Source organism: Orcinus orca, chromosome 1 (assembly GCF_937001465.1).
Source record: "Orcinus orca chromosome 1, mOrcOrc1.1, whole genome shotgun sequence".
NCBI classification, from domain to species: Eukaryota; Metazoa; Chordata; class Mammalia; order Artiodactyla; family Delphinidae; genus Orcinus; species Orcinus orca.
In genome coordinates, this window is record NC_064559.1 from 96,172,287 (window position 1) to 96,316,465 (window position 144,179).

The 144,179-nt window shown below is 39.1% G+C and overlaps 2 protein-coding genes across 8 annotated transcripts; both read left to right on the forward strand.

Moving 5' to 3' along the window:
• Positions 1–14,223: 14,223 nt before the first annotated feature.
• Positions 14,224–64,273, forward strand: CD84 (CD84 molecule). 7 transcript variants are annotated; one of them, XR_004479430.2, is made up of 9 exons: positions 14,224–14,319; positions 30,745–31,092; positions 42,704–42,955; positions 43,355–43,474; positions 44,138–44,170; positions 45,342–45,439; positions 47,936–48,125; positions 53,120–53,305; positions 63,761–64,273. XR_004479430.2 is itself a non-coding variant. In XM_012538522.3 (7 exons), the coding sequence occupies exons 1-7, from the start codon at positions 14,274–14,276 to the stop codon at positions 47,999–48,001; spliced, it is 963 nt and encodes a 320-aa protein (XP_012393976.1). In that variant the 5' UTR covers positions 14,224–14,273; the 3' UTR covers positions 48,002–50,491. The 7 variants fall into 7 exon arrangements, 2 of the variants coding, with proteins under 2 accessions (XP_012393976.1, XP_012393977.1); XR_004479428.1 differs by lacking the exon at positions 63,761–64,273 and adding an exon at positions 55,470–55,683; XR_004479429.1 differs by lacking the exon at positions 63,761–64,273 and adding an exon at positions 55,470–55,683 and having other exon boundaries at positions 53,138–53,305.
• A 2,292-nt stretch (positions 64,274–66,565) lies between these two features.
• On the forward strand, positions 66,566–97,276 carry SLAMF6 (SLAM family member 6). The gene is made up of 8 exons (XM_012538525.3): positions 66,566–66,854; positions 87,164–87,487; positions 90,247–90,510; positions 90,982–91,098; positions 91,423–91,461; positions 92,514–92,593; positions 95,112–95,186; positions 95,536–97,276. The coding sequence occupies exons 1-8, from the start codon at positions 66,749–66,751 to the stop codon at positions 95,587–95,589; spliced, it is 1,059 nt and encodes a 352-aa protein (XP_012393979.1). The 5' UTR covers positions 66,566–66,748; the 3' UTR covers positions 95,590–97,276.
• The last annotated feature ends 46,903 nt before the right edge of the window (positions 97,277–144,179 follow it).

Consider the following 144,179-nt stretch of genomic DNA (forward strand, 5'->3'; position numbering starts at 1 on the left):
TTTTCCTTTCCTTTCTCTCTCTCTCTCTCTCTTTTTTTTTTGACTGCATTGGGTCTTCATTGCTGCACACAGGCTTTCTCTAATTGCTGCGAGTGTGAGCTACTCTCTATTGCAGTGCACAGGCTTCTCACTGCGGTGGCTTTTCTTGTATTAGAGCATGGGCTCTAGGTGCATGGGCTTCAGTAGTTGTAGCGCGTGGGCCCTAGAGCATGTGGGCTTCAGTAGTTGTGGTGCATGGGCTCAGAAGTTGTGGCACACAGGCTCTAGAGTGCAGGCTTGGTAGCTGTGGTGCACAGGCTTAGTTGCTTCACAGCATGTGAAATCTTCCTGGACCAGGGATTGAACCCATTTCCCCTGCACTGGCAGGCAGATTCTTAACCACTGCACCACCAGGGAAGTCCCTCCTTTCTTTTCTTTCTTTCTATTTCTTTTTCTTCCTTCCTTTCTTTATCTTCTTTTTCATATGGATATTCAATTATTCTAAAATAATTTGTGGGGAAGACTGCCCTTTATGCACCTCATTTCTTTTGTGCTTTCATCAAAATCCATCTGTCCATATATGTGTGAGTCTGTTTCTGGACTCTCTATTCTATACCATTGATCTGTTTGTCTATCTTTAAACCAATACTACACTCTTCAACTCTATATTCATAATTATTATTTGTACCTCTCCAATTTTGATTTTCTTTTTCATAGTTGTTTCACCTATTTAGGTTTTTTGCATTTCCATTTTAGAATCAGCTTGTAAATTTCTGTTAAAATCCTGCTGGTTATGAATAATTATACAACTACAAATTAGACAACTTAGAAGAAATGGATAAATTCCTAGAAACATACAACATACAATGTACATATATACATACATTGTTTCTTCATCATGAAGAAATAGAACGTCTGAACAAACAAATAGTGAATAAGGAGATTGAATTAGTAATCAACAATTTTCCAACACATAAAACCCCAGGACCAGATGACTTCACTGGTGAATTCTTCCAAGCATTAAAAGAAGAATTAATATCAATCCTCAATCTCTTCCAAAAAATAGAAGAGAGAATACTTCCAAACTCATTTTACAAAGTCAGTATTACCCTGATACCAAAACCAGACAAGGACACCAGAAGAAAAGAAAATTACAGAACAATATCCCAGATGAACATAGATGCAAAATTCCTCAACAAAATTTTAGAAAACCAATTCAACAATACATTAAAAAGATCATACACCATGATCAGGTGGGATTTATCCCTGGAATTCAAGGGTGGCTTAACATCTGCAAATCAGTCAGTGTGACACATCACATTAATAGAGTGAAAAGTAAAAATAATATGATAATTTCAGTAGATGAAAAAAATTTTGGAAAAATTATCATTAATTCATGATAAAAATTCTCTAAAAAATGGATATAGAGGGAATGTACCTTAACATTATAGAGGCCATATATGACAAGCCCACAACTAGTGTCATACTCAACAGTAAAAACATAAGTTCCTCTAAAATCAGGAACAAGACAAGAATGTCCACTCTCACCACTTTTATTCAAGGTAGTACTAGAAAACTTAATACTAACCAGAGTATTTAGACAAGAAAAAGAAATAAAGGCATTCCAATTGAAAAGGAAAAAGTAAAGTTCTCTCTGTTTGCAGATGACATAATATATGTAGAAAACCCTAAAGGCTTCACCAAAATACTCTTAGAAGTAATAAGCAAATTCAGTAAAGATGCAGGGTACAAAACCAATCTGCAAAAATCATTTGCACTTATATACACTAGTAAACTATCAGAAAGAGAAATTAAGAAAACAATCTCATTTACAATTGAATCAAAAAGAATAAAATATCTAGGAATAAATTTAATTAAGGAGGTGAAAAGTCTGTACACAAAAACTATAAGACATTGATGAAAGAAAGTGAAGAAGACACAAATCAATGAAAATGTATTCCATGCCCATGAATTAGGAGAATGAATAGTTAAAATGCCCATACCATCCAAAGCAAACAATAGAGTCAATGCAATCCCTACGAAAATTCCAATGACATTTTCACAGAAATAGAAAAAACAATATAAAATTTATATGAAACCAAAAAACACCCTGAATAGCCAAAGCAATTCTGAGAAAGAAAAGCAAATCTGAGGCATTACAAGTCCTGTTTTCAAACTATATTACAAAGCTATAGTAATCAAAACAGTATGATATTGGCATAAAAACAGACACATAGATTAATAGAACAGGATAAAGAGCTTAGAAATAAACTTTATGGCCAATTACTTTGTAACAAAGGAGCCAAGAATGTGCAATGAAGTAAGGATAGTCTCTTCAATAAATTGTATAGGGAAAACTCGATATTCACATGCAAAAAAATGAAACTGGACCCCTAGTTTACACCATACCCAAAAATCAACTCAGAATGGATTAAAATATAAAACCTGAAACCATAAAACTCCTAGAAAAAAGCATAGGCAGTAAGCTCTTTGACAGCAGTCTTGGCAATGATTTCTTGGATTTGACACCAAAAACAAAGGCAACAAAAGAAAAAAATTAAAAAGTTGTACTCATCAAACTAAAAATCTTCTGCACAGTGAAGGAAATAATCAACAAAATGCAAAGAAAGCCTAAGGAATTCGAGAAAATATTTGAAAAACACATATATTATAATGGATTAGTATCCAAAACATGTAAAGAACTCATATGAGTCAATAGCAAAAAAACCCCAAACAATCCAATTTAAAAATAGGCAGAGGTACTAACTAGAAATTTATCCAAAAATGGCATACAAAAGGCAAACAGGTACATGAAAATGTGCGTAAACATATCTGGTATTTTCACAGTAAGAATCTTTGCTGCAAGCAGTTTCATCACAGCAGTTTTGTTGCTCAACTAGTTAGCCATAAGACAATTTTGCCATAAAAGAAAATAACAAAAACAAATCAAAGACAGACATAAAAAAAGACATAATGAAACATGAAAAATCAATAACAAAAGATTTTATTGTGAAACAAATGAACCTGTCTATGAAACAAAAACAGACTCACAGACATAGAGAACAGACTTGTGGTTGGCAAAGGGGAGGGGGAGTGGGAGAGGGCTGAATTGGGAGTTCAGGGTTAGCAAATGCAAACTATTATAAGTAGAATGGATAAAAAACAAGGTCCTACTGTATAGCACAGGGAACTATATTCAATACCCTGAGATAAACCACATGGAAAAGAACATAAAAAAGAATTATAGGTTTTGTGATGAGAGAGGAATAGTGGTAGTTCAGAGTACAGATCTCGAGATACACCAGAAATACATCTGCATGTGGAACAACTCCTACAGAACACCCACTGAATGCTGGCAGAAGACCTCAGACCTCCCAAAAGGCAAGAAAGTCCCCACGTACCTGGATACGGAAAAAGAAAAAAGAATAAACAGAGACAAAATGATAGGGACGGAACCTGCACCAGTGGGAGGGAGCTGTAAAGGAGGAAAGGTTTCTACACACTAGGAAACCCCTTCGCGGGTGGAAGACTGCGGGTGGTGGAGGGGAAAAGCTTCGGAGCCGTGGAGGAGAGCACAGCAACAGGGGTGCGGAGGGCAAAGCAGTGACATTCCCGCACAGAGGATCAGTACCTACCGGCACTCACCAGCCCGAGAGACTTGTCTGCTCACCCGCCGGGGGCGGGTGGGGCTGGGAGCTGAGGCTCGGGCTTCGGTCAGAGCGCAGGGAGAGGACTGGGGTTGGCGGCATGAACACAGCCTGCAGGGGGTTAGTGCCCCACGGCTAGTCGCGAGGGAGTCCAGGAAAAAGTCTGGACCTGCCGAAGAGGCAAGAGACTTTTTCTTCCCTCTTTTGTTTCCTGGTGCGCGAGGAGAGGGGATTAAGAGCGCTGCTTAAAGGAGCTCCAGAGATGGGCGCGAGCTGCGGCTAACAGCGCAGACACCAGAGACGAGCATGAGACGCTAAGGCTGCTGCTGCTGCCACCAAGAAGCCTGTGTGCGAGCACAGGTCACTATCCACACCTCCCCTTCCGGGGAGCCTGTGCAGCCCACCACTGCCGGGGTCCCGGGATCCAGAGAAACCTTCCCCCGGAGAACGCACGGCGCACCTCCGGCTGGTGCAACATCATGCTGGCCTCTGCCGCCGCAGGCTCACCCCGCATCCGTGCACCTCCCTCCCCGCGGCCTGACTGAGCCAGAGTCCTCGAAGCAGCTGCTCCTTTAACCCCGTCCTGTCTGAGCGAAGAACAGACGCCCTCCAGCGACCTACACGCAGAGGCGGGGCCAAATACAAAGCTGAGCCCCGTGAGCTGTGAGAACAAAGAAGAGAAAGGGAAATCTCTCCCAGCAGCCTCAGAAACAGTGGATTAAAGCTCCACAATCAACTTGATGTACGCTGCATCTGTGGAATACATGAATAGACAACGAATCATCCCAAATTGAGGAGGTGGACTTTGAGAGCAAGATTTAGGATATTTTCCCCTTTTCCTCTTCTTGTGAGTGCGTAAGTGTATGCTTCTGTGTGAGAATTTGTCTATATAGCTTTGCTTCCACTATTTGTCCTAGGGTCTTATCCATCCGTTTGTTTGTTTTTCTTCTTTTAAAATAATTCTTTTTTTCTTAATAATTATTTTTTATTTTAATAACTTTATTTTATTTTATTTTATCTTCGTTCTTTCTTTCTTTCCTTCCTTCCCTCCCTCCATCCTTCCTTCCTTGCTTCCTCCCTCCCTCCCTTCCTCCTTTCTTTCCTTTTCTTTCTTTCTTTCTTTCTTTCATTCTTTCTTTCTTTCTACTTTTTCTCCCTTTCATTCTGAGCCGTGTGGATGAAAGACTCTTGATGCTGCAGCCAGGAGTCAGTGCTGTGCCTCTGAGGTGGGAGAGCCAACTTCAGGAAACTGGTCCACAAGAGACCTCCCAGCTCCATGTAATATCAAACGGCGAAAATCTCCCAGAGATCTCCATCTCAACACCAGCACCCAGCTTCACTCAACGACCAGAAAGCTACAGTGCTGGACACCCTATGCCAAATAATTAGCAAAACAGGAACACAACCCCACCAATTAGCAGAGAGGCTGCCTAAAACCATAATAAGTCCACAGACACCCCAAAACACACCACCAGACATGGACCTGACCACCAGAAAGACAAGATCCAGCTTCATCCACCAGAACACAGGCACTAGTCCCCTCCACCAGGAAGCCTACACAACCCACTGGACCAAATTTAGCCACTGGGGAGAGACAACAAAAACAATGGGAACTACGAACCTGTAGCCTGCAGAAAGGAGACCCGAAACACAGTAAGATAAGCAAAATGAGAGGACAGAAAAACACACAGCAGATGAAGGAGCAAGGTAAAAACCCACCAGACCTAACAAATGAAGAGGAAATAGGCAGCCTACCTGAAAAAGAATTCAGAATAATGATAGTAAAGCTGATCCAAAATCTTGGAAATAGAATAGAGAAAATGCAAGAAACATTTAACAAGGACCTAGAAGAACTAAAGAGGAAACAAGCAAATGCTGAACAACACAATAAATGAAATTAAAAATACTCTAGAAGGGATCAACAGCAGAATAACTGAGGCAGAAGAACGGATAAGTGACCTGGAAGATAAATTAGTCTAAATAACTGCTGCAGAGCAAAATAAAGAAAAAAGAATGAAGAGAACTTAAGACAGTCTCAGAGACGTCTGGGACAACATTAAATGCACCAACATTCAAATTATAGGGGTCCCAGAAGAAGAAGAGAAAAAGAAAGTAACTGAGAAAATATTTGAAGAGATTATAGTTGAAAACTTCCCTAATATGGGAAAGGAATTAGTTAATCAAGTCCAGGAAGCACAGAGAGTCCCATACAGGATAAATCCAAGGAGAAATACGCCAAGACACATAGTAATCAAACTGTCAAAATTTAAATACAAAGAAAACACATTAAAAGCAGCAAGGGAAAAATAACACACAAGGGAATCCCCATAAGTTTAACAGCTGATCTTTCAGCAGAAACTCTGCAAGCCAGAAGGGACTGGCAGGACATATTTTAAGTGATGAAGGAGAAAAACCTGCAACCAAGATTACTCTACCCAGCAAGGATCTCATTCAGATTTGATAGAGAAATTAAAACCTTTACAGACAACAAAAGCTGAGAGTGTTCAGCACCACCAAAACAGCTTTACAACAAATGCTAAAGGAACTTCTCTAGGCAAGAAACACAACAGAAGGAAAAGACCTACGATAATGAACCCAAAACAATTAAGAAAATGGGAATAGGAACATACATATTGATAATTACCTTAAATGTAAATGGACTAAATGCTCCTACCAAAAGACACAGATTGGCTGAATGGATACAAAAACAAGACCCATATATATGCTTTCTACAAGAGACCTACTTCAGACCTAGAGACACATACAGACTGAAAGTAAGGGGATGGAAAAAGTTATTCCATGCAAATGGAAACCAAAAGAAAGCTGGAGTAGCAATTCTCATATGAGACAAAATAGACTTTAAAATAAAGACTATTACAAGAGACAAAGAAGGACACTACATAATGATCAAGGGATCAATCCAAGAAGGAGATAATAACAATTGTAATTATTTATGTATCCAACATAGGAGCACCTCAATACATAAGGCAAATACTAACAATCATAAAAGGGGATATCGACAGTAACATATTCATAGTAAGGGACTTTAACACCTCACTTTCGCCATTGGACAGATCATCCAAAATGAAAATAAGTAAGGAAACACAAGCTTTAAATGATACATTAAACAAGATGGACTTAATTGATATTTATAGGACATTCCATCCAAAACCAACAGAATACACATTTTTCCAAGTGCTCATGGAACATTCTCCAGGATAGATCATATCTTGGGTCATAAATCAAGTCTTGGTAAATTTAAGAAAATTGAAATTGTATCAAGTATCTTTTCCCACCACAACGCTATGAGACTAGATATCTAATACAGGAGAAGATCTGTAAAAAATACAAACACATGGAGGCTAAACAATACACTACTTAATAACGAAGTGATCACTGAAGAAATCAAAGAGGAAATAAAAAATACCTAGGAACAAATGGCAATGGAGACACGAAGACCCAAAACCTATGGGATGCAGCAAAAGCAGTTCTAAGAACGAAGTTTATAGCAATACAATCCTACCTTAAGAAACAGGAAACATCTCGAATAAACAACCTAACCTTGCACCTAAAGCAATTAGAGAAAGAAGAACAAAAAAACCCCTAAGTTAGCAGAAGGAAAGAAATCATAAAGATCAGATCAGAAATAAATGAAGGAAATGATAGCAAAGATCAATAAAACTAAAAGGCTCGTTCTTTGAGAAGATAAACAAAATGGATAAAACATTAGCCAGACATATCAAGAAAAAATGGAGAAGATTCAAATCAATAGAGTTAGAAATGAAAAAGGAAAAGTAACAACTGACACTGCAGAAACAAAAAAGATCATGAGAGATTACTACAAGTAACTATATGCCAATAAAATAGACAACCTGGAAAAAATGGACAAATTCTTAGAAATGCACAACCTGCCAAGACTAAATCAGGAAAAAAGTAGAAAATATGAACAGACCAATCACAAGCACTGAAATTGAAACTGTGATTAAAAATGTTCCAACAAACAAAAACCCAGGACCAGATGGCTTTACAGGTGAATTCTATCAAATATTTAGAGAAGAGCTAACACCTATCCTTCTCAAACTCTTCCAAAATATAGCAGAGGGAGGAACACTCCCAAACTCATTCTACGAGGCCACCATCACCTTGATACCAAAACCAGACAAGGATGTCACAAAGAAAGAAAACTACAGGCCAATATCACTGATGAACATAGTTGCAAAAATCCTCAACAAAATACTAGCAAACAGAATCCAACAGCACATTAAAAGGATCATACATCTTGATCAAGTGGGGTTTATTCCAGGAATGCAAGGATTCTTCAATATATGCAAATCAATCAATGTGATACACCATATTAACAAATTGAAGGAGAAAAACCATATGATCATCTCAATAGATGTAGAGAAAGCTTTCGACAAAATTCAACACCCATTTATGATAAAAACCCTCCAGAAAGTAGGCTGAGAGGGAACTTTCCTCAACATAATAAAGGCCATATATGACAAATTCACAGCCAAAATCATTTTCAATGGTGAAAAACTGAAAGCATTTCCACTAAGATCAGGAACAAGACAAGGTTGCCCACTCTCACCACTCTTATTCAACATAGTTTTGGAGGTTTTAGCCACAGCAATCAGAGAAGAAAAGGAAATAAAAGGAATCCAAATCGGAAAAGAAGAAGTAAACTGGGTACTGTTTGCAGATGACATGATACTCTACATAGAGAATCCTAAAGATGCTTCCAGAAAACTACTAGAGCTAATCAATGAATTTGGTAAAGTAGCAGGGTACAAAATTAATGCACAGAAATCTCTGGCATTCCTATATACTAATGATGAAAAATCTGAAAGTGAAATCAAGAAAACACTCCCATTTACCATTGCAACAAAAAGAATAAAATATCTAGGAATAAACATACCTAAGGAGACAAAAGACCTGTATGCAGAAAATTATAAGATACTGATGAAAGAAATTAAAGATGATACAAATAGATGGAGAGATATACCATGTTCTTGGATTGGAAGAATCAACATTGTAAAAATGACTCTACTACCCAAAGCAATCTATAGATTCAATGCAATCCCTATCAAACTACCACTGGCATTTTTCACATAACTAGAACAAAAAATTTCACAATTTGTATGGAAACACAAAAGACCCCGAATAGCCAAAGCAATCTTGAGAACGAAAAAAGGAGCTGGAGGAATCAGGCTCCCTGACTTTAGACTATTCCACAAAGCTACAGTAATCAAGACAGTATGGTACTGGCACAAAAACAGAAAGATAGATTAATGGAACAGGATAGAAAGCCCAGAGATTAACCCACGCACATATGGACACCTTATCTTTGATAAAGGTGGCAGGAATGTACAGTGGAGAAAGGACAGCCTCTTCAATAAGTGGTGCTGGGAAAACCGGACAGGTACATGTAAAAGTATGAGATTAGATCACTCCCTAACACCATACACAAAAATAAGCTCAAAATGGATTAAAGACCTAAATATAAGGCCAGAAACTATCAAACTGTTAGAGGAAAGCATAGGCAGAACACTCTATGGCATAAATCACAGCAAGATCCTTTTTGACCCACCTCCTAGAGAAATGGAAATAAAAACAAAAATAAACAAATGGGATGTAATGAAACTTCAAAGCTTTTGCACAGCAAAGGAAACCATAAACAAGACCAAAAGACAACCCTCAGAATGGGAGAAAATATTTGCAAATGAAGGAACTGACAAAGGATTAATCTCCAAAATTTACAAGCAGCTCATGCAGCTCAATAACAGAAAAACAAACAACCCAATTCAAAAATGGGCAGAAGACCTAAATAGACATTTCTCCAAAGAAGATATACAGACTGCCAACAAACACATGAAAGAATGCTCAACATCATTAATCATTAGAGAAATGCAAATCAAAACTACAATGAGATATTATCTCACACCAGTCAGAATGGCCATCATCAAAAAATCTAGAAACAATAAATGGTGGAGAGGGTGTGGAGAAAAGGGAACACTCTTGCACTGCTGGTGGGAATGTGAATTGGTTCAGCCACTATGGAGAACAGTATGGAGGTTCCTTAAAAAACTACAAATAGAACTACCATATGACCCAGCAATCCCACTACTGGGCATATACCCTGAGAAAACCAAAATTCAAAAAGAGTCATGTACCAAAATGTTCATTGCAGCTCTATTTACAATAGCCCGGAGATGGAAACAACCTAAGTGTCCATCATCGGATGAATGGATAAAGAAGATGTGGCACATATATACAATGGAATATTACTCAGCCATAAAAAGAAACGAAATTGAGCTATTTGTAATGAGGTGGATAGACCTAGAGTCTGTCATACAGAGTGAAGTAAGTCAGAAGGAAAAAGACAAATACCATATGCTAACACATATATATGGAATTTAAGAAATAAAAATGTCATGAAGAACCTAGAGGTAAGGCAGGAATAAAGACACAGACCTACTGGAGAACGGACTTGAGGATATGAGGAGGGGGAAGGGTGAGCTGTGACAGGGCGAGAGAGAGGCATGGACATATATACACTAACAAACATAAGGTAGATAGCTAGTGGGAAGCAGCCGTATGGCACAGGGATATCGGCTTGGTGCTTTGTGACAGCCTGGAGGGGTGGGTTAGGGAGGGTGGGAGGGAGGGAGATGCAAGAGGGAAGAGATATGGGAACATATGTATATGTATAACTGATTCACTTTGTTATAAAGCAGAAACTAACACACCATTGCAAAGCAATTATACTCCAATAAAGATGTTTAAAAAAAATTATATATATATATTTATATAAAATTATATATATATATAGAATTTTGCTCTACAGCAGAAATTAACACAACAGTGTAAATCAGCTACACTTCAATTAAAAATATTTTATTGTGGAAAATAAAAGTACAAAAATATTTGAAAACATGTTAAATGTGTAGATTCATGATTGTAGCTGTATTTAGGTGTATCTTAAATTGAAGGATGATACTTCCTTTCTCAAGGTCAGCCATTAAGGATTCAGGATCCAATGTTGGATCCAATGTAAGTTGTTTATAATATAAGAAAGTCTGCTGTAAATCTCTTCAGATTTCCCTAGAAGCAAAATGAACAGATGAGGAATGTTGTTATCTCTTATCAATGCATATAACCTATACAACTGGTAGAACACATCTGGACTACATTTAAATGTTCCATCACATGCCCAGTCCTCATATTTCACCAAATCATCTAAGCCAGATTCCGTGCCAAATGCAAAATTCTACATCACATTCTCCACTCCCAGGTAGAAAAAATTTCCACTATTTTCAAGAAACTTATACTCATCAGGAATCTTGTAATTTGGCAGGGGTAGGGAAAGTTTGATTCTTCTGTCATCTCCAACATCTAATATTGCTTGACACATTTGGTAAAGATGAGATTAGAGAACAAGTGGATGTATCTAAATCAGGTAAAGAATTGATAATTAATGCTCTTGAAGACTGTTGTGAATTACTAACCACCTCTTTTATATTTGCTATAGTTTGGTAAACTTTTCGTTTTGATGGAGAGAGGGATGACTGTGCTCACCAAAGGATTTTTCAGTTTTAGTTTTTGCCACAGGTTTTCTCCAGATAGTATAGTAATCATCACAGTGATTATGAAGAACTAGGCTATAGTAGGGTCTACATGTTTGTAATTATTACTTGTTTAATATAATTACAACATTTTATTATATGTATTTAGAGAAATTTATTTACTAAATAAAACAAGTGTCTTACAATGTTCAAAAACAAAAATACCTACTGGGATTTTGAGTGGGATTTTGTTGGATCTATAGATCAATCTGGGGAGAACTAACATCTTAACAATATTGAATCTTCCAACACATCAATAGGCATTCCTTCCCACTTATTTCTAGTTTCCAGTATCTTTTGTCAGATTTATCCTTAAGCTTTCATCAAATTTATCTGTAAATATTTCATATTTTTGATCTCCTCTCTACTTCAGTTTGAATAGTTTTTATTGTCTTGACGTTCACTGACCCTTTCTTCTGAAGTGCTTATTCTGATATTAAGTCCATCTAATTAAATTTGTTTCATATATCATATTTTTACACTTTAGAATTTCAAGTTGGTTCTTCGTTGGGATTTTGATTTCTCTCTGGAAACAGGCCATCTTTTCAAAGTTTCAACACATTTTCCTGTAAATTCTTCAAAATATTTACAGCAGTTGTTTTAAAGTCTTTACCTGCTATTTCTCAAACCTGCTTATCTGTAGTTTATTTCTATTGATTTAGCTTTCTCCTGATTATGAATCACATTTTCTTGCTTCTTAACAATTCTCATAATTTTTATTGTATTCAAATAGTTGTATAAAAGAAAATATATTGTTAAGTATAATGCTTTTTTTGTTTGTTTTACTTTATTTATTTCCCTAGGAATGCAATCCCTTCCCTCTGCCTGGCATTTTGAGTGAGAAGGTGATCATTAATATTCTCCTTAGAATTAAATTGAGCTGGGATAGTGTCATAGCTTTAATTAGATTCAGTTCACTTACAGTTAGCCTAACCCCCAACCTCCTTCACCACCACTGCCTTTCAGATCTTACTAATATTTGAAGTGGGAAGGGGTTGGGCTGTAGTTTCATTATTTTGGGTTCACTTTTATATTAAAACTCCAACTACATGTGTCATACAATCTGCCTCTGTTTTCCAGATCCTTCTCAATGCCACTTTCTCAGCAAAATTCTGGAGGGCATGGGAAATGTTGGACAAAAAGAATTTGTTTTTGCACTGGAGGCTTTTCCAGATTCCAGCTTGTCTTGCCATCCCACAGGGTCACCTAAGTTTTATCTAATCTGTCTGTCTTCTCAAATTTTCTGTCTGTCGCAGACTCTCTCTTCTATTGTTCTGTACCCCAGACTGGCCTCCTGCCCCAGATCTCAAGCTATTTGGCTCTTTGCTCATCTACAAAGGGCACATCAAGAGAAGCAGTCTCAAAAGCTAGTATCTTCTTGATAAAAAAAAATACACTATTGTGTGGCAGGTTAAGGCTGAAAGACAGAGATGAGACACTGGTTCAAGCTTAAGAGAACATAAGTCCTTGAGTAAGATACCAATATAGGAGTTCTTGTCTATGGCCATATCACCCTGAATGTGCCGTATCTCATCCAATAAAGGAGTTCTAAAGACATACACATGAGACCAAGCAAGAGTTTTAAATGAAAGAGACGAAGAAACATTTTTTCAGAGACTGAAGAAGGGAAAAACAGGATACAAAGTCAGGTTTCCAGCAGCTCTTGGCAACTTCATAGTCTTTCTTGCTTCTCTGTACAACTAATACAAGATAGATGTGTGGTTTTGCAAATGTATTAATTACATATTTCAGGAAGATATTCTTGCTAAAACTGTGAAAGTAATATGGTTTTATCTTGTGAAAGGAAAAAATAAAACTGGGAAATTTTATTTTTATTTTAATCCTTCTTTGGTCTCAGCTTCCCAGTTCACTATATCTACATAAAGGCACTCAACTATTCAATAATGAATAAGTATATATGGAGAATGAGGAGCAGGATTGTTTTATGAATGACTCCAGATGCTCAGGACCCCTAGAAATGAGCTAGCTGGCTGAGGGAAAGGCTGCATAAAATCTTACTTCCCCAGGTCTCAGGACCTATCTCCTCAGTTTTCCCAGCACTTCCCAAAACATCTGGGTCCAAGTTCAAACTGCTTAGCATCTGGTCCCAAATATTTACTCATATTACCACTCTCCAACACACCCCACACAGACAAGATCCTTGTTATACTTCTAACAGGGATTGGCTAGGAGCATAACTAGAGGAGTATCCTAGAAGTATACTAGAGAACAGTCCTGTGTTATATCTAGCTCAATCATAACATATTTATACAAATTATACATTATATATATTATTTATGTATATACATATATACATTAAAATGTATAATATGATTTATATATTATCTGATAATATACATTATATTACTATTACATATAATATAATTATTATACAGTATAAATAATTTTACAGTTATATACAATTATAAAATTGTATAATAGAATTATAAATAATTATTATTACATGCAACTATAATTATGTAATATTAACTGCTACCACTTATTAAGCTCCTATAGTGTTAACACATTCTTCCTACTCATAATCCCTACCACCTTTCTCCTAATAATGTTAACTTACTCTTCAGACCTGACTCAGCTTTGTTGTCAGTTCCTTCAGGAAGCCTTCCCCACACTGTCCTAGTCTGGGTTAGAACTCCCCACTGCCCTCTCAGTTCCCATTATTTTCTCTTTGGCAACACTTATCACACTATATTGCCTGTTAATATTGATCTCCCCAACAAGAATATGAGCTCCATGAAAGGAGGGTTATCAATTGCTTTGTTGTTCTTTATATTGCCAGTGCCCAGAAGAGTGTCTGACACATAGTAGGCATTCAATAAATATTTGTTGAAAAAATAACTAATTATACAATAGAAAAAAAAAACTAGCATGTCCTTCATCAGCTAACTCACTTCCTTTCTGCAATGCCTTCTATAAAAAGGGGCATGAAAACAGAAGTGAGACTAATTCTCCGCTGGAAGAGAGTCATACTTTTACACAGAAGTTTATACTCTGGAAGAAGATGGCTCTTCACCACCTATGGATCTTGCTCCTTTGTCTACAAACCTGTGAGTTCTGACCCTTGATGATCCCCTCCTAATTTTCAGTTGTTTTAGAAATTTCCCTTAAGGAAGACATTGAATTGCCCTTTTGATCTGCTTTAACAGAAACACCCTGGGTCTCAAAAGGAATCCAACTGACTGGGGAGAGACCTAAAATCCAAACCTAACTGTTTTTCAGGTTTAGAGTTTATATTTCTGAATTTTATTTGTATTCAGTCTCTAAAGATCTGAGACAAACCCTTCTGCTCAGAAGAGTCAGCATATGGTAGACCTGCCCAGAAAACCAACAGAGGAACAGATAATCCAAAACCTTGAAAAACTTAAAAGCAATTTTCTTTTGGTGTTAGAATGTGTTATATAGACTTTAACAGAGATAGACCCTTCTCAATTATTTCATTTCTCCAGCAGATTAGAGAGATGCATGACTATAATTGTCGTTGTAAAAGTTTCATTGTTATAAGCCCCCTTTATTTTCAAAGTAAATTCAGAGCTATTGCTCTGCTTCTGTCCTCCAAAAACCCTAAAATAAATGGAGAAGAGATTATCATCCCTGTTCTACAAATAAGTTAGTTCTCAAAAGAAACAGAGAAGTTGAACTGAAAATTCTGTTTTTCTTACTTATGGCTTAACAGTAAATTATAAAGGTTAAATGCATATTGGTTGTTGTTAGTACAAAGAAAACTTATGTAACATCAACATAGTTCTGGGAGTGCTTTGCCATTGCATATATTATCTCATTGAATCCTAACAATTGCCTTATTTATGTAAAAACTGACTATATTTGGCATTTCTAAATCTACTTATAGTGTCTCTTACCAGCTTTGGAAATGCATTAGCAAATTCCTGGCATAAGTTAGAACACAGAGAATCTAGTGGGTTAGGATTTCTTGAAAAGGTAGAATCCATGCACTTTGGTGTCTCTGGTTCCCTTAACCATTTAAAACTGTGGCTCATTTAATGTGAGCTTCATAGGTATTGTATCCACTGGGCAGGTCAGGGTTTTAGAGCCTATGTTAGTCATCCGGACATACAAGTAGAAGATGCAAGTAGATGGGGAAAAAAGTTGAATAGAACCTAAGTGTAAATCTAGGGATGTCCCCAATCTTCCAAAGAAGGGCTGGACAGGGTGGTACTTGATACCACTTAACTTGGAAAGCATTTTACAATTTTTATGCCCACATTCTTATGTGATACATACTAAAATCATTTAAATAAGCAAGATAGATATTATTAATTCCATTATGCAAAAAAGTGTAATCTAAAATTCAAGTTAAACAATTCACCTGAAATTTCACAACCTGAAATTGGTAGAGCTGGAAATGGACATTTGTTCTGTTAACCCCAGGGCTATAGTTCTTTCTGCTGCACACTTTTCTGACCTCTTCACTCATTCAGTTTCTACGTCCTTGATACTCTTCAAAGGGCAAAACATGCTACGATGAAAGGCAGCTCTAAGATACACTTGCCTCATCTACTGAAACTGAAATCGAAGTTGTCAAATCAGCTAGCAGTGAATCATTCATCCATTAGTTTTAGGACTTTGGGAAAATTATATAAACTCCACCTGTTGTCAGGAAGAGGACTATTTCCCCTCTTCCCCCTCTTGAGTTCTTGTGGCTGGACTAATAATAAAATTGACACAAGACAAATTATGGGAGAAAAGAGACAAATTTTAATTTGTGCACACAGAAGTCTCATAGAAATTAGACCTAACAAGTGGCCAACACAAACAGCTTTTATACTTTTTAGACAAAGAAAAAATAAACTTGTGAAGAATCAACAGGACAAAGAAACTTAGGCTTTGGGTGCTCAATCAGTGAAGAATGTAAACAGAGTTTGGGCTTGAAGTAGTAAATTAAAGTAACAAGGTTTGTTTATACAAGCTCCTTGCCCCAAATTCCCTGTCTCTGGTGATAAGGATGTCCTTGTACCTCCAGATATAAGGAGTGCACCTTTCATATGGGAGATTTATTTTCTGCTTTCAGGGGGACAGAGAAGAGTCAGAGTTTCCCTCTTGCATTGGCTGCTTCTTAAGGAACTTCAATTCAAAATAATCAACATTGGGAGTTACCTGGTGGCCTAATAGTTAGAATTCTGGGCTTTCACTGCCATGGCCCGGGTTCAATCCCTGGTAGGGGAACTGAGATCCCTGCAAGTGGCACGGCCAAAAAGTAATAATAATAATCAATATGCCATTGTGGCATATTTGGGGACAGCCCATCCTGGGCCCCAAAAATGTTATTTAGATTTCAAAATGGGAGAACTATTAGTACAATAGGATTGTTTTGAGAACCAAAATGATAATCCATGTACAACACTTGGCACAGTATCTGAATATAGTAGGTGCTTAACAAATATTGCTAATGCTGTTGTTTTTCACACTTGCTTTTCACGTGGTTTTAGGAGGAGCCAGGGCTTTCTTGCACTGAGATCCTGGACGAGACTCCTCTGTTTAGGATGATCCAAGGAACATGAGCAGATGAAAAGATGGTGGGAATTTGAGCTTAGGTGTGGGATTTTGGGGTTCCATAAGAGAAAACCGGGGATGAAATATTCATTTTGTCAGGGATCCATAAATGAGGGGTGGGGACTTGTTTTTATAGCAGCAAAACTAAAAGTACTTTCAGGTACAATTTGCCTTTGCTGAATGGATCTGTTTACCTTTTAAAATTTATTCCACCAACATTTCCTGAGTCAAAAATATACCCGAAATCCCTCCTGCTGCTATTCCTGGCAAAGGTGGTCCCTTATATTTAGCACTGGGCTTAGACATCAACACTGACTTTACTTACTTCCCTGGAATTCAGAGCAGTGGAAGCAGCTGAAATGCAGTGGGAAAAGGGGGTTGGAAATCCCATTTTCCCTTGAAATCACTGAAATAAGAGGAGTCTGAGTGTGCAAAGCTCATGACCATTCCATGTTGGAAAAGTTTTCTCTAAGAACCAAGACTCACAGTCTTATGCTCTATAATCTCAACTTCCTCATCATGACCTGTGAACACTGTGACTCTGACTGTCCCTCCAAGTATTCTGCTAGCTACCTACCCTTTGGGGTAGAAAACAAGAATCCACCACTTTTGCTTCATGCTCCTCTATGTGTTCTTTCTCACACTCCTTTAATTCATCCTTTTCTCCACACCTTTCTCACTTCTCTTTCTTCAGCCCCTCCACTTGCTCCCTTATCCTCTCTCCTGTCAATAATAGTAATAATTAACCATTTATGAAGCAAGCACTACATGTCTCGCATTACTCTAAGTAGCGTACGTTTGTTATTTTGTCTAATCCTCACAACACCTTATGAGATGGATACTATTAATATCCCAGTTTACAGATGAAGACATTAACACAGAAAATCAGAAGTCGTTTAGCCAAAAAGTGGGGGAAGTATGATTTGAACTCCAGTGTCTTTAGGCTTAACCACTGAGCAGTGCTGCCTTCACCCACTTTGATGCTGAAGTGGAATTGTCCCTGAGATTGATGGTTATCCCACTTTGGGATTTATCATGAATGGTGATTTATTCGCAACAAGAAAGGATTATTCAGCAGAAGCTGGGCCTATCTCTATACCTACCTACAGAGGAGGATGGGGGTTAGAGGCCAGACCTTTGCCAATAACAGAAGTTTAGGCAGGCCAGCAAGGCAGAATATCCAAGGAAATGACCATATCCAGACATGGTTCAGGTATCATTCACATGAACATGGTTATGTGTTGACTTGAATTTTCTTCTTCAAAACAAACAAGGGTCCAGTATCAACAAGGTCTTGATGTCTTGTTGAATGTAGAGCACATCATGGTGTGTTCCAGCAGGTGATACTTAAAAGAACAAGAGAAGTGAGCGGGCCCCTCTGGATATCTGTTCCTGGATAAGTAGGCCCCAACCATCATCCTGTGGGTTAGGGAGAGAACTTCATGCCTGGAGCAGGGTCCTGGCAAGAGTCAATTTGCCACTAGTCCAAAGTCCTAATGAAGAGGGGCCTTCAAGATAAAGACCAAGCCTCTGTTCTAGAAAGCGATTTGAGCAGACTACTACCACAGACACTCAGAAAGGGCTTAAAAGCAAAAGCCCAAACTAACACACCATTGTAAAGCAGTTATACTCCAATAAAGTTGTTAAAAAAGAAAAACAAACTACTATGTATAAAACAGACAAGCAAAAGGGTGTATTGTATAGCACAGGGGAATATAGCTATTATTTTCTAATAATTTTAAATGGAGTATAATCAATAAAAATATTGAAAAATATAAATAAATAAAGCAAATCATTGTAAAGATTCCATGATACAGAGCTTAGCACAAATGTCTGGCACATAGTAAGTGCTCAATAAATATTGGCTATTGCTCAAAAAAAAAGAGCAAAAGCCCAGTTATAGACAAGAAAAAATATATTAAGTATGGGGAAAACTAGGTGTCAGGACATTAGCTTAAACATCCAGTCTCCAAGTAGAGGCTCGAAGCTGCATACTTGTGACAACACAGGACTCCAGTAGAGGGGGTAGTGACCCACCACACCAACCCAATCCACAAAGCACCCCTAGAGACCAATATGGTGACCCACAAAGCAACCAGAGTGCCTTCACAACAGGATCCCAAAAGTCAGTGCTAGGCCACTTGGGTTACTCAAGTATTTTCTAAATCAAACCTTTCTTCTCTTGAACCTAAGAGAAGGATGAATCTATAAGTTTGGGGGTATCTAAACTCATCTACGTGGAAGTTGGAAAAGAAAGAGGTGTGAACACTCAATTGGGGAGCTGATGTTAGTAGAGGTATGTACCCACATTTCCTTTGTTATACTCGATTTTTGATTATATGCTTACAGTGCTGAGTAGTGATAAAACAATGGGTGGTCAGGACCCCATCTCTGTTTTGAGAATCTGTGTGTGTGTGTGGGTGTGTGGATGTGTGTTTTGCAGAAGTGGAATCAAGTCAACCCAAATCTCAATAAAGATAATATAAAGTAAAAAAAAAAAAAATCCAGCAGAAAATAGCATACTATTGTATGGGGGTGGTAGGTTCCTTTTTTTTAAAACCACATAACCAAGGACTTTCCATGCTCATGGAGAATAACACAAAACTCCTGGCTGCTAACACTTTGTTTCCTCTTCGTCTGCTACTTCACTTCACTCAGAATAACTGGTTACAACCACCTCTCTTCTGGGTGCCATTGGGTGGTGCTACGTCTGGTCACCCTTCCAGGCCTGGAATATTCAGGCAGGCAGTGAATGGGAGGAGAGGAGGGGAAGGTTAGCTGGAGTCAAAAAAAGGACAAGAAATACTGACTTGAAGAATCCTAAAGAAGTGAGGGGGTTTGGGTCACTATTAAGCAAGAGTTTACCCTTCCTTATTTCCACTCCCATGAATAGCTTCATGTTGGCCTTCTCTAACATCTCCCCAATACTGCAGCTCTTCTTTTGGAACACATAAAAGTTGTCTGGTGATATTATCTTAATCTCTGTAATAATGCTTTCATTTTACATAACAAACACATATGGTGCCTAGTATATGCAAGGTACTTTTCCAAAAGGCTTACAAATATTAACTTGTTTAACTCTCATAACGCTTCTATGAAGTAAGTGCTACTATTAGTCTATTGGCTTCATTTAGAAGCTGATAAAACTGAGACACAGAGAGGTGGTTAAATTTCCCAAAGTCTCATGGCTAGAACCTGGCAGAAGCAGGATTCAAGCTCAGGCAGTCTGGATCTTCATCACTAAGTCATGGTGCTTGACACAGGGGCAGAAAGAGGGTGCTCTTCATGGCAAGACTCTCTTTGGGGGTTCTAGATTCTTCTCTGTTGATATATACATCTGAGAGCACTCTAGTGTCATTTGTTTTTGGAATTTTTGAATTTTATTTTATATTTTTATACAGCAGGTTCTTATTAGTCATCAATTTTATACACATCAGTGTATACATGTCAATCCCAATAGCCCAATTCAGCACATCACCATCCCCAAACCCCCGCGGCTTACCCCTCTTGGTGTCCATATGTTTGTTCTCTACATCTGTGTCTCAACTTCTGCCCTGAAAACTGGTTCATCTGCACCATTTTTCTAGGTTCCACGTACATGTGTTAATATACGATATTTGTTTTTCTCTTTCTGACTTACTTCACTCTGTATGACACTCTCTAGATCCATCCACATCTCAACAAATGACTCAATTTCGTTCCTTTTTATGGCTGAGTAATATTCCATTGTATATACGTACCACATCTTCTTTATCCATTCATCCATCGATGGACATTTAGGTTGCTTCCATGACCTGGCTATTGTAAATAGTGTTGCAATGAACGTTGGGGTGCATGTGTCTTTTTGAATTATGGTTTTCTCTGGGTATATGCCAAGTAGTGGGATTGCTGGGTCATATGGTAATTCTATTTTTAGTTTTTTAAGGAACCTCCATATTGTTCTCCATAGTGGCTGTATCAATTTACATTCCCACCAGCAGTGCAAGAGGGTTCCCTTTTCTCCACACCCTCTCCAGCACTTGTTGTTTGTAGATTTTCTGATGATGCCCATTCTAAATGGTGTGAGGTGATACTTCATTGTAGTTTTGATTTGCATTTCTCTAATAATTAGTGATGTTGAGCAGCTTTTCATGTGCTTCTTGGCCATCTGTATGTCTTCTTTGGAGAAATGTCTATTTAGGTCTTCTGCCCATTTTTGGATTGGATTGTTTGTTTCTTTAATATTGAGCTGCATGGGCTGTTTATATATTTTGAAGATTCATCCTTTGTCCATTAATTCTTTTGCAAATATTTTCTCACATTCTGAGGGCTGTCTTTTTGTCTTGTTTATGGTTTCCTTTGCTGTGCAAAAGCTTTGAAGTTTCATTAGGTCCCATTTGTTTATTTTTGTTTTTATTTCCATTTCTCTAGAAGGAGGGTCAAAAGGATCTTGCTGTGATTTATGTCAAATAATGTTCTTCCTATGTTTTTCTCTAAGAGTTTTATAGTGTCCTGTCTTATATTTAGGTCTCTAATCCATTTTGAATTTATTTTTGTGTATGGTGTTAGGGAGTGTTCTAATTTCATTCTTTTCCATGTAGCTGTCCAGTTTTCCCAGCACCACTTATTGAAGAGACTCTCTTTTCTCCATTGTGTATTCTTGCCTCCTTTGCAATAGATTAGTTGACCATAGGTGTGTGGGTTTATCTCTGGGCTTTCTATCTTGTTCCATTGATCTATATTTCTGTTTTTGTGTCAGTACCATATTGTCTTGATTATTGTAGCTTTGTAGTATAGTCTGAAGTCAGGGAGTCTGATTCCCCCTTCTCCGTTTTTCTCCCTCAAGACTGCTTTGGCTATTCGGGGTCTTTTGTGTCTCCATACAAATTTTAAGATTTTTTGTTCTAGTTCTGTAAAAAATGCCATTGGTAATTTGATAGGGATTGCATTGAATCTGTAGATTGCTTTGGGTAGTATAGTCATTTTCGCAATATTGATTCTTCCAATCCAAGAACATAGTATATCTCTCCATCTGTTGGTATCACCTTTAATTTCTTTCATCAGTATCTTATAGTTTTCTGCATACAGGTCTTTTGTCTCCCTAGGTAGGTTTATTTCTAGGTATTTTATTTTTTTCGTTACAATGGTAGATGGGAGTGTTTCTGTAATTTCTCTTTCAGAATTTTCATCATTAGTGTATAGGAATGCAAGAGTTCTAATTTCTCTTGTGGTCAGAAACGATGCTAGATATGATTTCAATTTTCTTAAATTTACTGAGGCTTGATTTGTGACCCAAGATGTGATCTATCCTGGAGAATGTTCCATGCGCACTTGAGAAGAAAGTGTAATCTGTTGTTTTTGGATGGAATGTCCTATAAATATCAATTAAATCTATCTGGTTTATTGTGTCATTTAAAACTTCTGTTTCCTTATTTATTTTCATTTTGGATGATCTGACCATTGGTGCAAGTGAGGTGTTAAAGTCCCCCACTATTATTGTGTTGCTGTCGATTTCCTCTTTTATAGCTGTTAGCAGTTGCCTTGTGTATTGATGTGCTCCTATGTTGGGTGCATATATATTTATAATTGTTATATCTTCTTCTTGGATTGATCCCTTTATCATTATGTAGTGTCCTTCCTTGTCTCTTGTAGCATTCTTTATTTTAAAGTCTATTTTTTCTGATATGAGTATTGCTACTCCAGCTTTCTTTTGATTTCCATTTGCATGGAATATCTTTTTCCACCCCCTCACTTTCAGTCTGTATGTGTCCCTAGGTCTGAAGTGGGTCTCTTGTAGACAGCATATATATGGGTCTTGTTTTTGTTTCCATTCAGCAAGCCTGTGTCTTTTGGATGGAGCATTTAATCCATTCACATTTAAGGTAATTATCGATATGTATGTTCCTATAACCATTTTCTTAATTCTTTTGCATCTGTTTTCGTAGGTCCTTTTCTTCTCTTGTGTTTCCCACTTAGAGAAGTTCCTTTAGCATTTGTTGTAGAGCTGGTTTGGTGGTGCTGAATTCTCTTAGCTTTTGCTTCTCTGTAAAGCTCTTGATTTCTCCATCGAATCTGAATGAGATCCTTGCTGGGTAGAGTAATCTTGGTTGTAGGTTCTTCCCTTTCATCACTTTAAGTATATCATGCCACTCCCTTCTGGCTTGTAGAGTTTCTGCTGAGAAATCAGCTGTTTACCTTATGGGAGTTCCCTTGTATGTTATTTGTCATTTTTCCCTTGCTGCTTTCAATAATTTTTCTTTGTCTTTAATTTTTGCCAATTTGATTACTATGTGTCTTGGCATGTTTCTCCTTGGGTTTATCCTGTATGGGACTCACTACGCTTCCTGGACTTGGGTGCTATTTCCTTTCCCATGTTAGGGAATTTTTTGACTCTAATCTCTTCAAATATTTTCTCTTGTCCTTTCTCTCTCTCTTCTCCTTCTGGGACCCCTATAATTCGAATGTTTGTGCATTTAATGTTGTCCCAGCAGTCTCTTAGGCTGTCTTCATTTCTTTTCATTCTTTTTTCTTTATTCTGTTCTGCAGCAGTGAATTCCACCATTCTGTCTTCCAGGTCACTTATCCATTCTTCTAACTCAGTTATTCTGCTATTGATTCCTTCTAGTGCAGTTTTCATTTCAGTTATTGTATTGTTCGTCTCTGTTTGATTGTTCTTTAGTTCTTCTAGGTCTCTGTTAAATATTTCTTGCATCTTCTCGATCTTTTCCTCCATTCTTTTTCCGAGGTCCTGGATCATCTTCACTATCATTATTCTGAATTCTTTTTCTAGAAGGTTACCTATCTCTACTTCATTTAGTTGTTTTTCTGGGGTTTTATCTTGTTCCTTCATCTGGTACATAGCCCTCTGCCTTCTCATCTTGTCTATCTTTCTGTGAATGTTGTTCTTGTTCCACAGGCTGCAGGATTGTAGTTCTTCTTACTTCTGCTGTCTGACATCTGGTGGATGAGGCTATCTAAGAGGAATGTGTAAGTTTCCTGATGGGAGGGGCTGGTCGTGGGTAGAGCTGCCTAGTGTCATTTAATCTTCATAATTCCTCAAAGTGGTAGAGGAATTTTATTTCATTTACCAACTAGAATCCTGAGGTTTAGCAGGTAAGTGACTTAGTCATGGTCATTTAGCTGGTTGGCAACAGAGCCTTGACTACAACATGTTTCTTGATCCCTAGTTCAGGACACTTTTACTAACCATGCTATGAAGCCCCAGCCTCTGGACCTATGCAATTTTTTTGTTGTTGTTAACAACATGAGAATATTGGAATGGAAAGTAGTTACAGTTAGCCAACTGCTCCTTCTTATTAATCAGTTTACACCATGGACCTTCAACACCAAGACCCAGAGACCAGTAGAGTTATCTCTTGCCCTCACTCTTTCTTGCTCTGAGTTTTCTACCTTGCTTTTTATTGCTAGAAAAAGGGCAACTGGGTCAGTAGCCAAAAAAGTATTTAGTTTTTCAACAAATATTTAATAATCATCCATTAATTGTTAGGGAAATACTAGTGACCAAAAAAGACAAGGACTGCATTGCAATTATATTCTCATGGGGGTGCAAAGCGGGGAAGACAATAAGTAAATACGCACATACAATGCTTTAGTAGTCAAAACTGCTATGAGGAAAAATAAAGTAAGGCAAGGCCATAGGGATTGATGAGAAGGAGACTGCTACTTAAACATGGTGTTTAAGAAAGCTCTCTCTGATGAGATGACATTGGAGCAGAGTTTCACAGTAAGGGAGTGCTAGAAACAGTGTAGAAAAGGAGGACAGCAAGTACAAAGTCTCTAAGGCAACAGCAGCTGGTTTGAAGAATGAGGAAGTCAGTGTGGTTGGAGTAAGTAGGGGAGAGAAGGGTAGGAGAGGAGGCAGGAGAGCAGGGGCAGACCAGACAGGATCTAGTAGATGGTGGCAAAGTATATGAAAGGAGACTAGGGAGCCCCTCAAAACCCCAAATGTACACTGTCTTTGTTTTTAATAGACTCTAAGGAGAACTATGAGGTTTAAGTCTAAACACCCTCTTTGTTGTCATCAATATTTGATATTTCAAAATCTCTTTAGATTCCACCCAACACTTCTTAGTAAGTTTCCCTTGCTCAGCTATGAAGAATTTGGTTAATTCCCTCCTTACCACCCTTCCCCCACCAATACCTTCTATTTTAAAACAAAATCAAATAGTAGTTTTGCTTGACCCTCTAGCTATTATTCTATCTTATAACATTTCTTTCACTATTAAGCTTTTCCACTTCTTTACCACATATTCTATCCTCAATCCTCTGTACTCTGGGCTCCATTTGAATCATCTTAACTTGCACTACATTCTCAAGCACCATCAATAACCTCCTAATGGACAAATCTAGGGATCATTTTCAATCTTTATCTTACTTGAAGACTCTGAATCATTAGACATCAGTTACAGCCCCCTTCTTGAGATTTTTTGTCCTCCTGGATTTCATGATATTGTCCACTATTGATTCCTCTCTTGCCACTCCTACCACTTGGTCTATTCAGTTTCTTTTGACAGTGCCTCTTTTAGAACTGTGAGCACTGTTCACAAGGCTCAGCCTTGGACTTCAGCCAACTCTTCCTGAGTGACCCTCTTCTTCAATCATCTCCTCTCCATAGATGATTCCTAAACCACTTGAATTTCAGTTTGATGGCAAATGACAGAGACTCAAAAAAAAAAAAAAAAAAGAATTCCTTAAAGAAGAAAAAAGTTTATTTTTTGCTCATGTAAAATGTCTGGAGTTGGCAGTTCGGTTGGTAGAATAGTTCACAAGATCATCAGGAATCCATACTTTTTCTGTCTTCCTGCGCCACAATTCTCAGTACTTGGCTTCCTCTTCTTGATCCAAAATGTCCAAGATCCAGTTGTCATGGCATTCCAGCCTGCAAGAGACAAGGAAGAGATGAAGAAAACAAAGCATCCTCTTCTTAAAGATATAAAAGTTGATACAATACTTTCAGTTTCATCCTATGGACCTGAACTTAGTCACATGACCAAACTGAGCTAGCAGAAGGCTGGGCAATGTAGTCTTTTTTTTTTTTTTTAACATCTTTATTGGAGTATAATTGCTTTACAATGGTGTATTAGTTTCCACTTTATAACAAATTGAATCAGCTATACATATACATATAACACCATATCTCTTCCCTCTTGCATCTCCCTCCCTCCCCCCTCCCTATCCCACCCCTCTAGGTGGTCACAAAGCACCGAGCTGATCTCCCTGTGCTATGCGGCTGCTTCCCACTCGCTATCGGTTTTACATTTGATAGTGTATATATGTCCATGCCACTCTCTCACTTTGTCCCAGCTTACCCTTCCCCCTCCCCATGTCCTCAAGTCCATTCTCTAGTAGGTCTGTGTCTTTATTCCCGTCCTGCGCCTAGGTTCTTCATGACCTTTTTTTCTTTTTTTTTCTTTTAGATTCCATATATGTGTTACTATGAATGGAGATGAAAACAAATATTGGAAAACAACTAGCAGATTCTGTCACAGCCCCCCAAATAATACTTTGAATCCATTAACTTTTCTTATCTTCCATCCTTCCAACTCCTTATTTAGATGGTCCACCATCATCTCACATTCAATATTTCTGATACTAAACTTGTCTTCTCCTTTTGACTTCTTTCAAGCATAAACTTAATCAATTTCCAGTAGCTATTAGTTTTCCACTGACATGAAGTAGACACTCAAAATATATTGTTGAATTCTGTGACATGCCTCCTTATTCCTTGCCTTTATTTGCGCTCTCTCTCAAATTCAGCCCTTCTTTTCTACTCTCATCATCATCCCCCGATTCATGCACAGATGGCTACAATAGCCTATGAAATGGTTTCTTAAGCCCAGCTTCTCTTTCCTCTTATTCTTCCTACATGTTATTACCATATTACTATGACCCTAAAACATCATTTAATTTTTATTCTCAAAAACTTTAATAGCTCCCCTCTGCCTGTGGTGTAGACTTCAAACTCAGGGCTGTCCCAAATCTAAACAATTTATATCTCCAGCCTTATTGCTCTCTACTCTGTTATACAAATCTATACTTATTCAACCTATATCACACATTCTCCTGCTTCTAAACTTTTATTCAGAACCTGAGGACCCGAGACACCAATCCTTTCCCTTTCTATCCAATAAAATTCTATTCACTCTTCAAGGTCTTCCTCAAATTCTATTTCCTCCAAGAAGTTTTCTCTAACAACTGCAGATCAAAGTGATCTCTCCCTTCTTTGAAATCCTACTGCAATTATTGTCTCTACCATTTGCTTAAATTTATCATTTACCACTTCATATTGTAAAGGAGATTTATGTGTGTCTGTGTGTGTGTCTCATTTCCCTAAGCATATATGAAATTTCTAAAAAAGACAAGGAACTTGTCTTGGTCATAGACTTGCATAGTGCATTTCATAGTAAGTCCTTAAGACATTTTTGTGCCACAAATTCTCTCTGAAATTGAGTTTTCTTAAGGTCTCCTCCAACACTAATATAATGTTTGAGTCCCCTCAGCACCTAGAAAAATAAATATTAGGGTTGGTTGATATGGAGATTCTTTTTGTAAAAGACTGAAGTCTTTAAGAGAAGAATAAAGGCCACCAAGTGGAGTGGTACTGAAAACTCTATCCCTCTGTGCTTTACTTGAATTAGCCCTTAATAATGGCTCTTCGTACATTCTTCAGTATGGCCCTGGTGTCATGAAGGCCATCATAGAGAGGGACTAGGGAAGCCCTAAAGGGCATGTCCTAATTGTTAAGGTGAGGATGAGAATGAGAATCATTACTAACATTTCTTTTAGTTTGATGGTTACCAGAGTTTCTACTCATATGATTTTCTGATCACTAATTAGATAGGCAATTTTTATAGTTATTATTTCCATTCTGTGGATGAAAATACTGAGACTCAGAAAAGTCTTCTGGCTTTATTAAGTTTGCCCAGCTCATAAGTAGAAGTACTAGCACCTATGTCTTCAAGCCTCCTTATCTTTCTGCTGCATGCTATGGTTTTGCAGCTGCCTCAGACCTCAGATGGAATGTCCAAAGGTGCATATTATGTTTGTGCAAGCCCTACACCTTTTCTCAGCAAGCCCAGGAATCTCATCCCCAACACCACAGCACAAAATAGCAACAGGGCTTCCGCTAGCTTAATGTATCTGCCACCCCCACTGCCTTATCCTTTGATGCCCCAGCATCACTTCCTGAATGACTTGCTGCAGAAGACAAGACAAACTTCAAAAACAACACCACACACCAATCATTTTGTGACCACACAATTGTGTTCCTATTAAGAAGGCCTCAGCCTTAGCAAACTTCCCACCACTTCCTGGGGTTTGATAAGAGAATTATGAGTCTTCTCACACTGAACCTGAATCCAAAGAACAGAATGGAAATTAGGCACAAGGACCTGACAAAAAAATCCTTATGAGACGTGGGAGATCTGGCACCAGGACCAGCCATATAATTTGTGGAACCCAGTAGAACATGAAAATATGGGGTCCCTTGTTCAAATAATATTAAGAAGTTCAAAGTGACATGGCAGCATTAAATCAAGTTCAGGTCCTTCTGAGCTCAATGCTCTGTACGACTGCACAGGTCACATGTCCATATCCGGCACATCCAAGAATTCAGGCTGGGAAACTCTAAGTGCCCCTCTACCCAACCTTATCAGCCCAGCGGAAGAATTTTTCTGGGGAGAATTAATGTTCAAGGAATGGATTTTAATAAACTCTGACTCCTGTCACTGAAGGCAAGCTTAGTCTCTCCTGTTCCCCTAGTGGTTTGTTCCTTTTGCTTTTACCATTTAGTACTCATCATATTGTATTATTGTTTACTTGAATGCTCACGTGTCTTATTCTCTGGACTGTGAGCTCCTCAGGGCTGCCACCATGTTCTATTCATCCCTGAGTCCCTAACACAGCATCTGACACTTAATTAGCACTTAATAAATGTTTGTAGATAGGGATCATTTGTGTCGTTCTTTCCCTCAGGGCCCTGTTACGTCTCATTCTGTACTTAGCCCACCCCACCTAAGTCACCACTCCTTGCCTGGGATATTCCTCCTAAGGGAAAATCTTGGATGTTCTGAAAGGAAAGACGTTTATATTAGAAGTCCCTGGCTCATTAAGGAGTTACTGTGTTGGAGAGTGGGGGTGGCCATAGTGAGACAGCACCATCAGGTTAAGAAATATCTTTGCTTTTCTGACACTTCAAAATGACTTGTGTTCTCAATGACCTTTATTCTTGACCTCTTTTCTGTTTTTAATTAATTTATTTTTATTTTTGGCTGTGTTGGGTCTTCATTGCTGCACATGCACTTTCTCTAGTTGTGGCGAGCGGGGGCTATACTTCGTTGTGGTGCGCAGGCTTCTCATTGTGGTGGCTTCTCTTTGTTGTGGAGCACGGACTCTAGGAATGCGGGCTTCTGTAGTTGTGGCACATGGGCTCAGTAGTTGTGACACACGGGCTTAGTTTCTCCATGGCATGTGGGATCTTCCTGGACCAGGGCTCGGACCTGTGTCCCCTGCATTGGCAGGCAAATTCCTAACCACTGTGCCACCAGGGAAGCCCTATTCTTGCCCTCTTTATGCCAAGCCTGGATAAACTTTAGGGTCAGCCTGAACTCACTTACATGGGAAACTTTTGTTCTGCTCTTCGTGGCTTACATGCAACCAGTACGCATCAGAATAGCCCTGTTACTCTTTATGGCTGAAGCCCTACTTGATTTGTCAGGGCCTGTATTTATTGGTTATTAAGCATTTTGAATATCATACATGCTGGCTTAATACACTATTTCACACTAGATAGCTCAGTGAGAATAACAAAGTGATGAAAGAATAGAAGGAAAACGAGAAAAAACACCCTATAATTATATTGTCTTTCATTTTACAAACTATGTATTAAATCAATTTATCTTCATAAGGTAATAGAGGAGAAGAGAAAAAAATAAACATTTTATTTTTTTCCGTGTTAGATTTTAAAAGCATTCATCCTTCAGCTTTTACCCGAAAGTATTGCTGGATTCCCAGAACGAATCAAGTCCCCTTCTTACTCTCTCTCAAAGTACCATAACACTTAATACCATTTGCACTTATCCAATCAAACCAGTTCTCTTCATTTAACTGTTAAGTTCCAGAGAGCAGGAACCACGTCTATTTTTACTCACCATTGTACCCCCATCTCCTTACATCATGCTTTAAGGAGTAGATGCTCAACAAACTTTTGTATTATAATTAAATTAATAAATACCTGCCATAGTATCTGGAACAAAGCTGACCTTGAATAAATACATTCATTCATTCATAAAAGTATAAATGAATAAACGAACTTTGCTTACTTCAGAAGTTGCTCCAAAAGATCCTAGGCAACACATAACTTAATTCCATTTATTAACTCATTCCACAAATATTTACTAAGTGCCCACTATGTGTCAAGTACTTGTCTAAAGACTGGGGATATAGCGATGAACAAAAAAGCCCCCCCAAAATCACCAGCTTGGGGAATATTTACTCCAGAGCCTCTAAAGCACTCTCTGCCTATATCTTCTAGGAATAGAGGCATACGTGTAGCTCCCTGTTTGCAAAGACCACAGTAGCCATCGTAGGCTCTTGTCCCAGCTCTTTGACCACTTGGCAATATGACTTGGGAAAGAAAGAACATTTAATATCTCAGACCTCATGGAAATTTATGGCCTTCCTCTCTCAAATTCCATCTAGCTCTCAGAGTCTATATGTCTAGATAAATACATTTTAATGAAATGGATCGCTTAAAATTCACTGGGAAACTTAGTTTTTGAAAGAGAATCCTTTAGGATATTTAGCCATCATATTAAATATATTTAAAGCAGAATGCCCCCACAAAAAAGAAGGTATCATCAAGAAACTGGATGAGCTGCTCCTTGGGGAGATCCAAGCCTGGGGGAACAGGGAATTCTAAAAGGTGCAACAGTCAAATGGTTATGAGTTTCTATTTATGTCCTCAGGTCTGGAAGCAGCTGGAAGTGACACAGACATCTTCATGGTGAATGGGATTCTGGGGGAGTTAGTTACTTTCCCCTTAAACATCCAACAATCACAGAAAGTTATCAGCATTTCTTGGAATTCCAAAACATCTGTCGCTTTTGTAACACCAGGAAACTCAGGAGCAGCACCCACAATTTCCATAACCCACCAAAATTACCATAAACGAATAAATGTCTCAGGTCAGAACTATAACCTGGAGCTCAGAAATCTGAGGTTGGAAGACTCAGGGATCTACAAAGCCGACGTAAATGTAATGACCTCTGAAATGATCACCACCACCACTAGGTGCTACAATCTTCAAGTCTATCGTAAGTTGTGGGAAGACAGAGGGCTTGTTTTTTTATTTTTACTTTGCAATTTGCTGTCTAAAGAACACTTTTATTTCTGACAGCTGGGTTCTCTAAAGCTTTTTATACTTATAAATGCTTACATAAATATATCAGTACTTAAGAGGATGTGGCTTTGTTTGCTTTTAGCTATGTACTCTTCCTGTGGACCTTGTTTCCCTTTTCTATAAAATGTAAATAATCATACTATTTATTTCCCATAGTTATTGTGAAGATCAAGTAAGACAGTGTATGCAAAGTACTTTTTAAAAACCTTTTTATTTTGAAATAATTATAGTTGCATAGAAAGGTGTAAAGAAATGTATAGGGAGGGCCTGTGTGCATTTCACCCCCACCTCTCCCAATGATAACATTTTACATAACTAGAGTACAATATCAAAACCAGGAAATCAACATTGGTACAATCTGTAGAGCTTATTTATTGAATAGATTTCACCAGTTATATAGGCACTTATTTATGTGTATGTGTGTAGCTCTGTACAATTTATTCACATAAATAGCCTTATGTAAACACTACCATAATCAAGATACTTAACTGTACCGATGTCACAAGATTCCTTCATCCCTTTATAGTCACTCATTGCCACCCACTTTCCCCTCCCAAACTCCTGGAAGACATTAATCCATTCTTCATATCTAAAATTATGTTACTTCACAAATGTTACATAGATAGAATCATGCAGTATGCAAGCTTTGGAGATTGGCTTTTTTCATTCAGCATAATTTCTTTGAGCCATCCTAATTGTTGCAAGTATCAACAGGTTATATATTTTTATTGTTGGATAGTATTTCATGGTACAGATGTACTACTTTGTTTAACTATTCACCTATTGAGGGATATATTAGTTGTTTCTAGTTTGGGGGTTATTACAAATAAAACTACTATGAATATTTGTGTACAAGTTTCTGCATGAAGTAAGTTTTTGTTTCTTTAAGATAAATGTCCAAGAATGAAATCATATGGTAAGTCCATTTGTCTTTCTTTAAATGGTTTATTGTGATAAAATATACATAACATTTAACATGTTAATCATTTTTAAGTGTAACATTCAGTGGCACTAAGTACGTTTACATTGTTGTGCAATCATCACCACTTTTCAACTCCAGAAATTGTTTTCCCCTTTTAGATAGATTCTATTTTTTAGAGCAGTTCAAGGTTCATACAAAAGTTTAGTAAAAAGTACGGAGTTCCCATATGCACCCTGCCTCCTACGACATACATAGCCTCCTACATTATCTACATCCCCCACCAGAATGATATATTTATTACAATTAATAATGTACATTGATACATCGTTAGCAACCAAAGTCCACAGTTTACATTAGGGTTCACTCTTGGTGTTATACATTCTATGGGTAATGACAAATATATAATGACATTTATCCACCATGACAGTATCATTCAGAATAGTTTCACTGCCCTAAAATCCCTCTGTGTTCTGTTATTCATCCCTCCCCCCAAGCCCTGGCAACCACTGATCTTACTGTCTCCATGGTTTTGTCTTTTTCAGAATGTCATGTAGTTGGAATCAAACAGTATGTAACCCTTTCAGGTTGGCTTCGTCCAACCTGCATTTAAGTTATCTTCGTATCTTTTCATGGCTTCATAGTTCTCTCCAGAACTTTTGAGTCATTTTTAGTGTTAAAAGGATTGCCAAATTATTTTGCATTCCCCCCAAAAATGTACGAATGATCAGTATCTCCACATCCTCACAGCATTTAGTGTTGTCACTGTTATTTTGGTCATTCTGATGAGTAGTATATTTCATTTTGGTTTTTAATTTTAATTTCTCCAGTAGCTAATGCAAAGTGCCTTTAAAAGGTAAAATATTAGTACTGTTATCATCACTAAAATTACGCAGTTCACTAGGAGATGTGTGTGGTGTGTTACGCAATGCTACTCAAAGTGTGGTCTGTGTGCTGGCAACATCAGCATCACCTGGGAACTTATTGGAAATGCAAATTCTCAGGCCACAATCCTTACCATTGGTGGTGAAGCCCAGGAATCTGTGTTTTAACATTCTCTCTGAACTATTCCTATGTGTGCTGAAGTTTGAGAAGTGCTAATCTAGAACTGCTCTGTCCAACATGGTAGTCAGTAGCTACATGTAGCTATTAAGTATTTGAAATGTGGTGAGTACAAATTGAAATGTGCTCTAAGTGTAAAATACACACTAGATTTAGCATCAATAAAGAAACCCATAAAATATCTCATTAATCAATTTTATATTGGTTCCAGGTTAAGATAACATTTTGGATATATTGAGTTAAATAAAATACATTATTACATCACCTGTTTATTTTCACTACTTTTAATGTGGCTATTAGAAAAATTTAAATTACATAAGTGATTAACATTTTATTTCAGCACTAATTTATAGCATAGAGAATATTTGAGCCATGTCTCAAGGATTTTACTGTCCATCTGCCCCACAGCAGAAAAACACAGAAATGCGACTAATAGATAAAATTCAGTTATACAGTTAATCCACTAAAGTTCAAGCTCCATAAAGGCAGAGACTGGTATATGATACACTTCATGTTCCCAGCTCCTACCTTGCCAGGCACATAGTGGGTGCTGCAGAAGTATTTGTTGAATGGAAAAGTGAATTAATCATAATAGTCCCAGGTCCTACTACAGTGCCTGACAATTGTAAGTGCTCAATTAATATAGCATAATTCAATCAGGTTGCATCTGGATAGGACGCATACTGTAAAGAGCATTAATGTCAGAATTAGAACCCTTGCCAACTGTGTGACCCTGGCAAAGTTGTTTACCTTGTCTGGGCCTAAATTTCCTTATCTATAGAATGTAGATTGTAATAGGTGGGATTAATTGAGATAGTGTTAGTTGAGCTCCTAGTACAGTGCAAGCCTTAAAGTAGATGCTCAATAACTAGCTGTTGTTATTAATTTTTTAACCCTTGTCCCCTTTTTAGATTCTAGTTAGGAAGAACTTCCTAGATGAAGAAGGCTCTGAACTGGGCATGAGCGACAGAGTCAAAGAACCATACCCAAGTGTGGACACTTCAGAAAATATGACTCATTCAAGAACTTTGGCTGAGAAAATATAGAGGGCGTTCAATCTTATGATGTTTGTTTTCATCCCGTTATATATTTAGTTTTACCCACTCAGTCTTTAGGGGGTGTTAAACCATCTGCAATTAGGGCAGACTACTGTAAAATCTTAGAGAAAGTCCATACAGCAAAATCTGCACTTTTTGGGTAGTTAGCTGAGAAGATAAAGAGAAAGAAACTGACATTTAATGAACACTATTTGTATGGCATTCTACCACCTAATTTTTTAAAATACATAAAGATTATACATATGTAGGCAATATATGCACAAACAGAGCAAAAGATAATACAATGAAATGCAACTCTTCCTTTTCAGAGGCAGTCACTATTGCCAGTTTATTTTGCTTCTTCAGTAGAAAATTAAAGTACATATAAGCATAGATAGATTGATGCTGGATAGATAGATAGATAGATAGATAGATAAATAGATAGATGATAGATGGATAGTAGAGTGGTCTTTATATATAATAGCTCATCTAATCCTCACAACCACCCTAGCTAGAGAAAATTGTTGTCCCCGTGTTATAACTGAGGAAACCAAAGCTCAGTGCAGCTGGATACCTTCTCCACCATTCCATAGTTAGAGAACAGTGGAGCCTGGATTCTGAACCTAGTCTCCAATGGCTTCTCCACACTTTTACTCGGGAGGATGAAGGCCTGTCAGCCACAACCCTGACCTTCTCTGCCCATCAGCTTTGTGTAGGTAACATCTCTGTTCCTGCAGAGAAAAATGAGATGGAATCCTATTCTTCACCACTATCCCCCACCTGGACACCCACAAAAAAAAAAAGTCTTTTTAAAAATAAGTGAACAACAAGCAGAGACTTAAACACTGTTGTAAATCAAATTTCTACGGAAACACACACACACCATTTGGTTCCTTTTTCGCTATACATATCTGTATCTATCACTGTTATAGCTAATCAAGGTCTTTACTCCAAACTTGTTTAGAAGCTCTTTGGCAAGTTATCACTAATTCTGATTTGGAATGTTTCCCTCTAAGAGACTCTTAGGACCAGAGTATCTGGTTAGGTTGGAATCAAAGACTTTACAGCTCTTAGTTCCCATGTTCTACTCCCTCACATGTACAGACAAATGGTTCCTATATTTACAGTGCTGAATTTATTGCCTTTACAGACTTCACATTAATTAGAAAGTTATGTGTCAGTTCCTTCCTCTATTTCCTCTCTCACATGGCAATAGTGGGAGGAGCAAACCACATTGCAGCAGTTTTGACAAGAATGAACTAAACTTATCAGCTCTGAATGTAGTCCTTTTCTTATTTCCTGGTAAAAGGTTTTTCCTTTCCTTCTGCCAGCTCCAGATCTAGATATTGCCTCAACTTATATATAATTGGGTTTTTGGTAACCCTTTACTACCTACAACTTTTATCATTTACTTTTTCTTTGCTTTAGTAAAAACATTTTTTAAATGAACTTTTATTTTTTTATTATTTAAACATCTTTATTGGAGTATAATTGCTTCACAATGGTGTGTTAGTTTCTGCTTTATAACAAAGTGAATCAGCTATACATATACATACATCCCCATATCTCCTCCATCTTGCGGCTTTCTCCCACCCTCCCTATCCCACCCCTCTAGGTGGTCACAAAGCACCGAGCTGATCTCCCTGTGCTATGCGGCTGCTCCCCACTAGCTATCTATTTTATGTTTGGTTGTGTATATATGTCCATGCCACTCTCTCACTTTGTCACAGCTTACCCTTCCCCCTGCCCATATCCTCAAGTCCATTCTCTAGTAGGTCTGTGTCTTTATTCCCGTCTTACCCCTAGGTTCTTCATGACATTATTTTTACTTAGATTCCATATATATGTGTTAGCATACGGTATTTGTCTTTCTCTTTCTGACTTACTTCGCTCTGTATGACAGACTCTAGGTCCATCCACTTCACTACAAATAACTCAATTTCGTTTCCTTTTATGGCTGAGTAATATTCCATTGTATATATGTGCCACATCTTCTTTATCCATTCATCTGTCGATGGACACTTAGGTTGCTTCCATGTCCTGGTTATTGCAAATAGAGCTGCAATGAACATTGTGGTACATGACACTTTTTGAATTATGGTTTTCTCAGGGAATATGCTCAGTAGTGGGATTGCTGGGTTGTATGGTAGTCCTATTTTTAGTTTTCTGAGGAACCTCCATACTATTCTCCATAATGGCTGTATCAATTTAAATTCCCACCAACAATGCAAGAGGGTTCCTTTTCTCCACACACTCTCTAGCATTTATTGTTTGTAGATTTTTTTGATGATGGCCATTCTGCCTGGAGTGAGGTGATACCTCATTGTAGTTTTGATTTGCATTTCTCTAATGATTAGTGATGTTGAGCATTCTTTCACGTGTTTGTTGGCAATCTGTGTATCTTCTTTGGAGAAATGTCTGTTTAGGTCTTCTGCCCATTTTTGGATTGGGTTGTTTGTTATTTTGATATTGAGTTGCATGAGCTGCTTATAAATTTTGGAGGTTAATCCTTTGTCAGTTGCTTCATTTGCAAATATTTTCTCCCATTCTGTGGGTTGTCATTTCGTCTTGTTTATGGTTTCCTTTGCTGTGCAAAAGCTTTGAAGTTTCATTAGGTCCCATTTGTTTATTTTTGTTTTTATTTCCATTTCTCTAGGAGGTGGGTCAAAAGGACCTTGCTATGATTTATGTCATAGATTGTTCTGCCTATGCTTTCCTCTAAAGTTTTATAATGTCTGTCCTTACATTTAGATCTTTAATCCATTTTGAGTTTATTTTTGTATATGGTGTTAGGGAGTGCTCTAATTTCATTCTTTTACATGTAGTTGTCCAGTTTTCCCAGCATCACTTATTGAAGAGGCTGTCTTTTCTCTATTGTATATTCTTGCCTCCTTTATCAAAGTTAAGGTGACCATATGTGCGTGGGTTTATGTCTGGGCTTACTATCCTGTTCCATTGATCTATATTTCTGTTTCTGTGCAAGTACCATACTGTCTTAATTACTGTAGCTTTTAGTGTAGTCTGAAGTCTGGGAGCCTGATTCCTCCAGTTCCGTTTTTCTTTTCTGAAGATTGCTTTGGCTATTCAGGTCTTTTGTGTTTCAGTACAAATTTTGAAAATCTTTTTCTAGTTCTGTGAAAAATGCCATTTGTAATTTGATAGGGATTGCATTGAATCTGTATATTACTTTGGGTAGTAGAGTCATTTTCACAATGTTGATTCTTCCAATCCAAGAACATTGTATATCTCTCCATCTGTTTGTTTTTTTGTTTGTTTTTTTTGTTTGTTTTTTTTGCAGTACGCAGACTTCTCACTGTTATGGCCTCTCCCATTGCGGAGCACAGGCTCTGGACGCGCAGGCTCAGCGGCCATGGCTCACAGGCCAGCCGCTCCACGGTATGTGGGATCTTCCCGGACCAGGGCATGAACCCGTGTCCCCTGCATTGGCAGGCAGACTCTCAAATACTGTGCCACCAGGGAAGCCCTCTCCATCTGTTTGAATCATCTTTAATTTCTTTCATCACTGTCTTATACATTTCTGCATACAGATCTTTTGTCTCTTTAGGTAGGTATATTCCTAGGTATTTTATTCTTATTTTTACAATGGTAAATGTGAGTGTTTCCTTAATTTCTCTTTCAGATTTTTCATCTTTAGTGTATAGGAATGCAAGAGATTTCTGTGCATTAATTTTGTATCCTGCTACTTTACCAAATTCATTGATTAGCTCTAGTAGTTTTCTGGTGGTATCTCTAGGATTCTCTATGTATAATATCATGTCATCTGCAAACAGTGACAGGTTTATTCTTCTTTTCTGATTTGGATTCCTTTTATTTCTTTTTCTTCTCTGATTGCTGTGGCTAAAACTTCCAAAACTATGTTGAATAATAGTGGTGAGAGTGGACAATCTTGTCTTCTTCCCACTCTTAGAGGAAATGGTTTCAGTTTTTCACCATTGAGAACTATGTTGGCTGTGGGTTTGTCATATATGACCTTTATTATGTTGAAGTAAGTTCCCTCCATGCTTACTTTCTGGCGGGCTTTTATCATAAATGGGTGTTGAATTTTGTCAAAAGCTTTTTCTGCATCTATTGAAATGATCATATGGTTTTTCTCCTTCTATTTGTTAATATGATTTATCACATTGATTGATTTGCATATATTGAAGAATCCTTGCATTCCTGGGATAAACCCCGCTTGATCATGGTGTATGATCATTTTAATGTGCTGTTGAATTCTGTTTGCTAGTATTTTGTTGAGGATTTTTGCAACTGTGTTCATCAGTGATATTGGCCTGTACTTTTATTTCTTTGTGACATCTTTGGTTTTGGTATCAGGGTGATGGTGGCCTTGTAGAATGAGTTCATCAGTGTTCCTCCTTCTGCTATATTTTGGAAGAGTTTGAGGAGGATAGGTGTTAGCTCTTCTCTAAATGTTTGATAGAATTTTCCTGTGAAGCCATCTGGTCCTGGGCTTTTGTTTGTTGCAAGATTTTTAATCACAGTCTTAATTTCAGTGCTTGTGATTCATTTGTTTATACTTTCTATTTCTTCCTGGATCAGTCTCAGATGGTTGTGCTTTTCTAAGAATTTGTCCCTTTCTTCCTGGTTGTCCATTTTATTGGCATATAATTGCTTGTAGTAATCTCTCATGATCCTTTGTATTTCTTCAGTGTCAGTTATTACTTTTTCATTTCTAATTCTATTGATTTGTGTCTTCCCCCTTTTTTTCCTGAATGAGTCTGGCTAATGGTTTATCAATTTTGTTTACCTTCTCAAAGGACCAGCTTTTAGTTTTACTAATCTTTGCTATTGTTTCCTTCATTTCTTTATCATTTATTTCTGATCTGATCTTAATGATTTCTTTCCTTCTGCTAACTTTGGAGTTCTTTTGTTCTTCTTTCTCTAATTGCTGTAGGTGTAAGGTTAGGTTGTTTATTTGAGATGTTTCTTGTTTCTTCATGTAGGATTGTATTGCTATAAACTTCCCTCATAACACTGCTTTTGCTGCATGCCATAAGTTTTGGGTTATCGTGTTTTCATTGTCATTTGTTTCTAGGTATTTTTTGATTTCCTCTTTGATTTTTTCAATGATCTCTTGGTTATTAAGTAGTGCATTGTTTAGCCTCCATGTGTTTCTATTTTTTACAGATTGTTTCTTTTAATTGATATCTAGTCTCATAGTGTTGTGGTCGGAAAACACACTTGATATGATTTCAATTTTCTTGAATTTACCAAGGCTTGATTTGTGACCCAAGATGTGATATATCTTGGAGGATGTTCCCTGCGCACATGAGAAGAAAGTGAAATCTGGTGTTTTGGGAAGGCATGTCCTATAAATATCAATTAAGTTCATCTTCTTTAATGTATCATTTAAAGCTTGTGTTTCCTTATTTATTTTCATTTTGGATGATCTGTCCATTGGTGAAAGTGGGGTGTTAAAGTCCCCTACTATGATTGTGTTACTGCTGATTTCCCCTTTTATGGCTGTTAGCAGTTGCCTTACATATTGAGGTGCACCTATGTTGGGTGCATAATTATTTACAATTGTTATATCTTCTTCTTGGATTGATCCCTTGATCATTATGTAGTGTCCTTCTTTGTCTCTTGTAATATTCTTTATTTTAAAGTCTATTTTGTCTGACATGAGAATTGCTACTCCAGCTTTCTTTTGATATCCATTTTCATGGAATATCTTTCCATCCCTTCACTTTCAATGCGTATGTATCCCTAGGTCTGAAGTGGGTCTCTTGTAGACAGCATATATAAGGGTCTTGTTTTTATATGCATTCAGCCAGTCTATGATTTTTGGTTGGAGCATTGAATCAATTTACATTTAAGGTAATTATCCATATGCATGTTCCTGTTACCAGTTTCTTAATTGTTTTTGGGTTTGTTATTGTACATCTTTTCCTTCTCTTGCGTTTCCTGCTTAATGAAGTTCTTTTAGCATTTGTTGTAAAGCTGGCTTGGTGGTGCTGAACTCTCTTAGCTTTTGCCTGTCTGTAAAGCTTTAAATTTCTCTGTTGAATCTGAATAAGATCCTTGCTGTGTAGAGTAATCTTGGTTGTAGGTCTTTCCCTTTCATTACTTTAAATATATCCTGCCAGTCCCTTCTGGCTTGCAGAGTTTCTGCTGAAAGATCAGCTGTTAACCTTGTGGAGATTCCCTTGTATGTTATTTGTTGTTTTTCCCTTGCTGCTTGTAATATTTTTTCTTTGTATTTGATTTTTGATACTTTGATTAATATGTGTCTTGGCATGTTTCTCCTTGGATTTATCCTGTATGGGACTCTCTGCGCTTCCTGGACTTGATTGATTATTTCCTTTCCTGTATTAGGAAACTTTTCAACTCTAATCTCTTCAAATATTTTCTCAGTCCCTTTCTTTTTCTCTTCTTATTCTGGGACCCCTATAATTTGCATGTTGGTGCCTTTAATGTTGTCCCAGAGGTCTCTGAGTCTGTACTCAATTCTTTTCTTTCTTTTTTCTTTATTCTGCTCTGAAGTAGTTATTTCCACTATTTTACCTTCCTGGTCACCTATCCATTCTTCTGCCTCAGTTATTCTGCTATTGATTCCTTCTAGAGAATTTTTAATTTCATTTATAGTGTTGTTCAACATTGTTTGTTTGCTGTTTAGTTCTTCTAGGTCCTTGTTAAATGTTTCTTGTACTTTCTCCATTCTTTTTCCAGGATTTTGGATCATCTTTACTATCATTATTTTGAATTTTTTTTCAGGTAGACTGCCTATTTCCTCTTCATTTGTTTGGTCTGGTGGGTTTTTACCTTGCTCTTTCATCTGCTGTGTGTTTTTCTGTCTTCTCATTTTGCTTCACTTACTGTGTTTGGGGTCTCTTTTTCACAGGCTGCAGGTTCGTAGCTCCCATTGTTTTTGGTGTCTGTCCCCAGTGGCTAAGTTTGGTTCAGTGGGTTGTGTAGGTTTCCTAGTGGAGGGGACTAGTGCCTGTGTTTTGGTGGATGAGGCTGGATCTTGTCTTTCTGGTGGGCACAACCGCATCTGGAGGTATGTTTTGCAGTGCCTGTGACCTTATTATGATTTTAGGCAGCCTCTCTGCTACTGGGTGGGGTTGTGTTCCTGTCTCGGTAGTTGTTTGGCATAGTGTGTCCAGCACTGTACCTTTCTCATCATTGAATGGAGTGGGTCTTAGCATTGAGATGGAGATCTCTAGGAGAGCCTTTGCTGTTTGATACTACCTGGAGCTGGGAGGTCTCTGGTGGACCCATGTCCTGAACTCAACTCTCCCACCTCAGAGGCACAGACCTGACACTCAGCTGGAGCAACAAGACCCTGTCAGCCTCATGGCTCAGAAGAAAAGGGAGAAAAAAAGGAAGAATGAAAAAATAAAACAGTTATTAATATTAAAAATAATTATTAACATTAGAAAAAATTTAAAAAGTAATTAAAAAAGAGAAAAAAAGAAAGAAAGAAGAGAGCAACCAAACCAAAAAACAAATCCACCAATGATAACAAGCACTAAAATCTATACTAAAAAAAAAAAAAAAGAAAAGAAAGAAATCGGACAGACAGAACGCTAGGTCAAAGCTATACAGACAAGATCACACCAAGAATCATACACATACACACTCGCAAAAAGAGGAAAAGGAAAAAAATACATATATCTTTTGAGAAGTCTGAGGTCTTCTGCCAACATTCAATAGCTAGGTGTTCTGTAGGAGTTGTTCCACATGTAGATGTATTTCTGATGTATTTGTGGGGAAGAAGGTGATCTCCACGTCATACTCCTCCTCCATCTTGAAGATCTCCCCCCTTTCAAATGCTTTGTTGAGCATTTATATCCCTAGCCAACATATGGTTGCAACTGATGAAGGAACCAACATGAGGAGTGGATAAACACAACCAACATATATATTGGTTGCTATTTTCATTTAAGTTCAGTAATAAGAAAAAAGTGATTGAACAAAGACATATATTGGAACTTCACTTGTTCATCAATGACGTGAGCAACTTCTTTGCTGAACTGGATGGTGGTTTTCCAATGCTGGAAGAACATTTCCAATTTTTTGTGTGCTATTCACAATATAATGGCTACAGACAGGATGCATTGTTATTTTAATCTGCTTCAGTACCCTCTCCTCCATTGCTTTCTTAAGTCTAGTGTGACAATCAAGAAAACAATAAGTCAAGCCCTAGTTTGCAGCATTTGCCAATTTCTTTGGTGTAAATACTCCCACTTTGGCTGATTTTAAGACCTGCAGAGTTGGGAAGGCTTTGTATTGATACATCATTACAAGGGATAGATACAATAGATGTAAATAACCTCTAGAGCATAGATTATAGTAAATTGTCCCAAAAAAATTAGTAAGTGATGAGTTTTGAAGAGTTATTAGACTTGTTTTTAATATAATTTATTTCATTGTAAGTTTTTAACATCCATCATGAAAATTTCTGAAAATTTAACAGTTGGCTCGCACAAGCTGGTATAGGCCAGTTCCAGCTTACCACTGGCTCATGTGTTTTCTCCTCATAGGTCGGCTTGGAAAGCCAAAAATTACTCAGAGTTTAATGACATCTGTGAATAGGACCTGCAATGTCACACTGACATGCTCTGTCGAGAAAGAAGAAAAGAATGTGACATACAGTTGGAGTCCACTGGGGGAAGAAGGCAATGTTCTTCGAGTCTTCCAGACCCCTGACAACCAAGAGCTGACTTACACGTGTACAGCATGGAACCCTGTCAGCAACAATTCTGACTCCATCTCTGCCCAGCAGCTCTGTGCAGGTAACCATCTCTGTCCATCTCTCCTGGAGTCTCAGAAATCACTCTAACCTGCTGCAAGGCCTGAATCGGCCCTAGTTCTCCAGGGAAAGGTGCCTCCCTTATGCCAGGGCTGGACTCAGGGGAATTCTCTTCCCAAGAAGCCCTGGAAAAGAATCCAAAGTCTTCTGGGTGATGCCGGGCATTTCAGGGTGTTCTGAGGCAGCCCCCGCTCAGCTCCCCAATTCAGTTTCTGATCTTGACCTTTAATAGCAGGAAGTAGAGTTTCCCTCGGAACTTTGGCACTCCCCTCTATCCATATTGAGTGTCCTTCAGGGGAGTGCCCCTGACTGTGGACAAGCTTGCCCAGCCTCTAAGGCCTATTTCCTGAGAGTCAAGTCTCACCACATCTTCTATTTCCAGACATCGCAGTGGGCCTCCATACTCACCGCACTGGGCTGCTGAGTGGGCTGGCTGTGCTCTCTCTGCTTCTAATCATTCTACCTTCAGTGATTTTGTTCCTTTTGCACAAAAGAGGACAAGGTAAGGTTTTCTCGGAAGTTAAAATGTGGAAATGCACCTGCCTTCTTCCTTCTTCCTGGGACTGAAGTCATTTATCCAAGGTGGGGTGGAAATGTCCTTTGTTCCAGGAAATTAGCCTTCCTAAAATCCCCAGCCCCTCACCTTACTATCTCCCAGAAAGATGGTCCCGAGGACTATATAACATTACCCTGAATGGTCTTCAAAATATGTTACTGGGATCACCAAGATGTGGTGGGCCCAGAACTTGGGTCTGAGTTTAGCACTGCCATTAACAAGCAGTGCTTCATGGGATACATGTCTTTACCTCTCTGACTCAGTGTTTTCACATGTGAAATGAGGTTTGGACTAGGTCTCCAAGTTCACTTCCAATTCCATCAAAACTGTGACCTTTGAAATGTTATTGAGGGACATGTACTAATTTTATATTCCATGGTTGTCACTAGATCCCTTTGGGTCCCTCTGTATCATTCTGTAATTGTAACCATTCTCAATTCAGAAAACCTGATCTGGGGCCCTAGGGGATCATTATACCCTCCTATTCCTCCTAACTCCGTGTCCACCCAAAATCTTGCTTTCCCACCGATCGTAATAACAAGCCTGTATGTAGCGAGGCTCTACATCTGATTCCATGTTCCTGACTCTCCTTTGTGTCTGATTCCTCAGGTTCCGACTTGAAGATCTTCAGTAAGAACCCTGGTAAGTTCTCAGCCACGAGTTTCCCTGTACGATGGAAGAGATGCATTCACAGCACAGTGATTAAGCCTAAGCTTGTACTTTGCAGGCAGTCTGGGATGAAGGTGCCAGCTTGACCATTTATCAACTACCAGTTATTTTATCACTGTCTCAGTGTTCTCAGTTGTAAAATATGCATAAAAATAGGATTGCTGCATATACTTATTAAACGGATTTAATGAATTACACATATAAAATACTTGGCCCAGTGTCTGGTACCTCGTAAGTACTCAGTCAGTGTTAGATACTATACTTACAATTGACCAACCTGGGCTTGGCACAGAAGGAGGCATTCTGGGGGCAGAGAGTTTGTGACATGAACTGTAACTCAAATGGCCTCATGATGGGGAGAAATCACACAATCTGCTATAATATCACTCAGCTCAGGCTTCTTGTCTGCAGATATGTTGGTGCCCTGGAATATGAAGGCCCCAAATTCTGGCTATCTCTTTTCAACTTGACCCTCAAAAGTTCCATGTTAGGAGCAAAGAAAAGCAGTACACTGGGAGGAATTCCCACGAATTCTTAAAAGTAGGGACTTATCTCTCTTGTCTGCTGCTCCGTGACCTCATACATAGCTTGGCATGTGGGGAGAGCTTAACAAATCTTTGACTCTGTGAATCAGTCAAGCAACAAATATTTGTGGAGCATCTACTACAGGTCTAACATTGAGGTGGTAAAGGAAAGGTGTGCACCAGAAGAGGCCAACACAGTGTATAACTGGAGGGAATCGTTCTAGTCAAAAAATTAAGACCCTCACATGAAAAGAAAACTAGCCATGCAAGGCAGTGGATGCTAAGTGCCAGAGACACTAAGACCCTGGGTGGAAAAGCTACCTTCAGTGCCCCCACAGGGATTGGGGAGAATCTCTTTACCCTAATGTGGGCTTTGGAGCAGAAAAGAATTCCCACTGAGCTCTGGGTGAAACCTGAGCCAGGTGTCTCCCATACCACATGCCATCCCTAGAAAAGGAAAAGACAGTCAAGGATCCAAGCATCCATCTCAAGAGGATGGGAGTCATTTAACTTCTTGGGGTTTTATTTCTTCATCTGAAAAAGAGAACATTAGAATAGATCACCTCGAAAACTTCATCCACATTTCACATACTGTGGTTCTATGTTTGTTTGTGACACAGATGCTGCCTCAAAGAAAACAATATACACATACGTCACAGTTCCAAGAGACACCCAGACAGCAGAGCTCAGCATCTATGATGAAATCCCCCAGTCCAAGGTGAGGTGGTGCTACTCGTGGGTCTCCACCACAGGCCCCCAGGACAGGGAGTCATGGGCAGCAGGCACAGCCAAGAGCCTGACGGGGTCCAACCAGGAAATACCAGGTCAGGGAAATGATGCCATGAGTCTTTCTATGAGGACAAGAATGTGGTCAAGTGTCACCCCATGACAGCCTCCCGGGGTTGAAGCCTCATGCTTCCACATGAGAGCCTCACTCCAGATTAGATGAGAGTCATGACTAAGAGCAAAGCACCTTCTATAGGGGACCCACAACAGGGGAGTCCCTGATGTGAGGTGAGAGCTGTTATGTGGCCACTGACAGGTGAACAAGTTGCTAAGCGGGGTTCAAGGACACAGAACTGAGAGAGGTCCCCTTGAACTTGACTTCTTGGTCTGGCTGTAGCAACAGCTTGCTTTCCTCAGGCTGCTTCACTCTGTTCCACAGCCTCCCCTCTCGCCTGCCTTTTACCTGCCTGTCTCTCCCTCACCTCCACCCTGAACCAGGCTTCTACATGGTATTGCCTTTCTCTGTGCCCCCACCAGCCTGCTCTCCTAAAGTCTCCAAGGAGTGAAAGGGAAACTGAGGTCTGCCCGGTCAATCCAGCCTTGTACTTGGACTGATAGGTCAGCTGGGTCCATAGAGCCCATGGAAAGCTAAAATTCTGACTAAGCAAGACTCAGTCTGACCCCTCCTCTTGGCTCCTGAAGATTTTGCCCAATGGCTGCCAATTGTCCCATGCTCACCCCCACCTGAACCTGATCCTCTCCAAAGCTGGATGGAACCAAAGTTGAAGCTGGAGAGGAGGCCACCTAGTGAAAGTGCAACCAGGGAGGGCTGATGGGCAGAAGCAGAAGTAAGAAGGGGGACTCATAAGATTTTGCCTGGGCTCCCTCACTGAGGGAAGATGGGTGTTTTACAGGTGCTCCCCACCAAGGAGAAGCCAGTGAACGCGATTTATTCCATAGTGCAGTACTCTGATAAGGTAAAGACTTTCTGATTTTTAGCCCTGTTGTCCTGTCTATTCCAACCTTTCTGCTGTATCTTGTCCATCCAACCAGGAGTCAGCTGGTTCCCTTGGGACTCTATGCTTCTCAGGATTAATTGCTGAGGGCCTTGGTCTCATTCCACACATGCACACAGCCTTACTCCCCAGGTCCATGACCATCCACAAGCTGGCCTCCTTGATGCTGATCCCACACTTTGTATGCAGGAGCCCCTAGGCCTCTGAACTACAGTGTGGAAATTCCAGCCTCTATAACATCCAAGGCCATTGCTAGCTCACAGTGTGGAAATTAGAAAGCAGGTGTCCCCCACCTTCCCCCTACCCTGGGCAGACACAGGTCCACACCAAGTGCACAGTAGAACACAGGGGCAAGTAGAACACAGGCTGAACCCCAGTTCCCATTTGCTCCCTCAGCAGACCCTCACAGTGTGCAACATGCCCAACCATTTGTAGAGCTCTAGTGACATTCACATTCCCTGTGCCTCAGTGTCCTTCTCTCAATTATGCAAAGAGAGAAGGTAAGTCCTGATCTTTGACAGGACTTTCAGTTTGGGGAATCTGGTGAGGAGTTGATACTGTCTGAGGGTCCTGATTTCTGCTACAGTAAGGACAGCTCTGGGGTATCTGGGTGAATCAAATATTTTGGAAGTGTTTCTGTTTAATAGCTGAGCTAACAGGTAGGAAGCTAATCATGAAAAATAAATTTGAACCCGGAAGTCTTGGAGGAAAGGGATAATAATGATAACAAATGAAGAGTGAGAAGAAATATCGGGATACCAAAACGGAATGCAAATGAATCCATGAATAAGAATTAAGAGCTGATTCTATGAGGCATCTATGAGTTGGCCAAGTAGGAAGGTCGTAAGGGAACTCAATGCACAGGTCATTTTGAATGTAAAGATAAGCCAAGTGCCACTGGAAAAGACTAGACTTGAGGGATTAATCAGGGACTCTTGGATTGAGACATCTCAAAGTAAACCCTCTAGACAAGTTGGATGACAATTATTAATTTGGATAATGTGTAATTTAAAACCTAGGACTCTGCAAACCAGTGGGAGGGTTGTCTGCAGTATTCTAAGTAACTAGAGCATATGACACCAGTGGAGGTGACTCACCACTAAATATAGGCCAAGGTGCAGTTACCGGGGTACAGAAGGAATGAAGGCTGAACTAGGAACATGGAACATGGGTAGCTTGAGCCTGGATGCTGCCTCAAGCCTATAATAAAAATCAGTGCAGATATCCACATTCTCTACTGCTGCTTTTTCTAAGCTAAGAAGTTGATTACCCAAGGGCTTCCAAATTGGGTGGCTGGAACAGAGGTGAGGGACTCAGCAAAGGGCAAGGCCCTACTACCCCAGTTTACCCCAGAACCAGGGAAATCTAAGGCATCGGTCTGTGACATTTGCATGATTCTAGAGGGCTCCTCGTGGGACTGGAATTCCCTACCAGCACCTTTCAGTCAACATGTCCTCCTCCCTTTTGTGCAGATGGGGAAAACCAACACGCAGGACAGCAAACCTCCTGGGACTTCAAGCTATGAAATTGTAATCTAGGCTCCCAGATGGAATTCTCCCCATGGAAACTGAGCTACAACCATACCTACTGGCAGATGCTCCAGACCTAGACTTGCTCTGCCCAGAACTTACCTGGAGATTGCAAATCACCAGATCCCAACACGTAAGCAAATAAGCAAACACTTTGTTGCTGGGCATAGCTCATGCCTAGATAAGCAAATGGATACATGCCCTTTCTGAAATTGCTCCCTTCCTGATGAATGACAAGGAATGTCCTTTGGCACAGTGCTTCCGACCCTTCTTCACATCGCAGCACATGGAGAAAATATTTTTGTGGCCCATTGGGGTAAACAGTCAAGATTGCTCATGGCTGGAGGCTGTGTATGACCAGAGGTGATGACTCTTCCCAGCAACCCCATATGTGAAGGATCCACATTTTGCACACCTGTAATCTGCCATGACACACCACTTAGGAGCCTCTTCTCACACTCAATATATGGGAGGAGCCCTGGTCCATGGCTTCCCCAATTCCACACAGCACCTTGGGCAGATGAGCCCCTCACTTGAGTACATGGCTTGGCGTGTACTGCATTTCAGTCTCTGTTTGTCCCTTTGCCTGGGAAACTTTGTTCAGGGTACACCTGGCTGGACCAGCCCAACCCTATATAACTGTGTGGCATGGGAAGCCATCAGAGTTGTAGCTCTCAGCTGTGCAGACACAGTCTCCCAATAGAGTGTTGGAAAATGCTCTTTCTGTAGGAACTAGACTGCTAGGGCATTTTTCTTCAGGCTCCACTTCAGAAACCTCATAATATATTTTTACTGGCCAAGTTTTCCTTCTATATCACTCTGTGATTGTTAATTTTATGTGTCAACTTGATTGGACCATGGGATGCCCAGATATCTGGTTAAACATTATTCAGGCTGTAAGTGTGAGGGAAGAGGTAAACATTTGAATTGGTAGACTGAGTAAAGCAGATTAATATTCCCCTCCAGTGTAGGTGGGCATCACCAAATCCACTGAAAACCTGAATAGAACAAAAAGGCAGAGTAAGGGAAAATCCATTCTCTCTCTCTGCCTGTCTGAAATGGGACATCAGTCTTCTCCTGCCTTAGGACTTGCACATGGACTGGAATGCCCACGATCAGCTCTCCTGGTTCTCAGGCCTTTGGACTCAGACCGGAACTATACCATCACCTCTCCAGCTTGCTGACTACAGATCTTGGAATTTTTCAATCTCCATAACCACATGAGTCAATTCCTTTATAGCTATTTCCTGTTAGATCTGTTTCTCTGCAGAACCAGGCTAATAGACACTCCAAACAGCCTCATCAAGAAGAAGAAGCCAGGGCTTCCTGGTGGCGCAGTGGTTGAGAGTCCACCTGCCGATGCAGAGGACACGGGTTCGTGCCCCAGTCCGGGAAGATCCCACATGCCGCGGAGCGGCTAGGCCCATGAGCCATGGCTGCTGAGCCTGCGCGTCTGCAGCCTGTGCTCTGCAATGGGAGAAGCCACAACAGTGAGAGGCCCGCGTACGGCAAAAAAAAAAAAAGAAGTAGAAGCCATATCCAGTAACCTCATTTTCTAAAAGGAATTGCTAAGCTATATTTCTGGCACTTTAGGGGAACCCAACCATCAAAACAATAGACCTTGAAGGAAGCAGTCATTCTCTAGAGGGAACTTCGTAGATGACAGTATAGATGATGAAATTGGATTCACCTCAGTTCCTAAGGCTCATCCCAGAAAGTCGTGGAGTTCAAGCTGATGTTAATGACCCACCCTCTTTCCCTGACAACACTAAGGAGGAATCACCTATGGCTGAGCAGAACATTGAAGTAAGCATTTGAAAAATTGTTTCCCTTAAGTGTTAGCAAACATAACCAGCTAAATCCTAAAACCCCATGAAAAATCCCAGGCTGGATAGCAGAAATAAACTGCATTTAGGCAGAATGAAGTTGTTAGTCCCCATTAATGGGTCCATAGAACCACCTAGCCCTGACTCTCATTAGCACTGTGTTGGGGGTTGCAAGGCCTCCAAAGAGTAAGATGAGCATGATGTCTGCCCTGGTCTAACTACAGTACAAATACTACAGTTAAATTCTGAACTACATGCTACAGAGAGTGGCATGAGCTAGCACAGTCAGAAAAAATCTTATGGAGGAAGTGCTGCTGAAGCTGGACCTCAAAGGATGGATGGAATTTGGCAGAGAATGAAGAAGACAGAAGGCATCCAAGTGAGGAAGGCATGAAAGAAAGAAAAGGACTGGATCTGTGTCATGTATTTGGGATACCTCCCTGATATACCATGCATGTTCACAGTCTCTTGCCTGTGTGTGGCGCAGTGCTCAGCTGGAACGTATGCCCCCATCCCCTGTCCATTTACACATCCTTCAAGACCCAGCTCAAATGTCACCTCATCTATGAAGCTTTCCTGGGTATCACTAGTCAAATTAACTATGGTTCTTTTTGCACTCCTTCCCCCACCCCTTTGGTCTTTCTGTCATTAAAACTCATTTCATTCTACCTTACAGTATAGATTATTATTTGTTTCCCTCTATGTTGCCCATTACTTAAAGGCAAGGCCCGTGACTTCATGATCATGAAGAGGTAATAGCTTTATTCATCTCTGCATCTACCGCCAGCCAGCATGGTGTCTTGTACCTTGCTTGTGAGCTATAAATGCTGTTGAATAGAATTGAAAGTGACCAGCCAGCTTGCAAAGAAGATACATATTGGAAATACTGATGGATAGGAGCCAATAAGCACAGTGGAATCGAATCATGGCAAGCATTACATATCAAGAGGCAGACATCAGAGGCTATTCCTAGTATAAGGACACTTTGGATGGAGAAGATTTTCAGAGTTAGACAGACCAGCTAAGACATCAAGTGATGCAATGAACCAGGTGTGAAGAGGTGAAAGGCAGTCACCCTAGGGAAGGGTATGAAGGAGGAAATAAAAAAATGTGGTCCTAAAGGATGAAGAAGTTCCAAAGTCACACTAACAGGCTGTTTTTTCTAAAATAAAAGTACTCTTTTATGTGAGTTGAGGGATTGCTCCTGAATATCTTCATTCTGTAACTGCTGTCCCTGTCTTTCTCTGGTGTGCTCACTCAGTCACATTCTTAGTATACTAACACCCCAGTGGAAAGGTGGGGTGGGAGAGAAAGGAAAGAAAGAAAGAAAGAAAGAAAGAAAGAAAGAAAGAAAGAAAGAAAGAAAGAAAGAAAGAAAGAAAGAAAGAAAGAAAGAAAAAGAAAGAAAGAAAGAAAGAAAGAAAGAAAGAAAGAAGAAAGAAAGAAAGAAAGAAAAGAAGGAAGGAAGGAAGGAAGAGAGAGAGAAAGGAAGGAAGGAGAAAGAAAGGGAGAGAGAGAAAGAAAGGGGAAAGGAAGGAAGGAAGGAAGGAAGGAAGGAAGGAAGGAAGGAAGGAAGGAAGGAAGGAAGAGGGAGAAAGGAAAGAAGAAAGGAAAGAACCAGAGATAAGTGTTCCTTAGGTCTTCCAGGAGAACTAACCTGGGATGGAACCAGTGCACAGAAATTCTTCAAGTGGGCTTTGGGACTCAGGACCACCGTGTTTGATTCTTTCCTGTGAGTCTTCTGATTTATGAAGACGTAAGCTACTTACCCCATTCCCAAGGGCTCAGTTCTCAGATAATCCTTCTGTAAAATGACTGTGATCTTATTTTCCCCTTCACATATTTCCATACAACCTAAATTATGAACAACAGGTCTATAAAATCAAAGTATTCTTTCAATGGAGAGGATCTTGTATCAGACAAAGATGTGCTAGTTTAAAAATGTGCATTGAAATTGAAATCTCAGGGGCAGGGCCCTCTAGTGGAAAACAGAGGTAAGACAGGACACTCCCTCGCAAGTCAGCGTGGGCTTTACCAGGGAACTGAGTTAATGCCTCTCAGAAAAAGAAAGTGAAGCTGATTTAAAATGAGAGTTTTTTAAAGCTATAGAACATTATGAACTGCACAGCCCACAAGAGAAGAGCTGGACTGGGCCACCTGTGGAAAGTGGTGCATAGGAAGGAGCCTGGCTGGTCCAGGCTATGTAAACAGAGAGCACTTCTCATGGTTACTCCTGGAGAAAAGAAATGACCGGGCTATATTTTCTTCAAGATCCATTACTTTCCTTCTATTTGAATTTTCTCTGAATTTCACTTGATTTGTAAAATTTTCTCGCATGTAATTAGTGACAATACCTATTGGCTGTAAAATGAAGCTTAAGGACACAATAGGAAAAAGTGTAATGAGTGGTCACAAATGTGGGCTCTGATGCTAGAGTACCTGGGTCTGAATCCTGGTTTCTTAGATATGTGACCTTGGGCAAGTTATTTTAACCTCTCTGTGCCTCAGTTTGCCCATTTGTAAAATAGGGATAATACTGGCTCCTACCTTGTAGGGTTGGTGTGGGGATTAAATGAGGTGTTCCGTGCCTGCACACAGTAAAATCCTGGATCATTATATTAGCTGTTCTTATAGGCCTGAAACCATCATAAGATGTTAAACCAAAATTATGAAATAAGGTTCTTGCAACACAAATGTATCTGATATTGTGCTAGATTAACATGGTATATCAAACTTTTAACTCTCAATCCTCAACTCAATACCTGCTCCTATTATTTCACTTATTACACTACATCTTAATTACCTGATAGCATACCTGTCTCCTCAACTAGTGAGAGCACAGGGGCTATGTCTGAATAATAGTATTGGAAATAAAAAGCTATTTGAGGGCAGGGAGCCTGTAATAGTTAATTGAGGGCTTACTTTGTACACCAACTGCTACACTAGATGCTGTAAAATAGAAATTAACTCTTCTAGTTTACATTAAGGCTGAGGGAGTAAATAACTTAGCAAAGCCAGTAAGCTTAGGAAGACAGGATTTGAACTCAGGACTTCTTGTCATCAAGGGCTAAGTACTTGCAGTCTACCATGCTGCCTCCCTTTACCTGCTGTGGATTCCCAACACCTGGCACTTTGCTTCAAGTATATCACACACCTGGCACCTTGCTTGACACATAATAGGTGGCCCACAAATATTTGTTGAATGAATATGTACATATAATAATATTTTAAAGACAATAACTGCAGCTCCAAGTCAACATGTTCATATATTAATTCCATTGTTCTCTGGATAACCACCCAGCTTTCCTTTTGGAAACAGCCATTAAAGAAGTTTGGATAGAAGCCCTCTCTGCATTTTGGACAGAGCTAGTTTCCTAGCAAACAAGGAATCCAGGTCTTAAGCATTTCTGATGAGTTGTTACAAAATGAGAAAAACACAGTGTAAATTTCCACTATTTACACCACAAGAAAAACAGGAACAGAAGAGGTAAGAACTGGTGAGTTGTGCTATACTAGTTCATGGTTAAGAAACAGCTACACAAAAAAAGAAGAAAAGAAAAAAAAAAGAAAAGAAACAGCTACGCACCTTGAGATTTTAATGATCCTCCATCCAAGTTTGAGGAGCCCTTGACGGTTTTTCATATTAAAGTGTTAATACATTTTGACAAAGGCCCATTAGTAAAAGTCCTGAAGTTCTGATTTGAGGAAGCAAAGTAATGACTAGTACATTCTTTAGAGGCTTGTAGACTTTGAGAAACTTATTTAGAGGATGCATAAGAGAACTATCCTCTCTTCGGATGATAATTATTATCATCACTCTTGCTGGCTGATTGCCCAGGCAGTTCTGAATAGCCCTACACAAGCCTCTGGGTTTAGCTGCATCAACTCTGGGACCTGAAAGTGGCCATATCTTTGCAAGTGGGAAATAGAGATTTTTTTCTTATGAGGTTTTATCATAGGCAGATAATTACATAAATTATCTGTCAGGGAATTTTTTAAAATACACATAATCTCAATCACTAATTTATAATCTATATTTCCAACTGTTTATGGGTCATTTCTGCATGGATGTCAGAAGTCATCTTAAATTCAGTGTGCCCAAAATTGAACTCACAAGTCTTTCCTTGACCTCCCCAACTTGCTTTCTGTCTGTTTCCACTGTGCTAGTTAATGGCCCACCAAATCATAATAGCTGACACTTACTGAGTGCTTACTATGTACAATTCCCATCCTGATGTTTTATGTGTATTCACTCATTTAAAGCCCATAAGAAACATTAAAACTTATCTACCCCCAAAATAGTTGCAATCATCCTCCATTTTACAAGTTAAGAAACTGAGTCACAGAAAGGCTAAGTAACTCAGACAAACAAATATTAAAACCAGGAATCAATTCCTAGTCTTCCAACTCCAGGGGCTGTGTCCTGAACTGCTATACTTCACTGCTTCACCAGTCAGCTGCCACCCAAAGCAAAAAAGTCTTTTATCCTCGAGTCTTCTTTCTTTCTTCCCATCACCTCACCTCCCCACTACATCTAATCAGCTATTAGGTCCTGTCAATTCCAACTCCTCATCTGTCATACAGAGTGAAGTAAGTCAGAAGGAGAAAAACAAATACCATATGTTAACACATATATATGGAATCTAAGAAAAAAGAATGTCATGAAGAGCCTAGGGGTAGGATGGGAATAAAGACACAGACCTACTAGAGAATGGACTTGAGGACATGGGGAGGGGGAAGGGTAAGCTGTGACGAAGTGAGAGAGTGGCATGGACATATATACACTACCAAAGGTAAAATAGATAGCTAGTGGGAAGAAGCCGCATAGCACAGGGAGATCAGCTAGGTGGTTTGTGACCACCTAGACGGTGGGATAGGGAGGGTGGGAGGGAGGGAGACGCAAGAGGGAAGAGATATGGGAACATATGTATATGTATAACTGATTCACTTTGTTGTAAAGCAGAAACTAACACACCATTGTAAAGCAATTATACTCCAATAAAGATGTTAAATAAATAAATTAATTAATTAAAAAAAAAATTCCAACTCCTCTATTTGGCCCCTCTCAACCATGTCTCCTCAATCTGTCTAATTCTCAAACACACCCTCCCTCTCTATCCCAGTCTCTCAGTTCATTCCTTTATCCTTTATAACCTGGGCTGCTATCACACGAAGAGCAATCTTTCTAAAACATGGAAGTTATCACTTCATTTTCCTGTGGGACCAGACTCCTTAGCAATCTAACCTATCAGATTTTCCAGGCCCCTCACCTGCCTATTCCCTAGGATCCAGCCACATAGAATATCGTGGGTCCATAAACTCACCAAATCCTTTCCCACTCCCATGCCTTTGCCCATGCTGCGTCCCCCACCTGAAATGCCTTTCTCTCCATTCCATCTCTGGCTCTTTCATATTTCAAGGATCAGACCAAGTATCCCCTCTTTGTGTAGCCTTCCAAAACCTCCCACTCAAAGCTAAATATATAGCTCCTTATTTACACTCCTGCAGCATTTAGTACATAAGTGCATAATAGTAGCATTTATCATATTCTTTTATAATTATATAGCTGTGGCATTTTTTTAACTGTCTCCCCAACTGGTCAATAAGTTGTTTTGGCTCAGAAGACTTTCTCCTCTTCTTTGTGTCCACAGTACCTAATAAACCTTGGATCCTCAAAAACTTGGATTAATTAATACAAGCATGAAGATTATGCTTACTAGAAGCAAATGCTGCTAAACCTATTTCAGAAGCCAGGTGCCATGTTTGTAACAGGGTATTTTATCCTTTCTACGTGTTACCTTTTATTTCATGTATTTGTAAATTTCCATTAATAAAGTATTGTCCGCACCTTGTAAGTGCCTAAGAGATGAGACTACAAGCTCCATTTCAGCAAGTAAACACACGAATATTTGATGATGCATCTATTCTGTTTGTGTCTTACTTGGCTTTTTCAGGAAAAGAAGAGATAAAATAAGTAGCTGATACATCAAAAACTATCAACAATATGATAAAGGCTCTGTGCAGCTGAGAACTCAGACCCTGAATAGACACAAAGTTACCATGGATTGAGGTAGTCAGACAGAGAATGGGGAAAAGGAAGTCTGCTGTGAGAGAGATGACCAGGATCCTGAGAAAAGGTGGAAAACCTAGAGATAAGGAGGACCAGGAACAGAAACAAGAAACCAGAGCACAACAGATGCATATGTCTAGAGGTAGAGCAGGGAGTTCTGCCTTGATCATCCTAGAAACAGAGAAACTGGGCACTTAAATCATATGTTTTGGAGTCCCTCTCCCTCTAGTATAAGAGTTTTGTCTTATTCATCTTTTCAGTAAGAGCGCTCATCACAGAAGCCAATGCCTAGGAGAGCTTAATAAATATTTGTTGATTCACCTTGTTATAAAGCAGAAGCTAGCACACCATTGTAGAGCAATTATACTCCAATAAAGAATAAAGATGTTAATAAATAAATAAATAATTTGTTGAACTGAACTGGGATTGGGACCCAGACATCAAGAGTAGAATAGAAGTCCTGGAAACCACTTTGAGTCTGTTTCTAGGGAATTTGAGAGTAAGATTGTATAGGTCACCCACAGTGCCACTTGGAGAAAAGGGATAAAAGGACTAGGTTTTTCAATGACGAGACTAGGGTGTGGTTCCCTCAGAACTATGGGTGCAGGCCTCAGGATGTTTTGTAAAACTTTGAAGAAATGACTTGCTAAGAGGTGGTATGTGAGACAGCAAACAGTATCTTCTAGATCTGAAACCACTTCCTTTACTCTCTACTTATCAAAGAAGCTTCAGATCCTCTGCTCTGAGCAACTCTTTGCAAACACGCTTGGGCTCCCAGCTCCCACAGTTACATCTCTTCATCCGTTTTTTGTTGGGCTGAAATGGAACCACTACCCAGAACAATTTCAGTGCCACCTGTGTAGCAACTTTATAAACAGATACAGATAATCTTGAGAAGATTTTTTTAAATTTTTGGTGGTGTTTTTCTAGTGCCCTCTGAGGTTCTGGCACATTTCATTTAATTTAATCTACACGTTAGCCTTAGGACTCTCCCTCTGTCTGAAATGCTTTACCACCCACTCCGTACCTTCACTACCTCTAATACACACTTCACTTAGTTAATGCCCAGTTATCCCTCAGGGCTCAGCTCAAATGTCCCTTCCTGAGGGAAGTCTTCCTGTTCTTCAATCCATGTCTGATGCCCATTTTTACTCTCATTATACTAGATCTCTTTCCACCACAGCAGTTTTCAAATTTTGTCCTTAAATATTTCTCCTTGTGATTATCTGATCAATGTCTCTGTTTCCCCACTAGACTGTGAGCTCCATCAGGGCACAGATCACACCTGATTTTGCTCATCATTTGTAACCACAATGTCTGATCCTGTGCAAGTTACAGAGGAAGTCCTCAATGTATAATATTTTGATTAACTAGTGAAGATGCAAAAGTTTGTACAGCTTTTAACTGTCTTACCTTACCTGGAATGAGTAATTCTTTGGCACATGTCTCAATGACAAAGCTATTTATTCCAAAGTATATTCCCTTAATAAGTTTCCAACCTTCAGATGGAAATGCAATAGAAAAATACTGGCTTTACTTCCTGTGTATAAAACATAATTAAGAATTAGAAAACACAGAAAAGAGTTAACATTAACAATGTGGGCCTAAGACTGCTATCCTTTGAAAGGTGTGCTTACAAGGTTGGCCCTTGGCTGGTGTCTCGGAACTTGGATTTGGGGAGAGTTCTACCATTCCCTGATAAAAGGGAGTCACTGAACTGCTTATACAAACAATTTGCTTTGTGCTAAACATCTGCTTTCCTTCTGGGATTCTGAAATTTTATACATGCTAGGTAGATAGCGCCTGCATGACTACTGATAAAAACCCTGGAATCCTAGGCTCAGACAAACTTCTCTAGTAGAAAATATTTCACACATGTTGTCATCACATGTCACTAGAGGAATTAAGCATATCCTATGTGACTCCACTGGCAGAAGCCTCTTGGAAGCTTGTACCTTGGTTTCTCCTGGACACCACTCTATATACCATCTCTTTTTACTGATTTTGCTTTTTATCTATTCACTGTAATAACTCACAGCCATGCGTATAACTATATGCTGAATCCTATAAGTCCTCGTAGTGAACCATTGAACGTGGAAGTGGTCTTGAAAATCCCTGACATACCTCTTTGAATGTTTTTATAATCCATCCAACTTTTCTTCTTCCATCCAGCAGTAGCTACAGCAGTCAAGGCACTATCTTCTCTTACCTGGACAACAGCACTTTACCTCCTGAAGTCATACTTGCCGTGGTCCAATTCATTCTCTACACCACAGCCAGAGTGATCTTTTCAAAACACAAACAATGCCATCTTGTGGCAGGAAGAACAAATGGATTGCTCTGGTATATAGCTTTACACTTATAATAGTTCATAAGTTGAAAGGTTATAACTGGAAGAACTTCTTTAACCAGAGATAAAATGGAAAATATACTCAGTTATCTAATTCCCCAAGAGGCACCAAGCCTAGATGGTCTTATGAGCTAACTCCACCACCTTCAATGAAAGGATAATTTCTATGTAATTTTAACTGTTCCAAAGTGTAAAAACTAGTGGAAATTTTCAAAATTCATTGAGCACTATTAATATAGCACTGATTCCAAACTAGATGAGGACGATTCCCAAAAAAGAAAAATATAGACCAGGGATCAGCAAACTACTTCCTGTGGACAAATCCAGTCTGCCAAGTGTTTTTATATAGCTTGTGGGTTAAGAATAGTTTTTACAATTTTTAAAAGTTGGAAAAACTCAAAAGAAGAATAATATTTGGTGACATGCAAAAATTATATGAAATTCAAATTTCAGTGTTAATAAATAAAGTTTTTCTGGAACCCCCCCAATACTCATTCATTTACATATTGACTGGGACTGCTTTCATGCTACAACAGCGAAGTTGAATAGTTGCAGTGGAGACTGTACAGCCCCCAAAGTCTAAAAGTATTCACTATCTTGACCTTTATGGAAAAAATTTGTCAATTCCTGATATTGATCAGTCTCACTTATTAATATAATTGTTAAAAATGTTAATTCAAATTTTAGTAAATTGAACCAAGCAAGGAATGAAAAGGAAAAAAGTGCGATCAAGTAGGGGCTCTCTCCGGAATGCAGAAATTAGTTATCTTTAAGAAATCTTTAAAAAAAATTTTTTATTGAAGTATAGTGGATTTACAATGGTGTGCCAATCTCTGCTGTACAGCAAAGTGACTCAGTTATACTCATATAGACATTTTTTTATATTCTTTTCCATTATGGTTTATCATAAGATATTGAACATAGTTCCCTGTGCTATATATTAGAACCTTGTTGTTTATCCATCCTAAATGTAACGGTTTTCATCTACCAACCCCAAACTCCCAGTCCATCTCTCTCCCTCCCCACTCCCCCTTGGCAACCACAAGTCTGTTCTCTATGGCTATGAGTCTGTTTCTGTTTTGTAGATAGGTTCATTTGTGCCATATTTTAGATTCCACATATGAGTGATATCATATGGTGTTTGTCTTTCTCTTTCTGACTTACTTCACTTAGTATAATAAGCTCTAGATGCATCCATGTTCCTGTAAATGGCATTATTTTGTTCTTTTTTATGGCTGAGTAGTATTCCATTGTATATATGTACCACATCTTCTTTATCCATTCATCTGTCGATGGACATTTAGGTTGTCTCCATGTTTTGGCTATTGTGAATAGTGCTGCTATGAACATAGGGGTGCATGTATCTTTTTGAATTATAGCTTTATCCAGGTATATGCCCAGGAGTGGGATTGCTAGATCATATGATAATTCTATTTTTAGTTTTCTGAGGAACCTCCATAATGTTTTCCATAGTGGCTGTACCAACTTACATTCCCACCAACAGTGTAGGTGGGTTCCCTTTTCTCCACACTTTCTCTAGCATTTGTTATTTGTAGACTTTTTAATGATAGTCATTCTGACTGGTGTGAGGTGGTACCTCATTGTAGTTTTGACTTGCATTTCTTTAATATTTAGTGATGTTGAGCATCTTTTCATGTGCCTACTGGCCATCTGAGTGTCTTCTTTGGAGAAATGTCTATTAAGGTCTTCTGTCCATTTTTTGATTGGACTGTTTGTTTTTTTGTTGTTGAGTTGTATGAGCTGTTTGTGTATTTTGGAGATTATGCCCTTGTCTATCGCATCATTTGCAAATATTTTCTCCCATCCATTCCGTAGGTTGTCTTTTGTTTTTTGTTTGGTTTTTTGTTTGTTTTTATGGTCTGCTGTGCAAAAGCTTGTAAGTTTGGTTAGGTCCCATTTGTTTATTTTTGCTTTTATTTCTATTGCCTTGGGAGACTGGCCTAAGAAAACATTGGTACAGTTTACATCAGAGAATGTTTTGTCTATGCTTTTTTCTAGGAGTTTTATGGTGTTATGTCTTATGTTTAAGTCTTTAAGCCATTTGAGTTTATTTTTGTGCATGGTGTGAGGGTGTGTTCTAACTTCATTGATTTACATGAAACTGTCCAACTTTCCCAGCACCACTTGCTGAAGAGACTGTCTTTTCCCCATTTTATATTCTTGCCTCCTTTGTTGAAGATTAATTGACTGTAGGTGTGTGGGTTTATTTCTGGGCTCTCTGTTCTGTTCCATTGATCCATATGCCTGTTTTTGTACCAATACTACACTGTTTTGATTACTGTAGCTTTGCAGTATTGTCTGACGTCTGGGAGAGTTATGCCTCTTGCTTTGTTTTTTTCCCCTCAGGATTGCTCTGGTAATTCTGGGTCTTTTATGGTTCCATATAAATTTTTGGATTATCTGTTCTAGTTCTGTGAAAAAATGTCATAGGTAATTTGATAGTAATCACGTTAAATCTGTAGATTGCTTTGGGTAGTATTGCCATTTTAACAATATTAATTCTTCCAATCCAAGAGCATGGGATATCTTTCCATTTCTTTGAATCCTATTTTACTTCCTTAATTAATGTTTTATAGTACTTAGCATATAAATATTTCATCTCCTTGGTCAGGTTTACTCCAGGTATTTTTCTTTCTTTGGTGCAATTTAAAAAAGTGTCTTTTTTTTGAATTCCCTTTCTAATATTTCATTGTTAGTGTAAAGGAATGCAACTGATTTCTGAATGTTAATCTTCTATCATCCTACTTTGCTGAATTCATTTATTAGATCTAGTAGTTTTTGCGTGGAATCCCTAGGTTTTCTATATATAGTATCATGTCATTTGCATACAGTGACAATTTTACCTCTTCCCTTCCAATTTGGATAACTTTTCTTTTTCTTGTCTGATTGCTGTGGCTGGGATTTCCAATACTATGTTGAATAGAAGTGGTGAGAGTGGGCATCCTTGTCTTGTTCCAGATTTTAGAGGAAGGCTTTCAACTTCTCACCATTGACTATTATATTGGCTGTGGGTTTGTCATAAATGACTTTTATTATCTTGAGATATGTTCCCTCTATTCCCACTTTGGTAAGAGTTTTTTTTTTTTTTTTTTCATGAATTCATGTTGAATTTTGTCAAATGGTTTCTCTGCATCTATTGAGATGATCATGTGGTTTTTGACTTTTCTGACTTTTCTCTTGTTAATGTGGTGTATTACATTGATTGATTGATTTGCATATGTTGAACCATCCTTGTGAACCTGGGATGAATCCCACTTGGTTGTGGTGTATGATGATTTTTATGTGTTGCTGGATTCTGTTTGCTAATATTTTGTTGAGAATTTTTGCATCTATATTCATCAAAGATATTGGCCTGTAATTTTCTTTTGTGGTGGTGTCTTTGTCTGGTTTTGGTATCAGGGTGATGGTGGCTTCATAGGATGTCTTTGGGAGTGTTCCCTCCTCTTCAATCTTTTGGAAGAATTTGAGAAGAATCAGTATAAGTTCTTCTTTGTATGTTTGGTAGAATTCACCTGTGAAGCCATCTGGTCCTGGACTTTTGTTTGTAGAAAGTTTTTTAATTACAAATTCTATTTCACTTCTAGTAATAGGTCTGTTCAAATTATCTATTTCTGCTTGATTGAATTTTGCTGGGCTGTATGTTTCTAGGAAGCTGTCCATTTCTTCTAGGTTGTCAAATTTGTTGGCATATAATTGTTCATAGTATTCTCTTATTTTTTTTTTTAATTTCTGTGCTATCAGTTGAGATTTCTCCTTTTTCATTTCTTATTTTGTTTATTTGGGTTCTCTCTCTTTTCTTCTTTGTGAATCTGGCCAGTGATTTGTTAATTTTGTTTATGCTTTCAAAGAACAAGCTCTTGGTTTTGTTGCTTTTTTCTATTGTATTTTTAAAATCTCTATTTATTTATTTTCTCCCTGATCTTTATTATTTCCTTCCTTCTGCTAACTTTAGGTTTTGTTCTTCTTTTTCTAATTCTTTTAGGTGGTAGGTTAAGTTGTTTATTTGAGATTTTTCTTTCTTTGGATGAAAGTTTGTATGCTATGAACTTCCCTCTGAGAAATGTTTTTGCTGCATCCCATAGATTTTGTAAGTTGTGTTTTCATTGTCATTTGTCTCAAGGCATTTTTTAATTTCCTTTGTGACTTCTTCATTGACCCATTGGTTTTTTAGTGTCATGTTATTTAGTCTCCATATAATCTTTTTTTTTTTCTCATTTCTTTTCCTGTGGTTGATTTCTAGTTTCATGCCATTGTGGTCAGAGAAGATGCTTGAAATAATTTCTATACTCTTAAATTTCTTGAAGTTAGTTTTGTGCCCTAGGATATGGTCAATTCTAGAGAATGTTCCATGTGCATTTGAAAAGAATGTATATTCTGTGGGTTTTTTTGATGTAGTGCCCTGAAAATATCAATTAAGTCTAACTGTTCTATTGTATCATTTAGGACCTCTGTTGCCTCATTGGTTCTCTGTCTGGAAGGTCTGTCCATTGATGTGAGTGGGATGTTAACCTCTCCTAGTATTATTGTATTCATATCAATTTCTCCGTTTATGTCTGTTAGTATTTGTTTTATGTATTTGGGTCTTCCTATATTAGGTGCATATATGTTGATGAGTGTAAAAGTCTCATCTTGTATTGATTCTTTTATCATTATATACTGTACTTCTTTATCTTTCTTTATAGCCTTTGCTTTAAAGACTATTTTGTCTGATATGAGTATTGCAACTCCCACTTCCTTGTCATGTCCATTTGCATGAAATAACTTTTTTTTTTTTTTTGGCTGCATTAGGTCTTCATTGATGCATGTGGGCTTTCTCTAGTTGTAGCAAACGGGGGCTACTCTTTGTTGTGGTGTGCAGGCTTCTCATTGTGGTGGCTTCTCTTGTTGTGGAGCACAGGGTCTAGGAAAGTGGGCTTCATTAGTTGCAGCATGTGGGCTCAGTAGTTGTGGCACATGGGCCCTAGAGCACAGGATCAGTAGTTGTGGTGCACAGGCTTAGTTAATCCGTGGCATGTGGGATCTTCCCAGAGCAGGGATCAAACCCATGTCCCCTTCATTGGTAAGCAGATTCTTAACTACTGCACCACTAGGGAAGTCCCTGAATGAAATCTTTTTCCATCCCCTCACTTTCAATCTATGTGTGCCTTTTTCCCTAAAGTGGGTCTCTTGTAGGCAGCATATTGTAAGCTCTTGTCTTTCAAATCCAATCTGCCACTCTATGTCTTTTGATTGGAACATTCTGTCCATCAACATTTAAGGTAATTATTGATATATGTGTATTAATTGCCATTTCAAACCTTGCTTTCCAGTTGATTCTTTATTTCTTCTGTGTTCCTTTCTTTTTTCTTTTTCTTTTTGTGGTTTGATTATTTCTTTTTATTTTATACTTGTGTTCTCTTCTGTTAGGTTTTTGTGACTCTATTGTAAGTTTTTTATTTGTGGTTGCCCTGTTTTTCCAATATGTTAACCCATTCCTATATCTGCTTGCTTTGGACTGATAGTGATATAGACTCAAACACGTTCTAAAAAAAGGAAAAAGAAGGCTTCCCTGGTGGCACAGTGGTTAAGAATCTGCCTGTCAATGCAAGGAACATGGGTTCGAGCCCTGGTCTGGGAAGATCCCACATGTCACAGAACAACTAAGCCTGTGTGCCACAACTACTGAACCTGTGCTCTAGAGCCCACAAGCCACAACTACTGAGCCTGCATGCCTAAAGCCCATGCTCCGCAACAAGAGAAGCCACCACAATGAGAAGCTCATGCACTGCCATGAAGAGTAGCCCCTGCTCGCTGCAACTAGAGAAAGCCTCTGTGCAGCAACGAAGACCCAACACAACCAAAAAAAGTAAAAACACATAAAATAAATAAATTTTAAAAAATAAAGAAAAAGAATATGGATTTTCTTACTCTCCTTCCCCACACTTTATGATTTTGATGTCCCTTTTTACATCTTCATGTTTATCCTTTTGCTGTTCCTTGTGTTTATCATTGCTTTCACAAACAGTTTTTTTTTTCTTTTTGATCTGTATACTGGGTAATTTAAGTGATTTACTTTCCAGCTGGATTTACTCCTTCCTATTTCTTCTTGCTTCTCTTCTATTTAGAGATGGCCTTTCAATATATCTTTTAGGATAGGTTTAGTATTGCTGTATTCTTTTAGTTTTTGCTTGTCTGAGAAATTCTTTATTTCTCCACCTATTCTAAATGGCAATCTTGCTGGGTAGAGTATTCTAGGTGGAAGATTTTTCTCTTTTAAGACTTTGAATATATTTTGCAAAAGAAATCATTTATTGCAAGGTTTTGTTTAAACAAATTAAAGGGGAGAAAAGAAATAATCATCTGGAGAGATTCCAAAACATGTATTTTATTAAATTCAACCCTGAATGGCCAAAACAATCCTGAAAAGGAACAAAGTTAGAGGATTCACACTTTCTGATTTCAAAACTTACTTCAAAGCTACAGTAATCAAAAGAGTGTGGCAGGGGCATAAGAGAGACACAGGGTGCTGTAGAATAAAACAGAATAGACCAGATATAAACCCTCAAATATATGTCCAAATGATTTTTGACAAGGACGCCAAGAACATTCAATAGGGAAAGGACAGCCTTTTCAACAAATGGTACTGGGAAAATAAGACATCCTAATGCAAAAGAATGAAGGTGAATCTTGCCTTAAATAATATAGAAAAATCAACTCAAATGTATCAAAGAGATAAATATAAAAACTAAGACTATAAAACTCTTAGAAGAAACACAGGGGAAAATCTTCATTACATTGGATTTGGCACAATTTCTTGAATATGACACCAAAAGCATAGGCAACAAAAGAAAAAACAAATAAACCAGCCTTCATTAAAACAAAAAACTTTTGTGCATCAAATGATACTATCAGGGACTTCCCTGGTGGCACAGTGGTTAAGAATCTGCCTGCGACATATGGTCACCTTATCTTTGATAAATGAGGCAAGAATATACAATGGAGAAAAGACAGCCTCTTCAATAAGTGGTGTTGGGAGAACCAGACAGTTACATGTAAAAGAATGAAATTAGAACACTCCCTAACACCATACACAAAAATAAACTCAAAATGTATTAAAGACCTAAATGTAAGATCAGACACTGCCAAACTCTTAGAGGAAAACATAGGCAGAACACTCTGACATAAATCACAGCAAGATCCTTTTCGACCCACCTCCTAGAGAAATGGAAATAAAAACAAAAATAAACAAATGGGACCTAATGAAACTTAAAAGCTTTTGCACAGCAAAGGAAACCATAAACAAGATGAAAAGACAACGTTCAGAATTGGAGAAAATATATGCAAATGAAGCAACTGACAAAAGATTAATCTCCAAAATATACAAGCAGCTCATGCAGCTCAATATCAAAAAAACAAACTACCCAATCCAAAAATGGGCAGAAGACTTAAATATACATTTCTCCAAAGAAGGTATACAGATTGCCAACAAACACATGAAAGGATGCTCAACATCATTAATCATTAGAGAAATGCAAATCAAAGCTATAATGTGGTATCACCTCACACCAGTCAGGATGGCCATCATCAAAAAATCTATGAACAATAAATGCTGGAGAGGGTGTGGAGAAAAGGGAACCCTCCTGCGCTCTTGGTGGGAATGTATATTGATACAGCCACTATGGAGAACAGTATAGAATTTCCTTAAAAAACTAAAAATAGAATTACCATATGACCCAGCAATCCTAATACTGGGCATATACCCAGAGAAAACCATAATTCAAAAAGACACATGCACCCCAATGTTCATTGCAGCTCTATTTACAATAGCCAGGTCATGGAAGCAACCTAAATGTCCATTGATGGATGAATGGATAATGAAGATGTGACACATATATACAATGGAATATTAATCAGCCATAAAAAGGAACAAAATTTGGTCATTTGTAGAGACATGGATGGATCTAGAGACTGTCATACAGAGTGAAGTAAGTCAGAAAGAGAAGAACAAATATCGTATATAAATGCATATATATGGAACCAAGAAAAATGGTACAGATGAACCGGTTTGCAGGGCAGAAATGGAGGCACAGTTGTAGAGAACAAACATATGGACACCAAGGGGAGAAAGTGGTAGGGGGTTGGTGGTGGGGGGGTGATGAATTGGGAGATTGAGATTGACATATATACACTAATATGTGTAAAATGGATAACTAATAAGAACCTGCTGTATAAAAAAATAAAATTCAAAAAAAAACCCAGTTAATTTTAGGTTACATAACCACAATATGTAATTTAGGTTGTTTTACTACCATATAAAAGAAAGAAAAAAGGATATAGATAGTGAAAATTCCAATTCACATCACACACAAGATTTTTGCACTTTGCTCAGAAAAGAAATAAATAGAGTAATAAAATAAAACTGGAACTCTTTGTATGGGGGAAGAAAGCCTTGCCACGCCTCTGAGAGGAAGAGGGCAGTTTCAGTAGAAGCACTTTCAGTCTATGAGAGAATGCCAAGAACATTGACTGCCTTGAGGTCTCCAGCACCATTCTCCACTGCTAAGAGCATGATCTGGCTGTTCCAGTCTCTCACGCTTGTCTCCTGCCTTGGCCCAGGTAAATACTGAAGCGGACCCATGTAGTCATGAGTCACTCCTGGTTTTGTGCAGCTTGCTCAATCTAAATCACCTATTTATAGGTGTCTGTCTGTCTCTCTGCCAAGGGATCCGGTGGGGCTCACAGTGGTGCCTGATAAACTGCCGTTGTCTCTCAACCTAAAAGCTTATGGCCTGAGATGGTTCAGAGCTAAGAGTTCCAACTGTGTTTTCATTTAAGTGAATTATCTGCTGGGGCATGGTAAATGTGCTTTTATGAGACAAGACTCTTTGTGTTTTATGACCAGCATGTTGTGGTATAAAGAGACCGAAAGTTAAGAAAAGAGGTCTTCTTACTTACTGTGGTGTCACAGGTAGGTTACACGTTCCTCCTGAGCCTCACAATCTTCATTGGAAATATTGAAATTCTATGGTTGGGCTTAGCCGAAATTTCTGAACCCAACTAAAACACTAGAAATAGTCCTCTAAGTTTTTGCTTACTGTGATAAAAAGCGTTCTCCAGCTTTCCTTTCCTTTGATGCAAATCAGGGGCTATCTAGTCCAGCAGCACCCAATTTGGCAGACAGAAAGGAATTATCTGATCCTGCCTGCTTCTCATTCCCTGCTGTCCATTTCATGGAAAGCATGAAGGTTCATGTCAGGTTTGGAGAACCACAAGTGGTCAGCTGGGGCCAAAGTATAGGATGGGGCAGAAGACAAAACAGGAAAGCTAGCCCAGAACTAGCCCAGGGTAGCAGATAAAAATAGTTAATATTCATTGAGGGCTCATACTGTTCCAGGAACTGGGTCAAATATTGTACATACATCATATACATAAGCCTTATGACAGTTCTATGAGTCTATACTATTATTATCCCCTTTTTAAATAACTTGCCCAAATTTCATTAGACACTAGGTGGCAAGCTCTTGCAATATTTTTGAGGAACAGTGACAGTTGAATAAACACGGTAGCAGCACAAGAGGAAGAAGGACAGAAGCAAAAATCATCATAGATGTAGAATTAACTAGATTAACTGGCAATGGGAATTAGGGGGGAAGAGAATTCACTGTCATCCAATAAATATTCATTGAGCACCTACTGGATGCCTGGCACTGTTCTAGTTCCTGGGGATACACCATGAACAAAGGAGGCAAAAATTCCTGCTCTCGTGGAGTTAACTTTTTAGCGGGGGAGACAAACAATAAACAAGATAAATAAGTGAAATAGTATATTTGATAGCGATAAATGATAAGAATGAAATAAATCAAGCAGGGAAAGGAGATATGAAATATTGGGGAGGGGTGAAATTTCAGAGTAGCCAAAGAAGGTTACAAAGTTGCGGGGATGAGGGAGCAGCCATGAAGAGAAGGTGATTTCTATTTTGGAGCTACTAATTTTAAGATGTTAGGTGTGATATCCATGAGAAGATTTCCTGAAAGCAGCTGGAAATTTAGGACTGGAGGTAGAGCTGAGGCTGGAAGTTTAGAAGTCACAGCATAGAAGTAATAAATGAAGTTAAGGAGAAAAGTGTAAGGACAGAAACTTGGGAAATAAGTATAAGATGTAGAAAGAGGGAGAATTTACTTACACATTCAAGAGCCACTCCCCAGCATGGGAGCAGAGACCCGTGTCTTTGCCTCCTTGCAAAATTGAACCCATCTCTAGAATTAAATGTTCTGAACGTCCTCAGGTTAAAATTCCCCTGCTTCTCCTCATTCCCATCAATACTTCTCATAGGGCCCTATGAAATATACACTATCCTCACTTTAAGGAAGAGGAAAGAAGGCATACAACACTTAAGTAACTTGCTTAATGTCACACTGTTATGGGGGAAGTGGGGATGGTGCAGAAAAGAAACATACTTGAATGTGTTTTGCAGGTGTTCTGAAGCCCAGGAGGAAAGCAGTGATTTCCAGGGTTAGAACCTGGCTCCAGAGTCTGTATTCATAACCACTTTACTCTGCTAGTTAGTTTATACACAGTTATATATTCACATAAATGTATATATAATTATAAACTGTGATACTAGGAAGAAAATAAACAGGGTACTGATGCTGAAAACTTGGCTTCTGTACACTGGTGCTGAATTGAATCTCAGAGACAGAGTTTTAGGTGAAAGAGAAAAGTGTAGCTTTATTGCTTTGCCAGACAAGGGAGACAAAGCAGGCTCCTGTCCTCAAAAACTGTGTGTCCCAACCTCAGTTTTTTGGTTTTTTTTTTTTTGTGGTATGCGGGCCTCTCACTGCTGTGGCCTCTCCCGCCATGGAGCACAGGTTCCGGACGCGCAGGCCCAGCAGCCATGGCCCATGGGCCCAGCCGCTCCGTGGCATGTGGGACCCTCCCGGACTGGGGCACGAACCCGTGTCTTCTGCATCGGCAGGCGGACTCCCAACCACTGCACCACCAGGGAAGCCCTGGTGAGGAGTTTTATGCAACGGTTCAAGGTTGGGGTTGCTGATAAGATTAGGGTGTGTGCAGGACCTGCACTCCTTCAATTTGTTCTCAGGTAATCTGATGAGTTTCTATGGTTCCTTTAATCTGGCCTCAGGTGGTCTTCTTGAAGAGCTTCTCTGGTTCCTTTAATCTGGAATGAAGAATGCTGATATATTCCATTTTGGGGGTTTTAGTTCTGTAGAAGAGCTCAAAGATATTGCTGTTTAACCCTTGAGGCGGAACCAGGACCCTGCCCCAAGGTTGCACTATTGTTTCTTGGCTGCTCCTCTCTCGTCTCTGCATCCCCTCTCTTCCTTGATTAGCAACTATTCTAATCCGCCCTTAGGAACTCAGGGAAGGTCATGGAGGCTGGAGTCTATTCCCTACAAACAAGAAATGGGGGACATAAAGCCTTCCATGCACAGGAGTCCCCACAGTGTCCTTCTTGGTTTCAGTACCATTGCAGAGAAAAACAAGAGGATCTGCTTTGGATGAGGTGATGTGGAATGGATTTTCTGGAAAGGTAGCATCTCCTCTGATATTTAAGGAGTGTGAGAAGTCAAACAGGGGAGGAGTCTAATGAAGAAGCATTCAAAGCAGTGGGAATTACATGTGCGAAGGCCCTGGTTCAGGGAAGAGTTTGGAGTGATTAAGGAAGGGAAAGAAAACTACTGTGACAAGAGTATGGCACAAATAAAATCACTCTTGAAAACAAGCATGAAGGAAGATGACTCATGCCAGCCTACATTCTTTCAAGGGGCTGGACACCATAACTTGCTCCTTTTAAGAAATGTATCTGAAAAGATAAACCATGTTAAGAAATAATCCCAATTGGTATAACTGAAATCAGACATTATCATGCCCTGGAGAAAATGAATCTCATTTGCTTCTCCGTTTTATTCTTTATAGGTGGGAACTTACTTATCAAATGTCAATATGCATACAAATTATTAGGGAATCTTATTATAATGCTGATTCTGGAATGGAGACTAAGATTCTGCATTTATAACAAGCTCCCAGGCAACCCCAATGCTGCTTCATGAACCACACTCATGAGACTTTAGTCACAGTGGGGTTGGAGGGATGGAGAAATAAGAACAAATTCTTCAAGTGTGTTTGCAGGAAGCAGATACAGGTATTCTGATGCTGAAGAGAGAACAGTGGTAGGAAATATATGTACAGCCAATACACATGGGCCAACCAAATGATTCTGACGTTTTGAGTCAAAAACTTACAGGCTCTTCTGCTAAGAGATTGTAATCCGATGACTCCCCTTCCCCTGAGCAGCATTATCTACTTCTTACTAACCATCCACACCTTCAAATGTTTATTGTTGCTCACCACAGGCAGAGAGTTGTTTATATTTTGTCACTATCCTCAAGGACAACTGTGTCTTTCCACCTCTCAGAATCTGTGGTCTGTGCCCACTGGACTACCAGCCTTCCACACCTCCCAGTTTTCAGTCTCCCACTACAGATCTAGCCTCAGTTGTGTCTCCATGTGCACACAAAATTTTTGTCTTTCTTTTTTTTCATTAAGGTGAAATTCACAAAACAAAATAATAATATTAAAATGTACAATTCAGTGACATTTAGTAAATTCACAATGTTGGGCAACCACCACTTCTATTGCTCCAAAACATTTAGTCACTCCAAAAGGAAACCTTGTACTCATTAAGCAATCACTTCTCATTTCTCCTTCCCCCTATCCCTCTTCAAACACTAATCTGCTTTCTGGCTCAATGGGTTTATCTATTCTGAATATTTCCTATAAATGAAGTCATGCAACATGTGACTTTTTATGTCTGACTTCTTTCACTTAGTACAATGTTTTCAATGTTTATTCATATTGTATCATGTATCAGTACTTTGTTCCTCTTTATTGCTGAATAATATTCCATTGTATGTGTGTACCATATTTATTTATCCACTCATCTACTGATGGACATTTGTGTTGTTTCCACCTTTTGGCTTTTGCAAATAGTTCTATTATGAAGACTTTTGTACAAGTATTGTTTTCAATTCTTCTGGGTATATAACCAGGAATGAAATTGCTGGATCATATGGTAATGTTGTACTTAATTTTTTGAGGGATCACTAAATAGTTTTTTCCACAGTGTCTGTACCAGTTTACAAGCCCACCAGCAATGTATAAGGGTTCTAATTTCTCCACATCCTTACCAAAACTTATTTTCCAATTATTTACTATTATTATTGTTGTTATTATTATTAATCACCATCTTAATACATGTAAAGTGTATTGTGGTTTTGATTTGCATTTCCCTAACAACAAATGATATTGAGCCTCTTTTCATGTGCTTATTGGCCGTTTGTATATTTTCTTTGGAGAAATGTCTATTCAAGTCCTTTGTCCCTTTTTGATTGGATTATTTGTCTTTCTTTTTTTTTGAGCTATAGAGCTCTTTAACTACGTTGAATACTAGACCCTTATCAGATATATGATTTATAAATATTTTCTCCTATTCTGTAAGTTTTATTTTCATTACCTGATAATGTCCTTTGATGCACAAAAGGTTTTAATTTTGATGAAGTCTAATTTATCTATTTTTTCTTCTCCTGCTCACACTTTTGCTGTGATATCTAAGAATTCATTGCCAAATCCAAGATCATGTAAATTTACACCTATGTTTTCTTCTAAGAGTTTCATAATTTTTTGCTTTCATATTTAGGTCATTGAAACATTTTGAGTTGATTCTTGCATAGGTGTGAGGGAGGTGTTCAACTTCATTCTTTTGTTTATAGGCATCCGGTTGTCCCAGCACTATTTGTTGAAGCAACCATTCTTTCCCAATTGAAAGATCTTGGTATTCTTGTCAAAAATTAACTGTCCATAAATGTATGGGTTTATTTATGGACTCTCAATTCAATTCCATATAGACATCTATATGTCTATCTTGATACCAGCAATGCACTGGCATGTGATTAATGTAGCTGTGAAAATTTCTAAATTGGGAAGTGCGAGTTCTTCAATTTGTTTTTATTTTTCAATGTAGTTTTGGTTATTTGGGGTCCCTTACAATTCCATATGAATTTGAAGAATGGCTTTTCTATTTATGAAAAAGAAAGTCACAAAAGTCATTGGAATTTTGATAGAGATTGAACTGAATCTGTAACTTGCTTTGGGTAGTATTGCCAAATACTTAATCTTAAATCCTACAATCCAAAAAAAAAAAAAAATCCTACAATCCATGAACATAGGATGTCTTTCCATTTATTTAGGTATTCTTTAATTTCTTTCAAAACATTTCATAGTTTTCAGCATATAAGTCTCGAATCTCCTTGGCTAAATTATTCATAGATATTTAATTATTTTAGATGTTATTATATATGGAATTGTTCTCCTAATTTCCTTTTCAGATTGTTCATTGCTAGTGTTTAAAAATACAATGTGTAAAAAATTATTTAATTAATTAAAATAATAAAAATACAATGTGTATTTGTAAAATACAAATTTAAACTATACAATTGTAAATTTACAATTGTAAAAATATGTGTTGTAATTGTAAAGTTTTGTAAATTGATCTTCTATGCTACAATTTTGCTTAATTCATTTATTAGCTCTGATAGATTTTTTGTGGATTTTTTTTTATATATACTTTTTGTTTTATATCGGAGTGTAGCTGATTAACAGTGTTGTGATAGGTTCAGGTGCACAGCAAAGGGACTCAGTCAGCCATACATATACATGTAACCATTCTCACCCAAACTCCCCTCCCATCCAGACTGCCACATAACATTGCGCAGAGTTCCCTGTGTAATACAGTAGGTCCTTGTTGGTTATCCATTTTTAATATAGCAGTGTGAACATGTCGATCCCAAACTCCCTGACTATCCCTTCCCCCGATCCTTCCCTCCAGTAACCATAAGTTCATTTTCTAAGTCTGTGAGTCTGTTTCTGTTTTGTAAATAAGTCCATTTGTATCATTTCTGTTTAGATTCTGCATATAAGGGATATCATACAATATTTTTCTTCCTCTGTCTGACTTACTTCACTCTGTATGACATTCTCTAGGTCCATCTATTTTGCTGCAAATGGCATTATTTCATTCTTTTTAATGGCTGAGTAATATTCCATCATATATATATAGCACATCTTCTTTATTGCTCTGTTGATGGACATTTAGGTTGCTTCCATGTCTTAGCTATTGTAAACAGTGCCTCAATGAACATTGGGGTACATGTATCCTTTCAGAGCATGTTTTTCTCTGGATATATCCCCAGGAGTGGGATTGCAGAGTCATATAGTAGCTGTATTTTTAGTTTTTTAAGGAACTTCCATACTATTCTTCACAGTGGCTGTACCAGTTTACATTCCCACCAACAGTGTAAGAGGGTTCCCTTCTCTACACACCCTCTCCAGCATTTATTGTTTGTGGATTTTTTGATGATAGCCATTTTGACTGGTGTGAGGTGATGTCTTGTAGTTTTGATTTGCATTTCTCTAATAATTAGCGATGTTGAGCATCTTTTCATGTGCCTGTTGGCCATCTGTATGTCTTCTTTGGAGAAATGTCTATTTAGGTCTTCTGCCTATTTTTTTAAATTGGGTTGTTTGTTTTGATGATATTAAGCCTCGTGAGCTGTTTGTAAATTTTGGAGACTAATCCCTTGTTGGTCACATCATTTGTAAATATTTTCTCCCAATCTGTGGGTTGTCTTTTCATTTTGTTTATGGTTCCCTTTTCTGTGCAAAATCTTTTAAGTTTAATTAGGTCTCATTCATTTATTTTTGTTTTTATTTCCATTATTCTGAGAGATGGATCAAAAAAGATATTGCTGTGATTTATGTCAGAAAGTGTTCTGCCTATGTTTTCCTCTAGGAATTTTATAGGTTAGGTCTTTAATCCATTTTGAGTTTATTTTTGTGTATGGTGTTAAAGAATTATCTGATTTCATTTTTTCACATGTAGCTGTCCAGTTTCCCCAACACCGTTTGTTGAAGAAACCATCTTTCCACCATTGTGTAGTCTTGCCTCCTTTGTCATAGATTAATTGACCATAGATGTGTGGGTTTATTTCTGGGCTTTCCATCCTGTTCCATTGATCTATATTTCTATTTTTGTGCCAGCAGCATACTCTTTTGATGACTGTAGCTTTGTAGTAATCTGAAGTCAGGGAGCCTGATTCTTCCAGCTCTAGTTTTCTTTCTCAAGATTGTTTTGGATATTTGGGGTCTTTTGTGTTTCCATACAAATTAAGATTTTCTTTGTTCCAGTTCTGTGAAACTTGCCATTGGTAATTTGATAGGAATTGCATTGAATCTGTAGATTTCCTTGGGTAGTATTGTCATTTTAACAGTACTGATTCTTCCAATCCAAGAACATGGTATATCTTTCCATCTGTTTGTGTCATCTTTGATTTCTTTCATCAGTATCTTACAGTTTTCAAAGTACAGGTCTTTTCTCTCCTTAGGTAGGTATATTCCTAGGTATTTTATTCTTTTTCATGTGGTGGTAAATGGGATTGTTTCTTAAATTTCTCTTTCTGAATTTCATTGTTAGTATATAGAAATGCAGCAGGTTTCTGTGCATTAATTTTACATTGTGCAACTTTACGGAATTCATTGATTATCTCTAGTAGTTTTCTGGTAACATATTTACGATTCTCTATGTATAGTATCATGTCATCTGCAAACAGAAACAGTTTTACTTCTTCTTTGCCAATTTGGATTAGTTTTATTTCTTTTTCTTCTCTGATTGCCATGGCTAGGACTTCCAAAACTATGCTGAATGAAAGTGATGAGAGTGGACATCCTTGTCTTTTTCCTGATCCTAGAGGAAATGCTTTCAGCTTTTCACCAGTGAGTATGATGTTAGCTATAGTTTTGTCATATATGGCCTTTATTATGTTGCAGTATGTTCCCTCTTTGCTTACTTTCTGGGAAGTTTTTATCATAAATGGGTGCTGAATTTTCAAAATATTTTTCTGCATCTATTGAGATGATCACATGGTTTTTTTCTTCAATTTGTTGATGTAGTGTATCACACTGGTTGATTTGTGGATATTGAAAAATCCTTGTACTCCTGGGATAAATCCCACTTGATCATGGTGTATGATCCTTTTAATGTACTGTTGGATTCAGATTGCTAGTATTTTATTGAGGATTTTTGAGTCTATGTTCATCAGTGATATTGGCCTGTAATTTTCCTTTTTTGTGGTATCTTTGTCTTGTGTCAGGGTGATGGTGGCCTCATAGAATGAGTTTGTGAATTTTCCTTCCTCTGCAATTTTTCGCAACAGTTTCAGAAGGATAGGTGTGAGCTCTTCCCTCAATGTTTGATTGAATTCGCCTGTGAAGCCATCAGGTCCTGGACTTTTGCTCTTTGGGAGTTTTTAAATCACAGTTTCCATTTCAGTACTTGTGATTGGTCTGTTCATATTTTCTATTTCTTCCTGGTTCATTCTTGGGTGACTGTTCCTTTCTAAGAATTTGTCCATTTCTTCCAGGTTGTCCATTTTATTGGCATACAGTTGCTTCTAGTAGTCTCTTATGATCCTTTGTATTTCTGTGGTGTCATTTGTAACTCCTCCTTTTTCATTTCAAATATTATTGTTTTGAATCCTCTCCCTTTTCTTCTTGATGAGCCTGGCTAAATGTTTATCAATTTTGTTTATCTTTTCAAGGAATCAGCTTTTAGTTTCATTGATCTTTGCTACTGTTTTCCTTGTCTCTGTTTGTTTATTTCTGCTCTGATCTTTATGATTTCTTTCCTCCTACTAACTTTGGGGTTTTTTTTGGTTGTTGTTGTTCTTCTTCTTCTTTCTCTAATAGCTTTAGGTGTAAGGTTAGGTTGCTCATTTGAGATTTTTATTGTTTCCTGAGGTAAGATTGTATTGCTATAAACTCACCTTTTAGAACTGCTTTTGAGGCATCCCATAGGTTTTGAATCATTGTGCTTTCATTTTCATTTGTCTCTAGGTATTTTTTAATTTCCTCTTTAATTTCTTTAATGATCCATTTGTTTTTTTTTTTTGTTTTTTTTGCGGTACACAGGCCTCTCACTGTTGTGGCCTCTCCTGTTGCAGAGCACAGGCTCCAGACTTGCAGGCTCAGCGACCATGGCTCATGGACCTAGCTGCTCCACGGCATGTGGGATCTTCCCGGACCAGAGCACGAACCTGTGTCCCCTGCAATGGCAGGCAGACTCTCAACCACTGCGCCACCAAGGAAGCCCCCATTTGTTCTTTAGTAGCATATTTTTTAACCTCCACATGTTTGTGTTTTTTATAGTTTTTTTCCTGTGGTTTATTTTTAATCTCATAACGTTGTGATCAGAAAAGATGCTTGATATGATTTCAATATTCTTAAATTTACTAGGCTTGCCTTGTGGCCCAGCATGTTGTCAATCCTGGAGAAGGTTCCATGTACACTTGAGAAGAATATGTATTCTGCTGCTTTTGGATGGAATGCTCTATAAATATAAATTAAGTCCATTTGGTCTAATGTGTCATTTAAGGCCTGTATTTCCTTATTGATTTTCTGTCTGGATGATCTGTCCATTGATGAAAGTGGGGTGTTAAAGTCCCCCATTATTATCGTGTTACTGTTGATTTCTCCCTTTATGGCTGTTATTTGCCTTATATATTGAGGTGCTCCTATGTTGGGTGCATATATATTTACAATTGTTATATCTTCTTCTTGGACTGATCCCTTGATCATTGTGTAGTGTCCTTCTTTATCTCTTATAACAGGCTTTATTTTAAAGTCTATTTTGTCTGATATGAGTATTGCTACTCCAGCTTTATTTTGGTTTCCATTTGCATTGAATACCTTCTTCCATCCCCTCACTTTCAGTCTGTATGTGTCCCTAGGTCTGAGGTGGGTCCCTTGTAGACAGCATATATACAAGTCTTGTTTTTGTATCCATTCAGCCAGTCTATGTCTTTTGGTTGGCATATTTAATCCATTTACATTTAAGATAATTATCAATATGTGCATTCGTGGGCTTCCCTGGTGGTGCAGTGGTTGAGAGTCCTCCTGCCAATGCAGGGGACACAGGTTCATGCCCTGGTCCAGGAAGATCCCACATGCCGCAGAGCGGCTGGGCCCGTGAGCCATGGCCACTGAGCCTGCACGTCTGGAGACTGTGCTCTGCAGCGGGAGAGGACATGACGGTGAGAGGCTTGTGTACCACAAAGAAAAAAAACATATATATATATATATATGTGCATTCGTATTGCCATTTTCTTAGTTGTTTTGGGTTTGTTTTTGTTGGTCTTTTTTCTTCCCTTCCTCTTTTGCTCTTTTCTCTTGTGATTTGATGACTGTCTTTAGTGTTGTGTTTGGGTTGCTTTTTCTTTTGTGTGTGGGTATCTGTTGCAGTTTTTGGGTTTGCTGTTCCCATGAGGTTTTGATATATCAGTCTATATATGTGCAAGTTTATTTTGTGGTTATTGTTTTTGTTTGTTTGTTTGTTTTAAGTTGCTAGTCTCTTTCCTGCGTAGAGGAGTTTCTTTAACATTTGTTGCAAGGCTGGTCTGGTGGTGCTGAATTCTCTTAGCTTTTGCTTGTCTGTAAAGGTTTTGACTTCTTGTCCAAATCTGAATGAGAGTCTTGCTGGGTAGAGTATTCTTGGTTGTAGGTTCTTCCCTTCCATCATTTTAAATATATCATGCCAGAGAGACCTTCAAGATGGTGGAGGAGTAAGATGTGGAGATCACCTTCCTCCCCACAAATACATCAGAAATACATCTATATGTGGAACAACTCCTACAGAACACCTACCGACACTGGCAGAAGACCTTAGACTTCCCAAAAGGCAAGAAACTCCCCACGTACCTGGGTAGGGCAAAAGAAAAAAGAAAAAACAGAGATAAAAGAATAGGGAAGGGACCTGCACCTCTGGGAGGGAGCTGTGAAGGAGGAAAAGTTTCCACACACTAGGAAGCTCCTTCACTGGTGGAGATGGGGGATGGGCGGGGGTGGAAGCTTCAGAGCCATGGAGGAGAGCACAGCAACAGGGGTACAGAGGGCAAAGTGGAGAGATTCCCACACAGAGAATCGGTGCCAACCAGCACTCACCAGCCTGAGAGGCTTGTCTGCTTACCAGCCGGGGTGGGTGGAGGCTGGGAGCTGAGGCTTGGGCTTTGGAGGTCAGGTCCCAGGGAGAGGACTGGGGTTGGCTGCATGAACACAACCTGAAGGGAGCTAGTGCTCCACAGCTAGCAGGGAAGGAGTCCGGGAAAAATTCTGGACCTGACTAAGATGTAAGAGACCTTTGTTTAGGGGTGCATGAGGACAGGGGATTCACAGCACCCCCTAAATTAGCTCCAGAGACAGGTGCGAGCTATCAACACAGACACCAGAGACAGGCATGAGATGCTAAGGCTGCTGCTGCAGCCACCAAGAAGCCTGTGTGCAAGCAGGTCACTATCCACACCTCCCCTCCCTGGAGTCTGTGCAGCCCGCCAGGCCAGGGTCCCGTGATCCAGGGACAACTTCCCCAGGAGAACACACGGTGCTCCTCAGGCTGTTGCAACATCACGCTGGCCTCTGCCGCCGCAGGCTCACCTGGCATTCCGTACCCTCCCTCCCCCTGCCCTGGGTGAGCCAGAGCCCCCTAATCAGCTGCTACTGTAACCCCGTCCTGTCTGAGCAAAGAACAGACACCCTCAGGTGACCTACACACAGAGGCGGGGCCAAATCCAAAGCTGAAACCCAGGAGCTGTGCGAACAAAGAAGAGAAAGGGAAATTTCTTCCAGCCGCCTCAGGAGCAGTGGATTATATCTCCACAGTCAACTTGATGTACCCTGCATCTGTGGAATACCTGAATAGACAACAAATCATCCCAAAATTGAGGCGGTGGATTTGGGGAGCAACTGTAGACTTGGGGTTTGCTTTCTGCATCTAATTTGATCCTGGCTTTTTGTTTATCTTAGTTTAGTATTTAGAGTTTATTATCATTGGAAGATTTGTTTATTGATTTGGTTGCTCTCTTCCTCCTTTTGTAGATAGATAGATAGATAGATTTTTTTCCTTTTTCTCTTTTTGTGAATGTGTATGTGTATGCTTCTTTGTGTGACTTCGTCTGTATAGTTTTGCTTTTACCATTTGTCCTAGGGTTCTGTCTGTCCGTTATTTTGTTGTTTTTTTTTTTAGTATAGCTTTTTAACACTTGTTATCATCGGTGGATTTGTTTTTTGTTTTTGTTGCTCTCTTCTTTCTTTCTTTTTTTATTACTTTTTTATTTTTAATAATTATTTTTAATTTTAATAACTTTTCTTTTCTCTTTTCTTTTCTTTTTTTTTTTTTTTTTTTTTTTTGCCCTTTTCTTCTGAGCCATGTGGCTGGCAGGGTCTTGGTGCTCCATCCATATGTCAAGCCTGTGCCTCTGAGGTGGGAGAACTGAGTTCAGGACATTGGTCCACCAGAGACCTCCCAGCTCCATGTAATATCAAACGGCAAAAGCTCTCCCAGAGATCTCCATCTCAACACTAAGACCCAGCTCCACTCAATGATGAGCAAGATACAGTGCTGGACACCCTATGCCAAACAACCACCAAGACAGGAACACAATCCCATCCATTAGCAGAGAGGCTGCCTAAAATCATAATAAGGCCACAGGCACCCCAAAACACAGCACCAGACATGGTTGTGCCCACCAGAAAGACTAGATCCAGCCTCATCCACCAGAACACAAGCACTAGTCCCCTCCACCAGGAAGCCTACACAACCCACTGAACCAACCTTAGCCACTGGGCCACTGGGGGCAGACACCAAAAACAACGGGAACTACGGACTTGCAGCCTGTGAAAAGGAGACCCCAAACACAGTAAGTGAAGCAAAATGAGAAGACAAAGAAACACACAGCAGATGAAGGAGCAAGGTAAAAACCACCAGACCAGGGCTTCCCTGGTGGCGCAGTGGTTGAGAGTCCGCCTGCCGATGCAGGGGACACGGGTTCGTGCCCCAGTCTGGGAAGATCCCACATGCCGCGGAGCGGCTGGGCCCGTGAGCCATGGCCGCTGAGCCTGTGCATCCGGAGCCTGTGCTCCACAACGGGAGAGGCCACAACAGTGAGAGGCCCGCGTACCGCAAAAAAAAAAAAAAAAAAAAAAAAAACCACCAGACCAAACAAGTGAAGAGGAAATAGGCAGTCTACCTGAAAAAGAATTCAGAATAATGATAGTTCTTCTGCCTCAGTTATTCTGCTATTGATTCCTTCTAGTATAGTTTACACTTCAGTTGTTATATTGTTCATCTCTGTTCTTTAGTTCTTCTTGGTCTTTGTTAAACATTTCTTGCATCTTCTCAATCTTTGCCTCCATTCTTTTTCCAGGATCCTTGATCATCTTCATTATCATTATTCTGAATTCTTTTTCTGGGAGGTTGCCTAGCTCCACTTCATTTTGTTGTTTTTCTGGGGTTTTATCTTGTTCCTTCATCTGGGACATAGTCCTTTGCCTTTTCATTTTGTCTATCTTTCTGTGACTATGGTTTTTGTTCTGTAGGCTGTAGGTTTGCTTCTTGCTTCTGCTGTCTGCCTTCTGATGGATGAGACTATCCAAGAGGCTTATGCAAGCTTCCTGATAGGAGGGACTGGAGGTGGGTAGAACTGGGTCTTGCTCTGGTGGGCTGAGCCTGTGCTCAGTAAAACTTTAATCCACTTGTCTGCTGATGGGTGGGGCTGTGTTCCCTCCCTGTTGTTTGGCCTGAGGTGACCCAGCACTGGAGCCTACAGGCTATATGGTGGGGCTAGTGGCAGCCTCTGGGAGGGCTCACGCCAGTGGGTACTTCCCAGAACTGCTGCTGCCAGTGACCTTGTCCCTGTAGTGAGCCACAGCTGCCCACTGTCTCTGCAGGAGACCGTCCAACACTAGCAGGTAGGTTTGGTTCAGTCTCCTATGGGGTCACTGCTCCTTTAGCCAGGTCCTCATGCATACAAGACTTTGTGTGTGACCTCCAAGAGTGGAGTCTCTGTTTCCCCCAGTCCTTTGGAAGTCCTGAAATCAAATCCCACTGACCTTCAAAGTCAGATTGCCTGGGGATTCCTAGTCCCATTGCCAGACCCCCAGGCTCGGAAGCCTGACATTGGGCTCAGAACCTTCTCTCCAGTGGGAGAACTTTTGTGGTATAATTGTTCTCCAATTTGTGGATGATCGCCCACCTAGCAGGTATGGGATTTGATTTTATCGTGATTGTGCCCCTCCCACTGTCTCAGTGCAGCTTCTCCTTTGTCTTTGGATGTAGGGTATCTTTTTTGGTGGGTTCCAGCATCTTCCTGTCAATGCTGTTCAGCAGTTAGTTGTGATTTCGGTGCTCTTGCAAGAGGAGGTGAGCCCATGTCCTTCTACTCTACCATTTTGCACCAATCTATTTTTGTGGACTCTTTAGGATTTTCTATCTATAAGATCACATCACCTGTGAATAGGAATAGTTTCACTTTTTCCTTTCCAATTAAGATACCTTTTATTATTTTTCTTGTCTAATTGCTGTAACTAGAACTTCCAGTACAATGTTAAATAGAAGTGATAAAAGTAGGCATTGTTATCTTGTTCCTGGCCTTACATGGAAGGCTTTCAGTCTTTCATTCTTTTTTTAAAAATCTATTTATTTATTTATTTATTTTTGGCTGCATTGGGTCTTTGTTGCTGTGGGTGGGCTTTCTCTAGTTGCAGTGAGCTGGGGTTACTCTTCATTGCAGTAGGCAGGCTTCTCATTGCAGTGGCTTCTCTTGTTGTGGAGCACGGGCTCTAGGCATGCAGGCTTCAGTAGTTGTGGCACACGGGCTCAGTAGTTGTGGCTCACGGGCTCTAGAGCACAGGCTCAGTAGTTGTGGTGCACAGGCTTTGTTGTTCCACAGCATGTGGGATCTTCTCTGTCCCCTGCATTGGCAGGTGGATTCTTAACCACTGCACCACCAGGGAAGTCCCTTCCATTCTTGAATAGAATGTTAGATGTGGGTTTCTCAAATGCCCTTTATCAAGGTGAGGAATTTCCCTTCTACTTTTAGATTCTTATGTGTGAAACAGTGTTGGATTTTGTTAAGTGTTTTTTTCTGTATTAATTGAGATGATCATGTGTCTTTTTCCCTTAATTATATTAATGTAGCATATTGCATTGATTGATTTTCATATGTTGAATCACTCTTACATTCCTGAAATAAATTCCAATTAGTCTTGGTGTATAATCCTTTTACTATGCAGCTGGATCCAGTTTGTTAATATTTTGTTGAGGGTTTTTCCATCAATGCTTATAAGGGATAATGGTCCATAGTTTGTGTGTGCGTGCGTGCGTGCGTGTGTGTGTGTGTGTGTGTGTGTGTGTGTGTGTGTGTGTGTGTATGATATCTTTGGCTTTGGTAAAGGTAATGCCGGCCTCATAGGATGAATTAGAAAGTGTTTTCTCCTCTCCTTTTTTGGGGAAGTGTTTGAGAAATATTGACATTAATTATTCTTTAAATATTTGGTAGAATTCACCAGTGAAGCCATCTGGTCCTGGACTTTTCTTTGCCAGAAGGTTTTTGATTACTGATTCAATATCTTTACTTGTTAAAGATCCTCTTAGATTTTCTATTTCTTCTTAAGTCAGTCATGGTAATCTGTTTGTTTATACAAATTTGTCTATTTCATCTAGGCTATCTAATTTGTTACCATACAGTTATTCATATTATTCTCTTATAATCGTTTTTATTTCTATAAGGTCTGCAGTAATGTCCACTCTTCCATTTCTAATTTTAGTAATTTGAGCCTTCTCTATTGTTCTCTCAATTAATCTAGCTAAAATTATGTCAATCTTCCTGATCTTTTCAAAGAACAAATTTTCCCTCTGAGCACTGTGTTCGCTGCACCCTGTAAGTTTTGGTATGTTGTATTTTCATTTTCACTTGTCTTACTCAAGATCCTGCCTTATATATCTCTTCCCTTCTCTATTAAATCTCTTGAGAAATCAGCCCCTACCCTCCTTCTGAACTTGTTTCATGCTGAGCTGAAACAACCCACTATATCTCTTTTTCCTATAGATAGGCCTAAGCCAGTCCTAGGCCTAAGCCATTCCCCTAGGTTAGATATCCCAAAGTTTCTCTGACTTTTCTCTTTTTCAGAATCAGTTCAGCCTTACCTGCTTTCTTTATTCCTTTGCATTTCTCAAAAATACTCCATGTTTCTTAATATATTCAAAAAAAATCATTCAGATAATCATTCAAGACACTTTACATTCTGATCTCAACCTATTTAGTATTCCAAGATCCCTGGGCCAGATTCTGGGGGCATAAAGAGCTGACTGATACATTACTCATGTTTCCAGAGTGAGTGAAACATGTAAACAAACATACTCCAAATTTCTGCTGACTGAACATCCACACCAGGGGTTGGACCTCAGCACCAACCACATGCTCCAAGTGGCTCCCAGTGACTTATAAGGGATGCTTCCCATAGGCCCCCAAAGCAGCCTTCTGTTAAGGTCATGAGGCATCCTCCCAATTCTTAGTCTCTTCTGATTCTAGTCCTCCAAATCTGCAGCCAGCTGAACCACTTACAGAAGACCTCAATGCTCTGCAGAGAACGTGGATATCCATGCCAAGGATGCTGACCCAAGACATTCCCAAAGCATCAGTGCTGATCCCAGGCAGAGTAGAGAAAAAGGCCTTCTTGTGCCTTCTGGGCCACACCACGTCATCTGGGTCCCAAAGCAGCTCTCCTAGAGTCCAAAGTCTTTCAGAGGAGCCTTTGAGCTTTTTCAGTAACTTCTTACCTTCACCTTCCTTAAGCACAGTGGCTCTTATCTTCTTTTTTTTCTTAGACTTGCAGGGAATTACTTCTACCAACCCCTTCTCCTCCTTCTATAACTTTTCCTCTTCTCCAACCACAAACTCCTGTCTCCTCCCCTGTACCAAATGCAAACCCCACAAATATAAACAAAGGCAAACAGATATTTGAACTTATCCTTGAAGGATAAATAGGAGCTCACCAGATGGGAAAATGTGAGCAAGGTATTTCAGGCAAAGGGAACAATGGAGCAAAGAAAGAGCCGGGCATTCTTGAAATAATCAAGCAATGGAGAACTTCTTGTTTTTATTCAAAACCCAACTACAATGTTACCTTCTCTGCAAAGTGTTCCCTGACAACCCCCAACCCTTTCTACCCCATCATTTTCACTATTTGTGCTCCTATAGAGCAGTTATCTCTATCAATTCAACATTTATTGAGCTCAAAATTGTGCTAAATGCTAGGAATACAGAGATGATAAGCATAATCCCTACCTCAAGATTATGAAAAATAGAGGAAAAGAACATTTTAACTATATCTAAGAGAAAGAAACACTCGATATTGAGTGTGCAGGGTGCAATTAGTGGTGTGAGGGCAATGCAGAAGCAAACCCTATCCTAGGTCAACGCCTAACTCACCACACCATAGCTACATGTTTACCTGTCAGACTCCTCTACCAAACGGTGAGTCCAGAGAACAGATAATGTCTTATTCATTTCTATATTCAGTCTTCAGTCCAGAAACTGGTACATAAAATGAATCTAATAAGTATGGTCTGAATGCCATGATTTCTAAGGCTTTTACTCACTGAATTGGCATAAAGCTGAGCAAATAGTACAATGAATGGCCTGTTAAATAAATGAATGATTTCAATCTATAACAACAAAGGAAACTTAAAGGTCTGTGCTAGAGAAGGAAGAACAGTTCTTGGAGAGTCTTTGGGCCACAGGGTATGCCGAGACCCGTTACAAAGAGAAACCGGTCCTAAACATCCTGGGCAGAGAACCTGCAAAACAAGGGATGGAGCTGTGCTCATTCACCCAGCAGTATTCATTGGGTGCCTACTCTGTGCCAAGCACTGTTCAAGAATGTCCAGCACCGTGAACAAGACAGAAAAAAATCCTTGCTTTCATGGAGCTTACATTCTTATAGAAGGGGAAAAGAACAAAAAAACAAATATGCAAATTACAGAGTATGGTAGAAAGTAAGTATTACAGAGAAAAACAAATTCAAAGGCAATGAGTACACAGGAGTGAGGGCTTGTGGTGAGGAAAGCGTGGTCACAGAAGGCCTCCTTGAGAGGGGATGTTTGCATTAAAGACCTTATGGAGACGAAAGAGTGAGCCATGTGGACACCTGGGGGAAGAGCATTCTAGGCAGAAGGAATTACAAGTGTACGACTCTGGCCTGTTCAAGGAATTACCAGGCCAGCATAGTGTGAGCAAAGGGAGTAAGGGGGAGAGTTATAGGAAATTAGGCTAAAAAGAGAAAAATGACCAGATCATTCTGGCCCTCATAGGCCATTGTAATTGTTTTGTTTTGTTTTTTCTTGTTGTTTTAACCTCTTTTACTGAAATATAGTATACAAAGAGAAAATTACAAATCCTAAGTGTCAGCTCAAGGAATAATCATAAAATGAATAAATCTGTGTATCCAGACACAGGTTAAGGAATGGCACATTATCAGCAGCCCAGAAAACCCCCTCTATGCTCCCTCCTATTTGCTATCCCTCCCTCCTCCTCAAAGGTAACCCTATCCTGACTTCTAAAGTAATAGATTTGTTTTGCCTGTTTTTTAACTTTAAATAAATGTAAGCATGCCACTGTATTCTATTTGTATCTGCATTTTCTTTTTTCACTCAAGATTTTGCTTGTGATATTCACCCATGTGATTCTGAGAGGGAAGAATGGTCAAATGACAAACAACAGCATGTTAAAGTGCTGATGGGAAAGATGTAGTAAAGAGGGGGAATTGGTGGCAGTGTTCATGTGATGGGCATGCATGTGACAATTTGAGAAAAAGAGAGGAAGTGTGAGGTCACCCAGGAGCTGAGTGCAAAGATCCTGAGACATTTCCTCACCTACTCAGATCCTCTCCTGAGAATTAAGAGATCTTGAGAAGGTTGAGGTTGTGGTAATGGTTACCTATTCATTGATTCACTCAAACATTTCCATATCCTACTTTGTGTTAGGCACAGTGCTGAGATATAAAGATAATTAAGACATGGTCAGCTGGACAAACAAGTAAACAGAGGGCTAAAAAAATGGTATGATAAATGCTAGGAATTTGGCAAAAGATGGTAAAGAAACATCTTCTTTAAGAATGACTGTGACTATTTCACCTTTTTTGCTTGAACATTAATGGCTCTGAGAGAGGCTCATGAGAGTATAGTCATTGTATGTTACTTTGAGGTTAACTATTATTTTTATGCTTATCAGTTTTTATCTCCTCAACTACTAGACAATAATCTTTTGGGAGAATAAAAGATATCTTCTGGTATCATGGAAAGAGCACAAAGTAGTTAGAGTCAGAGGAGTTGGGTCTGAATCCTGACTCTGTTATTCCTTAGCTAGGTAACCCTGGGAAAACTAGGTAACCTCTCTGTGCCTCAGATCCTTTCTATAAATGGAGATGGTAATATTCATCCTACTGCCTCACAGAATTGTTGTCAGCGTCGAATGAAATAATGTATAAGAACTGTAAATTCCTATTACTAGTCCTCTAAATCTCACAAGCCTACTATGCTGAACACAGTAAGTATTTAATAAATGTCAAGCTTTGATAATATTTCATCAGCAAAGACTTGTGGGTTTTGAAGTCTGTGCCAGAGAGTTGATATAGTTGTCCCTCTCTATCTCATGCCCAGATAACTCAGAAGCTGGGATCAGATAGTGTGGCCATGACTCAGGAGTGACCAGCTAGTGTGGGAGGGTAGACTGGCCAGGATCATCTGGATCAGCTACTCATTAAACAAGAGTGCCAGACATTTTGCTGGGGTGGAGCCTCTGTGATTGCCCATTTCAACACTCCTCCTAACCCTTTCCCTTTTCATCATATTTCTGGACTTCAGTATCAGAGAGCTCTAACTGACTGGCAGAGGATGGAGAAAGGGTGTGGGGAACAGGGGGAGGGCAGGGAGAGTTATAGCAGTTTTCTTTCTGTGTTCACAGGGAACACAGTTTCACAAACCAGCTCAACCCCATTGATTGTGAACGGGGTCCTGGGGGAGTCTGTAACACTTACCCTGAAGTTTCCTGTGGAAGAGAAGATCACGTCCATCACCTGGCTACATGAGGGAAAATCTGCCATCTTCATAGCGCCAAATGAAGCACTAAACAGGGTGACTGACCCAAAGCGGAAAAATCGATTGAATGTCACCGAGTCCTATTCCTTGCAGCTCAGCAACCTGACGATGGCAGACTCAGGACTTTACAGAGCCCAGATAACCACACTGACCTCTTCACTGTTTACCGATTATGATCTGAGGATCTTCAGTGAGTCAAATCATGGGGTTTAATTGTGTATGGACTGAAAAATAGTACATATTTCAAGTCTATGTGACTGCAAGTGTGCACTATAGCTTAGTGGTAAAAAGCATGGCATTTGGAGCTAGACTGAGGTCCAGCAACAAAACTATTCAATGGCATTGCACAGCAGTTAGTGACAGAGCTAAGATTAGAACCTAAATCTTGTGACTTCTAGACCCTGTACTAGGCTCCATTACACTTGTTGAGACAAGTTTCTTCTGCCACTATTTAGAAGACCAAGCACAACTTCTTCTGCAACAGCCACACTCCTGAGGCTGAATGCCAATGGCTTCTCAGGGCCTTTTGGAGTGCCTCTCCTTCAAAAGCACATACACAGAGAGATGTGTAAGCTACACCAACATGTTTTACAATTGTGCAAAGGTATTTTAAGATATAAATTATATAGGTTTTCTTTTAAAAAACACTGGCCAATTGTTCTGTATGTACTAGGCTAGGGATGGCAAAGATTTGATCTTATGGGCCAATATCAATTAATTGGGAGTAACTTTCTAGGGTTCAGTGTTAAGAAAGATATCAGAGTCATGTTGTTTATTCACTGAGTCAACAATATTTGTTAATCAGGGATAATATACGAGAGTGTTTTAGGCCCTTGAAATACATCAGTGAACAAAACAAAGGTCCCTGCTCTCATGGAACTGACATTCTGAGTAGGGAATATGGGAGCAATAATAAACAGTACACATAATATATAAACAAATGACACAGTAAGCTGCGAGTGCTATGGAGAAAGAGAGATTAGAACAGAATAAGGAGCATCAGAAGTGCCAGAAAGCAGTGGTCAATTTTAAATGGAGTGATCATAATAGGCCTCATTGAGAAGATGACATTAGAGCCAAGACATGTTGGAGGTAAAAGAGTGAGCCATGCAGATATCTGGATGAAGAGCCATCCCACACAAGCACTCCCTGTGTCTGGCAGCTCAAGGAATATAAAGAAGGTCAAACATCAAGGAGCAGAGTAAGAGAGAGCAATAGGAAATGAGGTCAGTAAGGAAGTAGGGGGCCATATCTTCTAAGGCTATAAGAGCCATCACAAGGACTTTGGCTTCATTTTTGGGGGAACGGACAACAATTGGAGGGTTTTGCAGAGAAGTAATATAATTTAACTTACTTATTTAAAGGATCTCTTTGGACAAGTGTGGAAGCCACTGAACCAATTAGGAAGCCATTGCAACTATCTAAGCAAGAGGTAATACTGGCTTGGACCAGAGTGGTAGCAGTGGAGGTAGTGAGAAGTGGTTGGATTCTGGATATATTTTAGAGGTAAAGCCACCAGGATTTTGTGATGTGGGAGTATGAGAGGAAAAGATGAGTCAGGGATGACTCCAGGGCTTTTGGCTTGGATGACTGGAAGGATGCAGTTGTTGTCAACTAAGATGGGGAAAGTTGCAGATTGAGAAGGTTTTGGAGAGAAAAACAGGAGTCTTTTTGAACATGTTGAGTTGGAGATACACATTATATCCAGGTGGAAATGTCAAGTCAGTAGTTATATATTCATCAAGTGGAGAAAGATATCAAGATAGGTTTTTGAGGTCAGCAACAGACATTGGCTGAAGGAGATGTAATATTCATGCCAAATATTTGCCATTTCTGTGCTACATGCTGTCTCATTTAATCCTCATAATTACCCAAGAAGTAAGTATTATTGCCCAGTTTTATAGATGAGGAAACTTAGGCATGAAGAGACTAAAATTTGTCCATGTAGCCAGTAAATGACAAAGCCGTGATTCTAACCTAGGTCTTCCTAACTCTAAATCCAACATTCTTGCCATGACATGAAAATTCTGTTCCAGCAAGGTATGTTCCACCACACCTACTCAGTTAGCTAAGCTTAAAGCATTACTTAATCTCTTCTAATCAGACAGTTGGAGTCATTCTGTTTCTATTGGGTCACCTTTATTTCAACCCTTGGGCGGAGTCTAGGTCAGAGGGCTTTTCTGTACTGCTTTCATGTCCCCATTGATTCACAGCCACTGACACCTTAGAGGTGATATTTTCTGGTCTCTGCTCTCGGATATTTCTGCAACATATGTAGTCCCAAATATATTGCACTTCTTTCTTCCCCAGAATTTCTTGCTTTCTCTCTGTTTCTTCACTTCTTCCTTTCCTAATTCTTTAATTCTCAACATTTCCCTTTCTGACTTGGTGACACTCTACATCAAGGTCTCTTTGTCATCATTTGAGCCAGCATCAGCTCCAGTGAGAACTAATATTCCCACAGATGTGGGAAATACAGTTCTCCAAGAGTGTTCAGCTTTTATCTTCCATCCCATCTAGGGAATTCTGACAATGGAGAAGTGTGCCTGGTCTTCTGGTTTTGGACCTGGCTGAGGTAGGGCTGGCCCTTAGTTTAGTCTCCAAATTATCTTTACATAAGGGGCAGTGAACAAGTGTTAGAAGGACCCCCAGGAAGAAACTGGAGCTCCAAAAATTAAAGTGATCAGCTTAAAATCACCTGACTAGTTGGCGACAACCCCAGTCTTTCCCTTCCCTCTCTCCCACTGCCTACTCTGTCTCATACTGATGTCCCTTATCGTTTGGTCACCCCATACCTTGATGTCATCAATTAGGCAGTACATGCAGACTTATTTACAGAGTACACAGCTGTGTCAGGTGGAATACAGAAACATCGAGGTGAGAGATATTTTTCACAGAGGGCTGAGCCAAGACATTTGTCCTTAATCCAGGCCTCTTCTCTGCACACAGGACGACTGAGGAACTTACAAGTTGTCCCTCACACCAAATGGTCTAATAATAGGACCTGTGAGATCCTCCTGACCTGCTCTGTGGAGAATCCAAATGATAACATCTTATTCAGGTGGCAGGTCTCAGGAAACACACTTCAAAGTGAAGCAAACCTTACTATCTCCTGGGACCCCAAGAGTTTCAATGAAGAGACCTACACCTGCGTAGCTGAGAATGCTGTCAGCAATTCATCCTTCTCTGTCTCTGTCCAGAGTCTCTGCAAAAGTAAGTATGTCTCAGGTCTCTCTGAGAGCCTTGAGTGGCTGTGAGGTGTGGGGTGTCTCTTGTGCTCTTTATGATTCCTAAAACAGCAGCCCAGTAGGAGACAGCCAAGTGACACTGGGAAGGGACAGACATCCCCTGGGGCTCCATGCCTCTCACTCCCTCAGAGGTCTCTCCTTCCTCCCTCCCCCTCCACCAACCCTTTCTCCAGCCTACTCAGATCCCAAGAGCAAAGTCCTTGGGAAGGCAGGATTGCTTCCTCCCACTGGCTCTACCAGGCTCCACCATGCCCTGTCTGCCTAAATGGGACTCCCACTCCCAGAAAGCCTGCTCATACCCCCAGAGCCTCTGGGTATAGATGAACCCACCCAACTCCCAAAGATGGTCTAGAAGAGATGCAGTAGAGGCTCTAAAAAACCACTCTGGGCCTCACTCGATGTGTCTCAAGTGCAACTTCTTTTTTTTTCTTTTTAGGTGTTACTAATGAAAAAAATGAACACCTGGATACCACGTGGATTGTAGTGGCAGTTTCTTCAATATGTATAGTCGTGGTCATCATCGTGTCATTATTTGTTTGGAGGAAAAAAATAGGTTTCCTTTCTTCCTACTTACTGTTTCTTCTCCAAGGTTCCAGAGACTTAGCATTTGGGGCCTCCAAAAGACTCTGTCTTGTAGAAGACAGATAAAGGGAGGGAGCATGCAAACCCTGGCTCAGCTGGTCCACTGGGACAACACTTGGGTTGTGAATACACATGTGCTAATCTCCTAGAAAAGTGTCTTACTGGAAAATGCAGGACCCTTTCGGGTCCCCTTCCACCACACCCTCTAGAGAGACACATCTAGGGGTAGGGGGTGGAAGGCTTCTCTCACTATAGTCACAGATTTCAACAGATTTCAATTAATTTTATTTTTCAGGTTTCTTTCAATTCTCTACTCAGCAAACCCAGTGTCCTGGTGAGCTTCCAGACTCTTAACTCCCAATCATAAAACAGATGGGAAGAACCAAGTGAAAAGGAAAGGAGGGCAGTCAGAGGGCTGTATAATGAGAGAGGAGGGAGTCAGAATGTCATTACTCAGATGGACCAGATAGTGCAAGGGGATAACACCTGGAACTGCACAAGTTTGTCCCCTGTGTGACTTACAGGGTCCCTTACAAGCATGCAAACCGGTCACTCATGCAATTTCTTGGGGTAGGATTAGGGTCATTCCCCACTCTGCCAATGGAGAGACTAAGCGCCAGTGAAAGGACTCATGACCTGTCCATTATCAACAGGAGGTGCAGGGTAAAGACAGGATTACAGCATCAAATGCCCAAAGACAAACTGCCTGACCCCATCACTCTCTTCAGCCAGGGTTTGGGCATTGAGTGGACACAGTCAAAAGAGAAAGTATGATATAGAGACAGAAACACAGGCTCTGGACTCAGACTGGCATTGAGTCTTATTTCATGGGTGAGAGATACATGACTTCATGCATGGAGGACCTGGCATGAGGGTTGGAGCCAGAAGGCATGCATTCAAATTCTTGTCTGATCACTTCCTGTGTGAGTTTGCACCAAGTCTGTAAAACTTTCTGAGCCTCCAGTTCCTCATCTCTAATATAATCAAACCCATTCTAAGGAGCTCTGAAAAGTTTAATAGTATTATATATGTGAAATAATCTGGCTCCATTATGTTCACCAGTGAGGTTCTCTAGCTCCTGTGTAGGCAATGTTATTTGGTCCCAGAAGCTTCCCTTCCTGTGAAGCCAGAGGGAGACTCTGAGGCTTTAGGATAGCTCAAGACCATGTGCCCCTGAGGAGATGAGGTCAGAAATAGATCACATGGCTGAGAATGTTCTGGTTCAACCCAGAACTCCAAAGACTGTTAAAATGAATGAACCCTAAGGAAGGGCCATGCTTTGAACAATTGCCTCTCTGGGGTCAGAGAATGGCCTGGGGTAGACGAGGTCCTGGGAGAGCAGACCAGAGTCCTTCAGCTACTGACTGTGCCTTCCTGTGTTAACAGCAGAGACTGTGAGGAACGTAGAGTATGCTTCCTTCTCTCCAGGGAGCACTGTGTATGCTCAGGTCACCCATTCAAAGAGGGTGAGTACTTTCAGGTTTATACTCCTTCATGGTCATTATTTTTACAGTCATTATACATGACATTGTCACCAAACTTTTCTAAATTCAAATGACATACACCATTGAGGAGAAGCAAAGGCAGCGACAAGAACTGCAGAGTTATGTGCGGGACCTTTCTAGACCTCAATGCTCACACCTCAGTAGAATGTTGACTCATACCCTGCTTTACATTGCTTAATCTAACTGCTTAATGCATCAGTGAGTCTTGTCCCTTCAGCTTAATTACAAGCTGCCTGGAAGTGAAAATTATGTCTTCCTCTCTCTTCCCCTATGTCTTAGCATGATGCTCAGTAAATACTTGCTGGATGGATCAGAGTTCATTTAAGCTTGAGAGCCCCCAGAGGGCATGATTCTGTATCAGGGGCTTTCTCATCCTGGATGTAGGGGAAATAGGGGAGCTCAGAAGAGTCTCTCAAGAGGGAAGAGGGGCAAGAATTTGCAATCCCTCAACAGTAGAGGACACTAACGGCATGAGCAGTCCTCAATCGTCCCCTGCCCTCTAGCAACATAACAGGATGGCCTTGGTCAGGCATCAGGAACTCCTCACCATGCATCAGTAATTCCCCATCAACCGCAAAATAAAGCACCTGCAGATGGTACATTTCTAAATAACACTACACATCCTGGGAGGCCATTTTCCATGTCTTCTGAAAAATAACCCAAGAGAGCCAGCATTCTTCAGTTGATGGAAACAATGGTCTGGCTAGAAATCTTGGATTCCACAAGCAAATCTCCCTTCACAAAGCCCCTCACAGGTATTTGCAAAGTAGACTCTGAAGCTAGCCAACAATAAGAAGTGCTCTCACTTCAGATATTTCAACTGCCTTTCCAATTTCCTCTTGAAGACAAGATGAATTACTCTCAACAAACAAAGAAACTCTCCGGCAAGTTTGTTAACTTTTGCTTAGCAAAACATGGTACTTTGGAGAGTTTCAGAGGTTTTGATAACACCCCAAATATGCCTTAGTTAATTTAAAATGCCAAAAACTATGAGGATGGGGGACTTCTGTTACTGCCACACTTTTTATTCCAAGCAGAGCCATTCTTAAGACAAGATATTCCTGCTCTACCAGTTCCCCATGCTTGAGGAGAACCCCAGTGACATGATGACCAGGCAAATAGAATCACAGGGGTAAAATGAAGCAGGCAATAACTCCAGTTATAGGTAGTAAAGATCTGAGACAAAAGATGTAATACAATAACCATCTGGTGTGTAGGTTAGTTCCTAAAAATAGAGGAAGGAGAGTAGAGTTGGATGCAGGACAAGAATGTTTTCTTTCCTTCACACCACTGCCAACAAGGTCACCCTTCTCTCTCTCTCTGGTTCTTGAGACCACCGGTTTGCTGGAGTGTTGTGCTTCTGTTTGGGGCTCAGGAAAGGTGACTAATCCTTCACAGGTTTAAGAGCTAGTGGTGCTTTGTTTCCAGCTTCTCTTGCTAGACACTCCCTAGCCTTCCTCCTAAAGAACTTTGACATTATCCCTCATTTGTCACACTGCTTTTCCCAAGAATATACAGTAAGTCCCTTACATACAAATGAGTTCCATTCCAAGAGCATGCTCGTAAGTCCAATTTGTTCTTAAGTCCAACAAAAGTAACCTAGATACCCAACTAACACAATCAGCTATATAGTACTGTACTGTACTGTAATAGGTTTATAATACTTTTCACAAAAATAATACATAAAAAACAAAAAAACAAAAAAATAAAGAAAACATTTTTAATCTTACAGTACAATACCTTGAAAAGTACAGTAATACGGTACAGGAGCTGGCTTACAGGGGCTGGTATCGAGTGAACAGGCAAGAAGAGTTACTGACTGGCAGAGGAAGAGGACATGGGAGATGGCAGAGCTGAAGGATCTCCTGCAATAGGAGGTGGAGGGCAAGCTGCAATTTCACCCATGCCTGATGTTGATGTCACAGGTTCTGGTTCCTTGCTGCATTCAATTTTAACTATTCTCTTGAAAAAATGATCCTGTGATGTCTGGGTAGTAGCTTTTTTTTCTCACCATAAATGACACGGTAGCACTGGATTGCATTCTGAACGGCTGCGGCAACCTTCATGTACTGTTCTATATTTGTGTCCTGTGCCTCAAAAACTAACAGTGCCTCTTCAAATAAAGAAAATCCCCTTTCCATTTCCTGTATCGTGAATCTCTTCAGTTCTTCAATTACTTCTTCTTCCTCTTGTCTCTCTTCTTTCTTTGAGCCTCCAATTCTATCAGGTCTTCATTAGTAAGCTACACAAAGTAAGTACACAAAAGCTTGTGCACTTACTTTGTTGTCAAGTACACAACCACTTGACATGACAATGTACACCAGACACGTGAACTAACTTACATGATTGGACATGTGAACACACGTTCACATCTTTGAAATATCACAACTTGAAGTCTCATAAGTAGGGGACTTACTGTATCTGTGAATGAGTACATTTCTCTTTATGTGAGCCAAATTGGTATGATTGTGTTTTACAGGAAATGGAAATCCCAAAACCTGTGAAAAACAATGACTCCACCACAATTTACTCTGAAGTTCAACAGTCCCAAGAGGTAAGCCTATGATTGGCACATCTTTTTACATTCTTACCTCTCTTCTCAGACCTATGACTTTGCAAATATGGTAAAAGTAAAGGGGCCATTTTACAGATGCACAAATATCAGCAGGATACAGAAAGTCTCAGGACAGCTCCAAAACATATCCAAGAAGCTACCTTGTATTAGGATCACCACACATAACTGAGTTTTTAACCTACTTGTTTTTTAAATTTAATCCTGCTTATGCTGTCAATATCCCTTACTGCCTGTTAGTGCTCTCCAAACCACCTCTATATCCATGAGGAGTGGCCTGACACTCTAGTCCCTATTTACCTACTTTATTTTTCTCTTTTTTCCATTACAGAAAGCCCACCTATTCCAGGACAACTGCCTTTCACAGTGTCATGTAATTTGCTGAAAGTCTTCAAAGGAATTCAGGAACAACACATCTTCTAATCCTATGGGAGAGAACAGAGCTTGGTTTCTGTCTGACAACAGAATTTGAATATCTAGGATTATCAGACTTGAATCTGCTTACCTAGGTCAAACATTTAAGGAATAACATCATCTCCAGCATATGACCCAAATAACAATTTCTAATCAGCTCCAAGTGAAAACATACATCAGATACCATGCTTGAAAAAATCCTCAACAAAATACTAGCAATCCGAATCCAACAGTACATTAAAAGGATCATACACCATGATCACTATCAATTGATCAATTTCAATATCTGCAAATCAATCGATGTGATACACCACATCAACAAATTGAAGAATAAAAACCGTATGATACGGGGGTGGAGTCAAGATGGCATACTAGGAGGATGCGGAATTCGCATCTCCTCACAACTAGGGCACCTACTGGGCACTGGTAAGGGACCATGAACACCTAAGTGGACAGGAGGAACCCCCAACAACCAGGTAGGGTGTGGGGGGAGTGTAGGGGTAGAAGAAGTGGAGGTCAGAGGGGACTGGCGTCCCTGAGGGTTGGCTGGAGGAGGGGAAGGGATCCTATGCTCGAAGGGGGAAATTGGGGAACCACTGGGAGGGCAAAGGATGAACAAGGAGTGTGGCCAGGTTTCTCCTGCCCACTTGGGCCCCCAGGAGCCTGCTGAGATCCTGGGCCTGATCCTCTGCCCACCTAGGGATCCTCCAGCCATACGGATCTGAGGGAGGGGGAGGGAGGGAAGGGGGAGCAAAAGTAAAGGCCCGACCTCTAGGACCGGCACCCCTGAGGGGTGGCTGGGGGAGGGGAGGAGTTCCTACACCTAGGGGCACCCACTCATGGTTAGGGGTCCAGTGGCTACAGGGGAGACCCTGGAGGTGACAGTGGGGGAGGGGTGCAAAGGAATGGAAGGGAATGTGGCCAGTGCTTTCCCTGTCCACTTAGGCACTGGGGAGCTTGTTGGGCTCCCTGGCCTACTCCTCTGCCCTTGGAGTCTCCCGCCTTACCCGCAGAGCTCAAGCCCTGTTCCTACACCCCCACCCAGGGCTCTACCTCTACAATCGGAGACCCCTCTGAGACCCCCTTCAATGTGCTGGGCCTAAACACCACCCATACACCCTCACTCAGGGCCCTTCCTCCAAACTCCGGAACTCCACACTCCAGAGGCCCTCCTTGCTACGTGCTGCCTCTTCCCTTCCATGCAGGTCCTAAGCAGAGGCCCCGTCCCATGCTTGAACATCGTCCAGCCTAAACCCCGCCCCCAGGGCCTTTTCTGGCTATGTGGTCCTGAGCCTAGGCCCCGGGCCACACACAAACATCATGCTCCCACCTGCCTAAGTCCCACCCCACCCTAAACTCTGCCCCTGCCTTAGTTCCACCACTGCCTAAACTCCACCCCCAGAGCCAAGGCTGTTTTTTTTTTTTTCTTTTTTCTTCTTTTAGATTGGGATTCTGTTTTACCTTGTTGATTCTCTTATATTTTCATTTTTCCTAATAAATCTTTTATTTTTCTAATTTTATTTTATTCTTTATACTTTGTTATTGTTCTCTACTTTTGGCTCATTCCCCACCACCACCTTTTTTTTTTTTTCTTTTTCCTGTTGTGGTTTTATTTTACCTTGTTGCAGTTGTTTCAATTAAACTTTTATTTTTCCTAATATATTTTTTATCTTTCTAATTTTATTTTGGTTTTTAACTTTGATATTGTACTGCTCCTTTTTATCTTTCTTTCTTTCTTTCTTTCTTTTTTTACCATGTCACGAAACTTGCAGGATCTTGGTTCCAAGGCCAGAGGCCGGGCCTGACCTCCTGTGGTGGGAGCTCTAAGACCAAATCGCTGGACTAACAGAGAACGTCAAACCCCAGGGAATATCAGTAGGAGTGAGAACTTCTGGAGGTCCTCATCTCAGCACCAAGACCCAGCTCTATCCAACTGTCTGTAAAATCCAGTGCTGGACATCTCAGGCCATACAACCAGGAATACAGCACCACCCAGCAAAAAAAAAAGAAATGACAAAAAATTATGTTACAGATGAAGGAGAAAGGTAAAAACCTATAAGCCCACATAAATGAAGATGAAATAGGCAACGGACCTGAAAAATAACTCAGAGTAATTATAGTAAACATAATCCAAAATCTTGGAAACAGAATGGAGAAAATACAAGAAATATTTAACAAGGACCTAGAAGAACCAAAGAGCACACAAACAGTGATGAACAACACAATTACTGACATTAAAAATACTCTAGAAGGAATCAATAGCAGAATAACTGAGTCATAAGAACGGATAAGTGACCTGGAAGATAAAATGGTGGAATTAACTGTCAGGAAGCAAAATAAAGAAAAAGAGAATGAAAAGAATTGAGGACAGTCTCAGAGACCTCTGGGACAATATTAAACACACCAACATTCGAATTATAGGGGTCCCAGAAAAAGAAGACAAAAAGAAAAGGTCTAAGAAAATATTTGAAGAGATTATAGTCAAAAACTTCCCCAACATGGGAAAGGAAATAGTCAATCAAATCCATACAGGAGAGAGTACCATACAGGATAAACCCAAAGAGAAACATGCCAAGACACATATTAAGCAAACTATCAAAAATTAAACACAAAGAAAAAATATTAAAAACAGGAAGAGAAAAGCAACAAATAATATACCTGGGAATCCCCATAAGGTTAACAGCTAAATTTTCAGCAGAAATTCTTTAAGCCAGAAGGGAGTGGTAGGACATATTTAAAGTGATTAAAGGGAAAAAACCTACAACCAAGATTACTCTACCCAGCAAGGATCTCATTCACATTCAGTGGAGAAAAAAAATTCTACAGATAAGCAAAAGTTAAGAGAATTCAGCACCACCAAACCAGCTTTACAACAAATGCTAAAGGAACTTCTCTAGGCAGGAAATACAAGAGAAGGAAAAGACCTACAAAAACAAACCCAAAACTATTAAGAAAATGGTAATAGGAACATACATATCGATAATTACTTTAAATGTAAATGGATTAAATGCTCCAACACACATAGACTGGCTGAAGGGATACAAAAACAAGACCCATACATATGTTGTCTACAAGAGACCCACTTCAGACCTAGGGACAAAACAGACTGAAAGTGAGGGGACGAAAAAGATATTCCATGCAAATGGAAATCAAAAGAAAGCTGGAGTAGCAATTCTCATTGAAGACAAAATAGAATATTACAAGAGACAAAGAAGGACGCTATACAATGATCAAAGGATCAATCCAAGAAGAAGTAATAACAATTGTAAATATGCACCCAATGTAGGAGCACCTCAATACATAAGGCAAATGCTAACAGCCATAAAAGGGGAAACTGAAAGTACAACAATCATAGTAGGGGACTTTAACACCCCACTTTCACCAATGGACAAATCAGCCAAAATGAAAATAAATAAGGAAACAAAAGCTTTAAATGACACATTAAACAAGATGGACTTAATTGATATTTATAGGACATTCCATCCAAAAACACCACAATATATTTTCTTCTCAAGTGCTCATGGAACATTCTCCAGGATAGAACATATCTTGGGTCACATATCAAGCCTTGGTAAATTTAAGAAAATTGATATCATATCATGTATCTTTGCCAACCACAGTGCTATGAGAAGATATCAATAACAGGGAAAAAACTGTAAAAAATACAAACACATGTAGGCTAAACAATACACTACTAAATAACCAAGAGATCATTGGAGAAATCAAAGCGGAAATTGAAAAATACCTAGAAACAAATGACAATGAATACACGACCACCCAAAACCTATGGGTTGTAGCAAAAGCAGTTCTTACAGGGAAGTTTATAACAATACAAGCCTATCTCAAGAAACAAGAAACATCTCAAATAAACAACCAAACCTTACACCAAAAGCAATTAGAGAAAGAAGAACAAGAACAACAACAGGGCTTCCCTGTTGGCGCAGTGATTGAGAGTCCACCTGCCGATGCAGGGGACAAGGGTTCTTGCCCCGGTCCAGGAAGATCCCACAGGCCATGGAGTGGCTAGGCCCGTGAGCCATGGCCACGGAGCCTGCGCGTCTGGAGCCTGTGCTCCACAACGGAGGAGGCCACAACAGTGAGAGACCTGTGTAACAAAAAAAAAAAAAAAAAGAACAACAACAAAAAAAAAAAAACCAAAGTTAGCAGAAGGAAAGAAATCATAAAGATCAGATCAGAAATAAATGAAAAATAAATGAAGGAAACAGTAGCAAAGATCAATAAAACTAAAAGTTGGTTCTTTGAGAAGATAAACAAAATTGATAAATCATTAGCCAGACTCATCAGATAAAAAGGGAGAAGACTCAAATCAACAGAATTAGAAATGAAAAAGGTGAAGTAACAACAAACACTACAGAAACACAAAGCATCATGAGAGATTACTACAAGCAATTATATGCCAATAAAATGGACAACCTGGAAGAAATGGACAAATTCTTAGAAAAGCACAACTTTCTGAGACTGAACCAGGTAGAAATAGAAAATATACATGGACCATTCACAAGCACTGAAATTGAAACTGTGATTAAAAATCTTCCAAGAAACAAAAGCCCAGGACCAGATGGCTTCACAGGCGAATTCTATCAAACATTTAGAGAAGAGCTAACACCTATCCTTCTCAAACTCTTCCAAAATATAGCCGAGGGAGGAACACTGCTGAACGCATTCTACAAGGCCACCATCACCCTGATACCAAAACCAAACAAATATGTCACAAAAAAAGAAAACTACAGGCCAATATCTCTGATAAACATAGCTGAAAACATCCTCAACAAAATACTAGCAAAGAGAATCCAACAGCACATTAAAAGGATCATACACCATCATCAAGTGGGGTTTATACCAGGGATGGAAGAATTATTCAGTATATGCAAATCAATTAATGTGATACACCATACTAACAAATTGAAGGATAAAAACCATATGATAATCTCAGTAGATGCAGAAAAAACTTTTGACAAAATTCAACAACAATTTATGATAAAAACTCTCCAGAAAGTAGACATAGAGGGGACCTACCTCGACCTAATAAAGGCCATATATGACAAACCCACAGCCAACATTATTCTCAATGGTGAAAAACTGAAAAAATTTACACTAAGATCAGGAACAAGACAAGGTTGCCCACTCTCACCACTATTATTCAACATAGTTTTGGAAGTTTTATCCACAGTAATCAGAAAAGAAAAAGAAATAAAAGGAATCCAAATCGAAAAAGAAGAAGTAAAGCTGTCACTGTTTGCAGATGACATGGTACTATACAGAGAGAATCCTAAAGATGCTACCAAAAAATTACTAGAGCTAATCAATTAATTTGGTAGAGTAGCAGGGTACAGAATTAATGCACAGAAATCTCTTGTATTCCTATACACTAATGATGAAAAAAATCTGAAAGAGAAATTAAGGAAACACTCCCATTTACCATTGCAGCAAAAAGAATAAAATACCTAGGAATAAACCTACCTAAGGAGACAAAAGACCTGTATGCAGAAAACTATAAGACACTGATGAAAGAAATTAAAGATGATACAAACAGATGGAGAGATATACCATGTTCTTGGATTGGAAGAATCAATACTGTGAAAATGACTATACTACTTAAACAATCTACAGATTCAATGCAATCCCTATCAAACTACCAATGGCATTTTTCACAGAACTAGTACAAAAAATTGCACAATTTGTATGGAAACATGAAAGATGCCGAATAGCAAAAGCAATCTTGAGAAAGAAAAATGGAGCTGGAGTAATCAGGCCCCTGGACTTCAGACTATACCACAAAGCTACAGTAATCAAGACAGTATGGTACTGGCACAGAAACAGAAATATAGATCAATAGAACAGGATAGAAAGCCCAGAGATAAACCCACGCACATATGGTCACCTTATTTTTGATAAAGGAGGCAAGGATATACAATGAAGAAAAGACAACCTCTTCAATAAGTGCTGCTAGGAAAACTGGACAGCTACATGTAAAAGAATGCAATTAGAACACTCCCTAACACCATACACAGAAATAAACTCAAAATGGATTAAAGACCTAAATGTAAGACCAGACACTATAAAACTCTTAGGGGAAACCATAGGCAGAACACTCTATGACATAAATCACAGCAAGATCCTTTTGACCCTCCTCCTAGAGAAATGGAAATAAAAACAAAAATAAACAAATGGGACCTAATGAAACTTAAAAACTTTTGCACAGCAAAGGAAACCATAAAAACAATGAAAAGACAACCTTCACAATGGGAGAAAATATTTGCAAATGAAGCAACTGACAAAGGATTAATCTCCAAAATATACAAGCAGCTCATGCACCTCAATATCAAAAAAACAAACAACCCAATCCAAAAATGGGCAGAAGACCTAAATAGACATTCCTCCAAAGAAGATATACAGATTGCCAACAAACACATGAAAGGATGCTCAACATCACTAATCATTAGAGAAATGCAAATCAGAACAACAATGAAGTATCACCTCACACTGGCCAGAATGGTCATCATCAAATAATCTACAAACAATAAATGCTGGAGAGGGTGTGGAGAAAAGGGAATCCTCTTGTTCTGTTTGTAGAAATGTAAACTGATATAGCCACTATGGAGACCAGTATGGAGGTTCCTTAAAAAACGAAAAATAGAACTACCATATGACCCAACAATCCCACTACTGGGCAAATATCCTGAGAAAATCATAATTCAAAAAGAGTCATGTATATGGAAAGCTGATTCACTTTGTTATAAAGCAGAATTTAACACACCATTGTAAAGCAATTATACTCCAACAAAGATGTTAAAAATAAAATAAAATAAACAAAAAGAGTCATGTACCACAATGTCCACTGCAGCACTATTTACAATAGCCAGGACATGGAAGCAACCTAAGTGTCCATAAACAGATGAATGGTTAAAGAAGATGTGGCACATATACACAATGGAAAATTGCTCAGCCATAAAAAGAAACGAAATTGAGTTATTTGTAGTGAGGTGGATGAACCTAGAGCCTGTCATACAGAGTGAAATAAGTCAGAAATAGAAAAACAAATACCGTATGCTATCACATATATATTCAATCTAAAAAAAAAAAATCCTAAAAAAAGAACCTAGGGGCAGGACAGGAATAAAGACGCAGACATAGAGTATGGACTTGAGGACACATGGAGTGGGAAGGGTAAGCTGGGAAGAAGTGAGAGAGTGGCATGCACTTATATATACTACCAAATATACACGCACTTATGTATACTACCACATAGCTAGCAGGAAGCAGCCTCATAGCACAGGGAGATCAGCTCTATGCTTTGTGACCACCTAGAGGGGTGGTATATGGAGGGTGGGAGGGAGACACAAGAGGGAGGAGATATGGGGATGTATGTATGTGTATAGCTGATTCACTTTGTTATAAAGCAGAAACTAGCACTCCATTTTAAAGTAATTATACTCCAATAAAGATGTTAAAAAAAAAAAAGAAAAAATTCCACATATAAGCAAAAAAAAGAAATTAGATTATTCTTTAACACCATACACAAAAATAAACTCCAAATGGATTAAAGACCTAAATATAAGACCAGATACTATAAAACTCATAGCGGAAAACATGGGTAGAACCCTCTTTGACATAAATTGCAGCAATATCTTTTTCGATCTGTCTCCCAGTGTAATGGAAATACAAATAAACAAATGGGATCTAATTAAACTCAAAAGCTTTTGCACATCAAAGGGAACCATAAGCAAAACAAAGAAAACCCACACAATGGGAGAAAATATTTTCAAACAATGTGACAGATGAGATCTTAGTCTCCAAAATTTACAAACAGCTCATGCAGCTCAATATCAAAAGAAACACAACCCAATCCAAAAACAGGGAGAAGACCTAAATAGACATTTCTCCAAAGAAGACATACAGATGGCCAACATCGCTAATTATTAGAGAAATGCAAATCAAAAATACAGTGAGATGTCCCCTCACACCAGTCAGAATGACCATCATTAAAAATCCACAAATGGGCTTCCATGGTGGTGCAGTCATTACGAATCCGCCTGCCAATGCTGGAGGTATGGGTTCAAGCCCTGGTCCAGGAAGATGGAGCAACTCCATGCTCCATGCCATGGAGCAACTAAGCCCATGAGCCACAACTACTGAAGCCTGTGTACCTAGAGCCCATGCTCCTCAACAAGAGAAGCCACAGCAATAAGCCCACGCACCACAATGAAAAGTAGCCCCCACTTGCCACAACTAGAGAAAAGCCCGCGTGCAGCAACAAAGACCCAATGCAGACAAAAATCAATAAAATTAAATAAATAAATAAATAACTTTAAAAATAAAAAAATAAAGTCTTTAAAAAAAATCCACAAACAATAAATACTGCAGAGGGTTTGGAGAAAAGGGAACCCGCCTACACTGTTGGTGAGAATGTAAATTGATACAGCCACTATGGAGAACAGTAAGGAGGTTTCTTTAAAAACTAAAAATAGGGACTGCCCTGGTGGCACAGTGGTAAAGAATCTGCCTGCCAATGCAGGGGACACGGGTTCGAGCCCTGGTCCAGAAAGATCCCACATGTCACGGAGCAACTACTGAGCCTGTGCACCACAACTACTGAGCCTGTGCTCTAGAGCCCACAAGCCACAACTACTGAGCTTGCTTGCCACAACTACTGAAGCCCGTGCACCCAGAGCGCGTGCTCCACAATGAAGAGTAGCCCCTGCTCTCTGCAACTAGATAAAGCCTGTGCACAGCAATGAAGACACAACGCAGCCGAAAATAATAAATAAATAAATAAATGTAAATAAATTTAAAAGATTAAAAAAAATGTGTTTGTATTTTTAACAGATCTTTTCCTGTAATTGATATCTAGTCTCATAGTGTTGTGGTCGGAAAAGATACTTGATACAACTTCAATTTTCTTAAATTTACCAAGGCTTAATTTGTGGCCCAAGATATGATCTACCCTGGAGAATGTTCCATGAGTACTTGAGAAAAATGTGTATTCTGTTGTTTTTGGATGGAATGTCCTATAAATATCAATTAAGTCCATCTTGTTTAACGTATCATTTAAAGCTTGTGTTTCCTTACTTATTTTCATTTTGGATGATCTGTCCATTGGTGAAAGTGGGGTATTAAAGTCCCCTACTATGAATGTGTTACTGTCAATTTCCCCTTTTATGGATGTTAGTATTTGCCTTACGTATTGATGTGCTCCTATGTTGGTTGCATAAATATTTACAATTGCTATATCTTCTTCTTGGATAGATCCCTTGATCATTATGTAGTGTCCTTCTTTGTCTCTTCTAATAGTCTTTATTTGAAAGTCTATTTTGTCTGATATGAGAATTGCTACTCCAGCTTTCTTTTGATTTCCATTTGTATGGAATATCTTTTTCCATCCCCTCACTTTCAGTCTGTATGTGTCCCTTGGTCTGAAGTGGGTCTCTTGTAGACAGCATATATATGGGTCTTGTTTTTGTATCCATTCAGCCAGTCTGTGTCTTTTGGTGGGAGGCATTTAATCCATTTACATTTAAGGCAGTTATCGATATGTATGTTCCTATTCCCATTTTCTTAATTGTTTTGGGTTTGTTATGGTAGGTCTTTTCCTTCTCTTGTGTTTCTTGCTTAGAGAAGATCCTTTAGCATTTGTTGTAAAGCTGGTTTGGTGGTGCTGAACTCTCTCAGCTTTTGCAGATTTTAATTTCTCCATCAAATCTGAATGAGATCCTTGCTGGGTAGGGTAATATTGTTGTAGGTTTTTCTCCTTCATCACTTTAAATATGTCCTGCCAGTCCCTTCTGGCTTGCAGAGTTTCTGATGAAAGATCAGCTGTTAACCTTATGGGGATTCACTTGTGTGTTATTTGTTGTTTTTCCCTTGCTGCTTTTAATATGTTTTCTTTGTAATTAATTTTTGACAGTTTGATTAATATGTGTCTTGGCATGTTTCTCCTTGGATTTATCCTTATGGGACTCTCTGTGCTTCCTGAACTTGATAAACTATTTCCTTTCCCATATTAGGGAAGTTTTCAACTATAATCTCTTCAAATATTTTCTGTCCCTTTCTTTTTCTCTTCTTCTTCTGGAACCCCTATAATTCAAATGTTGGTGTGTTTAATGTTGTCCCAGAGGTCTCTGAGACTGTCCTCAGTTCTTTTCATTCTTCTTTCTTTATTCTGCTCTGTAGTAGGTATTTCCACTATTTTATCTTCCAGGTCACTTATCCGTTCTTCTGCCTCAGTTATTCTGCTGTCGATCCCTTCTAGGGTATTTTTAATTTCATTTATTGTGTTGTTCATCGTTGCTTGTTTCATCTTTAGTTCTTCTAGGTCCTTGTTAAATGTTTCTTGGATTTTCTCTATTCTATTTCCAAGAATTTGGATCATCTTTACTATCATTATTCTGAATTCTTTTTCAGGTAGACTGCCTATTTCCTCTTCGTTTGTTAGGTCTGGTGGGTTATTGCCTTGCTCCTTCATCTGCTGTCTTCTCATTTTGCTTAACTTACTGTGTTTGGGGTCTCCGTTTTGCAGGCTGCAGGTTCATAGTTCCCGTTGTTTTTGGTGTCTGTCCCCAGTGGCTAAGTTGGTTCAGTGGGTTGTGTAGGCTTCCGGGTGGAGGGGACTAGTGCCTGTGTTCTGGGGGATGAGGCTGGATCTTTTCTTTCTGGTGGGCAGGTCCACGTCTGGTGGTGTGTTTTGGGGTGTCTGTGGACTTATTATGGTTTTAGGCAGTCACTCTGCTAATGGGTGGGGTTGTGTTCCTATCTTGCTAGTTGTTTGGCATAGGGTGTCCTGCACTGTAGCTTGCTGGTCGTTGAGTGAAGCTCGGTGTTGGTGTTGAGATGGAGATCTCTGGGAGATTTTCGCTGTTTGATATTACGTGGAGCTGGGAGGTCTCTTGTGGACCAGTTTCCTGAAGTTGGCTCTCCCACCTCAGAGGCACAGCACTGACTCCTGGCTGCAGCACCAAGAGCCTTTCATCCACACAGCTCAGAATAAAAGGGAGAAAAAGTAGAAAGAAAGAAAGAAAGAAAGAAAGAAAGAAAGAAAGAAAGAAAGAAAGAAAGAAAGAAAGAAAGAAAGAAAGAGGATAAAAGAAAATAAAATAAAGTAAGTGAAAATAAAATAAAGTTATTAAAATAAAAATATAATTATTAAGAAAAAGAATTTTTTTTTAAATTCAAAAAACGGACGGATAGAACCCTAGGACAAATGGCGAAAGAAAAGCTATACAGACAAAATCTCACACAGAAACATACACACTCACTAAAAGAGGAAAAGGGGAAAAAATAATAAATCTTGCTCTCAAAGTCCACCTCCTCAATTTGGGATGATTCGTTGTCTATTCAGGTATTCCACAGATGCAGGGTACATCAAGTTGATTGTGGAGCTTTAATCCACTTCTGAGGCTGCTGGGAGACATTTCCCTTTCTCTTCTTTGTTCGCACAGCTCCCAGGGCTCAGCTTTGGATTTGGCCCAGCCTCTATGTGTAGGTCGCTGGAGAGCATCTGTTCTTCGCTCAGACAGGACGGGGTTAAAGGAGCAGCTGCTTCAGGGACTCTGGCTCACTCAGGCCGGGGGGGAGGGAGGGGCACGATGCTTGGCGAGCCTGCGGCGGCAGAGGCCGGCGTGACGTTGCACCAGCCTGAGGCGCGCCTTGCGTTCTCCCGGGGAAGTTTTCCCTGGATCCAGGGACCCTGGCAGTGGCGGGCTGCACAGGGTCCCGGAAGGGAGGTGTGGAGAGTGACCTGTGCTCACACACAGGCTTCTTGGTGGCTGCAGCAGCAGCCTTAGCATCTCATGCCAGTCTCTGGCGTCCGCGCTGATAGCCGCGGCTCGCGCCCGTCTCTGGAGCTACATTAAGCAGCGCTCTTAATCCCCTCTCCTTGCGCACCAGGAAACAGAGAGGGAAGAAAAAGTCTCTTGCCTCTTCGGCAGGTCCAGACTTTTTCCCGGACTCCCTCCCGGCTATCCGTGGGCCACTAACCCCTTGCAGGCTGTGTTCACGCCGCCAACCCCAGTCCTCTCCCTACGCTCAGACCGAAGCCCGAGCCTCCGCTCCCAGCCCACGCCCGCCCGGGCTGGTGAGTGCTGGTCAGCACTGATCCTCTGGGCGGAAATCTCTCCACTTTGCCCTCCGCACCCTGTGGCTGCGCTCTCCTCTGCGGCTCCGAAACTCCCCTCCTCCGCCACCCGCAGTCTCTGCCTGCGAAGGGGCTTCTAGTGTGTGGAAACCTTTCCTCCTTCACGGCTTCCTCCCACTGGTGCAGGTCCCGTCCCTATTCTTTTGTCTCTGTTTATTCTTTTTTCTTTTGCCCTACCCAGGTAGGTGGGGAGTTTCTTGCCTTTAGGGAGGTCTGAGGTCTTCTGCCAGCATTCAGTAGGTGTTCTGTAGGAGTTGTTCCACGTGTAGATGTATTTCTGATGTATCTGTGGGGAGGAAGGTGATCTCCGCATCTTACTCTTCTGCCATCTTCCCAATCCTCCTAAACCATTTTTTAAATAAAGTATTCCTTAAATATTTAAACCAAATGTTTTTTCTGTTGTTGTTTTGGTTTGGTTTTTTTGGCTGCGTTGGGTCTTCGTTGCTACACATGGGCTTTTTCTAGTTGTCGTGAGCAGGGGCTACTCTTTGTTGTGGTGGATGGGCTTCTCGTTGCAGTGGCTTCTCTTGTTGTGGGGCACGGGCTCTAGACACATGGGCTTCACTAGTTGCAGCACCCGGGCCCTAGAGTGCACAGGGTTCAGTAGTTGTGGCACGTGGGCACAGTAGTTGCGGCTCGTGGGCTCTGGAGTGCAGGCTCAGTAGATGTGGCACACGGGCTTATTTGCTCTGCGGCATGTGGGATCCTCCCAGACCAGGGATCAAACCCATGTCCCCTGCATTGGCAGGCAAACTCTCAACCACTGCGCCACCAGGGAAGTCCAAGCCAAATGTTTTTAATTCTTCTAGACTTCTAGGGTCACCCTTTCCTTTAACACCCAGATAAAACACCTCAAGCCCCATCCCACACTCAGAAATTCCTGTTCCAGGGGATTGCTGTATGGCTGGGAAGGAAGCAGTGCTTATACTCACCTGGTAACCTCACTCCAAATTGCTACACCTATAGAGTTTCCATTTCCTATTGTCCTTTCACCTTCTACAGCTGTGTTCTCTCCATACTATTTCATCACTAGTGTTGACTGAAAAAAAGTACATGTCAGAGCTTTGAGTTGAATTTTATTCAGGGTCTTACAGAGAACTATAGCCAGGGAAACAGCCTCTCAGGTAGCTCTGGCTAACTACTCTGAGGAGGTAGGAGGACCAGCCTATATATATATATATATATATATATATATATACACACACACACACACACACACACACACCCCTCAGTAAAAGGTAACTGCTAGTCACGAGGAACAGGTATCTCTGTTAGTGATCTAAGTGTTTTTTAAAATATATATGTGGGAAAACACAAGAATTTGGGTTCATTAAAATTATTTCTGGGATCTCTAACTAACTAAGGGGTTTGTTTTTCCAAAGCACAGAGTGACTTATGCTGTTTTTCATCTGTAATTCCTTTCAGGGCATACTGTCAGTCAGCAACTGCAGTGGCTAATGTCTTAATCCTCACAGACAGCCCAAGGATGGTGGGCAACATTCTTTGTTTTACATTTGCATGGACCCTGACCGTGAAAGTACCATCAAACACTAGTCTGTGTGTCTATCACACTTTCACTTGTTCAAATAACTTTCTAGGCCCAAGATGGAGCTCTGCCTGCCCCAGATGCCATGTCATCAAACCAAAACTTTGACAACTTTCATGTCCTAGTAAATGCTCTTGTCAGGAAGGAGGAAATTTTCCTTGTAGGTTCTTCTGGCTGACCCAAGAATTAAATTGACATGCAACAGATGAACAGGAGAAAATAAAACAAAAGTTTAATAGCATGTACAACTGGGAGAGATCCCGGAAAACTGAGTAACTTACCAAAATGGTCAAAACCCTCACCTTAAATATCATCTTCAGCTAAAGACAAAAAAGGATGCTGGGTGTAGTGGTTTGGGACTTCAAAGGGGTGGTAGGCAATTCACATGGAGATTGAAAAGCAAATGTTTGGTAAACAAATGTTTGCTGGGCCGCCTGAGACAATAGTGCACAGAGTGGACTCTTATCAATAGGCCCTGCTGAGTTTCCCCAGCACCCCTAGCCCATATTCTTTGCAGATTATCTCTGGTGACAGCCCTATTCCAGGACAAGTCTATCTAAATTCTTTTAGGCAGTTAGGGGGAAGGTCGAAATTTCTTCCTGAGTCTTTTAAGACTTGATTGTTTTCAGCTCAAAATAATGCTCATGCGAAAGAGATGTTTTGGGGTGGCAAGTTTTGCTCACCTACACTCTGCTTGACCAGAAACATGGTATATCCAGTCAGCCAGTCCCTAAACACCAAGGCAACTCTGGGCTCTATACTTACTTGCTTTTGCCTTAGTCTTTACCCTGTAAAAGCTGCTGCCAGAAAGAATCTGAAATATATATATATATATATATATATATATATATATATATAACTGAATCACTTTGCTGTACACCTGAAACTAACACAACATTGTAAATCAATGATACTTCAAGAAAAAAAGAAAAAGAAAGAAAGAAAGAAAAAAGAAAAGCTCCTGCCCTCCGCCCCATTTTGCAGTTCTCCAAATGGAGACATTCCACTTCATAAAACGGTAGGTAAAGATTGTTTGTATCACCTAAATTGTCTTCTTTAATCATTATTTAACACACTTAAAGATTTGAGGAAAAAGGCTGGAATAAAAAACAAATTAAAATTGAATTATTTAAATCACTGTCCTCAAAGTCCATTGGTCATCTCTGCACAGAGAGTTTCTCATTGGGTATCGCTTTTTTGTTATTGTTTTGGCATGTACCCTTCCTGAGAGACCATTCTCTTTCTCCTCTTAAAGTTTCAGGCCCCCAAAGCTAGTGGTATGCCATAGCTGCATACAGGTACACATAAGTCCATTGCTAAAATTTCAGGAATTTCACAAGCCTGTTGTTAAACACAGCCGTTATTAAAAACTAAATTATATAAGCTTACGTTCAAATAAATTATATTTTTAAAAGATAGTAAATATTCACTTCCTAATTATTTTACTACACTTTAGTATTCGATGCTCTTGAGACTATTTACATCTATTTTACCTGTTGAGTGGAAATACTGTATAATGGTACACATCTTTATGCAAATGCTACCACAGAATGGACAAGCGCTATAAATCAGGGTTTTGTGGGTTTTCTGTTCGTCTGTAGTTTTTATTAGAGAAGTGGTTTTTTGCTTTGTTTTTTTTTTTAAACCCACATTTGTTTATTTATTTATTTTTGGCTGTGTTGGGTCTTCGTTTCTGTGCAAGGGTTTTCTCTAGTTGTGGCAAGCGGGGACCACCCTTCATCGCGGTGTGCGGGCCTCTCACTATCGCAGCCTCTCTTGTTGCGGAGCACAGGCTTCAGACGCACAGGCTCAGTAGTTGTGGCTCATGGGCTTAGTTGCTCTGTGGCATGTGGGATCTTCCCAGACCAGGGCTCGAACCCATGTTCCCTGAATTAGCAGGCAGATTCTCAACCACTGCGCCACCAGGGAAGCCCAGAGAAATGGCTTTTAAACATTTGCTAGCACACCACTTGCCTTCCCCCAAGGGGAAAACTGAAACACACCTGTTACTTTATTATGCCGACCAATTTGAACTCTGTCACAGTTGTTCCCTTTTCAGAACAGGATCAGAACAGGATCTGAACCAAACAGGCCTGTTGAGGAGCTTTTCTAAACCCATCACTTCTCTAAATGATTTTACCAGACCCATAAAATTTGCAGCTGCTGCTGTGCTTTTTTATAAGCAATGTATTTACAAATCTTTGACTAATCCTGTTTTCTTCAATAGCAAAAACTCAACACAAGTATTCAGTATGCTTGAAAGAAGAGTGAAAGAAGAGGCCAGAGAGGTTTGTCATGACTTCTTCGGAAAAACTGAATTTGCCTCATAGGAGGGAGTTAAGAGAGTTTGAGTTGTTGAGGGAAAAATCCTAAAAACAAAGATAATGGAAATGCTTCTTTCTGTGAGAGGAATGATCAAGGTAAAGGGAGTGCCCCCTTCTATGGTTTATGAGTCATTTCCTGTTTTAATTCTTCCTGTTTATCCTTGTTTTTTCCACAAGTAACAGTTGAGTCTGTACCCTTCACCCTTACCTCCCCTCCCAGGTCGTGATTACCGGAGCCCTGGTGTTGAGTGAATACACTGGGGAGTCTGAAGCACTTTGATGTTGAAAGCTGCTAGGGAGTCAGAAAAAACTTCTAAATTTGCAAACTTTCCATTCACTGTGAGCCTATCTGATTAAACTGTAGAAACAAAGCTCCAGAACTAGCCCTGTTCTGAATGCTTTCTTTCTTGCTGGCTTTTTTTCTTCTCTCCCTCCTTCCTTCCTTCCTTTCTTCTCTGTCTTTCTCTGACTCCCTTTCTTTCTTTTTGATCTGTTCCCCCACTGTCCTTCTTTCTTTTTCTTTTGTATTGCTCTCAGTAATGCACATGTATCTTGATTGGGGAGCACTGTCACAAGGAGAGGAAGTAAGATTCTGTACATAAGATTTTGTATTACTTTTATGTTCCACAGCTCACATAAAGGAAACCTGAGACACAAAGGCAAATGGACTAGCACCATAGTGAGTCAGAGGCACCAGCACTTGATCAAGGCTCCTCAAGCCTGACTCAGAGCATTAACCACAAGACGCTCGGCCTCCCTGGTAATCAGTTAACACTTTTAAAGTGGAAGGAGCATAAAGTTTGAAGTGAGAAAGATCTGCGTTCACATTCTATCCCTGCCACTTACTATCTATATGATCTCATACAAGTCACGTAACCTTTTTAAACCTGTTTTCTCATGTGTAAAATGGGACCAATATATTGAAATGTTTAAGTGAGGTAATGCTTGTGTAAAAGGAGCTTAAAACAGTATTCTTTCTTTGTTAGTTTGGGCTAAGTCTACAAAACCAAAAATAAAACAGTAGATGCCAAGCTCTCCTCACAGTACAAAGCTTGCCCTCTTTTTCAGGAATTTACTAAGGAGATGATCAAAAGCTGGCTTTGTGACCCTTAGCACATCCCCTGTATCAGGAGTTAAAGCTGAATAGAAGGGGAAGCACAGAATTTCTTTAAAAGAGTTGTGTAAATGCTCGTGTTCACAGCACGAGGAAGGGGGACTTCCCTTCACCCTAAGCCAACTGGATGGGCTTCAATAGAATCATAAACAGCAGATCATTCAGAGTGACCTGTGTCCTCTGGAGTTTGGGGTTTATAAGGACTGTGAAGAGAGGCTGTGGATAGATGGGCCTGAGGCCACAGAGCAGAGAAAAAAGAAGGCTGACCATCCACAGAGGGCAGAACAGAAATAAGAATGTTTCCTCATACCAGACACAGGTTTTCTAAAATGGAGTTGACCTGGAGCCAGTCTGAAAACTCATGACTCCATAGAGGTACCTTATGTTTACTATAGGAGGCTCATTCCTAGGAGTTGAAGTTAAAACCGGCCTGTCAGATAAGAAGCATCAACCACATGACAGGAATTACACTTACAGATTCCTAGCAGGGGAATCTTTGAAGAACTTACAATACCCCATTTTAATAAGCCAACAATATTAATCTGCCCGTTTCCAGGTCACAGAACTACCTAAGATGGCCTTAGATCTCCACCTACATCTTTTAGTAATCCGATGCCCTCTTTCATGGCATTGTTCTCACTGTCACTTCTGGCTCCAAATTCCTGCTTCTGCTAAATTAGTTCAGTTTATGGATCATTTGGCCACCTATGTGTGTTTCCCTACCCCTTACTACCTTAAACCCAGACAAGAGGACTTCCCTGGCGGCCCAGTGGGTAAGACTCTGTACTCCCAATGCAGGAGACCCAGGTTCAATCCCTGGTTCGGGAACTCGACCCAGATTGCATGCTGCAACTGAGAGTCCACATGCTGCAACTATGAGCCTGCATGCCGCAACAAAGATCCGGCATGCTGCAACTAAGACCCGGTGCAGCCTAAATAAATAAATAAATAGGTATTTTTTTAAAAAGAGCCGACAAGGCCTAAGATCCTTTCCAAAATTTCCACCTGAAAATCTCCATTTACACAAAGCTGTTGCATGGATAGAAGATTGTACTGAAGGTTTTTGGAAGAGAGTTTAAGCAACACAAAATTCCACTCTTATTTTTATCTTCCCAGTAAGTATTTTTATTCCCATTCTTCTGGTAATAGACCCTTCCCCTCTAGGCAAAAATGTAGTCACATGACTTCTGTAGGACAATCATAGTGCCTAGTATCACTGGCACTGTTGATTGATCCAAGGGATGGAAATGTAATCCAAGCAAGGCTAATTAGAGAAGGTCCCTAGGATTGTTATATGCATACTTGGAACCCAAAAAGCTCTGTTTCCGTGGTCACTGAGCTGGGTCTGGCAGGAACCATGTTTCCTACCACATGGCAAAGTCCTGTCTGCAGTAAAGAGTGAAGTCAGCATGGAAAGAAAAAGTCAAGCAGCGATGAGCAAGATAGGAAAAGAAGGAAGGGGGGAAGAAGAGAAAGAGAGAGAGAGATGGCAATGTTTTTTGTTTGTTTTTTAACATCTTTATTAGAGTATATTTGCTTTACAATGGTGTGTCACTTTCTGCTTTATAACAAAGTGAATCAGTTATACATATACATATGTCCCCAATATCTCTTCCCTCTTGCATCTCCCTCCCTCCCACCCTCCCTATCCCACCCCTCTAGGTGGTCAAAAAGCACCAAGCTGATCTCCCTGTGCTATGCGGCTGCTTCCCACTAGCTATCTATTTTACGTTTGCTAGTGTATATATGTCCATGCCACTCTCTCACTTTGTCACAGCTTACACTTCCCTCTCCCCGTATCCTCAAGTCCATTCTCTAGTAGGTCTTACCCCTAGGTTCTTCTGACCATTTTCTTCTTTCTTTTCTTTTTTTTAGATTCCATATATATGTATTAGCATATGGTATTTGCTTTTCTCCTTCTGACTTACTTCACTCTGTATGACAGTCTCTAGGTCCATCGACCTCACTACAAATAACAGTTTCATTCCTTTTATGGCTGAGTAATATTCCATTGTATATATGTGCCACAACTTCTTTATCCATTCATCTGTTGATGGACACTTAGGTTGCTTCCATGTCCTGGCTATTGTAAGTAGAGCTGCAATGAATATTTTGGTACATGACTCTTTTTGAATTATGGTTTTCTCAGTGTATCTGCCCAATAGTAGGATTGCTGGGTTGCTTGGTAGTTCTATTTTTAGTTTTTTAAGGAACCTCCATATTGTTCTCCATAGTGGCTGTATGACTTTACATTCCCACCAACAGTGAAAGAGGGTTCCCTTTTCTCCACACCCTCTCCAGCATTTATTGTTTGTAGATTTTTTTGATCATGGCCATTCTGATCGGTGTGAGATGATATCTCATTGCAGTTTTGACTTGCATTTCTCTAATGATTAATGATGTTGAGCATTCTTTCATGTGTTTGTTGGCAATCTGTATATCTTCTTTGGAGAAATGTCTATTTAGGTCTTCTGCCCATTTTTGGATTGGGTTGTTTGTTTTTTTTTTTGATATTGAGCTGCATGAGTTGCTTGTATGTTTTGGAGATTAATCCTTTGTCAGTTGCTTCATTTGCAAATATTTTCTCCCATTCTGAGGGTTGCCTTTTCGTCTTGTTTATGGTTTCCTTTGCTGTGCAAAAGCTTTTAAGTTTCAATAGGTCCCATTTGTTTATTTTTGTTTTTATTTCCATTTCTCTAGGAGGTGGGTCAAAAAGGATCTTCCTGTGATTTATGTCATAGACTGTTCTGCCTATGTTTTCCTCTAAGAGTTTGTTGGTGTCTAGCCTTACATTTAGGTCTTTAATCCATTTTGAGTTTATTTTTGTGTATGGTATTAGGGAGTGTTCTAATTTAATTCTTTTACATGTAGCTGTCCAGTTTTCCCAGCACCACTTATTGAAAAGGCTGTTTTTTCTCCACTGTATATTCTTGCCTCCTTTATCAAAGATAAGGTGACCATATGTGCCTGGGTTTATCTCTGGGCTTTCTATCCTGTTCCATTGATCTATATTTCTGTTTTTGTGCCAGTACCATACTGCCTTGATTACTGTAGCTTTGTAGTATAGTCTGAAGTCAGGGAGCCTGATTCCTCAAGCTCCATTTTCCTTTCTCAAGATTGCTTTGGCTATTCGGGGCCTTTTGTGTTTCCATATAAATTGTGAAATTTTTTGTTCTAGTTCTGTGAAAGATGCCAGTGGTAGTTTGATAGGGAATGCATTGAATCTGTAGATTGCTTTGGGTAGTAGAGTCATTTTCACAATGTTGATTCTTCCAATTCAAGAACATGGTATATCTCTCTATCTGTTTGTGTCATCTTTAATTTCCTTCATCAGTGTCTTATAATTTTCTGCATACAGGTCTTTTGTCTCCATAGGTAGGTTTATTCCTAGATATTTTATTCTTTTTATTGCAATGGTAAATGGGAGTGTTTTCTTAATTTCATTTTCAGATTTTTCATCATTATTGTACAGGAATGTAAGAGATTTCTGTGCATTAATTTTGTATCCTGCTACTTTACCAAATTCATTGATTAGCTCTAGTAGCATTCTGGTAGCATCTTTACGATTCTCTATGTATAGTATCCTGTCATCTGCAAACAGTGACAGCTTTACTTCTTTTCCGACTTGGATTCCTTTTTTTTCCTTTTTTCTCTGATTGCTGTGGCTAAAACTTCCAAAACTATGTTGAATAATAGTGGTGAGAATGGGCAACCTTGTCTTGTTCCTGATCTTAGTGTAAATGGTTTCAGTTTTTCACCATTGAAGATGATGTTGGCTGTGGGTTTGTCATATATAGACATTATTATGTTGAGGAAATTTCCCTCTATGCCTACTTTCTGGATGGTTTTTATCATAAATGGGTGTTGAATTTTGTCAAAAGCTTTTTCTGCATCTATTGAGGTGATCATACGGGTTTTTTCCTTCAATTTGTTAATATGGTGTATCATGTTGATTGATTTGTGTATATTGAAGAATCCTTGCATTCCCGGGATAAACCCCACTTGATCAAGATGTATGATCCTTTTAATGTGCTGTTGGATTCTGTTTGCTAGTATTTTGTTGAGGATTCTTGCATCTATGTTCATCAGTGATATTGGCCTGTAGTTTTCTTTCTTTGTGACATTCTTCTCTGGTTTTGGTATCAGGGTGATGGTGGCCTCATAGAATGAGTTTGGGAGTGTTCCTCCCTCTGCTATAATTTGGAAGAGTTTGAGAAGGATAGGTGTTAGCTCTTCTCTAAATGTTTGATAGAATTTGCCTATGAAGCCATCTGGTCCTGGGCTCGTGTTTGTTGGAAGATTTTTAATCACAGTTTCAATTTCATTGCTTGTGATTGGTCTGTTCATATTTTCTATTTCTTCCTGGTTCAGTCTTGGCAGGTTGTGCATTTCTAAGAATTTGTCCATTTCTTCCAGGTTGTCCATTTAATGGCATAGAGTTGCTTGTAGTAATCTCTCATGATCCTTTGTATTTCTGCAGTGTCATTTGTTACTTCTCCTTTTTCATTTCTAATTCTATTGATTTGAGTCTTCTCCCTTTTTTTTCTTGATAGTCTGGCTAATGGTTTATCTATTTTGTTTATCTTCTCAAAGAACCAGCTTTTAGTTTTATTGATCTTTGCTATCATTTCCTTCATTTATTTCTGATCTGATTTTTATGATTTCTTTCCTTCTGCTAAATTGGGGGTTTTTTGTTCTTCTTTCTCTAATTGCTTTAGGTGTAAGGTTAGGTTGTTTATTTGAGATGTTTCTTGTTTCTTAAGGTAGGTTGTATAGCTAGAAACTTCCCTCTTAAAACTGCTTTTGTTGCATCCCATAGGTTTTTGGTCATTGTGTTTTCATTGTCACTTTTTTCTAGGTATTTTTTGATTTCCTCTTTGGTTTCTTCAGTGATCTCTTGGTTATTAAGTAGTGTGTTGTTTAGCCTCTTGTGTTTGTATTTCTTACAGATTTTTACCTGTAATTGATATCTAGTCTCATAGCATTGTGGTCAGAAAAGATACTTGATACGATTTCAACTTTCTTAAATTTACCAAGGCTTGATTTGTGACCCAAGATATGATCTATCCTGGGAATGTTCCATGAGCACTTCAGAAAAATGTGTATTCTGTTGTTTTTGGGTGGAATGTCCTATAAATATCAATTAAGTCCATCTTGTTTAATGTATCATTTAAAGCTTGTGTTTCTTTATTTATTTTCATTTTGGATGATCTGTCCATTGGTGAAAGTGGGGTGTTAAAGTCCCCTACTATGATTGTGTTACTGTCGATTTCCCCTTTTATGACTGTTAGTATTTGCCTTATGTATTGAGGTGCTCCTCTGTTGGGTGCATAAATATTTACAGTTGTTTTATCTTCTTGGATTGATCATTATCCCTTGATCATTATGTAGTGTCCTTGTCTCTTTTAATAGTCTTTGTTTTAAAGTCTATTTTGTCTGATATGAGAATTGCTACTCCAGCTTTTTTTTGATTTCCATTTGCATGGAATATCTTTTTCCATTCCCTCACTTTCAGTCTATATGTGTCCCAAAGTCTGAAGTGGGTCTCTTGTAGACAGCATATATAAGGGTCTTGTTTTTGTTTCCATTCAGCCAGTCTATGTTGTTTGGTTGGAGCATTTAATCCATTTACGTTTAAGGTAATTATCGATATGTATGTTCCTATTACCATTTTCTTAATTGTTTTGGGTTTATTATTGTAGGTCTTTTCCTTCTCTTGTGTTTCCTGCCTAGAGAAGTTCCTTTAGCATTTGTTGTAAAGCTGGTTTGGTGGTTCTGAATTTTCTTAACTTTTGCTTGTCTGTAAAACTTTTAATTTCTCCGTCAAATCTGAATGAGATCCTTGCTGGGTAGAGTAATCTTAGTTGTAGGTTTTTCTCCTTCATTACTTTAAATATGTCCTGCCACTCCCTTCTGGCTTGCAGAGTTTCTGCTGAAAGATCAACTGTTAACCTTATGGGGATTCCCTTTTGTGTTACTTGTTGTTTTTCTCTTGCTGCTTTTAATATTTTTTCTTTGTATTTAATTTTTGATATTTTGATTATTATGTGTCTTGGAGTGTTTCTCCTTGGATTTATCCTGTATGGGACTCTGTGTGCTTCCTGGACTTGATTAACTATTTCCTTTCCCATATTAGGGAAGTTTTCAACTATAATCTCTTCAAATATTTTCTCAGTCCCTCTCTTTTTCTCTTCTTCTTCTGGGACCCCTATAATTCGAATGTTGGTGCATTTAATGTTGCCCCAGAGGTCTCTGAGACTGTCCTCAATTCTTTTCATTCGTTTTTCTTTATTCTGCTCTGCAGTAGTTATTTCCATTATTTTATCTTCCAGGTCACTTATCCGTTCTTCTGCCTCAGTTATTCTGCTATTGATCCCTTCTAGAGAATTTTTAATTTCATTTATTGTGTTGTTCATCTTTGTTTGTTTGCTCTTTAGTTCTTCTACGTCTTTGTTAATTGTTTCTTTATTTTCTCCATGCTATTTCCAAGATTTTGGATCATCTTTACTATCATTATTCTGAATTCTTTTTCTGGTAAACTGCCTATTTCCTCTTCATTTGTTAGGTCTGGTGGGTTTTTGCCTTGCTCCTTCATCTGCTGTGTGTTTCTCTGTCTTCTCATTTTGCTTAACTTACTGTGTTTGGGGTCTCCTTTTCGCAGGCTGCAGGTTCATAGTTTCTGGTATTTTTGGTGTCTTCCCCCAGTAGCTAAGGTTGGTTCAGTGGGTTGTGTAGGCTTCCGGGTGGAGGGGACTAGTGCCTGTGTTCTGGTGGATGAGGCTGGATCTTGTCTTTCTGGTAGGCAGGTCCACGTCTGGTGGTGTGTTTTGGGGTGTCTGTGGCCTTATTGTGATTTTAGGTAGCCTCTGTCCTAATGGATTGGGATGTGTTCCTGTGTTGCTAGTTGTGTGGCATAGGGTGTCCTGCACTGTAGCTTGCTGGTCGTTGAGTGGAGCTGGGCCTTGGCCTTGAGATGGAGATCTCTGGGAGATTTTCACCGTTTGATTTTACGTGGAGCTGGGAGGTCTCTTATGGACCAGTGTCCTGAACTTGGCTCTCCCACCTCAGTGGCACAGCCCCGACTCCTGGCTGGAGGACCAAGAGTTGTCCTCTACATGGCTCAGAATAAAAGTGAGAAAAAAAAGAAAGAAAGAAAGAAGAAGATAAAATAAGGGAGGGATACAGAGTGCGGGGCAGGCCTGCACCGGCAGAGGCCAGCATGATGTTGCAACAGTCTGAGATGCACTGTGTGTTCTTCCGGGGAAGTTGTCCCTGGATCCCGGGACCCTGGCAGTGGTGGGCTGCACAGCCTCCTCGTAAGGGAGGTGTGGAGAGTGACCTGTGCTCGCACACAGGCTTCTTGGTGGCGGCAGCAGCAGCCTTAGTGTCTCATGCCCGTCTCTGGGGTCCATGCTGATAGCCGCGGCTCGCGCAAGTCTCTGGAGCTCCTTTAAGCAGCGCTCTTAATCCCCTCTCCTCGCGCACCAGGAAACAAAGAGGCAAGAAAAAGTCTCTTGTCTCTTCGGCAGCTCCAGACTTTTTCCTGGGCTCCCTCCCGGCTAGCTGTGGCGCACTAGCCCCCTTCAGGCTTTGTTCACACAGCCAACAACCACAGTCCTCTGCCTGGGGTCCGACCTCCGAAGCCCGAGCCTCACCTCCCAGCCTCCAACCATCCCAGCGGGTGAGCTGACAAGCCTCTTGGGCTGGTGAGTGCCGGTCGGCACTGATCCTCTGGGCGGGAATCTCTCCGCTTTGCCCTGCACACCCCTCTTGCTGCGCTCTCCTTCATGGTTCTGAAGCTCACCCCCTCCGCCACCCACAGTCTCTGCCCGCGAAGGGGCTTCTAGTGTGTGGAAACCTTTCCTCCTTCACGGCTCCCTCCCACTGGTGCAGGTCCCATCCCTATTATTTTGTCTCTGTTTTTTCTGTTTTCTTTTACCCTACCTAGGTACGTGGGGAGTTTCTTGCCTTTTGGGAGGTCTGAGGTCTTCTGCCGGCGTTCAGGAGGTGTTCTGTAGGAGTTGTTCCACATTTAGATGTATTTCTGATGTATTCGTGGGGAGGAAGTTGATCTCTGCGTCTTACTCTTCCGCCATCTTGAAGCTCCTCCTGAGATCTGGCAATTTTAAATCAAGTTTCTGGTTCCAGTTCCTGCAGCTCTGGTTTCTGTAACTCTTCCTTAGATGCTACAAACTCTCCTAGTATCTTTCCAAACTTTGTGAGCCACTAAGATTTTTTTTTATTGAAGCTTCTTTGAATTGGGTTTGTGTTACTTTCAAACACAGAAGCCTAATTCATACAGAGAAAACAAAAAAAAAAGCTTCAATTAAATGTTGTGTATCTCTAGGCTTAAAAACCCTTTCCCCATTCTACACCTAGGAATGTTCACCCCATGTAGCTCTCTAGCTTCTTACTCTTTTGATAGCTTCACTCTTTTTCCTTGCTTCTTCCTTCTCTTTTCTATTCCCTCCTACAGTGAAAACTAAATGCCTTCTCTTTTTATACAGAACAGTTCAGCCACTTTTTTCATTATATTGGCCCCAAAAATCCATGTTCTCAGATTACATCCTTTACCACGAGTGGTTTATCAAGGTATTTTCCTAAAGACAGTTCAATACAAAAAAAAGTCTTGGGCCATTTGTTGGCTGTTAGGAAAAAAAAGTCCAATCCAGATATTCACTAACAAGACTTTGGACAATTGGACAGGTAAATTACTTAAGCTTTCTCTTCTATAAAATTACATTTTAGAGTTAAAGGGTCTATATAAGTGAGCTAGCCCAAACCTTTTAATAAACTTAGAGAAGTTAAGTGTCTTGTCTAGGTACAAAAGAGAGTTAGCAATAATGTCAGGGCTCCTGATTCTTTATCCAGGACCTCAGGTCACCAGATAGGAGAACAAGCCTTTATCACCTATTGCCATAATATAGGTTGGTTTTGCTTCACAAACTCAATATTCAGAAGGACCCTCTGAGCTTCAGTATCTAAACTATAAATGATATAAAATAGATCACTAGTTCTCAAAAACTTTTAGATCTGTAATCTTTTATTTAAATGAAATTCTATACTGGCTGAAAACAAAAATAAAATAATAATAAATATATTTGTTCAGATCCTCCAATGAACAAGATGCCAAAGATTTACTGAGGGAGATGCCTATGAGAAAAAGAGAAGGAACTGGAGAAGGAGGGAGGCTTTTCAGACCATGATGTAGATCTGACCCTTAGGAAAAAGAGAGGAAAGGAAGAAGAATTGGATTAGTAGAGTTTCGAACTGCCATGCAGTTCTAAGAAAGTCTCAGCTAGGCTGATGAGTCCTCAAGCCAAAATCACCTATTAGAGGAGTCTGCATCTTACAAGAAAAGGCCTGTATTAGTATACAAACCACATTCAATCACTGACTAAGAGCATGAAAACCATGACTTCAGTACAAACACAATGCTGGCTTCAGAGCATGCTGCTGGAGTCATCAATCAATTAGCCTTTCTGCAACAAAAGATCTCAGTGACATACTTTCAGGACTACATCAATTTTTTAAAAATGTTTTAAGCTGATGTTGCATTTGGTTCTTTTCTATACTTCCACTTCTCTCCTTATTGTGTTCATATGGGAAAAAATAGAAGACACAGAAAACAATTAAATGGAAGTTATAGAGTTAAAAAAATACAATATCTGAAATAAAAATTCCCTAGCTGGGCTTAACAGTTACAAAAGAAATGACCAGTGAACTTGATAACATAGTAATAAAAACCATTAACAACATTAAACCATTAAAACCATTAACAACACTCTCAAGAAACATCTTGAGAGTGAGAGACAAACTGAATAATACAGAGAAAAAATTACTTTAAAAAAGAGACAAGGACAGTACCTCAGCGAAGTGTGGCACTGTTAAGCAGAATAACATAAATGTAATCAGAGACCGAAAAGAGGGAGCAGAGAAATATTTCAAGGTATAATGGCCAAAAATATTCCAAATCTGATAAAACTATAAACTCACAGAAGCTCAGTCAGCACCAAGAAGCTCAGTCAACCCCAAGCAAGATACACATAAAAACCACAAAAAGTAATATCATAAACAAATTGTTGAAAACCAGTGATAAAAAAATCTTAAAAGCAGCCAAGGGAAAAAGGAGCCTTACATACAGGGGAAGAAAGATAAGAATTATTGCAGATGTCTAGTAAAAAAATTTTGTAAGCAAGCAGACAAAAAACATCTTTACAGTGTTGAAAGAAAAAGCACTAAATCTAGAGTTCTTTCCAGAGAAAATATCTTTTAGAAAATAAGGCAAAATAAAGACTTTTTAAGAAGAATAAAAGGATAGAAGAATTCATGACCTGAAGACATACACTACAAGAAATATTAAAATAAGTTCTTAAGGCTAAAATAAAAAGATTGCAGATGGAAATTTGGATGTACACTAAGGAATAAAGAGGATTGGCTCTAATCTCACCTAACAAACTCAAAAGCAAAACTGAAAATATTAAACAGTCTCCAAATAAATTAACAACACACACAACTCAGAATTATTTTTAAAAAATACAAAAACCTCCAATAACCTAAAATTCACAAAACTGGCATCCAATAAAAAAAATTATCAGACATGCAAAGAATCAGGGTCATGTGACTCATTTTGAGGATAAAAAAAAAAGAGCCAAAAAATGACACCAATGATAAAAATAATAGAAAAGGACATTTAAACAACTGTTATAAACATATTCTATATGTCCAAGAAGGTAGAAGAAAGCATGAGCATATTAAGGAGAGACATGGAAGGGAATTCCCTGGTCGTCCAGTGGTTAGGACTCGGCACTTTCACTGCCGTGACCTGGGTTCAATCCCTGGTTGGGGAACTAAGATTCTGCAAGTCATACAGCATGGCCAGGAAAAAAAAAAAAGGAGAGACATGGAAGATATAAAACAGGCCCAAACTGAACTTCTAGAGATGAAAAAATGCACTGGCTGAAAGTAAGAACTTATTAAACTCTGCATTAAAAAAAAAAAAGATTAGTGAACTTAAACTCTGCATAAAAAATGATTAGCAATAGAAACTACCCAAAATGAAACATAAAGACTGAAAACAAAATAACCAAGAATTATTGACATTTAGGGCAACTTCAAATGGACCAATATACATGTACCTTGAGTCCAGGAAAAGGGGAGGGGGAAAATGTCTTAAGTAAAATTAACAGTAAAATTTTTCAAGTTTGATGAAATTATAAACCCATAGATCCAAGAAACTCAATAAATTCCAACCACAAAAAAACTTAAGAAAATTATGCCAAGGTGCATCATAATCAAATTGTTTAAAACCAGTGATACAGAGAGAAGTTTAGAAGCAGCCAAAGGAAAAAGGACATATGTACAGAGGAATAAAAGTAATAACAACAGCAGATTTCTCATTGGAAACAATGCAAGACAGTAGACAATGGAGCAACGTCTTGAGAGTGAGAGACAAAAACTGTCAACCTAGAATTCTATACCCAGTGAAAATAGCCTTCAGAAACAAAGCTGAAATAAAGACTGTTTCAGACATGCACAAGCTGAATCATCACCAGCAGATTGGCACCACAAGAAATGTTAAAGGAAGCCTTTCAGGAAGAATGATAATGATACTAAATGGTTTCATCAGAGGAGGTAGCACAGCTACCACTCAGCCCCTTTCCTTACCCCATTACTAAGGTGCTCCAGGTGGGGACTCTACAGATGCCTAACAATGCCTCAGAACCACCTCAAATGATCTATAAAGGCCTTTCTTGTTCTCACCATTTAAAATGACTTGATCACTGTACAGTAGAAACTAACACAACATTGTAAAACAACTATACCCCAATTAAAAAAAAAACTTTACCTCTCTGACCATAAAAAATAAAATAAAATGATTTGAGTCTGGATTGTGTGTTTTCTCTTGGGCATTTTTCCTATAAGCAGAATGAACAGCCACCAAATACATATTAATTAGTGAGTTACTGAAATAGTTTTGTGATGCAAAGAGTCAGGAATTAACAATGAGATGGTAGTCCAAAACCATCCTTTTTCCAGTATTAGTGATATATACCAAGTATTGCTTTGATCATCAGCAATCAGGAATGTGGCAGAGGAAGTACAAAAAGGCAGAATTTGTGCTAGAACTGAAAGTCAGACAAAACCAATAGTAAAAATCATGTTATATAATAGTTAAAAGCATACTTAATCTGACTGTTAAGAAACTAAGTGCTAATATAGAGATTAACACTATGTAATGCAATCCCTATCAAATTACCAATGGCATTTTTCACAGAACTGGAACAAAAAAAATTTTAATTTGTGTGGAAACACAAAAGACCCCAAATAACCAAAACAATCTTGAGAAAGAAGAACGGAGCTGAAGGAATCATGCTCTCTGACTTCAGGCTATACTGCAATGCTACAGTAATCAAAACAGTATGGTACTGGCACAAAAACAGACACATAGATCAATGGAATAGGGTAGAAAGCCCAGAAATAAACCCAAACACTTATAGTCAATTAATCTGCAACAAAGGAGGCAAAAATATATAATGGAGAAAAGGCAGTCTCTTGAAAAAGTGGTGCTGGTAAAACTGGACAGATACAAGTAAAAGAATAAATTAGAACATTCTCTAACACCATATACAAAAATAAACTCAAAATGGATTAAAGACCTAAATGTAAGACCTGATACTCTAAAACTCCTAGAAGAAAACATAGGCAGAAAACTCTTTGACATAAATCACAGAAATATTTTTTTGGATCTATCTCCTAGAGAAATGGAAACAAAAGCAAAAATAAACAAGTGGGACCTAATTAAATTTAAAAGCTTTTGCACAGGAAAGGAAACCATAAACAAAACAAAGAAAACCTACAGAATGGGATAAAATATTTGTAAATAATGCAATTGACAAGGGATTAAACTCCAAAATATGCAAACAGCTCATACAGCTCAATATCAAGAAAACAAACAACCCAATCAAAAAATGGGCAGAAGACCTAAGCAGACATTTCTCCAAAGAAGACATACAGATGACTAATAGGCACATGAAAAGATGCTCATCATTACTTATTAGAGAAATGCAAATCAAAACTGCAATGAGATATCACCTCACACCAGTCAGAATGACCATCAAAAAGTCTACAAATAAAAAATGCTGGAGAGGGTATGGAGAAAAGGGAACACTCATATACTATTGGTGGGAATGTAAACTGGTGCAGCCACTATGGAGAACAGTATGGAATTTCTTTAAAAACCTAAGAATAGAGTAACCATTTGATCCAGCAATCCCACTCCTGGACATATACCCTGAAAAAATGAAAACGCTAATTTGAAAACATGCACCCCAATGTTCATAACAACACTATTTACAATAGCCAGGTCATGGAAGCATCATAAATATCTATCAACAGATGAATGGATAAAGAAGATGTGATATATACATAAAATGGCATACTACCCAGCAATTAAAAAGAATGAAATAATGTCATTTGCAGCAACATGAATGAACTTAGAGATTATCATACTAAGTTGTCAGGCAAAGAAAGACAAACACCATATGATATCACTTATATGTAGAATCTAAAAAAAAATGATACAAATGAACCTATTTACAAAACAGAAATATACTCACAGACATAGAAAACAAACTTATGGTTACCAAAGGGGAAAGGGGTGGGGAGGGATAAATTAGGAATTTGGTATTAACTGATACTTACTACTGTATATAAAATAGATAACTAGCAAGGACCTACTATATAGCACAGGGAACTATATTTAATTTCTTGTAATAACCTATAATGGAAAAGAATCTGAAATATTTACATATACGTAACTTTGCTATACACCTGAAACACTGTAAATCATCTATACTTCAATTTTTTTAATTAAATTTTATAAAAAAGAAACTGAGTGCCAGGTCAATTCTACTACTAGTTACATAAGCTTGAGATTCACTCTTGTCTTCTGGACCTCAGTTTCTTTATATTTAAAATTAGGATTTTAGCTAAATAACTCTAAAAATCCTTCCAGCTCTAACTGAGTGTGAGTCTATGAGAATAACTGAATTCAGACTAACCTCATCCTGTCTGTGACTATCTCAGCCTTCTCAATCTGACTAGTTATCAGCAGGGAAATTCCCACAACCCCAAAATAGCCATTATTTTTGTAATTCAAAAATTAAAATTCGACAGCCTAAACGGATCTTGAGGGCATTATGCTGAGTGAAATAAATCAGACAGAGAAAGACAAATGCCATATGATCTTACTTATATGTGGAATCTAAACTTTCCCCCCACCCCCCTCCAAAGAACAAAAACAAGCTTATGGATACAGAGAACAGATTGGTGGTGTCATTGGAAGGGGGGGTGGGTGCAAAATGGGTGAAGTTGGTCACAAAATAAAAACTTCCAGTTATAAAATACGTAAGTCATAAGGATGCAATGCACAGCATGGTGACTATAATTAATAATACTTTATTGTATATTTGAAAGTTGCTAAAAGAGTGGTTCTTAAAAGTTCTCATCACAAGAAAAAAAGTTTGTTACGACTTTTTCTGTAAGATGACAGATGTTTAGTAAACTAAACATATTGTAGTGATCATTTCACAATATATACAAATATTGAATCATTATTTTGTACACCTGAAACTAATATAATGTTATATGTCAATTATATCTCAGTTAAAAATTAAAATTAGTAATTGCTATTTGAAAATCTTTTCAAAATGTATATATCATGTAATGTCCTTGAAAAGACAACACTATAGAGACAGAGAACAGCTCAGTGGTTGCCAGGGTCTGCAGGTGGGAGACAGTCTGACTACAGGTGGGCAGCACAAGAGGATTTTTGAATGTGATATAACTGTTCCATATCTTGATTGTGATGGTGGTTATATAACTATATGCATTTGAGAAGACCCACAGAAGTATATATCACAAAGAATGAATTTTACTGTGTGTAAATTTAAAACTAATTAAATAATTTTTTAAAGAATGAGTCAGTAACTTCAGTGGTGATTCACATACATTTTTTTACGTTTACATCATTTTAACATATTCTAGATAAAGTTCCAGGCATTAGATTTAACTTCTTATTTGAGTATCTAGTCTCTTAAAACTATCCCAATTCTTAGCATATACTTTAAACATATATAATGTATAATGTAAAATAAATATATTGTTTTAAAAATATGACAGTGTATGTTCTCAAGACTTTTTAAAAACAGATTTATTGGGGTATAATTTATGTACCATAATTCATCCATTTCAAATGTACAGTTCAATGATTTTTAGTAAATTTGCAAACTTGGGCAATCATCATTATAATCCAATTTTAAAACATTCCATCACTCCAGAAAAGAACTTTATGCCCATTTGCAGTTTAAGAGATTTTCAAAAAAGTAAAGGAGGAGGAGTCAACCTGATAATAACTTTGCTAACACAGAATCACCAGACTGTCAGTGTTGTAGACCTTTTAAGACCATCTCACTCAAACTTCCACCCATGCTCAAATGCCTCTATAGTTACCGAGCCTAGTTAGACAACATTCAGCGATAGGTAAGTAACTGTCTTATTTAACAAACCGTTTCATCCTTGGTCAGGTCCATTTATTGCAGTTATTCTTTAAAGCATTGAAGCCTCACATGGGCTACCTCCTGTAAGCCCTAACCCTCAGCTCAAAAACTTCAAGAAGTCCTAACTCCAGAAAACTTAAGACTGTAAAAATCAAAACTATCTGTTCTAGGAAAAAGTTGGGGATCTCTGGGACTGAGCATTAAATTAGTATCCAAGGGAAGTACCAGGGAAGGTTTAAAAGGTATTATTCTTAAGCACTTGAGTTTCAAACAGAAAGCTGAAGTAAGTAAAAGAAGCCAATTGAGCATAGGCTTGGAAGATGGGCTGGAACAGCAGGATGTCTGTAGAACTTGTCTGGGGTAGAGGATGAGAAGCAACAGAGCAAGAAGTTAGGTGACACGAGTTGAAAAGTCCAAGGGACTGTTTAAAACCATTCAAGGAAGAATTTTGAGGTCGACCAAGTCAAGAAGACCTGTCAGTAAAGTAGATCAAAACACTACTGTGTAATTTTAAATGAAACTAAAACTAAGAATACTTACATTTTGGTATATTACCCAATGCCATGAATTCCCTCACTTTCTACTAAGTGGATAATAACTTGCATGACTGGTCCTTGTGTATTGCAACAGACGAGTAAAAAGACAGGTGGACAGGTCATAAACCTGTAAACCACCAAGCGGTGCTAGGAGAGCTGGATACTTGGGAAATTACAAAACCACGAGGGATGGCTTCACGGTCTTGTGGCTTGTGCTGTCACACAGGGCCACACGCTGAGAAGGTCCCTGTGTTTGGTTTAATGCTCTGATGTTGCTGTCCTGCAATTCTTAATAACTTTTTAATAAGGGACCATGTTTTCATCTTGCAACAGGCCATGCAAATTACACAGCTGGTCCTGAAACCCACTCACACCAAGGGTAGGAGGTGGGGGAGATAGAAATAACCACACATCACATTCACACAGCCCCTTAAGATTTCAAAGTCCTTTGGCACATCTTGCTTGACCCTCACAATGTTTCTTTTAAGAAGGAAAAAAAAGAAAAAGGAGGAGAGACTTCCCTGGTGGACCAGGTGGTAAGACTCCGCACTCCCAATGCAGGGGGCCCGGGTTCAATCCCTGGTCAGGGAACTAGACCCCGCCTGCATGCCACAACTAGGAGTCAGCATGCTGTGACTAAGAGTTTGCATGCTGCACCTAAGAGTCTGTATGCCTCAGCTAAGAAGTCCTCATGTCACAACTAAAGATCCCACATATCACAATGAAGATCCCGTGTGTCGCAATGAAGATCCCACCTGCCACAATGAAGACCCAGTGCAGCCAAAATAAATAAATAAGTAAATAAATATTAAAGAAAAAAAAGAGGAAGAATAGTTGTAATTTGTCCAGGGACATGGAATCGGGGAATTTTAGAAGCAATGTTATCAACTGTGTGGCTTAATCTTTTCCTGCCCATTTTGCAAATAAAAGATCAGGTTCAGGGAGGTTAAAAGACTTGTCCAAGTTCACACAACAAATATAATACCAGGAAATAGGGTGTCTTTTTCTACTGCAGTATTTTTGCCACTATACCATGTTATATCTGTGGATTGTGAGCTCCTTGAAGGCTGGAATTGATTATGTGTTGTTTTTGCAGGATCAGAGACAGTACCGAGTGAGTGTATATATAACTGCTTCCATTTTTTAAAATACTTCATTATTTATATTTCTAATATCTCCTTTGATCTTCCCAAAAAGTATATAAAGTAAATGAGGTAGGTACTGTTATCCTCATTTGCAAGTGAAGGAAACAGTTTCAAAGAGGTACATGTATTGTTGTTAAAGAACTTTATAGTGACTGAGGGGGCAGACTGGTGGACCTTACCCTTTCTTGTAAACTTCTCACCAACTCTTGCCATACCTCCTTTCCACTTCTTCCCTGGGTACATCCGTGCTATTGTCCTAAAACAGGTAAGAAATCAGATATTTATTAAGCACTCACTCTGAATAAACATGCAAAATAAACTAGAGTTATAGAAAAAGAAACTAAAATCTATATATGTATATATACTTATAGTCACACAGAAAGATAATGACTGAGTCCCATTTGAATTTTAGAAGTGAAAGTCATTATAATTCATGTAGCCCAACAAATAAGAAAACTGAGGTCAGTCTAAGATCACACAGAAAATAGTTACAGAAGGGACCCATGCTTTCTTGCTTCCAGGCCCAGTACACAACTTGGCTCCCCTGGCTCATTTCCCTAACTCTTTGCTCGGTGACTTGAATTATCCCTTTGTTCTCTCCAAAGTTTCAAAACCTGAGAGTCAGCTATTGACAAGAGTCACCACACAGGCATCTCTGATCTGTGTGGCTTGGAGCAAGGTAGCAGAAGGGGACAGGTAACCAGGGGAATTTACAGGTCGTTATGAATGTGGTAGTCCTCAACTCAGGGAAGTTAAGAGATACACAATATTGATAATACTTCAGTATTTTCATAATACTACATCTGTAAAATAACCACATGGAAACAATAAGTGAGAAGAGTAAAACAATAAGTATAAAAAGTTAATAATTCCATTGTTCTCAAATTTGAACAGGGGGTTATTGATTACCCATAGTGGAAAGTGGTGGTGCATATCTGTGGGAAAAGGATGGATTTTTTAAATAAATCACACTGGAACAACTGGACTCTTCCCCCTATCTGACACCATACACAAAACGCAATTCCTGGAATATTAAAGACCTCAATATAAGAGGCAAAAATATAAAGATTTTCAAAGACAATATAGGAGAATATCTTGATGGTCTTGGCATAAGAAAGGATTTCTTAAACAAGACACAAAAAGCACTAATCATACTCATACATTAAAAATTTTTTTAATCTGTTCAACTAAAGAAATCATCAAGAAAGTGAAAAGCCAAGCCACAAATTGAGAGCAGATATTTATAATATATATACACAACTGACAAAGGACTAATATCCAGAAATATATAATGAACTCCTACGCAGAAGAAAGAGAGAGAGAGACAATAAAACAAAGAGGCAAAAGATATGAGCAGACATTTCCCAAAGGGCAAGGGAGAACTCCAAATGGTCAATGAAGACATGAGAAATTGCTCAGCCTTTTTAATAATCACAGAAATGCAAATTAAAACCAAAATGAAGTACCATTACATGCCTTCAGAATACAAAAATATTTAAGTTTGATAATATCAAGTGTAAGAACATAGAGCAATGTAAACTTGGTATAAGTTACACCTGCCGGGTGCAGAGAAATTTGGTACAAATAGTTTAGTCTTTTCTTGCACTTAGAAATTCTACCCATAAATGTACACCTTAGACTTGAAGGAATTCCTGACAGGTACACCAGGAGACATATGGAAGAATGTTCACAGAAGCATTGTGCTTATTGGCTCAAACCCAGAAACAACCCAAATGCTCTTCAACAATAAAATGCATAAATAAGCTGTGATTTATTCACATGATATAATATTATACAACAACAATCAAAAAACTATATAGTTGCAGGCATCAATCTAGCTCACAAACATAGTGATGCATGAAAAAAGCAAGTCACAAAATAACATGCATGGTGTGATCCATTTATATAAAGACATAACCAAGCAAAAATAAGCTATATTCTTTAGGGATGCCAACATCCCTGAAGTTTAACAGTTGTTAAGCTATAAGGAAAAGAAACGATTATCACAAGGTCAGGACAGTGTTACCTAGAAGGGGAAAGAAGGAGCATGTGCCAGGGAGGGACACAGAAAGCAATGTTCTATTCTTTAAACTGGGATGGTGGTTATACTAGAATGTGTTTTAACTTTAAACTAGTTCATGAAAAAGTATATAGTATATTAAATCATGAAATTGCCATTTTATATGTCAAATCTGAGCAAATATTGACAAATTTACATGACAATTTTACAATATAAAATATACGTATATATGTGTGTTTATACAATACGATCTATTTCACAATAAAAAACGAAAAAAGGAAAGAAGCATTAGACAGCAGTCAGGAAACCTAGGTTCTAAGATGACTAATTAGGCTCCAACCTGGATTCTAAGACCACATAGGAGCTTTCTACCCCTGTTTCTGTAGAGAAGCAATGTTGACTAGTGGGTAAGCACTGGGGTTCTGGAGTCAGACAGACCTAGGTTTAAATCCCAGCCCTGCTTACAAGCTGTATCCCTGTGACCTGATTAAGTTATTAAGGCATTGATTTCCTCATCTGTAAAGCAGCTGTAGTAGTAGTACCTATCTTATAGAGCTGTTCTGAAGTGTATACATAAATTTAAATGAAGAATGTGTTAACAGTGTATATAAATAGCTTAGCACAATGCTTGGTACTTTGGAAATAACTGATGCTAGTCATGTTATTGGGTCCCATTGTCTTCCCTCATATTTCTTCAGAGAGTTTCAGAAAGGTGCAAAAAATTATATGAATATGTTTTGAAAAAAGCACACGTTTCCATGCAAGCACTATGACTATTTTTATCCTCTTACATGTCCATGTTAGTCCGTTATCATTGATCACCCTGACAGCACTGGAAGCAAAGCAGCCAACAGGAGTTAGGATAGAGCCAACACTGTCTTCCACACAGAGTCAGATGTGAACTCAACACTTGAGTTTCTCAAGAGGGAATTAAGCCATACTCTTTCTAACCCCAACCTCCTAGTGCAAAATTGAGATCCTAGAACTCAAGAGAACAAGACCTCTCAAAAATCCACCTAGAGGTCACCCAATCAAACCCCTTCAATTCACAAAGAACAAAAGCCCCGAAAGGAGTCTAAAACAAATGCCAAGCTGCCTTTCCAGGAGACCCAGATGTGCCAGTGAGGCTTGGTCTGCCGAGACTTTCAGGGTAGCAGTGGCAGCAGCCCTTGGATGTTCAAGGTCCATTTTAAGATAGAGCTGCAGGCTGTTCAGACCAGGGTGGATTTCTGCCTCACCAAAGTCAGCAGGTGCCTTGGTTTTTCCACTCTGAAACTCCTTTTTTAAATTTGGATTCATGCTATTTCTGTATAGAACATTAAAAAATAAATAGGAAGTGGGAGGTATCCACTGCAAAAACAGGACGGACTTTGCCGATGGTCCTCACTCCACTTTCATAAGTTACACCACCCCACTCACCATCAGCAAGAGACACCAAAGGCTGGAAGCTCATTTTAAACCTGGAACCAAAAGAACGTTTAAAATCTCTGACTTATTTTATATTCAGTCTCAACCAGCTTAGTTAAAACAAAGAAACAAACATGCGGAAAGAAGGAAATTTATACAAAAATGTAAACACTGTGTAGCTCTGTTTTTCAAATTTCAGGTGAGAACATCAAGTTTTATGCTATAGTTTGGCTGATACTTCAGGTGAATTAAGACAAAGCAACAGGCTTTCCAAAATTCAGAGCCAAGTGTGAGCTGCATCCTTTAAAAATTCCTAAGATACCCTCAGCCTGTGATGTCACAAATATCTGGATCTAATCTCTGAGCCTCTGTTTTCTTGAATTAATCATTTAATAATAGAGAAACTCCCCTTGGTAGCTCTCACCATAAATTATGGTCCAGTACTATCCCAAAATCTCTAAAGAAACCAAACATTAAAAAAAATTCAAAATGAAAATACTTAGACTGAGCAAACACAATACTCTTCCCCCGTTTAGCTTACATTATCTTTTACTCAGAAGATCCCCTTTACAAAGATGCTTGCAGGGTGTGTGTGACCTGTGTTGCAGTGGCTAGACTAGTCATCGATGATTACTTACTTCATGTAGTGAAGCTGCCAAACCCCAAAAGCATGGCCCAGAAGTGAAAAACCGTGAATGGTTTTGCTACTGTTGTAGCAAAACAGTATGCCTGCAACTATATGCCTGCAACTATAGTTTTTTTGATTGTTGTTGTATAATATTATATCATGTGAACAAATCACAGCTTATTTATGCATTTTATTGTTGAAGAGCATTTGGGTTTTTTCTGGGTTTGAGCCAATAAGCACAATGCTTCTGTGAACATTCTTGCATATGTCTCCTGGTGCACCTGTCAGGAATTCCTTCAAGTCTAAGGTGTACAACAGTGTACAACCTTGTGAGGACCACCTGCAAAGGTGATCAGTTTGAAAGTACTATATGGATTTTTTTCAGTCCTAGAGCATGTATGAAAAAGGCCCTAGCTCCTCAACTGCACTGTCCAAAATTCACCTTTGTCCAGTTCCACCATTACTCACAGAGACCAACTCCAGTGTTTAAAATTGAGTGAATACTATGGTCCAGCTACAGTTATAGCAGCATAAGAAGAAGATTCTTGTTTGTCTATTAAATCTTTATTACAGCCTGGGATAGTGATAGTGAAGCTAAAATTGAGGTATTACCCCATCAATCATTTGACAGGTGTCCAATTGCTGAGCTTAGAATGACATGTTGCAAGTGATGGGAAACCTGGCAGGTATTAATGACTGCTACCCTCCATCAGACCACTTCAGGGACCACAGAGAAGCCTGCACTATTATTTTGGTCTAGCTTGCAGTGGATGAGAGCCACAATGATAGGTAAGGTTCTTATCCATTAATTTGTTAAATAAACTCCAACCCCTCCAGCTCTCTGTCTGTGACACGTTGCTACTATGGGGAGCTTACAACCTTGAATTCTTATTTGGTGGACCTGTAGAGGTCCCAAGGAAACACCTCACGCCTTTGGGCAAGAGTGAAGTTTTTCCTGAAGAGAAGGTCTTGGCTGTGCTCTGAGGAAGTAAGTGGAAATTTGTGAGTCTAATATTGAGTCATAATAGCATAAATGAAAAATACTCATGGATAAGACAAATAGGGAACAAGAACACAAGTGGGAGAGCTGGTACCTGGACTCAGGCTCCATAGCTCATGTAGAGAGTCTCCCTATGCTAACAAACTTCTTATTTTATTATGTGAGTTAGTATATTTCTTTGCAACCAATGATCAAAAATTACGTTGTAGATTAAATAAAATAAGAAAATGCTGTGGAAATTTTAAAATGCTATTCAAATATTCAATTAATATGAATATTTGGATCTCAGAAAAACATCTGGATCTCAGCAAAATTAACAGCACTACAAAAAATCACACAATTTATTTTTCAATATTTCAGACAAATGAAAAATATAAAGGATAATAAAATCTGTGTAGTCAGCACCTAGTTTATAAATTTAGATTACCATATAAATTACCTTTCCTTAATTTAAAGTATACTTGACAAGTATACTGGTGCTTATTATTCCTGTGCATTTTTAAAATATTTTGACTACATTTGTGTCCCTAGACAACAAAAGCTATTATGATGTATGTTTTCAAGTAGTATACTACATGTATTCTTCTATAATTTTCTTTTTTGCACAATATTGTAATTGAAAAATTCATTCATGTTTATCCATGATGCTATAATTTGTTTTCATGGCTGTGTAGTATTCCACTATATGAATAAACCACAATGGTGGATATTTAAGTTGAGGGTTTGTCCCCTTTGCTTTGTTTTTCTATTTAAAAGAAGAATGAAATGTACATGTCTCCTTATGTACATATTCAGAGTTTCTCTAGGTCATCTGCCTAAATGCAGAATTACAAGTTATTAGGTGGGGGACTCATCAAGATTACCAGATATTATGAAATTGTTTTCCAAATGATTGAAGCAGTTCTCACTTCTGTTGCCTCATCTGCAACCAGCACCTGATATTGTCAGACTTCCATTTTTGCTAATCTGATGAATGTGAAAGGAAGTTTTAATTCACAATGTAATTTTATTTTGTATTTCCCTGATATTTTAATAATTTATTGGGCATTTGGATTCCCTGTCATCTCACCAGCCCAATCTTAATTAAATCATTTGTCTTTTCTCTTTTGATTTATAGGAGATCTATATATATTTATCTCTTATAATAATACAAGTATATACATTGTAAATATCTTCTCCCCATCTATGATGAATCTTTTTTACTCACTTCAAGGAATTTGTTAGTTAAACAAAAGGTGTTTTACTTCAATGCAGTGAAGCTTACAAATATTATCTTCTACAGTTTGTCCTTTTCATGTCTTCACAAAAGGTGCAAAACAGTAAAATATCATTTGTATGAAAGGTGGGCAAAGAAGAAGACATAAATGTATTTTGTATGCATACAAAAAACTTGGAAGGAGAGGGCAGACAGCAGAAGCAAGAAGAACTACAATCCTGCAGCCTGTGGAACAGAAACCACATTCACAGAAAGATAAACAAGATGAGGCAGAGGGCTATGTACCAGATGAAGGAACAAGATGAAACCCCAGAAAAACAACTAAATGAAGTGTAGATAGGCAACCTTCCAGAAAAATAATTCAGAATACTGATAGTGAAGATGATCCAGGACCTCGGAAAAAGAATGGAGGCAAAGATCGAGAAGATGCAAGAAATGTTTAACAAAGACCTAGAAGAATTAAAGAAAAAACAAATAGAGATGAACAATACAATAACTGAAATGAAACCTACACTAGAAGGAATCAATCGCAGATTAACTGAGGCAGAAGAACGGATAAGTGACCTGGAATACAGAATGGTGGAATTCACTGCTGCAGACAGAATAAAGAATGAAAAGAAGTGAAGATAGCATAAGAGACCTCTGGGACAACATTAAATGTACCGACATTCACATTATAGGGGTCCCAGAGGACAAGAGAGAGAGAAAGGACAAGAGAAAATATTTGAAGAGTTTATAGTCAAAAACTTAACATGGGAAAGGAAATAGCCACCCAAGTCCAGGAAGTGCAGCGAGTCCCAAACAGGATAAACCCAAGGAGAAACATGCTGAGACACATAGCAATCAAATTGGCAAAAATTAAAGACAAAGAAAAATTATTGAAAGCAGCAAGGGAAAAATGACAAATAACATACAAGGGAACTCCCATAAGGTTAACAGCTGATTTCTCAGCAGAAACTCTACAAGCCAGAAGGGAGTGGCATGATATACTTAAAGTGATGAAAGGGAAGAAACTACAACCAAGATTACTCTGCCCGGCAAGGATCTCATTCAGATTCGACGGAGAAATCAAAAGCTTTACAGACAAGCAAAAGCTAAGAGAATTCAGCACCACCAAACCAGCCCTACAACAAATGCTAAAGGAACTTCTCTAAATGGGAAAAACAAGAAAAGAAAAGGACCTACAAAAACAAACCCCAAACAATTAAGAAAATGGTCATAGGAACATACATATTGATAATTACCTTAAATATGAATGGATTAAATGCTCCAACCAAAAGACACAGGCTTGCTGAATGGATACCAAAACAAGACCCATATATATGCTATCTACAAGAGACCCACTTCAGACCTAGGGACACATACAGACTGAAAGTGAGGGGATGGAAAATGATATTTCATGCAAATGGAAATCAAAAGAAAGCTAGAGTAGCAATACTCATATCAGAAAAAACAACTTTAAAATAAAGAATGTTACAAGAGACAAGGAAGGACATTACATAATGATAAAGGGATCAATCCAAGAAGAAGATATAACAATTATAAATATATATGCACCCAACATAGGAGCACCTCAATACACAAGGCAACTGCTAACAGCTATAAAAGAGGAAATCGACAGTAACACAATAATAGCGGGGGACTTTAACACCTCACTTACACCAATGGACAGATCATCCAAAATGAAAATAAATAAGGAAACAGAAGCTTTAAATGACACAATAGACCAGATAGATTTAATTGATATTTATAGGACATTCCATCCAAAAACAGCAGATTACACTTTCTTCTCACGTGTGCATGGAACATTCTCCAGGATAGATCACAACTTAGGTCACAAATAAAGCCTCAGTAAACTTAAGAAAACTGAAATCACTTCAAACATCTTTTCTGATCATGACACTATGAGATTAGAAATAAATTACAGGGAAAAAATGTAAAAAACACTAACTCATGGAGGCTAAACAATAAGTAACTAAATAACAAGAGATCATGAAGAAATCAAAGAGGAAATCAAAAAATATCTAGAGACAAATTACAAGGAAAACACGATGATCCAAAACCTATGGGATGCAGCAAAAGCAGTTGTAAGAGGGAATTTTATAGCTATGCAAGCCTACCTCAAGAAACAAGAAAAATCTCAAATAAATAATCTAACTTTACACCTAAAGTAACCAGAGAAAGAAGAACAAACAAAACCGAAAGTTAGCAGAAGGAAAGAAATCATAAAGATCAGAGCAGAAATAAATGAAATAGAAACAAAGAAAACAATAGCAAAGATCAATAAAACTAAAATCTGGTCCTTTGAGAAGATAAACAAAACTAATAAACCATTAGCCAGACTCATCAAGAAAAAGAAAGAGAGGACTCAAATCAATAAAATTAGAAGTGAAAAAGGAAAAGTTACAACAGACACTGCAGAAATACAAAGCATCCTAAGAGACTACTACAAGCAACTCTATGCTAATAAAATGGACAGCCTGGAAGAAGTGGACAAATTCTTAGAAAGGTATAACCTTCCAATACTGAACCAGGAAGAAACAGAAAATATGAACAGACCAATCACAAGTAATGAAATTGAAACTGATTAAAAATCTTCCAACAAACAAAAGTCCAGGACCAGATGGCTTCACAGGTGAATTCTATTAAACATTTAGAGAAGAGCTAACACCCATCCTTCTCAAGCTATTCCAAAAATTTGCAGAGGAAGGAACACTCCCAACTCATTCTATGAGGCCACCATCACCCTGATACCAAAACCAGACAAAGATACTACAAAGACAGAAAATTACAGACCAACATCACTGATGAACATAGATGCAAAAATCCTCAACAAAATACTAGCAAACAGAATCCAACAACACATTAAAAGGATCATACACCATGATCAAGTGGGATTTATCCCAGAGACGCAAGGATTCTTCAATATACACAAATCAATCAATGTGACACACCATATTAACAAATTGAAGAATAAAACCCATATGATCATCTCAATAGATGCAGAAAAAACTTTTGACAAAATTCAACACCCATTTATGATAAAAACTCTCCAGAAAGTGGGCATAGAGGGAACCTACTCAACATAATAAAGGCCATATATGAGAAACCCACAGCAAACATCATTCTCAATGGTGAAAAACTGAAAGCATTTCCACTAAGACCAGGAACAAGACAAGGATGTCCACTCCCACCACTATTATTCAACATAGTTTTGGAAGTCCTAGCCTCGACAATCAGAGAAGAAAACGAAATAAAACGAATACAAATTGGAAAAGAAGAAGTAAAACTGTCACTGTCTGCAGATGACATGATACTATACGTAGAGAATCCTAAAGATGCCCCCCCAAAAACTACTAGAGCTAATCAATAAATCTGGTAAAGTAGCAGGACACAAAATTAATGCACAGAAATCTCTTGCATTCTAGTACACTATTGATGAAAAATCTGAAAGAGAAATTAAGGAAACACTCCCATTTACCATTGAAACAAAAAGAATAAAATACCTAGGAATAAGCCTACCTAGGGAGACAAAAGACCTGTATGCAGAAAACTATAAGACACTGATGAAAGAAATTAAAGATGATACAGATGGAGAGATATACCATGTTCTTGGATTGGAAGAATCAATATTGCGAAAATGACTATACTACCCAAAGCAATCTACAGATTCAATGCAATCCCTATCAAATTACCAATGGCATTTTTTACAGAACTAGAACAAAAAGTCTTAAAATTTGCATGGAGACACAAAAGACCCCGAATAGCCAAAGCAGTCTTGAGGGGAAAAAACGGAGCTGGAGGAATCAGACTCCCTGACTTCAGACTATACTACAAAGCTACAGTAATCAAGACAATATTGTACTGGCACAAAAACAGAAACATATATCAATGGAACAAGATAGAAAGCCCAGAGGTAAACCCATGCACCTATGGTCAACTAATCTATGACAAAGGAGGCAAGGATATACAATGGAGAAAAGACAGTCTCTTCAATAAGTGGTGCTGGGAAAATTGGACAGCTACATGGAAAAGAATGAAATTAGAACACTCTCTAACACCATACACAAAATTAAACTCAAAATGGATTAGAGACCTAAATGTAAGACCAGACACTACAAAACTCTTAGATGAAAACATAGGAAGAACACTCTTTGACATAAATCACAGCAAGATCTTTTTTGATCCACCTCCTAGAGTAATGGAAATAAAAACAAAAATAAACAAATGGGACCTAATGAAGCCTAAAAGCTTTTGCACAGCAAAGGAAACCACAAACAAGACGAAAAGACAACCCTCAGAACTGGGAGAAAATATTTGCAAATGAATCAACGGACAAAGGATTAATCTCCAAAATATATAAACAGCTCATGCAGCTCGATATTAAAAAAAACAAACAACCCAATCCAAAAATGGGCAGAAGACCTAAATAGACATTTCTCCAAAAAAGACATACAGATGGCCAAGAAGCACATGAAAGGCAGCTCAACATCATTAATTATTACAGAAATGCAAAACAAAACTACAATGAGGTATCACCTCACACCAGTTAGCATGGGCTTCATCCGAAAATCTACAAACAACAAATGCTGGAGAGGGTGTGGAGAAAAGGGAACCCTCTTGCACTGTTGGTGGGAATGTAAACTGATACAGCCATTATGGAGAACAGAATGGAGGTTCCTTAAAAAACTAAAAATAGAATCACCATATGATCCAGCAATCCCACTACTGGGCATATACCCAGAGAAAACCACAATTCAAAAAGACACATGCACCCCAATGTTCATTGCAGCACTATTTACAATAGCCAGGTCATGGAAGCAACCTAAATGCCCATCAACAGACGAATGGATAAAGAAGATGTGGTACATATATATAATGGAATATTACTCAGCCCTAAAAAGGAACGAAATTGGATCATTTGTAGAGACGTGGATGGATCTAGAGACTGTCATACAGAGTGAAGTAAGTCAGAAAGAGAAAAACAAATATCATATATTAACGCATATATGTGGAACCTAGAAAAATGGTACAGATGAACCGGTTTTCAGGGCAGAAATTGAGACACAGATGTAGAGAACAAACATATGGGCACCAAGGGGGGAAAGCCGTGGGGAGGGTGACAGGGGGCTGCTGAATTGGGCTATTGGGATTAACATGTATACACTGATGTGTATAAAATTGATGACTAATAGGAATCTGTTGTATAAAAAAAATGGAAGGATACACAAGAAAATAATAACTTTTCAGTGGAGGGTAGTGGTACAGGGGTTGTTCAGGGGCAGAACTAGGTGCACAATCTAGTTAGGAACAAATAAATGAATCCAGTTACAATCTAGGTTACACTTTAGGAACAAATACGTGAGGTCAGAAATGAGACTTGCTTTTCAACAGAAGTTGAAAACTCTCTACAAAGTTCAAGCAATGTCTTCTGAAAATGTAACTTGATTTTAATCCATTGAGTCAGGGCTTATTGAACCTGTGAATGAATTGCCCTTAACACGTTAAAATAATTTAACACAACATTATCCATCACATGGGTGTTTCACTAGTGTGTGGCCATGTGTGACCAGACAACTCATGGGCCTACCCATTGGTATTTCATTTGGAAAGAGTTCTGGCCTTCTACCTGCTATAACATTCATGTTCATTAAAGTTATGGACAGAACGTCTGGCCACTGTGGTTTGGATAAATAAACTGACACAACCTTAGGCCATTTTGGTTTTTTAAGTTCTATATTGATGTTTTATTGCCCTCTTTTCTTTCTGGAAGAAATAGGCAGTGAAATCATAGGATCTCAAGGAAATGAATCTCGAGGTTTTCAAATTTTATCACCTCTCCCACAAAATGTGTGCCCTGATGACTATCAATAGACAAAGGTATTGAAAACTGAGAGATAATGTCTTTAGAAATCATTTGCTGACCATCACTGGTCATAAGCACTTACTTATGAACATGGTATAAAGCTATAAAGGTACACATGGTCACTAAAGCATATGCAGGTGAAAAAATTTCACTTGTATAAAATCAACCCAAGTATTTACCAAAGCCCCAATGAGGGAGGATGAGCTGTCTTCTTTGCCTTGAGGCCTGATGGTAGGATAACTTGTACAATACCATTGAGCAGCTCTGGACCCATGGAGCAAACCAGCCATGCCTAATAATTCCTAGAACACTTTTTGTTCATGTGTGCCGTGTGATAGGCCTCACAAGCTTGGTGCCACCTAGCAGCCATCTGAGAAGCCCTAAAGATGATCTGGGTATCAAAAGAAAAAGAACACAAAACACCATATTAGTCTCCAAGAATTCAGAAAGTGGGCTCTGACTTTGGAGAAGAGCAATATTTGACAGAACTGTCAGGGGAATATAGTCAGCTGATAAAGGTAAGAACAAAGATACCTATGAATAGAAAATTACCACAGCCCTGGCTGTGTTATTAACCAAACTAACCATTTTATAATAACTAAAACAGAAAGTCAGAAAAGAACTTGAGAAATGTTTATTTGTCCAGAAGTGAGAAACCCCTGTTTTTACAATTAATGAAGTACCCAAAAGCATAGCCAGAGTCAGTCTAAAAGTTAATTTTCAGAAGAGTACCCACTCTGGTGAGGCAATGTTTTGCCACCTGAGCAGAATATGCAGAAACAAACAAACGAAAAGACTGTAAACTACTTCACAATGAGCATAGACCACAAAATCAGAGGCAAACTTTCACTTGTCTCACCTATAAGTAGCCCTCTCATCTCAATTTTACAGTTTTTAAAAATACCTATTTATTTATTTTGGCTGCGCCATGTCTTAGCTGCAGCACGCGGACTTCTTAGTTGCGGCATGCATACGGGATCTAGTTCCCCAACCAGGTATTGAGCTCAGGCCCATGCATTGGGAGCGTGGAGTCTTACTGGCTGGACTACCAGGGAAGCCCCTCAATTTTACACTTTTTTGAAATTCAACGTACCTTTATAAAGAAAAACACACTCTTGTGTCTTGTGTGTTTCTCTTTTACTCTCACACTGTTACACTCACAACACTTCACTTCTGACACCCAAAGTGTGGGTTTCCTACATGTCAAGCAATTCTCCATGACACCAGCTGGGTGTCCTGCAATCAATTCAGTTCTGACACTACCTACCTCGAGTTAGCGTTAGATCCCACAAATTAAGGGCTCAGTCCCATGAGACTACCCCCACTTTAGATGCCAATCACAAGTCTCAGGTTATCACCTGTACTTCTGAGCAATCAGCTATAAACCAGGGTTCCCATGACCCCTTCCTTTGGTTCCATAACTTGCTAATATGTCTCACAAAATTCAGGGAAACACTTACTTATGTTTATCAGTTTATTATATGATAAATGATATTATAAAATACACAGATGAACAGCCAGATGAAGAGATACATAGGGTGAAGTCTGGGAGGGTCCTGAGGATAGGAGTTTCTGTCTCCATGGAGTTGGAGTGGCCCCACTCTCCCAATTGGTGGATGTGTTCACCAACCCAGAAGCTCTCTGAACCCCATACTTGGGGGCAAGTGGTGGGCAAGAGCTGAGGAGTAAGGGTCCCCATATTCTACCTGTTAATGTGGCTGAGAGGTGAGAGTTAAGATTGAGGCAAGCTGTCCAAGTGGTGTTGACTGTTCATTTTCTGCTGAGTGGGAGGAGGAAAAGATGTCATTGCGACAGTGCAACAGCAAGCCCCACAAGTACCAACCATAAGGTGATAAGGCGGTGTTCACTTAGTCAAGGCATCCCCAAAGTTAAAATTAATGCTGTCAGTGGTGAGGAAATAGAGCTTTGGGTAGACCAAAATCAGAAGTTTGGTTGCTCAAGCCTGGGCCCATTACGTGAAATGGAAAATAAATGCAAAGCCTCGCTTACTGACACAGAGCCACTCTCAAGAGTCTGGTTAAGTCATT

Coding starts and splice junctions, on each gene's coding strand:
- CD84 (XM_012538522.3), top strand. CDS start 14,274: ATGGCTCTTCACCACCTATGGATCTTGCTCCTTTGTCTACAAACCT. Junction 14,320..30,744: donor GCTCCTTTGTCTACAAACCT/GTGAGTTCTGAC, acceptor TTATGTCCTCAG/GTCTGGAAGCAGCTGGAAGT. Junction 42,956..43,354: donor TGCCCAGCAGCTCTGTGCAG/GTAACCATCTCT, acceptor TTCTATTTCCAG/ACATCGCAGTGGGCCTCCAT.
- SLAMF6 (XM_012538525.3), top strand. CDS start 66,749: ATGCCAAGAACATTGACTGCCTTGAGGTCTCCAGCACCATTCTCCACT. Junction 87,488..90,246: donor TTATGATCTGAGGATCTTCA/GTGAGTCAAATC, acceptor CTCTGCACACAG/GACGACTGAGGAACTTACAA. Junction 90,511..90,981: donor TGTCCAGAGTCTCTGCAAAA/GTAAGTATGTCT, acceptor TTTTCTTTTTAG/GTGTTACTAATGAAAAAAAT.